At 39.4% G+C, this 123,632-nt stretch overlaps 1 protein-coding gene and 2 long non-coding RNA genes across 5 annotated transcripts; 1 reads left to right on the forward strand and 2 right to left on the reverse strand.

Moving 5' to 3' along the window:
• Positions 1–32,640: 32,640 nt before the first annotated feature.
• Positions 32,641–36,342, reverse strand: LOC135303847 (uncharacterized). Its single transcript, XR_010365240.1, has 2 exons — positions 36,215–36,342; positions 32,641–33,935 (listed from the first exon to the last, which is right to left on the reverse strand). It is a non-coding gene; the product is annotated as an uncharacterized LOC135303847 (long non-coding RNA).
• On the forward strand, positions 36,312–116,649 carry METTL15 (methyltransferase 15, mitochondrial 12S rRNA N4-cytidine). Of its 3 annotated transcripts, none has more exons than XM_064426037.1 (6): positions 36,312–36,469; positions 37,457–37,736; positions 72,780–72,916; positions 106,678–106,869; positions 109,275–109,453; positions 116,091–116,649. In XM_064426037.1, exons 2-6 carry the CDS (start codon positions 37,473–37,475, stop codon positions 116,534–116,536), a joined length of 1,218 nt encoding a protein of 405 aa, XP_064282107.1. In that variant the 5' UTR covers positions 36,312–36,469; positions 37,457–37,472; the 3' UTR covers positions 116,537–116,649. The 3 variants fall into 3 exon arrangements, with proteins under 3 accessions (XP_064282107.1, XP_064282108.1, XP_064282109.1); XM_064426038.1 differs by lacking the exon at positions 36,312–36,469 and adding an exon at positions 36,578–36,600; XM_064426039.1 differs by lacking the exons at positions 36,312–36,469; positions 37,457–37,736 and adding an exon at positions 57,201–57,392.
• Positions 54,832–57,222, reverse strand: LOC135303848 (uncharacterized). Its single transcript, XR_010365241.1, has 4 exons — positions 57,020–57,222; positions 56,568–56,823; positions 56,257–56,273; positions 54,832–54,993 (listed from the first exon to the last, which is right to left on the reverse strand). It is a non-coding gene; the product is annotated as an uncharacterized LOC135303848 (long non-coding RNA).
• Positions 116,650–123,632: the final 6,983 nt, after the last annotated feature.

Below are 123,632 nucleotides of genomic sequence, written 5' to 3' on the forward strand. Positions count from 1 at the left end.
GGGAGAGTTTCAGAAATTAAGAGATGGATCAGGCAAAACCAAAAATACCTCATTTTGACCACTGTGTCTTCTGTAGAGATGGAATGGGTATCTTGGGAGACTGACACATCTTCCCCTCCCTGCTCTTCTGTTCCATCCTGATGCATGCCAATCCTTGAATATTTCCACAAGCTTTCCAGCATTCACTGTGCTTTAATTCTCTGAGGAGGGTGAAGGATGTAAGAGCTTTTTGATGTTACAGATGCTGTAGCTATGTGTTGGAACCCCTGTGAAGGGTCTCAGTCCTGCTTGCTGTGCCTCTCCCTCTGAATATGATATTTTGCTCTACATACTGGCAAAGTTTCCCAGCAAGAGCCTTAAAGGATACCCCATTCAGCCTGTCACTGTTTCACAAGAGAATTAGCCTGGGAATTTGGGCCTGTGAATTCAAACTCCCATATTTCACAGAAGGGGCCAAACTAGTCAGTAAGAAAAACATGAGTCACGTTTTACATGCTAAGCTCTTTCCTCAGTTATCAACAGCACTTTCATGTGAACTAGAAAGCAGCTGTTGCAAATAAAATTCAGTGTGAAGCAGAAAGGTAGACTAAACATTCACTCCCCACAGTTGTTTTTTATCTGAGGGATGGGTATACATCCATTCTATGTGGCTGCAAAGGCTGAACTGTCCTTTTTAAAGCACTCCATCTGCAGTGTGTCAAAAATAGTGCTGTCCTGCACATGCTTACATTTTTGGCAGCAAAGTGACAGCTTAATTTCTTTTACAGTAAATATATAGATATATTACACAGTGATATGTAGAGCAGATGTTTCTAAAAATGCAAAGAAATTCCAGTCTGTTCATGTTGATGTAGTAACTTTAGTGTTTCAAAAAAGAGCTGGTTTGGCAATGCAGTCATGGTGCAAACATGAATATTTGAACAGCCTGTATACAAACACCTTGTATCAATGGGTATGGCCATGACATCTACAAATAAAAAGAAAACTTATTTCGAATTTACCTATGGGAAAAATAAAGCATTCCTTTCAAAAGTTTTCAAAGTGAGGGACAATTCTTGTATTCAGAGTTCCAGCATAACAGGCTTGACTCATCGATAGATGACACATCAAGCACAGGGAATTTGAAAAAGCACTGCTTAACCTCGCTAAAAAAAATCATGGTTTTGAGAACAGGAAAGAAGGAAAATTGCTTTCTGATCCTTGACTCCACTATGTTCAAAAAGGGTAATGAATGTTCTGATAAAACACACTTCATTGGACAAATAAATCTGGTTCAAACTGACAATGTTATGTAAAGGGTTGTTCAAGTCTGTTTAAAAATCATCTTGAAGCAGGAAAAAAACCCCAAACAAACCAGAAGTCCAGTATGATATAAGAAATTAAGTTTGCCAGTGCATTCATTCTTTTGGTTGCTTCTCTTGCAAAACCTTTTTAGTGACCTCCTTCCCTCAACAGCCCAACCCAACAGTATAAAAGTATGGGAAGTGATTCCTCACTTCCAAAGGGCACCAAAACCAAGCCTCTAAATTACAGAGTGCCCAAAGAAACAGACTTGTGAAAAAGAACAAACAGCAGCACACACACATCCATGCAGGGCCAAACACTACACTCAGCCCTTTGCAGGGGGACAGCCCCAAGACTGAGAATTTCTTTTGTCTCCCATACCAAACAGAGCAACGTGGTACCTTGCATCTCATTTACAGCTTTAAATTAATTATTACTAGCTTAATTCAGTTGCTTCGTAAGAGGCATCTCTTGCCATTGGAGGCGCAATGGAGTACCTGAGACAGATGCATGGGGTTTGGAGATTGTGACCCTTGGAAACATTTAACTAGCTTCTAGATTAGCAGCATGAACACCATAGGCCTTGTCAAAAAGCACTGGATATCTGTTAGATACATTGAACTTCGTGTTTTTAATGTTTTCATGCACCTCAAGCATCTTTTGAAACCAAGGCAACAGTAAACTCCAGGATTACTTCCTTGAGCCCTGAAATTGTGTCATTGTGCATGGCACAAATTCTGTATATCAGCTTTTCCCAAGGCTTCCCTAATTTGTTAAAGGTGGTATAAGTTATTGCAACTGGATAATATATAATTATTTATATGTTAATGATTTATGGGGCACCACCACCTTTCCTTGCTTTAAGGTTGATGTATGAATAGAACCAATGGAAGAAAAAAGAAAACCCGTATTTTCTGATTCCCCTCATGACAAAGGACTAATTACATGAAGCGACGAAAGATATAAATATTTATGAGAAATTGAGGTGTTGAAAAGCATATCTAATTGGGTAGATCATGCACAGATTTGCACATCAAAATCTAATATAAAGCATGTGTACAGAAATTATGCAGGGGAATATCTGGGAGGCCATTCACAGGAGTGAAAGTAAGGCAAACCATCCTGGGAAGCAAGCCTGCCCTAGCTAAAAAATATGTCCACAGCTTTTCAGGAAGAAAACCGTTTGTTCCAGTAGACAAAAAAGGGTTAATAACCAGGTGCTGCCTGTTTTTTAGGAATCACATGAGTGTCAACTCTTCATTTTTCAGCAAATGATCTAAATGCAGCTTCCAAAAGCATCCATTTGGGAGATCTCCTCAACTTAGTGCAGTCTGACAGCACGAAAAAAAAAGGCTTGAAAGTGTTTGCATTTTCTTCACACTTGCTGAGCAAACTGACAAAACATTAAGCATCACAAGTGTTAACACTATTTGTTTACGATGAAATAGTAGGTTTTGCTGCAAGAGCAGAAAACAGCAGTAGTGAAATATCACATGGTGCAGCTAGAGAAACTCTTGGGAGACTTACAAAAAAGCTAACAAGACAGGAATCATCAGAGGGAAGATTTTTCAGCCAGCTGCTTTCTTCTAAATTTTCAATGTATGTTTAATATCTCAATTTCCCTTTTGCAAAACTGGGGACTTGCACACATCTGCTGAAATGTGCTCTTACGTTGTTGTCCATAAGAAAAAGAATTGTTGTATATAGGAAAAAGAGTTTAACATAAAAAATTGAGAGCATGGCTTCTAGTTGTCTGCGTGATATTTCATCCATGGATCCACATGGATGGAAACAAAAGAGAAAAATAGAAATAACTGCTTTCTATAGAATAAAGGAAGAATAAAATTCTTCAAACCCCTTGCAATTTGTGTAAGCAAAGATCTCTTGAAACATTTTTTTTGGTATAAGTTAAGCATACTATCCCTGATATGTTTGTCACCATCCACAAAAGTGAACTTTCTGTCTGTCTCTTTAAAATATTTTTTGTCAGCAATTCTCAAACATTTATTTTCCCCTCTGTTGTGAAGAACAGAAGGATATAATCTGCTATGAAGATATGTGAGATTTATTTAGTGTCCATGGTCAAGCAGGGCATTTTTCTGTAGAAGGATTTTCTTGGAATCCTTCCCCTCAAAACCTAAATCCTCTCAAAATCTTGACATTACATACACATGCAAAATGAAGATAGACTTGTTAGGAGCTCATGAGATTTTCACAGAATAGTTAAAATTACACAGATGTACAGTTGAAAATTATGTCTTAATTGTGTGCCTGGAGATGGGTTTTTGGGTACTGACATTTGAAAATGTTGGCCTTTGCATAGAAATTATTCCATGATAAATCTGTTCAATTAACAAAATTTTATGTCCAAATATCTGTCACAGATAACAGAACCAGCATTGATGCTATGTCTTAAATTCTAGTTATTTCTAATATTTTGTGAGTTTTTTAGTGTTTTGTAGGCACAGTTGGTGGTAATGGGCTGCAGCTGTGCAGCACAGGTGAATGCTGTTGAAGGTGAGGAGCCATGGAGTGCCCAGGGGTGCTGCCCAACCCCGCAGGGAGCAGAGGGCACACACGGGCACTGCACCAACAGCAGGGTGTAAAAGGTTGAAGAAGAAGGGCAGAGCTTGCAACCTTTTGTAATGTCATTGTGTTGCTCTGCATGGGCTGAAGCCTTCTGATGTTTTATGGGGACACATTGGGTATTGTGGCTGTCTCAACTGTGGCAGGTTTGGATTTCCCAGTAATCAAGGTAGGTACAAGAGCTTCTTTTTCCAATACACTTGGTCAAAAGAATAAGTCAAAGTTCTAAGAGTTCCAAGCAGTTCTGCAGGTGAAATAAATTTCTTGACTGAGGAAGGCTAAATGTGGTGGACTAGAGCTTAAAACTTTTTTCTCCTATGCAAGTTGAATAGTGATGAAGGGGGTTTGAGCTATATTGGCATTGAAAAACAATAGAGTTACAAAAGATGTTCTGAAGTTTTAATCTTTCAAATAGCAATTTTAAACTTTTGAGATATTTATATGTCCTTTTGTTTTCAGGTCTTCTTCACTCTCCAATTGTTTGGGGGTTTTTTTCAGTAGAGAGTTGTAAAGCATTTATGAGAGGTGGGAATGGAAACAGTGAATAGAGAAAGCGGGTTAGCCAATATTTCTATTGGTTTTGTTAAATGGACTACTACTGAAACTACTTGCAAAAATCTCCATTTTGCAAAAATAAGGTATTGGAAAGCATTGTTTTTTTTACTTTCACTGGAAGTAATTAACTTCAGTACAATTGTAGTGTCAGTGTTGGAGAACAGTCTCCTACTTATATATTTATACAGTTGAACATGAAGGAAGGCATCTATGACATGGGAGGGCAGGAAACAGCAGGTACAAATTGAAACTTGAGAGATTCCAACTTTGGCTCAGGGGAAGCCCTTTTCACCTTAGGGACTGGAATAGTAGAACAGATTGCCCAAGAAAATTGTACATTCTGCATCTTTAGAGGTTTTTTAAGACATTACTGCTTCAAGACTGAAGCAGCTGTGTCTCATCATACAGTTAACCCTGCTGTGAGCAGGGGTTTGGACTAGGTGAACTGCCAAAATCCCTTGTACACAGGGTCTTTCCACGCTTCCACACAGGGTCTTTCTGTGTTTTACAGATCCTGCATTCAAGCTTTTGTTGTGTGAATATCCACAATCCTTCAAAGACTTTTTTTCCTCTCAACTTATCAATACAGAACTTAGAGTGTGCATACCCAAGAGGTGAAAACTCAGTGGCTATGACTGCAGGCTGCAAAACCAGCATTTAAAATAGGTCCTAGATCATTTAAAATAGGTTCTGTGGTGGGATTCAGTAAGGGACTCTAACTGGCAGTCTGGTGGTCAGTGTGCCACATGGAACTGTTGCCTCAATCACACAGGGACAGTGTCTATATAAGAAATATATATATATATAGGAAAACTTTAGCTGGGGGATGGCCATCTCTGGTTCCTTTTGCTGTCAATAAAAGAGTTCTGCTTTCTGGCAGAGGCTGGAGAGTACTGCAGGCAGCTGTGCTAAGTAAAACTGGTCTTTATGGTTGTGTCTCAAGTCTCTAGCTCTGAGTTTCCTGTTGCTGACACCTGTAAAGTCCTTGGCTCCTTAATCTCACTCCTCCTTTTCTTTATTGAGCAAGCTCTCTGTGGCACTGTGTGAGGGTATCCACAGGTATAAATACTTTACTCTGAAGTGATGAGTTTGAGTTGACCCTTCATGAATATTTAATGGCAATAAAATTTGTCAGATTAATACAATTCAGGTGTCAGAGTTAAAAAAGGGGGTTTTTAACTCTCTGTGAAAAAGCATGGATCATTTTTTGCCCACCCATTAAACTGACTCCTAACAAAATGCAGAGATGCTTAAGAAATTCCAGAAGCAATATATATTAAGATGATACATCCCTGAAAACAATTCTGTTCTCCCAGACAAAATAACTTTGGCTGCCACAGCTATGAAATGTCTCTGTGAGTGTGTATGCACAAAGGATGAGTAAAGAAAGTCAAGTCCATGCACTCCTGAAAAATCCTTGCACTTGCTGTCCTCCATTAATAAAACTCCTGCAGAAGATACATTTGAGGCAGTAGTTCATTTCAACATTTTTAATCTATTTCTTCTGTGAAGTTTTTTGGAGTTGTTGCTGTTATTTTCTTTTAAATGAGAAGAGGATACCATATTTAATTTCCTCCTGTCTACAGATCAATAATTTGATATTCTTCTTGACATTGGGTAGGGTGGTTTTTTTTGTGCCTCCCACATTTAATTTTAAGTTGCTTTCATTGTTATAAAAGAAAATTTAAAAGTATAAACTAGTGCATTTTGAACATAAGTGTATGAAATATATGATTAAATGGTTAACCACCTCTTCTGGCCAAGTATAGAAACACTCAAATTCAAGGTGAAATTGAACCCATTAAATGTTTTTCATATTTCAAAGTTCTATATCCCAAAACCAAAGTAAGCCACCTACACTTGTACGTGTTTGTATTTCACTACACAACATTAAAAATAGAGAAAATTTTATTATCTAGGTGTTTGTTATGGAAATGTAGATTTGATTCTTATCTTTTGGCTCTCTATGTCCTTTGGGAAATATCCTTTCCATTTGGTGATAGATGGGAGAATTATATTAATAGAAATAAGATTTGGCCAAGTTATTAAAATTCTCAGAATCTTAAGTTAGGACTACAAATAATGCAGCAAGGCCTCTTTCCATTTTCAGTCCATAGGAATTTCCAAAACTTTGATGTAAAGCCAAATATTTACCTAGTGAGTTGGGGAAGGGCTGCAGGTTAAGCGTTCTATTCAAATACATTGAACTCTTTATTTGTGTTTGGAATATTTTAGCTACTGAACTCTTTGTGTTTGGAGTATTTTATAATTTCTAAAAGGAACTATTGCTCTCTGGTTGTTTGGGGCTTTTCCCTCCTCCCAATTACTCCTATATTTCACGTCCCATTATATTTATCATTCAGTTGTAGAGATGTCTTACTCAGGTTTGTTCCAATTTTTATTTAATTTAGCAATTCCACTGTAATGTGGGCTTTACAGACAGGGCACTGTTTTCCCCTAAACATATCCTTGTGTTACTAAGAACAAAAACTGCTGAAGAAATTGAGTTTGCATCCTCAGAGTTGTGCAACACACTTCTTAATTTTCCTCTTCCTCGGTGCTCTTCAGTGCACTGGTTGCTCCTTGCATTGAGAATGTTTCACTTCTTGGTGTATGTAAAAGGCTGTTGTTCTTCCCAGGGCATCAGAAGGATTTGTTTCTTAGCCATCTCTTTCTATCATGTGTGAGCAGGTTCTATTTTAGCTGTTTCTAGAAACATTTCATTTTGGTAAGTTTCAATGTGCTTCACCTGGTTTGCTCACTTCATCATCATCCTCATGTTTTCAAAATAAATTTGGCTTAAACTGGAGATAACAAACTGCTTGTAATCATCCTGTGCAGATAGCACTGTGGTGTGCCTTATGTAAGAAACTTTTGATATTGTGATCTCATATTTGACATTTCCAGAGATAGGAGTAATCTCCATCCTGTCCTTGCACAGAGGATTCTACAAGAAATTGAAGCTGGATTCCATAACTCAGGAAACTGATGTCTGGGGATCTTCCCTACTCTGCTCTTTGCTGATGGGAGGTAAAAATACAGCTCAATGAATCAGACACAAAAGGAAACTTCACTGTCTATTTATTCTTCCCACTTTCACCTCCTAAGTGAGTGGAAATGATGAAAATCTATGAGCTCCTGTCATTCTGGAACTGGAGAAATTCATTCTTTCCTGAATCCTATCTGTCAGAGCTTGACATTTGTTTATTTAAACCCAGGCTTTGATGTCATGTGTGTGTGATGAAATGTCTCTGTGGTGGACACCAGCTTCTCACCTAAACCAAGGTAACCTGCAGGAGATGGAGCCAAGGCCAGAACTGGAACACAGTGTATTGAAACACCTGGATCCTCAAATTAAAACCCTTCTTAGTGCCAATTCTTGCATAATCTGCCTCCATTAAGTTAATGAAACTCCATCCAGAAATAAATATTTTTGTTCCCACTGAGGATCTTTTCCAGATCCTTCCTCCTTTGATGCATAGAAGGCTTCTTTTAAACTTATTTTTGGACAGCTCTTGTATATTTGTCCTGTTGACACATTGACCTTTCACAAAGCCCTGACTGCTTTCTTCCTCTGATATGTTTCTATGGAGCAAATTTATTTCTTTCCTTGGCTTCTCCCTCTTCCCGAAGTTTTTATTCTGCTTGGAAAACTAAGCCACTTGGGTCTAATTTTTCTATCAATTCTTCTCTTTCCTTGCACTGTTAAAGTTATTCTTATTCATGATGGATAAAAGCCAGGAGTAGGCCAGGTCAGACTTTTTGTATCTTCTGAGAATCTCATGTTTAAAATTCAACCAGATTTCCTACTTGTTTTCAGAGAGTAAAGATGCTATCAGTGGATTTTCAGCAAATGAAAGGTGTGCTTTTGCAAGCAATGGCAGTTAAGGTGGCATACAGAATTGTATCCTCTGCTGTCAGACCAAATTATTTTTACTCCCTAAAACAAGATAGAGAGTCCTTGTCTGGGGAGGAATGTCTTGATCCAGGTGTTTGCCATCTTCAGCAACTTTTGTACAAATAGATATCGGTATTAATGATTGCTACTCCAAAATTATGGGCCTGATTCTCTCTAGAAACCAAGTGCAAAACCATATGTATTTTTGACATAAAATTACATATTGGCTGCATAATGTATCATCCACTTTATGACTTCTTATGAGATGTCCCATCCTAAAGGTCAATATTTTAAAAAATTATCACGGGATTTTAGATATCACAGGCTGAAGTCATATGGCACAGGCAGGTGCACTGTAGTTTGTCTGTTTTGCATTCTTCTTTCCCCAGTTGCTATTAAGACATTCAGTTCATTAGACATTTTTAGACCTATATTGGATACACTTGGGTCTCCAAGTTAGCCCTTGTTCAATAGAAATATATTCCTAAGACATCTGAAAAATCTATCAGGACCCAAAGAACAGGTGCAGCAGAGCCACTTCATCCCATCATAACGGGAAGTAAATTGATTTGGTCAAGTATCTTGGATGTTTTTTATTTCTAGTGACACCTTGTGCAGGCTGCCCCAGAGCAGGGGCTGGGCAGAGCTACAGAATAAAGCAGGGATTCATTCCAAGGATCTCCTCCATGGATCCACCTTGGGCAGCACCAGAGCCCAGCCAGGGCTGCACCCAAGATGAACCCAAATGGCCCCAAAATGCACGAGCGCTGCCGGGGTCTCTCCCTGGGCTCAGCTCTGCTCCATGTGCACATTGCAGTTCAGTGTCCAGTTCCAGCTGCAGCCCCTGCAGTCCCATCCTGCTTGTTTTTCTCTCTGCAGCCCACGGGGTTTGTGCTCTTGGGCTGAGATTGGGATCATTTGTCCTTGGTGCCCAGCTGGAGCAGGAATTGTTTTGTCTCCCTGCTCTGTGCACAGAGCTCACCATGCCCCCACACACTAAAGCAGCACAGAATGTGAGAAATAGGAAAGCTAAAACCTAAGTTAAATCAAAAGGATTCACTGGTCAGGAATATCAGTGTAACTGGAATGTGCCAGCTGGCTGGCAGCAGAGGTTGTACAGCTGTGGGCCAGGAAGGAAAAGAGCAGGAAGGAGCTCTGTGTGTTATGTCCCTCTGAGCCTGAAGCCCAAGGGTTGTTCATCGCAGCTCTCCAGAGCCAGGCTCCACGTGGCCCCTGCTCAGCGGGACAGCGTTGGGTCCTGAGATCTGCATCCTGTGGCAGCTTTGTTAGCCCAAATCACACAATTAATTAGGCTGGCAAAAACCTTAGAGATCTACGACTAAATAGCACCTTGTCACCCAGCCCATGGCACTGGGTGCCACATCCAGCCTTTCCTCAAACCCCTGCAGGGACAGGACACCCTGGACAGCCCATTCCAATGCTCTATCACCCCTTCCACAAGAAATGCTTCCTTGTGTCAAACCTAAACCCCCCTGGCACACCTAAAGGTCTTCTTGTCCTATTGTTGGTTGCCTGGGAGACAGTCTGACACTTTGGTTCTTAAGGCAAAAACAGAAATAAAAGCTCTGTGACAGAAAAGCATAAGGTGAATTTCTTGGGAAACTGAATAAAATAACCTAGATAATTTTATTTCATTTCAGCTCATTTCATTCATTTGAGACTAATCTTTCTCTCATATCCAGAAACCCACATTTAAAATGTTACTATTACTTGGAAATTGTTTTTCTGGGTGTGATGTTACATTGTTTTGAAAGCGTTAATTTTATTGACAGTTAGCTAATAAAATTATCTCATTTTATTAGAAAATAGCTCTGTGAAAATGTAGATGCTTTGCAAGATGTGTATTGGGTAAATAATTAGTTTGACTTCCATTAAATTGGGTGTTCAGCAAGAAGTTTAGGCTAGGTCGCTGTTTCAGAGGATATAATTATGTATGCCACCTTAAGTGTCATTGTTTGTAAAAGCAGACTTTTCATTTGCTAAATATCCACTGATGGTATCTTTACTCGCTCTGAAAACAAGAAGGAAATCATTATGAGACTGGCAGTAGTTGCATTTTAAACATGATATTCTCAAATGATAAAAAAAGTATTACCTGGACTACTCCTGGCTTTTATCCATCATGAATAAGAACGACTTTAACAGAGCAAGGAAACAGAATTGATGAAATAATTAAGGGATGAAATAATTAAACTGGATGTTCAGCAAGAAGTTGAGGCAGGGTTTCTCTGTTGGGGTGACCAGGGTTTTCTCTTGGCTGGTACCCATTAAATGGGATTTGGCTGCTGCACACAGAAGCAAGGCATGGAAGAGCTTGTTGGGCTGGACCGAACACCTGTAGTTTTATTTAGTTCATGTAATTTTATTACTGCTGAAGATGCACCCATTGACAGGGGAGAGTTTTTTCTTGAGCATTGCCTGAGATGAGACAAGATTCTGGATTTCTGTGATCTGCTGAGTGCTAGGAACTGAATCAGTCTCTAGGGCTGTCCTTACTCTGGCTGTTTGTGTGATGTTTTTCAGCTTGGAGCACCAAGGCTTCACTTCCTTCTTGCTTTCATGGTTTAATTTAGTTTCCTCATCAGAGGAATGTGTTCACATGTAAATGAGTATCTTTCAATTTCACCTGCATTCTGGTATCAAAGGCCAGATGCACTATGGAGTATTGCATTTTGGAGTATTGCATTTCTTTTTTTTTTTTTTTTTTTCCTGTAGCTTACACCTTCATTAATCCTCCTCTACAATAGAATCTCCCTGAAATGTTTCCTAAGAACATCTTATTAGCAGTGCTCTCAAATTGTATTTGATCTCTTGCTAGAGGACTATTAGAAAGTTAGAAGGTTAATTTGCCACAATTAAAATTAGTTGTCCTTAGTCACAGCCTTCAATCTGCTGCTCCTCTGCCAGAAATGGTAACTTTGATACAGCAAGGCACCCTGGAAATTCTGCTTTATTGCAGTTGTTCTTCCTCCTTGAGAATCTGTTCTGCTCAGCTCCTTCTCCAAGAGGGAGGAGATGGAAATACTGGTTCTGGTCTACATCAGCCTTCAGTAGGAGACTTCTCCTTCAATATTAGAAAGATGAAAACGTTGGATGGCAGACTATCCAATTTTATCCAACTTAAAAGATCATATTAGTTTTATGACAGAGTATTTTGACCACAGAATAAGATTTCTATTGAATAAATTGATCTATTTTCAATTTAATTCAGTTATTTTATTTTGTAAAACTAAGAGGATTTTAATTTCTGTTTAACCTCTGTTCAGCAAGTAAATGAATTCAAAAGTTAAGACATTTAACATTTATTTTAAAAAATGTTATTAGTCAATTCATTTATTCTTTCATAAGGCAAAGTAAAAAAATACTACTATCCCTAGCAGAATATTCAGAAAAAAAAAAGTCTAAATCATTGCTGATGCTATTTTGAGATGATTTTTCTTTTTTTTTTTTTTTTTTTCTGGTATGTCAAACTTGTCCATATTGTGTTCCTTTCTGGGGACCTCAGTTTTAGTTTGTTATAATTATCTCTTTTGCTGCAGTGATATTGTACACAGGCATGTTATTTTTAGGAGATTTTGTCCTTAAATCAAACCTGATGCCTGTTCTCTTCATGACCCCTTTTTGAGATCTTTTTTCAGCAGCACCAGTCACTCTGCAGTCTGTTGGACATGTGCTGGTATTTAGCAGAGAAATATGAGCAATGCCTCCCCTGAATGCAGAAAAGAGCCTTTCCCCAAAGCATCTCTTGGTGCATCAAAAAAACTCTGACTAAATTCTCCAAGTCAATTTAACTGTTTTCTCTGACTGAGATCTAAATGTGCTCAATTTATTTGCATCCTAAATATATTTTAAGCTGTAAAAAATGCATTTTAAGTCTCTTGATTTCAATTTATGAGAGGGTACTTTTTGCACGGGTGGGGTAGTTCTTATCCCATGTAGTCAGGAAAATTTAATTTAGTATCTTCAACAGCATTCTCTGAAGTCTTATTCCTTCAAAAGAGTGGTGCATACAAAGCAGCTTTATTTCCTTCAGTGGAATTAAGTTCTTAATTGTACCTGTGTTTAAGGGCTTTGCAAGAATATGTGCAAATCACACTGGCATTGTGGAACCTCGAACACAGGTTTTTCTATTGTTTCAGTCCTGTTTTCCTGTCTCCTGAACTTTGCTTTTTGTGCTTCATTCCTCAAGCTGGTATTTTTAACTTGAGATGAGTTGCTTGGAGGTGCCTTTGTTGGGCTGTTTAAGATAAAACATTTCAGCTATACCCGGGAGCAAATACTGGCATAAACCTGACCATTTTTTCTTAAAATAAATTAGAGTCCTCCTGGAAATGTTATTGACATCAGCTCCATACTCAGGAACAAAGATTAAAAATTAATTAAAAGGGTCTGGAATCCTTATTCAGCATTCTTTGACATGGGTTTTTGAAAGCAATTTTCATAAGTCTGCACAGCACTGAAGTGGTACAGTAATAAAATTCAGAAGCTAATGAGGGATTTTATCAAACTGCAGTAATAGATTCTTACTTTAGAGGTAATAGTTCATTTTAATGTAAATTAATTTTAATACAGTTGATGCCGTGGAACAGTAGCAAGCTGCAAGCAAGTGACTTTACTTCCAAACCAAAACTCTGTAAATTGGAGAATGATACATATAGCACTTAAAGAATCTTGTAAAATAATTTTCCTGGTGAACCAGTAATTGTGAACTAGGATTGCATCATGCTAAGGAGAGAGAAATAGTGATATGGATCTTTGTGCATGTTTAATGATTTTGCATAAGTGCCACAGTAGTTCCTATGAGTAGTTTTCCAACATTGAAGGCAGCTCATCAAACATAGCAAGTATCACAGATAGAAGTCTGTCTGCAGCAGAGACATGGATCTCCTTGGCAACTCCAACTCTCTGCTTGTCTCTCCTGTCACTTTTTGGGAAGTGAAGTATGTCACTGAAGTCCATCTGTGTGAAAAGCACAACTGCTGCCTCAGAATCAGGAGGAAGGACTGTTCAGCATTGTTGAAAACCCCAGCCTGGTCTAGACAAAGTAGGTGATTAAGATACAGCAAGAAAGCCCAATGTAATATTTATCTGCAATAATCACAAAAGAAGAGCCCATGTTGTAGTTCTTGGTGTTAATAAGCTACAGTGAGAATTAAAGTAATAGTCAGACTGTGTCTTGTTGTATATAACTTAATTATTTAGAGTTAAATTCTATGGTGGTAGCTCCCTATTTTTGCAGTGGGAAATAGACAAAGATATTCAATATCTGTCATTTTGTTTGTCTGATCTGGGTTATTCCTGGGAAAACAACTTGCAGGAGTTGCAGAGTTCCAATTGGAAATGTATTGTGCACCCTGTGAAAGAAGGTATTGCACAAGCTAAGGGGAGGACAGAAAGTGAGGACAAAAACCTTTTTTCTTGATCTTGACCTTGAGTAGCCTATATAATAAGAGTGAGGGAGTATAGTATTTTCTTCTCTTTTGGGGGGGTTGTGGGTTTTTTTTCAGGCTAGAAAATAGGAACATTTGCTGCTGACCTGAACAGATGTGTAGAAAATGCCTTGTGCTGAGAGGTATTACAGAGAAGTTTGGGTTGTGAAATGTCAGTGTGGGTGGACCTGAGATGATTGAAAGCAGGGATGTCATGAATTCTTTACGAAGATAAACTTGCCCCAAACTCCATAACATTTGTAAGAGCTGTTCATCCACAGTATGAATAATCTTTTTGGATTGCATCTCTAGTGTGTCCTATTATGGTAGCTCTTCTAATTCAGGGAGAAATGGGTTCTCCATGTCTCCTGGAGAGATGGTTCTTTGTTAAACATTGCCATTGCTGTTGAGCTCTGAAGTTCTCTCATTCTTGCAGGTTTTTCTGGGTGTAGAGGAAAGAAGCTCTTGTTGAAATGTTTTTCAACAGGAATCGAGACATAATGAAATATTAGAAATTAGGGAAATGAAGGAATCTGCAGTTCTGAGAATATTGCCAGGAAAGAAAGAAAATATTCTGTGCAAGAGTCATCTCCCACTGAATAGGTAAAAGAAATGTGGGTTTTGTACTCTGCAGCACATGGAAAAGCTGCCCCAAGTGACAGAGGGGAGATACACTTCTGTTGGGTGGCCAAATCTGAAAACTTTCAGTGAGCAGAAGGTACAGCAAAGAAAAAGAGACGCTATCTCAGGATTTCTACATGGCCTGGCAACCAACTAAAGGTGCGCATTTATAGGCGTTCTCGGAGAGAAACACAGGAAAAACTGCACAGGAACGAGGATCCTGGTGGTTCTGGAGTATGAAAACAAGTATGATGGAAAGAGATTCTGCCAAGGGTAGGGCAGGAAGCATTTTAAAAGTACAATTGTAGGGCTGCAGCAGTGTTAGGAGAGTATTTCCCCACTCAGGAAAGAGGAAGACAATCCCAGTGCAGCCTCAGTAAGCTGAACCCTGAAATGAGTCATTAACTGCTTTCAGCTAACTGCAACAAACCAACCCAGAAACAGGGAACAACCTGAGAACTAAGAGTGAATGCTTTATAATGGACATAATCTTAAAATAGGGTTCAGGGGGGAAAAAAAGAGTTTTGCACTTACAATATTCCAGACTTGGGTTTAAAATGGTAGCTGAGGAGCTGTGCCTGTGCTAGTGAGTTAAGTTCCACCTACCCTGATGTATTGCACATTTCTGTCAGCATCGCTATGGAAATGTGACTTTCAGAAGCAACCAAAAATATTTGCTCTTTTAGTGAGTAACAGTTTAAAGCACAACTCTACATGGGACAAAAGGCTCCTTGGAAAAAGTAACACTCATGATACCTGTCCTAGGAGATGGTCCATGCCAGAAAAGAGACCAGAGCTCAGTTTCAATTTGGGATCTGAGTCAAAGCCGTGTTTTTAACAGCCACCAGAATGTTTTCTTTCCAAAGACAGGGCATGCTAGTTGTAAGGGACAATAGTGTGCATCAAGGGTGGATGCTGAAGCATGATAGAGATCAGTGACTTCAGGAGCCAGAGGAACAGATAAATGTTCATGTGGGTTTTCTGCTGGCCTCGGGTCCAGCTTCTCAGCACCAGTTGGCTTAGTCCTTCAGGTTTCTATAGAAACCTTTTGTGTGAGACTTTAAATAGAGGCTCTTCATGTACCAAAAAAGTAAGAACTCAAGAATTCTCTGGTGTCTTTGGTTACAAGCTCCTTCTTTCACCCAAAGTCAAGTCTTAGAATATTGAGATAAGAGATACTCTGGAAGGAGCAGTGATGCAGTGCTAACAAATATCTGTATGGTTTCCATAATTTTATGATCTTAGTTTGTTTTATGTACATAAGCTATCCAAAGCATATAATCTTCCCAAAAGTTTGTATTCCTCATTTAATAATACGTGAATAGTAATTAATTTGTCGTTATCTTAGGGAAAGATAACTATTTCTTTACAGTTCTGGAGGTTCATTAATTGTCTTCTACAAAAGTTCAGCATGATTGGTAGAATTATGCTTAAAGACCATGAGACAAATTCTGTGCCTGAGAACATTGTTCAAACTCTTCTTGAACTCAGGCAGGCCCTGTCATCTGTGTCTTAAAAAAATGATTATCTCTCTCGTCCAAGATGCATTTTGTAGAGCAGTGTGCTCAGAAAGATGTAACTGTGCTAAACACAGCTTCTCCAAAGCTCATTCTAATAAAATATAAGTAAATAAAAATACTGAGCCATGGTTCTTTGGTGCCAGTTTTCCTTTCGTACGTCTTTCCATCCAAGTCCAGCCACCTCTAGCTTAACAAAAGATTTTTTTTCTCAAAAATAGATAAGTGTCTTCCTAAAGTATTTTTCATTAGTGAGACTTTTATCTTGGGGTATTTTTTTTTTTGCTTGGATGGTCCAGTTTTCATGCAAAATTAGGTGAGGACACTTTTTTTTTTTCCTGTTGGCATGCTAGTTTTGGTAAAATGTGAGTTCAATTGATGTTTTTCTTTCCCCAGACGGGTACTTTGATGTTTCACTTGAAAAAAAAAACCAAAACCAAAACAAACAAACAAAAAAAAAACCAAACCAAAAAACCCCTAGAAATTGAAACTTCTATTTTCTGATTTCTGCTTTTCATTTCCACCACTTTCCAGGAAAAAGAAGTCATCCAAGCTTCTTTCGTGCAATACAGTAGTCAGAGCCAGTGACGAGTGATTTTCTTGGGTTCATTAACTCACTGCTTCAGCTTTTGATGACAAAATTGCTGCCTTCTAGAAACTGGTTTTGAAAGGACTAGAGTTCTTTATCAACCAATGAACTCTTCCTCTTCCTGCTATTTCCTGTGCAATATTGGGAATTTATTGTGAAATTGGGTTTGGGTTTGTTTATTTGTTTTTGTGGGGTGAATCTTTTGTCCATTTGAATGATGAGTAAAATGCACAATTACAGGTCTTGGATTTCATAAGAGTGTTATGCTGTTAGATGTCCTGTAAACCCAACATGCTCTTCATTCACTTTGGTTCTGTTCTTTCAGAAAATCCAGTGTGTTCACAAAGGCAATTTTTGTGTGGCTGCATGGGAAGCCCTCAGTGATGGAGAGGAATTAAAAGATGTTGTACTTGGAGCTGGTAATCCAGGTAAGACCCCAAGTAAGGAAAACTTTTTAAGTATCAATGAAACTGGCCAAGACAGCTTTTAGATCATTTTTAGACAGTTTTTAGATATATTTTACAAGTCATCTTTTAGATATGGACCTGTCAGTTACATCTTACAACTACATAAGTTATTTAAAGAACAGGATGGAAGAGAATAGACTTGAATAGTTCCAGCTGGAAGAGGCCTTCAACAATCCAATTGTGGTCTAATTGCAAGTAGTGGTGAAGAGGTAAATTTCTAGGGGTTTTATGGATGAAAAAGTTGACTCTATGCTTCCTGAAGTGTTGTAGCAGCAGTAGGGAGGAAGAAAAGACTCATGCAAATCTGCCTAGTGGAGAAGCAGACTCAAAACAAAACCAGCTGCTGTCAGACAGCTTGGCAGCTATCTCAGCTGAGCTCTCTGGAGCAAATTTAAGACTACTTGTAAACTCTGATCAGTTTGTAATAAGTGTGCTACATAACTCATGATGATTTACAGGTGCAAAATCACAATGGCCGTAGGGGTGAGGGGCCTCCTGCTGGAACCATTCCATGGTCCGTGGATTTACATGGATTTCATGATTCCATGGACAAAGTCTGTTTAAAACCAATATATAATGTTAAGATTATCCACTTAATGTGTAGTAGAGAGTTTGTCATGCACATCAAAGAAAAAAAAAAAAAACACTCTCTCATAGCCAGGGTTTTTTTTGGTTTTTTTTGCTGTTCACAGAATTACAGAATAAGGTGCCCTCAGCCACTCCTCACACACCTTCTCCTTTCTCGTGGCCTCCTTGGATGTTCTCTAATGGCCTCATCTCTTTTTTATATGGTGGCACCCAGACCTGCCCCAGCACTGGAGGGGAGGCCAGCTCAGAGCAGAGCAGGACAATCCCTCCCTTGTCCAGCTGGCCGTGCTGTGCTCAATGAGCCCTGTTTTATTTTTAATCCCATGAATTACCATATTTTGTAGTTATATATTGAAGCACCCGATAAAATACTTCTAAACCACTAACATTTTGAAATACGGATTCCTTGATCAGCCTTGTGCATGACTTTGCATGCTGCTCAGCTCAGAGATCCATGAGGATGAATCTTTCAAACCTTGCCTGCTGAACTCATCCTCATTCAGAGACAAGGTTGTGTCTTGTTGAAATGCAGGGGAGCTGCAGATGGAAGGTCCATCACAGTGTCAAAAGAAGGAGAAAGTTAATTTGGATGAAGGTGCAACAGAATGTTCTGAGCCAGGACAGAGGAGCAATATCACTCTGTTGAATTACACTAGTTAATTTCTGTGTCGTCTTGTGTTGAAAATGACTTTCAGCCCCATGATTTAGACATTTCTGTTGCTGTATGACTGTACCTCCTTTTTCCAGATGCATCTCAGTAAGGTTTTTGCCTTAATGTGGCATTTGCCAAATTTCTCATGTGTTATGTGATAGATCTTTCTCTTTTCCTTGGTGTCAGTTGAGCAGTGCTCAGGTAGAAGAATGTGTGTGTGCACTAGAAAATGTAAAATGCCTCAGCTCCAGAAAGATGCATTCACTGGCTCCTCCATGTGGTGTTCTTTCCTGAGAGCGGATCACCTTGATGGGTGATGGATGGCCCAGGTTTTAAAACATGACTTCATCACATTTCACAAAAAAACCCCCAACCAAATAAACCCTTCTGCTTGCAGCTCTGATAACTTCTTAGCTGGTGTAATAGTCACTTGCCAGAAAAGTTATTTCCCTTTGGTCAAGTCCCATGTGGCATATTTCAGACGAGCTAAGCTCAATATTCAGAATAAAACCTTACCAGCAAACGTTGATTTATATTTAAGCTTGGTTAATATGGAGTTTTTTCAAACTTGATATATTCCTTTGCAACACTAGTGGAATGTCTCTCAATTTTCAGAATTTGTCTAAACGATAGATACAGTAAGTGAAAAATTCTTTTTCTGTTTTACCTTCAGGATAAAACTTTGCAGTGACTGGGAAAAATGTCAAGCCTTGAAAGAGCATTTGCTGTGTCTAAAGCAGGGGCTTTTGGCTATGAGAGAGAGCTACATGAAACTCAGATAGAAAGGGTCTGGAGCCCACCCCAGTGCTGACAATTTGTCTGTCATTCACATGTCCTAGTTAGCAAGCATTCCATTCCCAATGAACTCGGAGCTGGGAAGCATTCCCTGCAGAACTGGAGGGCAACAGGAGAGAGGCTTTGCAGGCATGTCAGACACAGCCCTGCCAGCAAGGGCTCCACAGAAACAACCCTCAGGTCTGGAAGGAAAGATTTCCTTACAGAGCCAGAGTGACAGCTCACAGAGCCACAATCCAGGGTGCTTGCTGCAGTTTTGGTGCCACAGAGTAACTTCCTGCAGTCACTAGAGAGAGTGGATTGGATATGACTCAAATCATTGCGTGTTCCTTCTAAAAATGGTGTTCATGGCTGAGATAGGAGTAACACAAGCTGGAACTTTGAACTGAGTTGGCTTTGCAGGGCTAAGGTTTTTTGGGGCTTTTCAGCTGTGGTGGCCTATCTGCTACCTACTGACTTGGCATCTTTTGAGGTGATTCAGAGTAATATTTTGTTTATTGCTGATTGCCTTGTGGTTTGTAATAGAGTAATTCATAGAATAATCTTATCACTGTGACATAATAACTTTGTCCACCAGGAAGAGAAGTACATTCAGGGAAGCAGTTATGGAACTAATTTTTCAGGCTGTCTTTTTACCTGTGTCCTGTTTGAATTTACTTTTTGAAAAAGAGAAATTAAGTTTGTTTCCAATTATTGTTTGAATTCTGTTACAAGCTTCTTTATTAGCAGTACCTTTGGGTTAGATAATTATTTTTCAAGCTGGATGCAGAGATGGGCTGCAGTCGTTTCGGTTTGTTAATTTGAGATTTTGTTAATTTTGAGATTTTTTGGTTAATGTATCAATGAGTGTGGTGGGTTTGATGTTAGTTAATTACTAGTGTATTAATTTTTTTATTGTGAGATAGGATTAGGAGAAAGGTAAAGTAGGTTTAAAATTTCTAAAGGGTATAAATAAAACTTTAAAAATAATAAGTTTTATTAAAAGATATATAAATCATTAATTATAAATAATGATGATGATTACAATAAAAAGTAGTAAGAATTAAAGTAAAATGTTTAGAGTTTTAAAAATATTTTTTTATTGATGATGTAAAGAAATAAAATGTAGAATTTTGGTTAGTTTATTATTTTTAAATTTTTTTTAGTTCATTTAGGGAGAGAAGGTTTTTTTTGTTACTGTTATGAAAAGCTCTCTATGCAGAGTTTTTCAAAGTAGAATAGAGTTTTTCAGAGCTATGAGATGGGCCCAGCACCAAAGCTATGTAATATATGCATGTGTTGAATGGTTCCTAGCTCCAAACCCTGCCAAAGAGCTGAAAACTGAATTAAATTCCTCGTAGGCATCAGAAGGATTATTTTGCCCAGGTGCAGGTGTTAAACATGCATGACCCGTGGCACATGTGAGAGTTTAGATCAAAAAGTCATCAAATAAATAAAAGTTCAGTTACTGCGATCTCACACTATGTCATAGTTTAAAATTGCATAACCAGGCAGCTGTGCTTTTAATCAAATTAATGAGTCTACAGCTGAGCACTGCTGATGACTCAGAAGAGTCTTTCCCTACAGCACAACTTGCTAACAACTCTTCATGTATCATTAATTAAACTCACTGTAACACTACCTAAAGCATAAGGAGGTGCAGGACAAGGGATTTTGAATATGTAACCATCGACAATTTTGGAAAAAACAGCTTTATTTCAAGTCCATAGTATGCTTGTTACAAAAAACCAAATCTTTATCTTCACCCCTCCCGTGAGCATTTCATGTGTCCTCAAGTTTCTTTCTATGAAATACTCATATTCTTAATATTTGTTTCAAACGTGAGAATTTTGAAAATATTACTGAACAACTTCTCTCTTTTTCTTTGTTTAACTAAGTTCAATATTGATGCAAATTAGCAAAACCATCAGAAATCTGAGACAGCGTCTACCCCAATAATGAAGCCTGAACTGAAAGAAGCACCATCAATATGAAGCTTCCCTGAAGGGTAATAATATTGGAAGAAAGAAGTAAATTATTTATGTTGAATTCAGGTTTATTTAGGTTTTTTTATTGCCACCTTGTTTTCTCTCCTGCTTCTGATAAGGATTTAATTACTGAAGTTACCGTGAGTCCTGTCACTGTGTTAGGTTTCCAAACACAGGGTACAATTACAGCAGTGCAGGCTCCTCAGAGAAGGTGGAAGAGCTGAGTACATGTCTTTAAGCCTAAAGAGGTGCAGAACTATCATCCAAGTGCTGAAATAAAGCTGCTTATTGTTGGTGCTTCTACAGTAAACAGGTTGATGTTTGATTTTGAATATTTAATATACCAATATTATTACCAATATAACCAATATTTAATATAAAACTAACCTGGGTGGAAAAGAACAAATAAGCCTTGGATCCAGATCCATGTTTAAATCACTGAGTGGGGCACTATCAGTTTTATGAATGTGGTTTTTGCAGCCCTGGTTTTATTCACCAGTCTAAAGAGCTGCAGAGCAGTGTCTTTGGAAACATCGCCTCAGCAAGGTGGCAACATCTCTGTTCCACTGATGCCTCAGGTTTCAGCTTTTCTATTTCTCACATTCTGTGCTGCTTTAGTGTGTGGGTCTGGGCTTCACATGAGGGCATGGTGAGCTCTGTGCACAGAGCAGGGAGACAAAACAATTCCTGCTCCAGCTGGGCACCAAGGACAAATGATCCCAATCTCAGCCCAAGAGCACAAACCCCGTGGGCTGCAGAGAGAAAAACAAGCAGGATGGGACTGCAGGGGCTGCAGCTGGAACTGGACACTGAACTGCAATGTGCACATGGAGCAGAGCTGAGCCCAGGGAGAGACCCCGGCAGCGCTCGTGCATTTTGGGACCATTTGGGTTCATCTTGGGTGCAGCCCTGGCTGGGCTCTGGTGCTGCCCAAGGTGGATCCATGGAGGAGATCCTTGGAATGAATCCCTGCTTTGTTCTGTAGCTCTGTCCAGCCTTCCCAAGGTGTCAGTATCTGTTTCACCTATGTGGTTTTTCCAACCCGTGTTTTATTTCCCAATCTAAAGAGCTGCTTCTCTTCAAGACAACACAGAGCAGTATCTTTGAAACACATCACCATCCCACAGGTGCCTCAGCCAGCAAGCTTGCTCCTGACACTGGCTGAGCTCCCTCCAGGAGGGCTCTCCCTGGGAATGTCCTCCACATTTGCAGCCTCACACCATCCTTCCCCAAAGTGCTGCCTGACTCATGAGCATTTTGTGGAGTTTGCAGCTCTGGGGAAAATTACGGAGTGTGGACTATTGTTGTGAAGGACTTTGTTAACAATGCCAGTGCACAGCCAAAAACAATTATCTTTCTTCTAGGGTACTACAGGAATTTACCATTTTCCATACGGGAAGGCTGAAAATTGTGTATGTGACTTTTACACGGGTCTGTAATGTGCTGTGGTCTCCAAAAATATTCAGGTATGAAAAAAAAAATAAAAAATGAAACTTTCTTATATAATTCTCATGGCACAATTTATAAGACAGATTTTTAAGGAGGTTTAAATTGTGTTCCTCTTCATCATCCTCGGCAAGCATGAAATGTGCTCTGATTTTCGGTAGCATTGCAGTGGTACTAAAATGATACTTTTAATGTTTTGTTGTCTTTGGGTTCTTTTTTTTTAAGCTACTGAAAATTTATGCCATTTCACTTTGTATGTAACACTAGTTTAATTTTGAAGAAAACCAGTGTTTCTTAAATGTGAATGGAATGTTCTTCCCATGGACAAAACTGCAGTTTGTAATTCTTAGTGGGTTTTTGTTGCTTAATAGTAATTTTGCTCTGACAAAATACTCTCCTTTTATGTGTGTCCTGGTCTTCAGATTAGAAGTGTAGCAGTCTAGCTCCTGAATTTCACTGTCCCCTTTTATACTGCATAAAGGAAATGTTATGTAGTTTGGTTGGTTTTTAAGAAAAAAATTAAACCAAAAACTAGTATTCTTTCCATTTCTGCAGTACTCCTCTGTTCAGATTTTTGTCATTTTAAACCCAAAATAACAGAAGTCACAAGCTACACAACATTAGACTCTGAATTCTGAGTTGTTAAGTAATTTTTATTTTGTTGTTCAGTAATTTTTATGTTCATAGCAAGTTAAGAGATACCTTCCTTTACATGGGAATGCTGTTGAGCATTTGTGTCATTCTCACAAAAGCAAATATAACCAGGACAGGTCATCTTATAGTTTATAGATTGGAGAGGTAAACATGCCAGGCCACAATTAATATGAATATAAATGAATGTAAAGAAATGACAATCCTTCCATCTCCGCTGTTCCTTTCATTATCAATGTGCTGAAATTTGGGCTAAAATGACAGAAGAAGCATAACTTGCTTTCACAAGTTATGTTTCTATAAAGAAACAATGCTAATTTCCTTCATGGAAAATGTACAGGACTTCCCCTTTCTGACAGATAAATCTCTTCTTTGTATTGATATAGTCTTCTTTGTTGGAGTTCTGCCTCTCTTCATTCTTGGCTAGAAACATTTTTTGTGTGTTAGAAGCAACACTGGAGAGAACCCCTCTCTTTTATCCTACACACATCTTTTTGTTTCTGTTCATGTCACTTTCAGGAAGGTTGCAATTACTTTCTTATCCCAAATTCTAATTCCAAAAAGCAATAAATGTAGGTGGAATAATGATAGCTGAACAGAGAACAGCATACAGAGAGACAATATTTTAAAATGCTCTCCTAGTGTAATGAAATAAGTCAGTCATTCTGTATTTAGTGAAGAAATTTCTAAGAATTACATCTCCCATTTTCTATGGCAAAGAAGGAAAATGCTCTGAAATTTTTAGTCTATTTTATTTCCTTCTGTTTTTGAATGAAGAAGAGTTTTGATTGTAAATGTCTGTGTCTCACACCATTATATTGTGGTGTTGTGGGTTCATTTCTTTTTTTAATAGTATAACATACATTATGTTCTTCTATTTCTTATTATGAATAATCTTTTATGAAGGGGGCTTCATCATAATAAAGTGCCACTAAAATAAAGGTTAGTTTCTCTGTATACAACTTTGCTGGAGAAGCTTTTATAAATGACTTTATTGTTTCCCAGGCCTTGGAGAGTGCTGCTGTGGATGGCAACGAGTGTGACTCATCTGGCTATAGAGCTGGAAGTGTAATATTGAAGAAAATAAATAACAAGGCTGAAAAGAGCAGTAAATGAGGAAATGAGGCATGGGTGCGTGAGACGGAGGTTGGTCTGCTGCATGTAAGTAGGTACCACCTAATTACTGGGAAAAAGAACTTAGTGAGGGCAGAGCAGGACCATGAATGATCTGGAAGCCCTCTAGGATATGCTTGGCTTCTTAAAACAGTGTATATGGAGGGAATAGCTTGAAAATTCCAGTCCTGAAAGGAAATACATTAGAAATGTTGAAAAAGAAATTTGTGCTATTTTTTTTTTTTGTTTTGTTTTTTGTTTTTGGTTGATTTTACTGCTTTTTATATATTTGCTTTTAGAAGGAGGGTTTTGCATCGGGCAGGAACAATTCATCATATTCAGTGTCAAAAAAAACCATGGGGTTTTCCTTCTACAAAAAAAAAGGAAAAAAATGCTCAAAACATTCCCTCAGTCTAAGATGTTACTCTGGGAGCCTTTAACAAGCTACAGCTGGGATCTGTAACATAAATTTTGTTGCATGAAAAACTGATCTGAGAGCCAGCAATGCAGACAGAGCCATGCTGCTGTCATTCACTTGAGCAGGAAAGGCATCACCATTCTCATTTTAAACCCAAAACTGTGCAGGACCTTTGGGGAGCCCTTGCTCTTACCATTCTTTTTTGTCTTTTCTCCCCCTAGAACTTTTATTCTTTTATAGAAGAGGAAAATAACTCTTCCTGCTCTACAAAGCAACATCCAGTGCCCAAACTTGCCTTTTCTGTTTTTATCTTGTTTTGTTTTTAGTTGACCACTGACTGTGGACAAAAATACTTTTTCTATATCACTCAAATGTGTTTATGCTCTTAGGTTAAAGACCACCACCCTATTTAATGCAGGAATTGCTGAATGCATTGAAATCTACCTCCAATAAGTTTATTTTGGTTAAAAAAAAAAAAAAAAATCAGGGCATTAGGGCATTCTGTTGCTGTGTAGTTGTACCAATATTAAAGAAAGCACTGATATGGCCAAACCTGTAAGAGATGTTATTTAAAGAAGATTTTAATAAGTGGCATTCAGGTTTTCCAAATTCAATGCTCACATGTCCTAGGAACCAAGGACATAGAATGAAACTGCTGAATAATTTCCATGTGAAACCTTGTGAGCAATTTGTGTCCACAGAAGGCACAGAGATTGATGGGGTGTGCTCATCAACATTTTGCTGTTTGAGTAAAGTTTTTACTCTTACAACCAAAGGAAATCTTCTGCAGTTCATTTTTTGAGATTGTGGAACAGTCATGAGGAAAGCCTGCTGGGAAAACCAAGCATAAAATAGATATGATCATTTCATTGATTGAACATCTTAATGTATTAATTATTTATTAATACATGGGATCAAATTATTTCTTATCAAAATTAGTTAGAGGGAGGGATTTATTCTGAAAATTGCATTTTGGATTTTAAAATAAGAATAATATGTCTAGGTCTTATCTCAACATTCTATCTCTGATATACATATTTTTTTACAAGATTTTTTTTTAATGAGCTGAGATATGTGGCTCAGCATTTTCCAAAATAATACATTTTTCAAAATAATGCATTTTCCAAAGCTCCTTCAAGCTTTGGAAAGCTACTGGAATATAACTAAAGTTGGGGCTTTGACAGATAAAAAGATTAATGTCTTATAGTGTTAGCTACTAGTCTTATAAATGATGAATAATTTTCCTTATAATGATGGATAATTACATACATATAATATAGATGCATAAATACATATATATGTTAAATATTCACATGTGTATATAATGAAATGTGTCTATGTATACATATACGTATATATATACACACATTATATATACATATATATTGCACATATATTTATACGTGTAAATATAAATAAAGCAAAATAATGATTTGATCCTATAATTTTTAAAGGAAGTGGACCACTTCTAAAGAACAAAATAAATCAGGTTCAGCAGTATTTGTCAAGAACTGTAAGTTCGAAAGTAAATTTAGAGATAGCAAGGGAAAGTATATTTTATGTTTAAGTATTGATAGTGGTTCGTGAAATTATTTTGTTTGTAAAGAAATGACAAATTTCTTGTAAAAATTTGGATATTCCCAGGGGAGGAAGATTTAATTTGTTAGATTTTATCTGGGTTGTGGGTAGAGCAGGAGTATTATGGCTGTCACATCACATATGTCCAGTGCTCAAGCTCAGGTAGCAGCTGGATGGAGAATACATGGAGGTTTTTATAGCCACAGATGCAGAGCATGATCCAAGTCTTGTGCTTCCTGCTGCAGTTTGTGATGGCTGGTGGCACTTCTACCAGCTCAGGAAAAATCCATGTATATATTGGAATCACTTTATATATTGGAATATTGGATATTGACGTGAAAGGATGGTTTAAGGCTGTGAGGAGGGTTTCATCAAGGAGGGCTCTCCCCTATTCTGCCACTTCATTCCCTCCCTCATAGGCGTTCTCCATCACCTTGCACTTCCATATGGGAATTTCCTGTATGGTGGGAAGGAAGAACTGGTATGGTGCAGTGTATGTACTGTAAATCCATTTAATATATGGTGTAAATATGCATGTTTTTCTCTCTTCTTCTTTTTGAAGGATGTTCTCCTTCTCTTCTTCTTTTTGAAGGATGTTCTCCTTCTCTTCTTCTTTTTGAAGGATGTTCTCCTTCTCTTCTTCTTTTTGAAGGATGTTCTCCTTCTCTTCTTCTTTTTGAAGGATGTTCTCCTTCTCTTCTTCTTTTTGAAGGATGTTCTCCTTCTCTTCTTCTTTTTGAAGGATGTTCTCCTTCTCTTCTTCTTTTTGAAGGATATTCTTCTTCTCTTCTTCTTTTTGAAGGATATTCTTCTTCTCTTCTTCTTTTTGAAGGATATTCTTCAAAGAGAAGATAAATATTTTTCTTTCACTATTCTTCTCCTGATGAGGTACTGACTTCAAACTGCAGAGGCCTGGAGGTAATCTACTGTTCATCTCCAGCAAGAGACTGACAGTCAAATCCAGATTTAGGAGATCTGGTTTGACCTAAACTACCAAAGTTACAGAAAGAATTCCCAGGAGTATTATAAGAAAGTAAAAATTCTGAAAAATAGATAAAAAATAATAGGTATGGATCTGACGTGTCTTTACACTTAGGGAAATGAAGAATTGACAGAACTGATAAAAACCAGAACTGTCAGTTTTGAATGGCACTAAGAAGTTTCACTGAGCTACTTGTTTAGAACTGCTTTGCTCATAAAGCACCAGTCCCTGCTAAGCCACCATCACACACAATGGGTAAAACCAGAGATAAAGAAATTTCTGTGTTTTTATGTTCTTCACCTGCTATTTTTCACTTTACTCTTTCCTCCCTGAGCTTCTGACCAAGCCCTCGCCTCGATCTCTCTTCTCAGAAGTGTGATTCAGCAGCAGGAAATGTTACAGGTAGGTGCTTTTATTTTATTTCCCTTTTTTAGAAACATCAGCTGCAGCAAACTCGAATGCATTGTCTTTATTGTAGAAAAGAGATATAACCTCTTCTTGTGGATTTCACCTGAATGTTTCCAGTTACAGGAGGATACCTGTCTAGTGTAATGGTAGGTCCTGACTTTTGTTTGTAGCAGTGTTTGTTCTTGAATTCTTCTCAGAAAAAATTCACCCCATGCAGCAAATGTTCTTTCTTGTGTTCAGCAAGAAAAAAGTCTGTCTTATTAGTGAGAAACAAGCCTGAGATTTGTGTGCACAAACCAAAAGGGATCTCAGTATTCTGTCACTTGGGTGCTGCAGTTAGTCTCTTCCAACAAAAGATGGCACTGCTCAATTTTCTTCAAAACTCATCTCCATTCTCTGATATTAAAAGCTCCTAAAAATTTCCCTTGTCCGTCTAGAATCTGCACACTTAGATCAGTATTTTTTATTACCAAGCAAGTAATAAATTGGCCTCAGATATTTCTAAAAATATCTCTTTCCACAAGAGAAGTCCCAAATGGAAAAAACCTAAGTGCCAATAACTCACAAATTACTCTTGCCACTTGTTGAGGTTCACTTTGGAGTCAATAATTATTTTATGGATTCATTTTTTGTACAAATAGGAAATGAAAGGAAAATAGTTTCCAAGGTTGTCTCAGATATTTTTCTTTTTTTTTTAATTTTTTTTTACAACACACATTAGCCCTTTAGACATTAATTTAAATGCCTGTTGGTAAAGGTATATCTTTTCCTCAGAAGTTTCTGCTTGCATTATGGATGTACCCAAAAGCAGAGATTTTACATAAATGTGAACTTCTCCAGTGCTTTATATAAAGTCAGACAGCTCTGTACTTCAGTTTTGCTAAATTTAGGTGTAGCAATAATCCAATTATTATCATAAATTAAAAATAATAAACACATGGAATTTATTTAATGTAAAAGACAATATAGTCCCCACAGACAAATTTAAAACAAATCTGCAACAGGTCTGTCATAGCTGTTACCATGACTAAAATGTAAGAAACAAATAAAAGCCAAACCCAAAAAGGTTCCTGTAATAATAATATACAAATGTCAGAGATTAATTAATTCAGGGAATAAGACTTGAAATACCTGAGCATGATGTAAAAATACACAAAATCATGCTTTTTTAAAATCTTATTTTAATACAATCTGAGTGTCAAATATACAAAGATAACTGAAATTTCCCAGCGTACCCAGAGTGCTCTGTGTTAAGTGGCACCAAAGAGGTTCTGAAGGGTTTGGATAAAGGGTAAGATTGACTTTTTGGTTTTTTTTCATTTTTTGTTTGTTTCTTTTGTTTTTAATCAATTGTGGGGAAATTTCTGTATTTCAGAATTTGCATTTCAGGTATCGTTTCAGTTTATTTCTTGGTTTATTTTCTAAAAATACTGTGATGCTTTGCTTTCAGAAGCATTCTTCATGCTCTTTTTCAATCCTTTCCATGCTTTCCTCAAGGGGGAACAAAAAACTAAGGATTTACTCCAAAATAAGGATTTTTCAATTTATTATTTTATTATTACCCTTTAGAAATAAAATTGCTAAGTGAGAGATGCTATATTTCCTAAGAAGCTCCTTCAGCATGACAATTTTTTTTTTTTAAGAAAGAGTCAGATTTTGTTCCAAGCACAAGAAATTATTCACAGCACAGAAACACCCCCCCCCCCCCCCCCCAAAAATAAATGTCCCTGAGTTTTGGTGGGCATCACTTTGAATGGGATCAGCAACAATAGCTGGGAAACCTAAATTTAAAACAAAACAAAAAAAAAAAGATACATGACAAAATTGTAATCTGTAATTCAAACCAGATTGTGGAAATTTATGATAATGGCTTCATAGCAATTCAAACAATGAAACAATTCAATTTCAGAAGGGCAATAATGAATTTTTTATTGCCAGAGGAGTCCCTAGTTCTTATATGTAGCTCACTAGGTCAGTCTCAGCAGCAAATAGGACAATGATGCATTGATAAAAACTCATCATTATCCTCATTGGGTAGAAAGAAAATGGTGTTTTTACAGGTCTAGGCCCATTTTCACAGCAAGAAATCACCTTACCTCATTAAAAATACATTAGCACTTTGTTTATCTGCTCAGGAAGAACGGCTTTAATGAGATTCATCTTAAATTACTGTTTTGAGAGAAACAGCATATTAGATAGTACACACATATTTCAGCACATATGCAATAAACAAAAAAAAAACCCCTTCAACCAAAGGAAAAAACCACATAGTACACTACAAATTAAGAGGCAGAAATCACTACCTTGTGGCTTTTACTCCCAATTGTGCCTGTAGAATTTGTTCTAATATGCCACTCTTGGAGCTGGGAGTTTCCCCATGTGTATACACTTCAATAAACTTGGCTTTTTTGACCCCATATCTGCTGGCTGCACAGTGAATTCCACAATAACCCTCTCCCAGCCCTGGCTCCAAGCTCTTTGCCCTTCCTGTGCTCTGCCAGCATCACTGCAGGGCTTTTTCTCTTCAAACACTCAAGTCATGGCTGTTTTATTAGAGCTGGAAATGAAAAGTGTGACTTCTCCCAAGGGATGCTGCAGGAAAAAGTCTTCCCAAGGAATTGGACTTTTTGCTCTCTCCTGCAGAACTCTGCTGACTCCTGTCACAACCCCAGCTGCCAAAAAGTGACCAGGCAGGGGCTCAACTCAGAAATTCCTACAACTTTATCATACCGTGATACTGAAAACATTCAATTTGCTGCTGATGTTCTTTTGGAAGAAAAACCAAGAGATCAAGGAGAGAGCATGAGGAAGGGATTGAATGTGATGATCAAGGTTAATGCAGAACTTTAACAGAAGGTCAATCCTGTGTTGAGTGTGGAAGGTAGTAAACTGAATTGTAAACTTGCCCACAATGGCTTAAAAATGCATTTGGTTCTTTCTAGGAGGGATGTGATTTTCCTGGCGTGCTGCTACTTCATGATTCTGCATCAGCAAGTAAAATGGCACAGCAATTTTATGAGATGTGTGGCTTGCAGATGTTTTCTCTAAATTTACATTCTTTGACATGTGGTATCACAGCAATGTGCAGTTAAAGAAGTCAAAATTTCACGTAAGTCATCTTTTTTTCTTCATATGCTAATTTAGATGTAGTGGAAAAAAAGTTATATTTTTGTTCATAAAGTGAACATTTTTAACAGTATGTGGAGATCATTAAGGTATTTCAGGTAAAGGCTGTTTTAATTTTACACATTCCAGAAAAATAACAAATTGTGGAAATCTTTGTGACCACCTTAATTTCAAAATATCCAATCATCAATGAAGCTACCTCACCACATACCTAAAAATAGAATTCTGTATTCCTTAGGCTGCCAGCCAAATCCATATGGTGAAAGGTGAAGCACAATAAAATGTAATAGAAAGCAGATTGGAGTGGGTAGTATGGCTGCTAGCAGCCAAATTCCTGAGTAGACCTAGGATCTTGTACCTTCAGGCTCAGTCATGTGCTGTGGTGCTGTTTGCAGACCCTAGTGTAGGTAATTAAGGATGTTGAGTAAGTGGTAGAAACTTTGGGGCAGTTTGATTGCTGCTGCTTGTCACAAGATTCACAACTCTGTTCAGCAAAAATTAGATTGAACACGAGCTGTACCTTCATTCATGCCAAAATAACACCAAGCATGTAGTTATAATAGGAAAGAAAGGAATTATTCTCAAGAAACACTGAGCACTGTGTTCTCCCAATAAATACTTCTGCTCTGAGAAGGATGATCACAAACATTTGTTAAATTATCAGAGGAAAAGTCATTTTAGTTCTTTTCCCATCTACTGCTGCTCCTTAAATCCAGGAGCAGTGCCTCTTTGCGCTTTGCTTGCAAAAAGCACCTCCTCTTCCTTGCTCCATATGTTTTGGCTTGAATACAGTAGGGTTTTGTTTTATCAAGAACGCTCTTGGCACAGTCTGCCCTGCCCCTGATGCTTCCTGACCCTGACTCTGGAATAAATTTCTATTTGTTTTCCTCTGCCCTGTCTCCCAGCCCTGTTAAATTCAATCTTGACACACTTCATTCAGGTATTTAGGGCAAAATTGGTAAAGGTCCTAGATATCCAGGATATAAATGAGAATTTAGATGCCCACATCTAAACCCATTGCTTATGTGCTTTTTTCAGTTCTCTTTCTGAGTTTCTTTTCCAGAAATACTTTGCTGTGCTTTGAGAAACACTCTTCATTATCTTTTTCAATCCTTTCTATGCTTCCCTCAAATTCTATTATTACTATTTTATTATTACCTTTTAGAAATAAAATTGCTGAGTGAGAGATTCCCTACCTCCTTAAGAAGCTTCTTCAACATGACAGAATGATTGTTTTTATTCAGAAAGAGTCATGAGGAGCCTCACAAGGATCAAACATGACAAGCTGCCTATCTGGAAGGACACAAACCCGGCCTGTAGTGTGGGTTGCTGTTTGTGCATGCATTTTGCACGCACACACACACACACACACACACACAGAGTCACTGCAGAAAACAGGAAAGCAAGGATGAGAAATCCAAGGCTGCCACTGTCAGGAGCACGTCCTGGCCACCAGCCATTGCAATGGTGAGTAAAATCCACCCCCACTCTCTGACATGTGCAAACTGTAGGCACCTGACTGCACCTCAATCCCTAGGGTTTGGACCATGTTTGTGAAAAAGTCAATAAGAATAAGGAGAGACTATAAGTAGAGAGAGGTTTTCCAAGTTCAGGGGAAAAAAAATTAATTTCATTTGCCCAGTATGAGATGTGCTGTGTTCTACAAAAATATTTGACTTGTAGAATAGTAAGAATATAGTAGGAATTCTCTATTTCTACTAGAAACCATATAAAGGAATATTAGAAAACTTCTGAAGCAAAATCTATTCCTCATCCTTTCAACTTAGACAATGAAAACAAAATTCACCTGGGTTGCTAAAAATCAAAGTCAACACTGTTTACTTTCAAACTCACTGGTATCATATAAAAGCTTTTTAGGAGCTTCCTGAGCACTTAAAACTGCTCACTTATAGAGAATACAATGTTAATTTAATGGAGCTAGGAGTTCCTTTGAGAAAACAATTTTATTTGCTTCAGTATTTATTTAAAACATTATGCTAACATTATTGGACTACACAAACCAGAAATATTACTAGTATACTACTATTAAAATAGCATGAAAAAATAAACATAGTCTTCTTCTGTACTTTTAAATATTTTAATAGAAAAATAAACAATATAATTAATTAAAAATATAAACATATATAATAATGACTATAAAGTAGATAATGATATAAGAATATATAATATATAAAAATAAATCATATCAAAAGTAACCCAGAAGTACAGTATTTAGATTGCAAAATGCAAAAACAAGTTTCTAGTGCTCACTTGCAATGGGCAATTAGAAGTCAGTCTCTATTTACATTAAATGCAATTTCCATGTGGTAAATTCATAACTTTTTCTTGTAAAATAAGGCAGCTTTAAGAGTTTGGAAGTCTCAATAATTTATGTGATTCTGATTTCTATGCAAAGATAATTAGAACTTTATTTTTTATGTTTTCTAAAGATTTGCATCATTATAATTAAAAAGTTATAGTATTTTATCACCTTATAATTTTTGCATGTTTTAAAATCTGTCTGCATTTGTTTAGTTATCTGTTATGGCTTCTTATATTCCTGAATTTAGAGCGTTGGCTTCTACCATCGGAATGAACTTTTTCCTCTCGAAAAAAAAGGGGAGAGTTGGATGGATATAAAGGAGATATCAAGACCTTGAAAATATCTAGAAGACACCAAGTTCACATGTTGGGGTTTCACAAAAGTATTCCTGTAGTTTTGAAGACATTTGAAGCCAGGCTGTGGCCTTCAGGCTGTAGGAACGTAAAGAATTCATGTTCCATTTGTTATTTCTGCTTTGACAGTACTGTTTCCCCTGTCATTATGGCTATAAAACTGGCTCTTTGCTAGCATAAAAAGATTTTAGTTTTCCAGCACAGCCTTAAAATGAACTACATGTTATGTAGATTGTCTCCTACACAACCTGCCTTTCTGGAGCTTTTTAGGAGCAAGGAATTGGATGGTCCTTTCAGGTCTTCATATGCAAGGGTACAGTCATGTTAAAGGCATCCCTATGGGTCACTCTCCCCCTGTTGAAGGAGCTGACTTCCTCCTGCTCTGGATCAGCACGTGCTGGTCGATGACACAAACCACTCTTCTGAAGTTGCCCTGCTTTTCCTTCTCATTCTCTGGGCACACACGGACCACCTTTGACACGGTTACAAACGTTTTCCTGGGCAGGAGTCATCCTTTCTGCTCCCAGCTCCACTCCCAGCACTTTGAGATCCAGCGGCAGAATCCCATCTGCAATTGACAGGAGAGGTTTTATTTGCAATGAGCCTTTCACTCTTCCAAGCAGTCACAGCTTGCTCAGGCCCCTGTGCTGGGCCCACCCATGGCGTGTCAAGGGCTGCCCAAGGAGACTTCACAGAATTTCTAGGTTGGAAGGGACCTTTAAGATCGAGTCCAACCCATGTTCTAACACCTCAACTAGGTCATGGCACCAAGTGCTACATCCAGTCTTTTTTTAAACACATCCAGAGCTGGTGACTCCACCACCTCCCTGGGCAGATGATTCCAGTGTTTGACCACTCTTTCTGTGAAAAACTTCCTCCTTAGGTCTAACCTGTATCTCCCTTGGCACAGCTTGAGACTGTGTCCTCTTGTTCTATCTGTTGTTGCCCGGAGAAAGAGACTGACCCCCAGCTCACCACAGCCACCCTTCAGGAAGTTGCAGAGAGTGATTAGGTCACCTCTGAGTCTCCTTTTCTCCAGGCTAAACAACCCCAGCTCCCTCAAATGTTCCTCGTATGGCTTGTGTTCCAAGCCCCTCACCAGCCTCGTTGCTCTCCTTTGGACACGCTCAAGCATCTCAACATCCCTCCTAAACTGAGGGGCCCAGAACTGGACACAGTACTCAAGATGTGGCCTCACCAGTGCCGAGTACAGGGGAAGAATGACCTCCCTGCTCCTGCTGGCCACGCAATTCCTAATGCAGGCCAGGATGCCATTGGCCTTCTTGGCCACCTGGGCACACTGGTGGCTCATGTTCAGCCGACTGTCAACCAGCACCCCCAGGTCCCTTTCCACCTGAGCACTGTCCAGCCACACCATCCCCAGCCTATGGCATTGCAGGGGGTTATTGTGGCCAAAGTGCAGGACTTGGCACTTGGACTTATTGAACTTCATCCCATTGGATTCTGCCCATCCATCCAACCGTTCCAAGTCCCTCTGCAGAGCCCTCCATCCCTCGAACAGTTCGACACATGCTCCCAGCTTAGTGTCACCTGCAAATTTACTGATGGAAGACTAAACCCTCATCCATATCATCAATAAAAATATTAAACAGAACTGGCCCCAGCACAGACCCCTGAGGGACACCACTGGTGATTGGCCTCCAGCTGGATGCAGCACCATTCACAACCACTCTCTGGGCCCGGCCATGCAGCCAGTTCTGAACCCAGCACAGAGTGCTCTTGTCCAAGCCACGGGCTGCCAGTTTATCAAGGAGTGTGCTGTGGGAGACAGTGTCAAAGGCCTTGCTGAAATCCAAATAAACAACATCTACAGCCTTCCCTGCATCCACTAGGCGGGTTACCTGGTCATAGAAGGTGACCAGGTTGGTTAAACATGACCTACTCCTCCTAAACCCATGCTGACTGGGTCTGATACCCTGGCCATCCTGTAAATTTGCGTGATGGAACTTAATATAAACTGTTCCATTATTTTGTCAGGTACTGAGGTCAGGCTGACTGGTCTATAATTACCAGGATCCTCCTTTGCACCCTTTTTGTGAATGGGTGTCACACTGGCCAGCTTCCAGTCATCTGGAACCTCACCAGTGAGCCAGGACTGCTGGTAAATGATGGAGAGTGGCTTTGTAAGCTCATCTGCCAGCTCTCTCATTACCCTGGGGTGAATCCCATCAGGTCCCATAGATTTATGAACATCCAAGCATTTCAGTAGTTTTTTGACTGTCTCCTCTTGGATGGCCTCAAAAGGCGACTGAGCCCAGCTTCCAGAGAGCCAGCCAGCACTGCCCCGGGGAATTCCCGAGTTTATTTCACTGTTTAAACTGCTAACTGGCCTCTACAGCCTTTCCTCTACACCAGACCGAGCTTTCAGGCGGCACACCGCATTGCTGCGCACCAGAGCGAGCGCGTTTTGCTCTTCAGCACCAAGAGGCGCTGCCCGTGCTGCCCTCCCCGGACTGAGAGCGAGTCGGAGCGGGATTTGCGTTAAGGGGCCCGGCCGGGGCTGCAGCAAGCGGCACCCAGCGCAATTCCCTTCCAACAGCCCGTTTGTGCCGCGAGCAGCGCCGGCGGGCTCGCCCAGCAGCGACACGGCCGGGGCTCGCAGCGCCGCCGCTCCGGGGCCAGCTCGCCCAGCCCAGCCCGGCGTTCCGGGCCGCTCCTCGCCCAGCGCAGCCGGCTCTTGCTCGGGGCACGCCGCCAGCCTCGGCCCTGCGGCCGCAGAATCGCCCCGTGCCGGCCGCAGAGACGCCTGCCCGCCGACCCTGCGGGCCGGGCCCGTTCCCGGTGTCACCCCCGGCCGTGCCCTCAGTGCTCCGCTGTTTCTCTTACCCCGGCCGTGCCCTCACTGTTCCGCTGTTTCTCTTACCCCGGCCGTGCCCTCAGTGTTCCGCTGTTTCTCTTACCCCGGCCGTGCCCTCAGTGTTCCGCTGTTTCTCTTACCCCGGCCGTGCCCTCACCGCTCCCGCTCTCTCTGCCGCACCCACTGCCAGCCACCGGCCGCGGAATTCAAACAGCGGGCCGGCCGCGCTCCTCGCCTCCTCATTGGCTGAGCGCCGTGGCGTCAGCAGAGCGCCGGCGCCAGCGGTGAGTGCGTGGGGCCATGCGCGGGGATCCGCGGGGAGGCCGGGAGGGGAAGGGGAGCACGGGGGGAAGGGAGGCCGGCAGGGCAGGGGCACTGCCGGGAGCACGGAATAAAGCACAACCCGCGCGCCCTGGTGAGGAGGAATCTCCGGGCGTGCGGAGCAGGGGCCGGAGCAGAGCCCCGGGCGTTCCCCGGGCTCGGCCGCTGCTCGCCCTCAGCAGCGGGGCCGGCGCAGGAGGGGAAGGGAGAAAGGCACAGACCCGGCTGGAGGGAGAGAGCTCGGCAGCCGAGGCGGGAGCTGGGCACAGCAGCAGGGCACGAGGAATGCCGTCCCGCGGGGCAGCCGTCCCCGGGAGAGCAGGGCCCGGCCCGGTGCCAGTCCATGTCCCCGGAACGCGGTGCCGCCAGCCCACCCTGCTGTGCCCCCTTTCCTCTGCAGCGCGGGGTCCTTGGGCTGGCAGCCCTCGGGGCACCCGGCCCGGCCGTGTCTGCTCCCTGCCGTGCTCAGCCGGAGCCCAGAGCAGCCCCTGGGCAGGGAACGAGCTCCGTGCAGAGCACACCGTGGGGATACACGCGCTTTCTGCAGGCGCGCCGGGTGTGCTGCAGAGCACGCCTCTCAAAGTCAGAGGGATGTGCGCTTCCAGATTTAAAGGGGGGGAATTACGGCCTAGTTGAAGCCTAAATGATCACGATAGTAGCTTTCTCAGCGTATCCTTATGCAGGCAAAATATTGGTAGCCTCTGGCAAAGGAAATTTGACACAAGCCTGTATTAAAATCTGATAGTGGAAAGAATCTGCTTGCTGTTGGAACACAGTTGGTTTTGTAGATAATCTTGAAAGTTCTGAGAACATTTTGCTGGCATGACATATCTATAAAGCTGCCCAGCTTGGAGTGTGTATAGCTTTGCCTGTAGTGTTTCCCCTAAGTTATTTAAACAAATACACTGAGATATTTGTTTGAAAGTAACTCCCAACATCTGCTCTTCTAGGCTGACCAACTCCAAAATGTTACCTCAAAATCTGTGCCAAGTTTACAAGTGTTTGTTTCTGCGTAACTTGAAACTGAATTCAGTACGTGTGGCTGGTTTGGCCAGAAGGATCCATTCTTCATCAGAAAAGCTTTCTGATTCTGAGTCAGAGGAACAAACTGTCCTGAAATGTGAAACTGAAGAGCTGCCTCAAAACACAGAAAACGTGAATTCTGAAAGATTGCACATACCAGTGATGCTGGAGGAGGTTGTTCATTGTTTATCCCCTCAGCCAGGTCAGGTGAGTTAAATGGTTAATTGACATTTGTGGTCCCTTAACAGTGCAACAGAAAAATGGAGTGTAGGGGTGATTTTTGTTTAGAGGAGTAAAGGGATGCTCTTAAACAATCAGCTGTATCTTTCAAAGGTTTTCAATTGTTTTGAAGTTCAAATTAAAACTCTGTATTCAAACTAATAAAATTCTGGTGTCTGTTTGTCTGAATCCCCAGGTAGGTGGTGTTTATTAAAACTGTCCTATTTCACTATTCTCTTGCTTTTGTGCTTGTCTTTTTGAGTTGCACTTGTGTATTCTTAAGGTTATGTTAATGACTCAGAGGGGAGTGCTTATGTGTGGTTATCTCATCAGTTTTTGAAAAGCCCTCTTCCTCTTGGGTAAGAGATAGTAAGTATGTAGGTTTTAAAAATTGTTTAGCTTCATTAGCATGGAGAACTGGTTCAAACCTTCTGGTTTGGGTATGGTACTGTGAGTGGTTTGCTTTTGGTGTCTGTGGTAGTAAATGGTTACACATGTCCTTGAAAAAAATGGCACACAGGGAAATGGTTTTTGTAGTATGAATTTGAAAGGATTTTTTGAATAATGTAAGTTCTTAAATAATGCTCACATTTCAGGTACTTCAATCTGTGGTTTTAGTGCTTATGTTAGCTTCATAGAATCTTACTAGTTAAGGCTTGTCTATGTGTTGTTTTACTACAGAAACTGAAACAATAGGCAAAGTAGAAAGATCAAAGTACGTGTATGCTTTTATTTTTATTTGAGAACAGCCCCATCCAACTGTGACAAAGTGATACAGCAAGTTTGAAGTGGATTCAGTGGTCAAAAATGTGCAGTCAAATCTTGTTGTGTTGTCTTGTGTATCATTTTAAATCTTTGAAAAAGCAGTGAAAATGCAAATACTGTTGATAAACATTAGCATAAAAATTGCTCTAATTGCATGTGTTGTACTGTTGAAGATAGGTATTTCTCTAATTTAGGTAAGGAAGTTGGAGTTCGAGTTTTTTCTGATGTCAGAACTATGATGACATTTTCACGCATTAAATGAACATACGAACTGTGATACACTATGTGAAATATTTTTTCTAGTTGGGTAAGTTTTTACTTGCATAAGAAGAGCCCGAGGAAGTCAGTGTCTATTAGACTCTCTTTGTTGATGTAGAAAAATCTTACTTGGCAATGGAATTTGTAAAAGAAACTGTTCAAGGGTATGCACTCTGAAGAGTAACTATTATTGCCCCAGAAGACTTTTTCTAATTTAAATATTTATGGTTGTAAAATAGTTTTATTGGGGTGGGATTTTTTTCAGGTCTGTGTATACCTGGATTTTCAGATTCCCAAGCTGGTGGTGAACCACTGACTGCTATAAGATAGCCCAAGTGTGTTTACCTCGAACAAAAGCATTCGTAATCTACTCCCAACCTGTTCAGCATGACTGAGGCTGTAAACTGTTCAGCACTTCTGTTTTTCTGTTTGTATTCACAGCACTTTCTGAAGCCTTGACACATAAGTAGTGTGCAAAAGGATGCAGTGTGTCAACTGAGTTTTGGCTAGTGTGAGCCCAAGTCTGAACAGAGGATGAGACAGTTCCTCGCTAACCTGAGTGGTGGTCATCAGTTTGTACTGACATGCATGTCATCTGGGAGTGTCATATAAATTTACATTTTTAAGAATGTAGTCCGGACAGTAAGTCTATGAACTCTTTGTTTTGTGGGCAGGAAAGGCAGTGCTCTGATCTTGAATTCAGTTTTTCTGCTTTATTCTCTCCCCACACATAAAGATCTTTGCTCGGCTTTAGTAGAGTTATATTCTTTGTTATAAAATAGCTGATTTGGGCCTCTATTTCTTCTTGTGTCTTAAGACAAGGAGCTATCAATGTAAAAAAAATCTAATTAGAAAGATGATGTTCTCCCTATAGTTATGGTCACTGAATGGGATTTTCATTTTACTTGTAGAGGTTCTTACGAAAGGAAATGTTACTTAAGAGTGAGTCACCGCTGAAATAAAGATGTTAGTGCCCTCCCACTGAATATTCTTGTTGACTGTCTCCTTTGGGGAATCTGTTTGTCAGAGTTGGAGCAATAATATTTCCATTTATCTCTGAATCTTCTTTTATTGCCTTGTTTCGCACAGTCCCTGTAGTAGTCCTGTCTTTGAAGCAAGGACTGCCAATTAAATTTTACCAATTTACCTCACTGCTCAATGAAAAGTCTGTTGCACTAAGTCCACACATAAGTAATTTCCTCTTTAAGTTTACTGTATTGATTACATTTTAATCTTCTCAGTCCATGAGTGTTGTTTGTAAATACCTCACCACTGTTTTTGCAGTTGTCTGGACAATTCTCTGTTCTCTTAAAGAACCAAATCTATTTTGAATCAATGTTTGGACATCCAGCAGTATGTTTCCTCAGTTTTCAGCCTACTTTTTCCTATTTTTTTTCCTTTGCAATGCTCACATTTATTTTAGCTAGAGATGTGGGTCTTTTTCATGTACTGTGGCTATAATGTGAGTAAAATCATTTCAATAGCAGCGAGTTCTAGTATGAATGCCAGAGGATGAAACTGAAATTTTAACTGTTCTTATGAGAATCTTAAGGGTTTTTGAGGAAATGATAGTGCTCCACCACCACCAAATCCTTCTATATATAAACTTTAAACTCCAGCTAGAAAAGAAGCAAATATTATGCCCTACTCAGATTATATGGGGAAACCTGATGACATCGGTGGTTTTATGTGAGTGATTTCATCTATGGTTGAGTATGATCCAGAAGTAACTGTAATGAATGTACTATAAGCTCTGGTAGTATTATTTGGTTTATGATAGTTCTTGAAGCTGGGATTTTTTACTATCTGTAAGTTAAATGGTAGGTGGTCAAACTTGAGGTGAGAAATAATGAATGAGACTTTTCCATTTCCTACAGTGTTTAAATGGTTTATCAGAAGCCATTAATAGATTACTTTTTACCTCATGATGTTATTTGTCTATAAAAAAAGAAGGCAGGTAATTTTCCCCAAAGAGATCTCATCTGACATCATCTTGAGTTTGCCAGGACTTCTTGTGGATATTTCTCTTTTGATTCTCCATGATATTATTGAGATTGGTTTTGCTACTTGGCATTCATTGAAGAAGGAGGTATCCTCTTTGTCTTGGAAATCATGTGTTAGTCCATGTGTTACTCCATGTACTGTTTCTTTTTCTTGGAAATCATGTGTTGGTTTCTAGAGACAAGTACTTCCTGAGAACATGCAGCTTTGCCACGAGCTCCCCTTTCACTCTTTCAGGTACATACTGCTTTGTTTTCAGGATAATTACTATTTTCACACATCCAAACATCAAAGCTCTAGGGTTCAGGTTTGAAGGCAGTGCTTCACCTCCTGGAGGTTCTCTTGCTACTCTTGGATGTTGATCTGGAGCGTGATTGTTTCTTCCTTTTCTGCAGAGCTAATTAGTCAGGTAATAAGAGACACTTGGACAAGCTGAGGGAGACTGCTGGTGAGAGAAAGCAGAGTCAGTTCTGGAATTGTTGTCTTACTTTCTGTGTATTCTTGTCCATACGTCACTATTCCCTTACTGCCTTGTACCAAGTATAAATGTAAGGCAAAAATAACCTTTCTCTGTACAGCACCCTGCAGAGGGGACTTCTGTTCTGTGGCAAAGCTTTCCAAGTGTTGAGGTGTATAAATAGTTACGTGGTGCTGCTGCTGACCAGGGTTCTTACCCCAGCACCCCCAAAGCCATCTGCAAGTCATTTCTAACTGGAATGACCCGTTCATGCTAGAGGTGCTCAAAACTGAACTTCTCTGCAGCGTGCCCAAAGTAAAGAGGGATTGAAAAGGGATCTGGAAAAACTAATTCTGACTTCTCAAGTTGTATGAGTGTTTTGGTAAAGTGCAGCCAAAATACCAAGTCTGAAAGGGAATATTAGTTGCATCATGAGGTAAATGATGAAATACTTGTTTTGGAAAAGCATTACAGACATATGGACATAGTAAAAGTTTTTATTGTTTTAGCCTGTTTTTCACTGGACTTGTAAAATGAGGTGTACATAAAGCAATCAATTTGCATAATGTTCTTTATTGTAGAAACAACTTTTTTTTGTGGGAAGCATGCTGAAAATATCTTTCCATATGCAGATTTTATGGCTATTTTTACTTTGTCAGCAGCACGGTGAGCTTTGTAATGATTGTTGTAAAAAAGGAAGGAAGATACAGAACTTGTGAGTCAATAAATTAACATAGAGTAATTCTGAAAATACGCATGGCATTCCAGAACACGCCTTTGTCCCATGGTTCTTGGGTGTTACTGGGGCATATTGAGAGTTGTTTCAGTTGATCATGTAGTTCCTGTGTGTTTTTTCTGTCACTCTTACCTTGCCTGGTGTCCTGGCTGCACATATTGTAAATTTACAGAAGAGGCTAGCCAGACTTCAGATCACAGCCGTGTGTGGAAGTGTGTAACAGAATGTCCATGCAATAGAATGTATATATATGCAAAGTATATTTATTTTTGGATGTATCTACTAGGAAACTAGTTAACTGGATTCTCATCAGATAGCACTGTTTAAAATATTTGGCTAAAATCATACTTTAAGAGGGATGATTTTAGTGAAGTTAGCATTTGAAGTTAGTGCATGAAAATGGAAAACATTCTCAAAATAGTTTTGACTATGATATGCAAAAGATACTGTTTCAAGTGTTTATCATTATTTTAAGTACTAATATTGTTTGGTTTTGCAAGGGTAGTGTATACATGCAGATTTGGAAAAGCAGACCCCATTTGCATACGTTCCTTGACTTACAACCAGTTGCTCTCTGCTGTGACGTGCAGGTGAAATAAAATGTGGTAAGGGAGAAGGAGTGTTATTGAACAGTGTAATGCCAACAAATGTCATATGTGTTTTACAGTATCTGCATCTGTGTGAGTGCCATCCCAAGATGAGAGAGGACAGAAGGGGTCTGGGAAGAGAACAGGACAGGAGGTGATACTCATGAACTATCGCAGTGGATGCTCCAAGTGTGGGGACACGAGGCGTGACTCCATTTTTCTCAGAAGGCGGATTTATTATCTTATTATTATTATATTAAAATGCTACATTAATATTATGCTAAAAGAACAGAGAGAGAAGAATGATCAGAAGGCTACCAAGAACAAGAATAGAATAGGAATGCATAACAAAATCCTGTCACTGCTCTCAGCCTTGACACAGGTGGCTGTGATTGGTCATCAATTGAAAACAATCCACATGGACCAATGGAAGATGCACCTGTTGCATTCCACAGCAGCAGATAGTTATTGTTTACATTTTGTTACCGAGGTCCTCAGCTCTCAGGAGGGGAAAAATTCTAGGAAGGGATTTTTCATAAAATACCATAACTACAATGAACAGCTTGCCAGTTGAGGAGGCGGAGAAGGTCACACTCTTCAGTTGTCTGCTTGTTTTACTGACTTCCATAGTGGGCCCTCCAAAAGTACAGGGATCTTCAATTCCGTGTTGACAGGTGACTGAAAACACCTCTGTGACTTGTTTCAGAGCACAACATAACTGTTTTGAAGCTGGTACTGCTGAGGGATAAGACTGTGGTACCAGGAAATGAAGAATATCTGTGGGTTTGGATCTGAGGGATGGCAGGATATGATGAGGCATGCTGAAGACATCCCTTCACATTTAACTTTTTTTATGCTTCAAGAATTAGGTCTTCAGAGAGAAAGTAACTAGAATACTTGGATGAGAGGAAGAATAAGTTGATGGCTGCAGCTGCACAGGAAAGAATGTTCAGGTTGCAGTTCTTGCACATCTGCCTGACCTCCTCATCTTCCCAGCTGCATCGTGGCTCTCTGGAGGCATGCCTAAATGTTACCAGCAGCCACAAGCAGAAGACCTCTCACCAGCTTGGTTCTGCATCCTTCCCTGGCAGTAGAGGAAGGAAAGCCTGCAGCTGCTGTATCCAGACCAGCAAGGGAGCAGGGGCTGCCTGCTGCAAGCAGCTCTGCAGATGTGCAGATGTGGTTTGATGGTGGTACTGGGTTGGTTTGGTGTTCCTGCTCTATCACATAATGAATGGCAGCGCTTCAGGAGGCTGTTTAAGATGCTGTGTTATAATAAAGCAAGATTCAGTGCTTTGGGGTGACTCAGCTTGCAATGACGCTGTGTATGCTCTCCTTTGCTGTTGTGACAGCATTAGTCTTTGTACCTCTTGGGGAAAACTAATAAAATTCACCAGAAAGTAATCTAAGCCCTTTAAATTTTAACTTGAGTGAGCCTGTGTTCTCAGAAAGGGTGATAATTAATATATGTAGCTACTCATTTCCTCCTCATCTAGTACTGTGTGTCTTTAGTCAGCCTTTTGGCTAAGCTTTCTTATTAAATATTTGAATTTGAGTTTGCAAACAGAAATGCAGACTTCTTTTCTATCACATGGAATATTACTAGCAATTGAAGATCACAGGTGGAGTATGGGAGGTATCTGCAGGTTTTGTTTTATTATTTTGTGTTTTATACTGTTGGGAGTAGTTTTGCCCAGAATTAATAGGGGTAAAGAGATGATTAAGAAGTTCAGCTACTAAAATTTTTGTTTAAACAGGTATCTGAAGTTTCATGCACAGGTGTGGTCTGATTTTTTAAAAATATTTTTTCTTTTTCCCAGACTTCCTGAGCATGTTATCTTCATTCCAACAATGTTTGCTGATGCTCAGCATCTTGGGAAAATACTTTTCTAATAACTGTTTTAATAAATGACAAATTCTTCCGTTTTCATAACGTCCCTGAAATAAATGGATATTGTCTCAGGCTGACTCTGTATCAAAATGGTAATATTTAATGTCAAATTGCTGTAGGAACCTGGCAGCCAAGGCTTACCAAAAACATGTCCATGGCTTTTTTGGGGTTAGCTAGCCATTAATGATAAAGAATTAGATTTTTACTTGAGCCTTTGTAAAATTTTCATTGCATCTTTAAATATCTCCTTGGTTATAACTGAGGAAAGAAGTTTCTTCTGAGGTGGCAGAGGAAGTTAGGTTTTTCTTGTTGGGTCTGATGATTAGCTGAAGTCATTCAGACACTGAAATTTTAATTTCCTATGGAAATGTTAATAATGGTGTGTTTGAGTCATAACGTCATTAAATCTAATTCCAGACAACATTACTCTTAGGAAAATGAGTGAAGTAAATAATGCATAGTGAGGCAAGGTCTGCCAGTGCTGTCTAAAAGCAGGTGGCAGAGGCAGGTGGTGGTTTTTGTTTGCTTCTCTTTGCTCTTGTGCAAGGGGGAAGGGGCTCTAGAAAATAAGTAAGGAGTGCAAAGCAGAGCAGAGGTAAAATGCATTTTTATGTGTTCATACAAAACCTGTTCACTTTTGTTCATGTGTTGTTTTGTGTTAAGCTGTAAGCAGAAAATGGAACCCTTGTGAAGAAAATACATTGGGAATTATTTTGAGGCATTAAGTGGTTATGATTGATGGGTGCTGCAAAATGTGCTCATAGCAATGTTTTTTCCTCCTCTCTGTGAAATGATGAAGAGATGGTTGATGGTGCAAGTTACTGAAATTCTTGGATATGCCAGCTTAGTGATGTACAGCTATTTAACTGTACTCTAGAATCTAGCAGCATCCTCTGTTAGTATAGCAGTGGGATGAATGGGAAAAATGGGAAATGATGCTTGCATTATATTGAATTGTTGAATAGGCCAATGCTGGAAAATCATTTTATATTGTACTTAATACGTGATCTGAGAAGGTTGTTTTCCTGAAAAATGCCAACTGTTCATTTATATTCTCTTGGTGATGTAGGTTGTTAGACTTGGTGTGTAAACAACTTTTTTATCATTTCATAGTCTGTCAAAAAGTATTTGTGGAGAAAAATTAGTCCAGTTATGTTTTATCTATTTTAGAAATTACAAGTGATAACTTTTTACGTAGTTGCAAGACATGTACTGTATAGAACTGAGAGGAGATCTTTTGATTGCAATCAAAATTCTTCTTTGCTATGTACTTTATTTGGTCTTTTCATTTTTGTGTCCTGGATTACGGCAAATCTGGGAGAAAACCTCCAAAAGGGCCCCCCCCCAGAAAGCAAACCCACACAGCCCTTTCCCCCCAGCGGTTCGGGAAGGATTCCTCAGAGAGAAGTGGAAAGAACCTGTTCATTTAACAAGCAAAACACCCCCAGCACACAAAATGAACAATACCAGATGACAATACTTTCACTGATCTGAAAAGGATGACAAATTCGGAAAGTCTTTCCTGGGAATGGTCGCTCTGTTGTTGCTCCCTCCAGTGCTGGCGATAGCTGCTGCAGCCACCAGATGCAAACTCTCAGTGTTTCCCAGGTCCCAGTCTGGAGCAGGTTGGATGGTTCCAAAAAGGGAAGGAAAAAAAAAACTGGGAAAAAATCTGGACCGCTTAGCTAAACTAACACAAGCAGAAAAAGCAAAAGCAGGAGCAAGAGCGAAGCAGTGCAGCTTTGGCCTTCTATGTACTGCCCTGTCTCTGTGTCCCGCCAGCCATGGGGGAGCAGGCTGATAACAAACCAAAAGAAACCTTGCTCTTCAGAGCCAGTCTAGAAGGCACAGTACATAACATCCAGCACCAACAGAACACACAATTGGGGATGCAAGCATCATAACCTCACCCTAGGACATTCCAACCCTTATCCCCATATCGTCAACATACTACCACACATCATGCATTTTATTAACATAAAACTTCCATCTGTTTCCCCCACAAATTACAAGCTGTACTCATCATGCCCTCATTGCATCCCCACACTAGACCACTGAATCCCAGCCCCATACCACGGAGCTGCAGGATTCCCCACTTTCATTTTACTCACTCAAATCTCCATCTTTCATTTTCTCAGACCTTTGACACATTCCCTTCTCCATCTTCCACTTGCTTAGACCTTCAACACTAACACCTTTTCTTCTGTCATCTCTGTATGATTTAATGTACAGACAATGGCAGTAACATTCAACAGTGATATTTGCATATCATCCTCACCCCACAATCAGATCTCCCTGAGGTACACATCATGTTTTTCCATCTCTTTGCATTATCCACCATGTGCAACCTGGTCCCTGAGCAAAGACAACCACACAAATGGGTTTGTCTGTACTCGAGGCAGAATTGATCCACACTGTCTTCCCTAACAAACCTCTGACATGTACCACTGGGACTTTATCTCCATCTGTTATATTCAGGGACTCAGACTGGGCAGGACCTGCTCAGTTGGTGGAACCTCGGATGTTAAGTAACCAGGTGGCCTTTGCTAAATGCTGTTTCCAATTTTTGAAAGATCCCCTACCCAAGTCTTTCAGCTGGGTTTTTAGTAGTCTATTGTACCTCTCCACTTTGCCTGCAGCTGGTGCATGGTAGGGGATATGGTACACCCACTCAATGCCATGTTCCCTAGCCCAGCTGTTGATAAGGCTGTTTTTGAAATGAGTCCCTTTGTCTGACTCAATCCTCTCAGGGGTACCATGCCTCTACAGGATCTGCTTTTCAAGGCCCAGGATGGTGTTACAGGCAGTAGCATGAGACACAGGGTATGTTTCCAACCACCCTGTGGTGGCTTCCACCATGGTCAGCATGTAGCGCTTGCCTTGGCGTGTCTGGGGCAGTGTGATGTAGTCAATCTGCCAGGCCTCCCCATACTTGTACTTGGACCACCGCCCACCATACCATAGGGGCTTCACCCTCTTGGCCTATTTGATGGCAGCACATGTCTCACAGTCGTGGATAACCTGAGAAATACTGTCCATGGTTAAATCCACCCCTCGGTCTCGTGCACACTTATAGGTGGCATCTCTACCCTGATGACCTGAGGCATCATGGGCCCCTCGAGCTAGGAATAACTCTCCCTTGTGCTCCCAGTCTAGGTCTATCTTGGACACCCCTATCTTTGCAGCCTGGTCTACCTGCTCATTGTTTTTGTGCTCCTCATTAGCTCTACTCTTGGGGACATGGGCATCTACATGGTGCACCTTCACAGGTAGCCTCCCTACCCTGGTAGCGATATCTTTCCACTCATCAGCAGCCCAAATTGGTTTTCCTCTACGCTGCCAGTTAGCCTCCTTCCACCTCTCCAGCCATCCCCACAGAGCGTTGGCTACCATCCATGAATCAGTGCAGAGATAGAGCTTTGGCCACTTCTCTCTTTCTGTAATGTCCAGGGCCAGCTGAACGGCTTTGAGTTCTGCAAGCTGGCTTGATCCACCTTCTCCTTCAGTGGCCTCTGCAACCTGTCGTGTGGGGCTCCATACGGCTGCTTTCCATCTCTGGTTCATCCCTATGATGTGACAGGAACCATCAGTGAAAAGAGCATAGCGTGTTTCCTCTGGTGGCAGTTGGTTATATGGAGGGGCTTCTTCAGCCTGTGTCACCGGTTCTTGTTCTTCATCTGTGACACCAAAATTTTCACCTTCGGGCCAATTTGTAATTGTCTCTAAAATCCCAGGACGATTCAGTTTACCTATATGGGCATGTTGTGTGATGAGAGCAATCCACTTGCTCCATGTAGCACTGGTGGCATGGTGGGTGGAAGGAACCTTGCCTTTAAACATCCACCCCAGCACGGGTAGTTGGGGTGCCAGGAGGAATTGTGCTTCTGTACCAATCACTTCTGAGGCAGCTTGGACTCCTTCATAGGCAGCCAAGATCTCTGTTGGAGTGTAGTTAGATTCAGATCCTCTGTAGCTTCGACTCCAAAATCCCAGTGGTCGACCCCAAGTCTCCCCAGGCACCTTCTGCCAAAAGCTCCAGGACAAGCCATGGTTCCCGGCTGCAGAGTAGAGCACATTCTTCACATCTGGTCCTGTCCTGACTGGGCCAAGGGCTACTGCATGAGCGATCTCCTGCTTAATCTGGGCAAAGGCTTGTTGCTGCTCAGGGCCCCAATGGAAAGTGTTCTTCTTACGGGTGACCAGGTAGAGAGGGCTTACGATCTGACTGTACTCAGGAATGTGCATTCTCCAAAAACCTATGGCACCCAGGAAAGCTTGTGTCTCCTTATTGGTTGGTGGAGACATAGCTGTGATCTTGTTGATGACATCCGTAGGAACCTGACACTGTGCATCTTGCCACTTTACTCCTAGGAACTGAATCTCACGAGCTGGTCCCTTTACTTTGCTCTTTTTGATGGCCAAACCAGCTCCCAGGAGGATTTGGATGATTTTCTCTCCTTTCTTAAACACTTCTGCAGCTGTGTTCCCCCACACAATGATGTAATCAATATACTGTAGGTGTTCTGGAGCCTCCCCCTTTTCCAGTGCAGCCTGGATCAGTCCATGGCAGATGGTAGGACTGTGCTTCCACCCCTGGGGCAGCCGGTTCCAGGTGTACTGCACTCCCCTCCACGTGAAAGCAAACTGAGGCCTGCATTCTGCTGCCAGCGGAATGGAGAAAAATGCATTGGCAATATCAATAGTGGCATACCACTTCGCTGCCTTGGACTCAAGCTCGTACTGGAGCTCTAATATATCTGGCACAGCAGCGCTCAGTGGTGGAGTCACTTCATTCAATGCACGGTAGTCCACCGTCAGTCTCCATTCTCCTTCAGATTTACGCACAGGCCAGATGGGGCTGTTGAAGGGTGAGTGGGTCTTGCTGACCACCCCTTGGCTCTCCAGCTCTCAGATCATCTCATGGATGGGAATCACAGCATCTCGAGTGGTTCTATACTGTCGACGATGCACTGTGGAAGTGGCAATTGGTACCTGTTGCTCTTCTCCCTTCAGAAGCCCTACTGTAGATGGATTCTCAGACAGTCCAGGCAAGGTATTCAATTGCTGGACGCCCTCTGTCACTACAGCTGCTATCCCAAATGCCCACCTGAGTCCTTTTGGGTCTTTGAAATACCCGCTTCAGAGATAATCTATGCCCAAAATACATGGGGCCTCTGGGCCAGTCACAATAGGATGTTTCTTCCACTCATTCCCAGTCAAGCTCACATCAGCTTCCACCAAAGTGAAATCTTGTGATCCCCCTGTCACACCAGCAATAGAAAGGAATTCTGTCCCCACATGTCTTGATGGAATTACGGTACATTGCGCACCAGTGTCGACCAAAGCTTTATACTCTTGTGGTTCCGATGTGCCAGGCCAACGAATCCACACGGTCCAGAAAACACGATTTTCCCTAGCCTCTACCTGGCTAGAGGCAGGGCCCCTCTAAGCCTGGTTATCCTTCTTTCCTTGGGCATATGTCTTAGAGGTTCCTTCGAGGGAATCGGACATGTCATCATCATCATCATACATGGCAGTTCGGCTACGGGCAACTGGAGCTGCTTTCCTTGTGGTGGAACTTCCTCTCTGAGCTCTGTCTTCCTTCAATTCACGCACCCTTCGGGCCAGAGCAGGAGTGGATTTCCCATCCCATGTCCTCATGTTTTCTCCGCAATCGCGCAGGAAGAACCACAGCTCAGCTTGTGGGGTGTGCCTTCTCTCTCCGTCTGGGGAACGTGTGCATTGGGTACCAGAACCTCTGATCTGTACTGCTAAGATTTGGAGAAGGTCTTCTTTAGTCTCCTCTCTGAGCTTCTCGTGATTCTCCTCTATCTTGTCCTCTAATCTCTGCAGACGTGTTTCCACCGCTGCGATTCTGGCATGTGTGGGGCCATGCACAGCATCTGCATAAGCTCAGAGCTTCTTTGCCATGTCAAGCACGGTCTCATCCGTGTCATCCCGCTTCATGATAGCTAGAGCAGATGCATATTCATGTGGCCCAAGTCGTACCAGTTTTCGCCACATCACAGATGTGCATAGTACCAAGTCTGGATTCCTAGTTGTTATGTCATCTGAGAAGACAATCTCCGCCACTGCCATTTCTCTCAGGCATTTAATCCCTTGTTCTATGGTCTTCCACTGTGTTTGCTGCATGTAGAGATCATCGGCACACAGGTATCTTTGCGCTACACTGTCCAAGACCCGTGCCCAGAGGCTGTGAGGGTTAGCCCCCCTCATCATGCCTTGGTTAATGACAGGATCATGTGACAGGGATCCCAAATGCCTCGTTTCCGTGCCGTCCAGAATTGTAGCTTCGCCTGCAGCATCCCAAAGACGGACTAACCAGCTAATTATGGATTCATCAGATCGTCGGGTGTAATCCTTCCTTAGGTCACTGCCCCTCTACTGTAGAAACTACGTATTAGGGACAATACTAGAGCTATTTCTGGATAAGAAAATAAACCTCGTGAACTACAGAGGTATTAAGATCTCAAAAAACCCTAGGGACCAGAAATGCATCCAAGCCTTCACCCCAAGAGACATTACAAATTCAAAAAACACGGTTATTAACTGCTTTATAACAACACAGAGTAATGGTAACCAAAATGTACTCAAAACAGGTTTTTTTCCACTCTCTCTTGAGCCCCACACATTGGTCACCAAAATGGTCCTGGATTAGGGCAAATCTGGGAGAAAACCTCCAAAAGGTTGGATGGTTCCAAAAAGGGAAGGAAAAAAAAAACAGTCCAGGGGAAAAAATCTGGACCGCTTAGCTAAACTAACAGAAGCAAAAAAAGCAAAAGCAGAGCGGGAGCAAAGCAGGAGCAAAGCAGGAGCAAGAGCAAAGCAAGCAGCAAAAAGCCAAGCAAAAAGCAAAAGCCTCACTATGTACTGCCCCATCTCTGTGTCCCGCCAGCCGTGGGGGAGCAGGCTGATGACAAACCAAAACAAACCTTGCTCTTCAGAGCCAGTCTTGAAGGCACAGTTCATAATATCCAGCACTAACAGAGCACACAATTCGGGGTACAAGCATCATAACCTCACCCTAGGACAAGGTGCTAGGAAAAAACCCCAGTTTTTTGATGTCATATATTACCATTAGCAAAAATACAGAACTATAAGTTTTCATTTTTTCAATCAGCTTTATTTTCTGGTAGGCCATGTCATCCTGCAGAATACTTTTAATCCTTTTATAATATTTTCACTGACAAGTTTAGCTCTCCTATACTTGAGCAAGCTTTGGATGAGAATTATGCCTGTGTAGGTCAGTAGGTGCTCATAATTTTCATGGTGGTGTCATCCATAGCATCTTATTCGTTCTGGGTCTACAGATTTGTTTACCTTGCATGGGTTTTAAAACATTTTCCAGTTTCCTGCTGGGAAACCTGTAGTGAGGCTTTGCTCTAGAGGTTAACCTTACCCACTTCTGGCTGCAGATGTTTTCATTTTCCAGAAGTTCCTTCTTTACTCCTTTTTATTGGTAAGGGATTTTATGTTGCAGCATGGCAGTGTGTTGTTACTGATTGACGTTGAGATGACATAAGAACATCACCTTTAATTTTCAGAGTTCTTACAGAAGTAACAGAATGCAAATGAAAATTGCAACTTTTCGGGGTGGGAGTACAGCATAGCAAGGTGTCTGTGGACCGTGTGTGATTCACTGGATTTGTAATATTATTTTCCCTTCTGATTTTGAACAGATGATTAAAAATCAAAGTGCTCTAGTTTAAAAACAGCTATGTCTGATTTACTTTACAGAACTTATTTGCAAAATATTTTGAATTCTCATGAGAAAGCAAAGGTTATTAGCGTGTTGAAGCCTAAATATTGCTTCTTAATAAATTTGAATAAAATAGTATAAAAATGCAAGAATAACTTCCTCTCACTGACCTCGTATTTACTTAGTTCTAGGATAGTTTTTTCATTTGTGTGTGAATAACAGCAAAGTATGTTTTAATAACGTTTTCTTCTGAGACTTTGAGTGTGCGTAGTTTCTTAGTTCATTTAGAAAAACAGTACAACTCTTCCAGCATTTCTCTAAAAGTACATTTCTCTACTAACAAATCTTTGTGTGTATTTCACAAGTGGCTTATGTATCATGTCTCACGATGCCAATGGTTTTTAACAGTCTGGTTTATTTCATGTAATTTTAAAAACCTTGCCTGTTGTCAGACAAATAAAACATGCATACTGTTTTAATTCTCGTGTGTTTAATGGGAATTGAGGACAAATTCTCAGGTCATTATGCAAAAATTAAAATATCAACTTTTCTCTATGTGGTTGATGTATGCATGCATTAAGTAGGACATAGTGGTAGGTGCAATAAATAATTTGGAGCTAAATTGGGAGGACACAGGATGCTTACCCATTTTAAGTCACATCTTGTGTCAACCAAAGAAGCAGTTCTTAGAATGGAGAAATGTAATGGAAATTGGTAGACACATTATTTGGTCAGGGATAGGCAGGCTTTGACTTGTAAGATTTAGTCTGCAGTCCTTGTTCAATGGCTTTGAGAAGCTGCAGGTATTTCAGCTTACACAAGTCATGTTCATTCAACAGAGGGGACTTCTAGCAGAGCAGAAGGGGAGAAAGCTCCAAGGAAACTCACTCCTCTCCCATTGGAGGCTGAAATGCCGAGAAGGAGAAAGAAGATCTCCAATTGCTGCATCTTCTGATCAGTATTTTTGCTTTAGCAGACGTAGTTCTAGATTTAGAATAGTTCTAGAAACATGATCTGATTAAACAGTTTAAGTTTCCATAGATGCCATTATTTGAATCCAGCAATATTACTATTGCGAGTTTGGGAGTGAGCATACATAGTGTACATTTTGTTTGTATATATTGACTTCTCTCTTTTTTGATGAAGAATTTTTACATGGGTAATTGTTGAGCAGGATTGAATGCTGACCTCTGCTGGCATTGAATTTATAAGCAAACTGTACTCTAGGGATGATATTAAAAAAAAGAAAATGACCTTGGAAATTATCTGGAGTAAAACCTGCTGGCCTTTGTGCAGGGGCCCAGACAAAATGGTGGTTCTGTCCTTTGAGAATCTCCTTCCACTGGCCTGTTCAGGTAGATACAGCCAGACAGAGCTGTAGAAATAAACTAAATATTTTGTTCATGGGCACGTCTTACATGCTGTTTACTGTTCAAACTCCACTTTGAATTTAGACTTTTGCCTCTTGAATTACATCCCTGCAACCTTTGAATCATCCACAGATTATCTTTATAGATTAATTAATTCAAATTCATTACGCAGAATTTGTGTTTACAGCTCTCTTGTAAAGTAGCACAATAGTGTTGCTTCTGCTTGGCAGAATTTAGAGGCAGCAGTGCTGAAATTCTGCTTTGGGTGCCTGAGCAGAAATGCCTCTTTGCCTGGTTTTCCCAAGAGGGTAGCATTTTGGTGGAGAGCTTTGCAGCACGTTGGAGGCACATCCACCTGCAGCTGCTGAGGTCACAGGGTGTCTGGAAAGCACATCCAGAGTTTGAGTTATACTGAAAAAAAAAAAAAAAAAAAAGAGGAACAGTTTGACCTACCTGCTGGTGTGGTGACCTCCTGAGAGTCCCAGGGGCTGCATGGCCAAAGTCCAGTGTCCCTCTGCCAGCTGGGTGCATTCCTCAGCTACTGCTTGGATATTGCCATTTCCAGTGCTACTCCACTTTGGGAAGGGAAATGGGAATGGAGGTGATGGATTGTTCCCAAGGGTTTGCTGGAGGAGCCACGCTGAGCACGAAGGCAGTGGAGTGATGCCACTGAAGGGGACAAGGGGACAGGTCCAGCGTCCCTGCTCCCCCTATGTCACCACCTCCCCCATGTCACCACCTGCCCCCTTGTCACCACCTCCCTGAGCTCCTGTCCCTCCCTGACCTCTGCACATCAGCTGAACACACTAACACATCAGAAAAAAAAAGTGGCTTTTCCTCTGTTTCACTTTTCTGGGCCATGTTGCTATGTGTAATTGGCTTGTGGAAGTACACAGTAAACACCTGTGCTGAGAGAAATTAACTGCAAGAGGGAAAACACACATGAGAAAATAATGCCTAATTACTCCTACACCTACCACTTAACATCTTGTGCAGCTTAGGAGTCTAACTGATGGGTGTAGTACCAGTCTTAGGTACTTTGTCCCTCTGTCTTCACTGTGAGAAGATGACATGTGCCTGTTCTCAGTCACAGCTTTTTCACCTGCTAAAAACTCAGGTTAAATACTGAAGTTGGTAGGTTCTAGTGTAGTCCTTGAGAAAACATGCTTTATTTTAAAATTATTTCTTAATTGCAACATTCATGCTCATTTTAACCCTCAAGAGCCTTACCTGTTCCTCCCATTTCCTCCAGGCCTAAAATAAAACTGTCAAGTTCTTCGATCAGAGCAGAAGATGAGAACAATGAACACAGCTTTCCTTTTCCAGGATCCTGCACTTGCAGCTTTGGCATCACAGCCTGGCACAGAAGTCTTACGTGGAAACCTTAACATGTTTTTGGAGGTCCACGAGAATATCAATAGAAGAATCTTTCATCCAGTATTGTCTTCCTGTTGTTTTCACTGCCAAACGTGAAAATGCCATTGCAATTGTAGAATTGTTATAATTCAAAATTCTAACCAAAGGGGATTTTTTTTCCAAAACAAGGAGATGGCTGAAGATATTTTGTCCTCTTCCATCAGCTGAGGACCTTCTGACACAAAAAATTTCAGCCTTCAATTGTTCAAATCGGCCAGGACTCTTAAGTGACAGCAACCAGGATTTTTTTGATGGTAGTTATTTATATTAGTAGTACATAATGCTACTTGAGCAGCTTGTTAAAAAAACAAAACAAACCAACAAAAAAAAATCCAGATTTAGAATGTGCTTCTCAGCTTCCAACTGTACAAAGCATTATTTGTACTTTGATTTTTTGAGATGTTTATCTGAAATGGAGCTAAAACAGTGCTCCTGAAAGTCTCCCCTTCAAAAAGCCCACTTGAGCACTTGTGGCAGTATCCACTTTTGGTCATCTAAATTTAAAACAAGACTTTTGCTGAGAAGGTCAATGTAAGTACTTTCCTTTTGATCTTGCATCCTTGTGGGTGCCCGGGTAGTTGTGTAGGAAAAGTTTTCCTGAATGAGTCAGTGCACTGAGTCATAGCATGAAGCCTGTAGTGCTGCAGACTAACTAATTGGTAACAGTCTCAAATGTAATTAAAGCACAGTTGTCAGCTCTGTGGTACTGACTGACATCCCACTGAAGTATTTGGGTTTTAGCAACTTGGATTAATTGTTCTTGGCTGCTCAAGTTTGTGTGGTGTTAAGATGTTTCTGTTGAATAGACCTGCCGTTGCCATTATATTTTACTATCCTCTCTGATTTTTATAGTACTCAGCTTGGGTTTTTCTTCTGCTAGGTCACATATTCAGTAATTATGCTTTTTACCGTGCCTGTGCATTTACAGATGTTTAGAGTCCTTTGAGGACCTTTTAAAGTTTCCATCATTAAGAACTGTCCTGTTAGTACTGATTAATGTTTTTCGCTCTTCCTAAACTCTTTAAAGCATCATTCAAGGCTTTTTAAAAATCCAACTTAAAAATAAATCTATTTTCTGTGTTGTCTTGCACATTACATTTTCAATGTTGCTAGTTTTCACATCTGAGGTTCATCTTGTATTGTGCCCTGTTTTGTAATAGTAAATGGCGCTTTTTTTTGTCCACACGTGTGCCCACCATCCCCAGGTAATTAGCAGTGTTTTCCATCCCCAGGTAATTAGCAATGTTTTCCAGCAGCATTGGAGCATTTCTTTCTCCTGTTCTTCAGTTCCTTTGTGTGTTTCTTACCATTGTGCAGCTTGAGGCTGTATGGGCACATGGGACAACAGGACATGTCTTGAAGCTGTCTCTTTTATTAAGGAAAATAGAACAACCTTAAAGCATTGGGAGGAAAGCAAAGTTTGATTTTGATTTTTTTTTGGTCATTTGCATTATTAGAGAAAACAAGCCTTGCAGGCTTTATGCAGGACTCCTGCTTGTTGCCACTGAGAAGAGAGGAGTGCGAATGTGCATGGATGGTTGCAGCTGAGTTTATTTCTAAAAGCTTTCTAAAATTTACTGAGACAATAAATTTGGACTGTAAGAAAGGTCTGTAGTACTTCTGTACGTGATGAATGCTGAAGCTGGGATGGTGAACAAACGCCTCTTTAGAGATGGGAGGAGGCGGAGGATTCTTTTGTTATGTATTCTTTTTCTCTTGAACAGTTTTTCTTCTCCGAAGCTCTGTAGATCGAAGGACACTGCTGAGTCACAAGAGCATCAGTGACACAGCACTGCTTCACATCACAGTGCACCTGGCTAGGTGTCCAGTCCCTGGCATGTGGAAATTCCATGGCTGCGGGTGCTAATGGAAGCCTGCAAGAAGGGGAAGGGAGAGAAATTATTATTTTTTACCTAGTGGTACCTTCACCTGACAACAGTAATGGAAGGACTTCTTTACAGGGGGAAGGTTGGGGGTTGTATTTGTATAATATCATTTGTGGGCACTCAGTTTGTGGTGATTGGGAGTGGGGCTGAGTATATGAAAAGAAAGTATTTAAATTTCTTTTACTTTGATGCTTTAATAGATTGCAGGTCTGCACAATATGGGTTTAGTGTTGGTTAATTTTTAGTGCACTCACTAGAATGCACTTGTAGGCACTCCGTTGGTGGTGATTGGGAGTGGGGCTGATCCCTAATTGGTCCCTAATTGGTCCCTAATTGGCTGCAGCTGTGCAGCACAGGTGAATGCTATTGAAGGTGAGGAGCCATGGAGTGCCCAGGGGTGCTGCCCAACCCCACAGGGAGCAGAGGGCACACAGGGGCACTGCACCAACAGCAGGGCACTAAAGGGGTCTGAAGGACAGGAGGAGCAAATGCTTGTAGCCTCCTGAAGAGGTGAGGTGTGACTCTGCATGGGCAGGCACTTGCAGCCCTCTGAGGAGGTAAGGTGCTATTTTTATGGATTGAAACTTTCTGAAATTGTCTTGTGTTGTTCTGTCTGGCTTGGAGCTTTCTGCTCTTGTATGGTGACACTGTGCATTGTGGCCCTCTGGGCTGTGCCATGTGCTGGGACAATCCTTGGCACGAGGTTTTTTCTGGTTTCATCTCTCTACAAAGTGTGTTATGTGCAGCCCCTCTCCCTGCGTTATTCATGGTTTCAATATTTGCATGAAAGGCACTTTTTTATTTGTTCTAACTTGATGCTTGATAATATCATCAAGTTCCCTGAGCTCTTTTATTTTGAGATAAGTGAATCATACCATCTGCTGCAGCTGTATAAAAACAATTTTAATAGTCCTCCACAGAAAACTGCTGGAGCCTTCGGGTGGTTTATTGGACCAGAGCGATGTGTCCTAAGGGAATGCTTTTCCACATTTCCTATTTTCTTGTCCTCATCTAAGCCTGGTTTCATATAAAGCAGCAGTGATGGAAGGTGTTCTGTTCTCTCCTGAAATGATCAGTTGGCTCTGAAATTTGTTCTTTGAATGTGATTTTATTGTTTTCCTGGACTGGAGATTTCCCTCATACCAACTTTCTCCTAGAAGTGCCAGCCTTACTGATGCAGTTCTTTTTCAGCCCCTTTCCCTTCTATAGGGTCTCTTCCTTCATGCATTTTTCCTTTGTTGTCTTTAGCTTGGTTTTATCTCTTTTTCCTCCTTTTCTAACAGGTTTTTATGTTTCCCTAATTTAGTTTTATTCTCTGTCCAAGTGTTTATTATTTTGGTTTTGCATGTTATCCACATTTTAAAAACTAAATTTTTGAGTAGGTTTATGGCTGTAACTCTGTCATGTAGGTATTTGTTCTGTTTCGTCACTTGTGAAGAAGCTTAGATATTTTGAATATGGTCACCAAAATCATATTTGTCCTAGAGACTAGCAATAGAATTCTTGAAGAGTAAAATGCAGCATATTTCTGAGCATCTTTTTCAATTTGAAAGAAAGCAGTGAAGATTTAAAGCAAATTCACCTGTCTTACAGTCACTGAGGAGAATAAAGCTCTACTTAGAAGTGTTCTGTTTCTAAGTAAAATCAGATAAGTTTAGCTGAAATAGAAGATTTTTTTCTTGCTTTGTGCAGGAGATATAAGAGAAGATTTCTGTGGAAAGTTGTAGCTTGGATTTTGAATTTAGTAATTTGGGAACTGTTGTATTGTCAATTGTACAGTAGTACAAGCTACAGCAGTGGTTTTGGTGATTAAATTGATGGCTTTGTCAAATATTACTTATGTAATCCTTGTTACAGAGTTAAAAGTGACGACATTTCCCTATTTGTTCTCATCCTGTGTCTCACACCCCATTAGCACATACATTTTTTGGGTTTAAGGACTTCAAAATTGGTTGGATTAAGCAGAATTTGCTTGGCAGAATCAGTCTGTTCTGAGCTGGAGTACTGAAGATAAAGAAACAAGATTCTTCACCTGTTAATGGGGGTTTTGCATCTCAGTACAACTGTCTGGAGAATCTCACCAGTAATGGGATTGTCATTTGCTATAGGTAGAGGAACTTTTCAGGAGTGTTTACATACACTGATTAACAAACCATGATTTTTAATTGTGTGGGGCAATGCTTTCTTCAGAACACCACCAAATTAATGCTGATGATCTACTTAGTAGAACACTTAAGTGTTCAGAGGTTGTGGTCTGTGTCCACGGACGTATTGCATGTCACAGCCAGTGCTTTTGCCTTGCTGTAGTCGATGGGTTGTTTTCACAAATGTTGCAAAAAGTTCTAGTGGGTTAGTTTGTTCTTCCAGGCCAGGAAGGGGAAAAACAAATTAAAATTGCTAAGTGGCATCACTAGTACCAGTCTTGGAAGTACTTGTTAGTCTTTTATCTGCTGTTAGAGAGAATAATTAGAGACTCAAGGCTTCATTTCAGCGAAGGTTATAAAAAATACTGTCTTGCTGACCTGTCTCTGGGTGGGCAAGGATAAATTCTCAGAACCTGATGGAGCTGGCATTTGGAAAATCCAGAAGATAAATTTTAACACCTACTAGGGCATGAAACAATTGAGGTACCAACTTTAGAATAGTTTCAAAGACTGTAATAGTTACAATAATTTAACAAACAGTGCAGTAAATACACTTGGAAAGATAGTCCTGTGTTTTTTATGGTTCTGTAGAGCATTTTACTGTACAGTTTAGGAGTGTCATTATTTTGCTCAGCAAGTCAGGTTGCTGGTTTTCTATTTGAGTAGTATATTAAAATATATACATGCTGAAAGCAAAAGAGGGGAATACAAGGGCCAAGTTATCAAAAGCAACAATTACATGATTTTTAAGCAAATATTAAAAGTTGCATAAAACAGTGATCATTACCATAAGCAGTGTGTACCCATACTGGTTTTTTAGGAGCAGTAATGGTGCTGGGTTTTGCATTAAGGTATTAAACTTTTCCATACAGTGATTTTTAGGGTGATGACATACCTGTGGTATTTAGAGTAGACATTACTATTCTTGAGTGAGTCCACTCATGGGAAGAAGGTGGAAGACAGCTTGTGTGTGCCCTCATTTGTGTGGTGTTGGTGCAGGCAGAGTGACTGGGTGCATCCACCTGGGTGAGGATGGTGGGTTCAAAACAGAAGAGTGCTCCCATCTTAAAATAAGCTTAATAACAAGAAATTATATGAAGTTCGATAAGAAAAAAATGTATCCCACTAAGATAAATTTGTAATCCTGTGTCCTGTTTGAGCTATTAAATGTCCAACATGGATTAGAGCACGCTTGGTGGCTCAGGTTCTGCTTGTTGAAGAGATGATTTAAAACTATAATTGCTTTTTAATTTTTCTCTTCTTGTGCAACTAACTTTTGGATGGAAATACAGGGTAAAGCTAACAGTTACAAAACTCACAGGCCCATCTAGCTGTGCATGTTGATTCCAAGACAGCTAAATAAACACATGTAATTGCTTTGTGCTGAAGGAGATGGCTGCTTATCTGTGTTGCATGGAATTGGTACTGTTATCTGCATGGTCTTCCCTACTCCGTCAGGTTCATTTGTTTGATCTTGAGTTAGATAGCAGGTTTGTTTGAAAAGAACTGTCTTCTGTGTGTGTGCAGATCACAAAGCAAGTTAGTTTTGCTAATGGTAGTTCCTTTTGTCTCTAATAAAGGATCATGGCATACAAGCATCGCTATAAAAATAGGGTAAAACAACTTGTTTGCAGGCCATAAATAACAGACAAAGGGGAGCAGGCAAGTTTACTGTATTTATACTCCTTCTTGTGGTAGAAGCTGTCTTATTTCCTCTGTATTTGTAGGGATTTTTAAAGCAGTTTTTTGCAGTAGGGTGTTAAGTGTCATTGGGCCAGTTTGTCAGAACCAGCTGATTAAAATACTGTCTGTATCTAATCTGTGTAATTAGATGTAATTCTTGTTTCAGCCACTGAGAACTAACAGATGTGAGCCAATGCAGCTCCTCCTTGTGCAGCGTGCTGCCACAGGCAGTGCTTTGGTGGTAAGCAGAGCGTGTTACCAGAAAGTGAAGTTTGCTATGCTGCCTCTCCCCACCTTTTGGTTCATGATAGCATCTCTGCTGTCATGTGGAAATGCAGCCAATTAACTCAACAGCCTCAGCCCAAAGTGTGATTTGTGTTCTTAATCCACTTGTTTATTCTTTTTCTAACTTGCAGCTGAACATGTTGTGCTTTAGAAAAACTAAACCTCCACTCCAAAAATGTGTGTGATTTGGTCATGCCATTGCATTCTGTGATTTCCACCGTGGCATTCTGTATTTAAGTACACAGCTGGTGGAATTGAGGATGTTTTTGCCTTAAAATAGAAGTAAAGGGACCCTTGTTCAGATGGCAGATTGTGCATGCCTGTTCTGGCTTACATCAACACTTTAAAGATATTTTATTACTATAATTGCATCCTGCTACGACTTTTTATGCCACTATTGAACCACCTGGGCAGTTTCCACAAGAGGCTGGTAATTTGATTTTATGCTCTGAAGGACCAAGTAATCAATAGATTACTTCTCTAATCAATAGATTAGATGAAAACTGCATAGTTCTACAAGGTTTTTATGCTCAGTATTTTTGTCGGGGTGACAGTTTTTGTTTTGATTGCTGTATTAATGTAATAAAGAGTATGAAAGTACATTACAAGTCATGCTGTTCTCACTAGAAGTTTGAACTCGTGTTTGTGGTAGGAAATTAATCTGGTTTTAATTGCTTGTGAGCCTGAAGTATGTTCCTTTTTGTAAAGCTGATCTCACATAAATATAAATCAGTAACTGCCTGTTCTTTAATTATGTATTAGTGTATAGTATCTGCATGCTGGAGGAGAATATGAGCATCTCTAGTTACAGTGTATTGGAGGTCATTAAATCTTCCCTGCTGGATGAAGTTTAGTGGCACTGCATTTCTAAATACTGAAACATGAGCTGTGCTGCCACTTGTTTTAGAGTGTGACTGTGTTCAGCTACAGTTAGAGAGTTACTTTATTAGTAAGGTTATATGGTGTTTTTTACAATATGGTAAACAATTGCTGTAAAATATACTACAAAATTGCAAAAAAATAAATTAGTAATTGTAAATTATTTTGAGATATTTTAATGTAAAATAAACTAAAGCCTTTGAAAATATTTTTGGTATTTCATAAATACATGGCTGAATTCTACCACGGTGCAAAAATATTCTATGAATTTTTTGGACAGCAGACTAATGCAACCTGCATTCTTGGTAGCAGTGTCTCTACTTCCCTTGCCATTTTATATTTGATCTTGCCAAGAAAAAATATCCTTGTCTTTTCTGAATTCATTCTATGACAAAGATATCAGTTCCATGATGGCTTTCTCATGAGAAGGGACTTCTGTTGTATACTTCAAAGAAAACGTGATGTACTTCACGTTGTTTGTGACTAATGTTTCCAAAAAGGTGGCAAGTCCCATTTCTGCAGGTCTAATGAAAACTGTCACCTTTGGATTGTGAAATTCAGAAGCCTTTTTAAAAAATGTTCATGTACAAGCTACAGAGAGCAAAAATGAGGGAGAATTTGTGGAGCTGGTTTCTGGAAAAACAGTTAATAAACATATTGCATGAATGATGCTAAAACCAAACTGGAGATAATTCCCAAATGACTGCCTTTTGACTTTCTCTTGGAGAAGAATAATGTATTTGACATTTATTTGAAAATCTGTTGAGGTTTTGTGTTTCGTAGGTTTTTTTTTTTTTTTTTTATAGCCATTACTTGATCAGTAGGGAATGTTAAGTGAAATAATATTACTAAGAGAAAACTGTTTAAAATATTTGGATGAGTAGATTTTTTGATGTTGAGGGCAAATTACTCTTAACAGCAACTTTCCTAGTATAATTGAATTGGTAACTTTGTACAACTTATGGTCTTGGATTTCCACTTCCGCCCAAGATGAACAGTAAAAATACATAATTTTTCAAGGAGATTGTGTTCTTCTGGAGAGGCCCTGGGTGTTGCTTGGGTTCTTTTGTGTGTTTGTGATTTTCTTTTTTTAGTTGGTTGGGGTTGTTTTTTTTTATTACTGTTATGTTCAAAATGAATTGAGCATTGTTAGAAGAACTAATAATAATTACTAAAATAATAATGAAATTATTTATTTTTTATAATAACTATTTAGAATAAAGGTAATTTTTAGCTATTGGCAGGAGAATATTTGTGAGGTTTCTACACACACAGGGTTTCAAGCATGCTGGTCTGCTCAGAGCTGTAAGCTGAGTCCAGCCATGAACTTCAGTTGACAGAAAAAAGACTCCATGTGTCTTTCAGAGGAAAAGTGATCCCACTGCCATTAGTCTCTTTCCAATGGATTGTTTGTTCCCATAATAAGATGTCCCAAAGCCAACACCGAGCTGCTGGATTGCTCTGTGTAACTGAGCTGCTCCAAGTGACTTTGCACTGGCACTGCAATTAATAGCTTTGGGGTTTTTTGGTTTGTAAGTGTTTATTTACTGAAGTTTTTAAAGAATTGCTTTTTATTTTTATTTGTACATAAGTATGTTGACAGTGACCCAAGGGAAATGGTTCGAAGTTCCTTTTGTACCACGTTGTTATTTGCTGTACACAATGGCCATCACAGTTTGTCAGAAATAATTGTGAGCAACTTGAAATGAAAAATGATGCCTGAAATAGATTCTATGTAAGGAGACTTGGCATGATTTCTTTTTTATCTCTGACAAAATTATACCTTAAAAGTGCCTTTAAAATTATGGCACAATAAAAATATAGCATTCTGTTGGTTATTACAATTTTCTGGACTTGTTCAGAACATGTATTAAGACAGTCCTAATTTTTTTTCTCTTTTCTAGTATATTTGGCCATGATCTGTCCAAACTGCTCCAAGACATATGGCTGGAAAAGTGAGGAGCTGCAGAAACAAGATTTTCTGCATATATCTCACATGATCATTTTAGACTCGCATGTTTTGCTGTGCTTTGCAAAAACTGATAGTGAGATTTCTTAGAAAAATCTCATAGTCCGTGGAGGAAAGAACATGAAATGATGACTGATTCAGTGGGAAATAATGGACAGAATTATATGTAGAGCACGTGTAGTGCTGTAAGAAATGCAAATGATACATGGTAATACATGGTGTTTAGGAGAATATTTTTTTCTTTAATGTAAAAATCTTGCCTCTTCAGTTGCTGTTTTCAGCATAAACAGTACTTTTAACAAGTTTGCCATGTCAGAGAGCTCCTTGGGATTATCAATGCTGACATAAGTTGATTCAGAACCATCAGTTTGTGGAAATCTTGATTGTAGGCTTGGGTTGTGCATGCCTTGGAGGTGACATGGAGAAAGAGGGTAGGAGAAATGTAGTGTTTATTTTGTTAGTGAACAACTTCAGCAGGAAATGAGGTTTAAATCAGCTATTAGGGTGAAAATACAGAAACCTGACACTTTGGCTTTCTTTTGAAATGCTTTGCTATGGAAGAGGTTTTATCCTTTCATTAATTTCTTTGTGAAATGCATTCGAGCATTGCATCCTCTTAGAATATATTTTCTGTTAATTAAGAAGCATTTTCTGTAGCAGGTATGTGGTTTTGGTAGTGTGAGAATGCTTTCAATCACGTTGGTCCCAGAAACAGCTTGGCTGGCGTATGTGTGTGTGGAGAGTCACACTGTGGAAGGGCAGTGTCCACAGAGGGACCCTGCAAGAATCCAATTTATTTGAGTAAAGCAAGAGACTCCACTGGGCCATACCCCTGAAGGGTCTCTCTCAAGCTTTTGGGGGATGCAGCCTCTTTTCATCCCGAGCTCCTGGCTGCCTGAGGGACTGGGCAGGTGCAGCCTTCCCAAACCACCCACCAGACATTGCCCCTTGAGCACCTGGCATCCCCCATCCGCATCCTGCATTGCACGAGCACCAAAATGAGCCTCCAGCCCACCCTGGGCAGAGATGCTAATGTTGGTGCTGCTCAGTTGGTGCTGCTCAGTTGATCATGTTAAACCCATGTGCTTTTCCCCCAAAGCTCAGAAGTTCAGTGTGCTGGCCCCTGCAGCCAAGCTGCTTGGCTTGGTGGCCATAAATTCCCCCCAGCTGCTCTTCCAGGGCCGCCCTGGTCCTTTCAGATGGAGGCATTGGGGAGGATGTTAACCCCCATTGCTGCTCCCCTGTGGAACCCTCACCTTGCCACGGTAAGGCTGAAATAAGTTTTAGAGCTCTGTAGTGCTTGGCTGTCCAGCTCCTGCAGCCTGAATTAATTTTCATTGTGCAGCATATGATGCATATGTGAGCAGTTTAATGTTGGTGAAAAGCATTCACTTGGGTTTTTGGAGGTTGTGATTTAATTTGGACAGAATGGTTTTGTCTTTTTCTTTGTTGATATAGCAATATAGCATATATGTTGGGGTTTTTTTCCAATCCTGTGAAAAGTGGAAAGAGTGCCATTTTCAAAACAAATATGTTCTGCAAGTTTCTAAAAAATACACTAATTTAATAATTATATCATTACATGGTACTTAAAGTTACTGGACAGGATGATTTTAGTGTTTGTTGGTAGGCACGTACTGAACAGAACTCTATGTGTATCATCTTGTGCATTACAAATAGTACTAAAAAAGAAAGTAATCATATTTTTCTGCTCCTAGAATTGTCATGTGGGATGTTGCCGCATGCTGCAACATGGAAAATTTTTTCTGAAAAAACTTTTTGCTTCTCTGTCCACTTGGACAATTATCTTAAAATTAAAGCACTTGAATATCTCCATAGATTGCTGCTTTTTAAGGTGCATCATGGTCAATTGAAAGCAATGTGTAGTAAAGAAGTGGAATTAGAGAAAAACCTCAGCAATAAACAAATCCTTGTGCCCTTTGGCTGTATCCCAAAGAATGTCAGAATAGCTGTTAGAAAGGCCTGAATGAAACGTTGGTAACTCAATTTGGGTAAATATTATGGATTTCAAAGCAACAGAACTTTTGTTCCTGTCTGCTGCCATATAGACCTGATGCGTTTTAGGATGAAAAATCTTTGCTCATCCACTGAAGCTGAAATTGGTCTTGAAATTGGGAGAAAATAGGTTGAAGTTTGGATGTGTTTTTCCTTATTCTTAGAAGGAAAAGATTATAGATTTCATCTGTCCTTCAGATTAATTTTCCCTCTGTGTTTATCGAAACTATAGGTTCAGTGAGGTTGGTCTTGACAAAGGCCAGCACTAAACATTAATTCTCAGTTTTGAACTTTGCAGAAGGAAAATAAAATCCTGAGGGACCGAGAAGAGATTGCTTTTTCTCACAGTGGACTTTAATATGTGCCCAAACAATGGTCTGTGTACTTTATTCAAGAAACACTGACAACAGTAACTATTTTTAAAAAGTCTCTATTCATACCTTTGCAGTGATTAGTTGTGAAAGATGTGGTAATAAAAGGATAAAGCAGATCAACTATTTCTTGGAAAAAAAATCACTGCTAGAAAAAGTTCCTATAGAGTTTGTTGTCACTGCTCCCCACTTCAATTCAGCTTGTTCTGCCTAGTGTATATTAAATAGTTGAGTGTCTTAAAATAGTAAGCTGTAGAAAACCCAAGGTGTTTGAACAAGAGGTCAGATGTCTTTTATTGCACTAGGAGTTGATATTTGGAAAATAAAGTAGAGTGGAAAATAAGTTGTGTTGTGACAATGAGCAATTTCTGTTGTGAATAACAAGGAAATTCAGACAGCAAGTTTAGAGAACATGACTCACCATAGGAACACCAGAAGAATGAAGTAGCAAAAAGCATCTTGCAATGTGTTGATTATTTTGTTTATATTGCTTTTCTGCTCTCAGAATTTTTTTTCCACAAAGAGATGGAATAGATACAAATAAAATAAGAATAAATACTTTGATACAGCCCAACAGTGGCTGGCAATGCAGTAATAAATATTTATTGCTAGCCTTAGCAAACATCCTAGTATTTTGACCTTCTTTGCATTTTCAAGCAAGCACTAGCTCTCATTTCAAGTATGAAAAATCTATTATTGTGAAAAATATTGGCTCATCGTCCCATGGAGAAAGATGAGTAAAAAGAGAGAGGAGCACTGTGATCTAGCTTTGATTGGCTCAAAATACACAAGTTGATGGTGGCTTTAATATTACAGAAATACTACAGAACCTATTTCTCTCACCATGTAACCATTCCTTTTTGTGTGCTTACCTTTGTTAGACTCTTCAGTATAATAATAATTCTCCAAGAAAAAAGATTGTTACTTTGACATTTTCATGAATGTCAATTGCATGAGTCTCCATTTTATTTTTCTTTCTTCAGGCAGCAGTTTCCAGGTGTTTCCTTTTCTTCTAGGGAGCTGAAAAGTTAGGCAGCATAGCTTGGATGCTGGCTGGCTGTTCTTCAGTTTTTTCTTTGTAGTATGTTTTAAATAAATCAGTGTTCTGGTTGTGGGTGTTTTTTTCCAATCCTGTAAAAAGTGGAAAGAGTGCCATTTTCAAAACAAATATGTTCTGCAAATTTCTTGAAAATATACTAATTTCATCATTGCTAAACCTGAAACTATACTCGTTTCATCATTGCTACAACTGAAAATATACTCATTTCATCATTGCTACAACTGAAAATATACTCATCATTGATACGACTGAAGCTGTGCTAATTTCATCATTGCTAACACTGAAAATACACTAATTTCATAATTGTGGATCTTTGTAACTCTTCTGGAAGATGAACTATGAATGGTGAGTTTCTGGGGCTGTGTTCTCAGCTGTTACAGCAGGGTTTGTGGCTGTATTTCCTTTCTCCCACAGTGAAGTTCAGTGATTCTGGTTTTTCACTTGTCAAGCTCACTTTTGAGTGGAAGTCCTCCATCCCTGTTAAATGTTATATATGCTATTGGTGTGGTACTGGCTAAGGGTGTGATTCTTGCAAGATAATTTTTCTTCTGCTCATATTTTCATCTTGGCTTTCATGTTGTTTGATGCTTCATATGAGCATTTAATTTGGGAGGAGTTCTGCAAAATGTTCTACCCACTATACTTGAATGGCTGCCATTCCATGAAACGTTTCTTTTAGGCAAGAAGGGGACAAATGCCACCAGCAGGACACAGGAGTTTCAGAGGGGAGTAATTGTGGGGTTGTGTATTAACCAGTTGGAGGACGGAGCAGCATTTTCTGGGAAGGTTGGTTTCAGGCTGATTCTTATTTTTCATCGTAGAACTTAGAGGTAAGACATTTTAGGTGATTACACTTGCTGAAGGCACCCAAGATGGTCACTGTCAATATGGATTTTTAATTTTTATTTAATAGGAGAAGTGGATAAACAGGACTGGGGATTGAATAATATCAATATATTTAAATAATATAATCAAATAATTAATATGATTAATAAAATTAAATAAATTATATTAATATAATTAAATTATTATGTAGTACAAGGTCACTTTTTGGGGAATGACAGCCTTTCTTTTTTTAGAAGAAATTACTTTTATGCATTGGAAAGAGCCATGGAAAATGCCTGATGTGTGCTTGTTTATCACAATGTATTAATGATCTTCTGGTGTCCTGTAAGCGTGAGCAGGGTGAGAGAGTTGGTCTGGACAAAACAATGAATGGCAGGAGCTCGTCCCGTGGAAGGGGGAGAGGAGAGGCTGCTCATGAGGCACTGATGCCCAGGACAGGAGGTGGTTTGGCATGTCCTGTATCCTAACTCAGCGTGTCTTAGGCGTTCTGTAAATCTGCCAAAGTCTTTTGGAGATGTTGTCCAGTGTGTCAAAGTCCTCTTTCAGACAACGTCAGGGATGCAAGAGGAAGAAAAACTATTTTTTGAAAGAGCATCTGATGGAGTGTTGAAGTAGTTAAGGGAAAATGAAGTCGTACATCTAAAGGATTAAATTACTTAAAAAAGAATATGAAGTCCTTGCCTTTAAAAAAGAAAGAGGAGAGTGAAAAATACTGGAATTGTGAGCTTTTAAAAATAAGCATTATGATGTTTTAATTTGTGTCACACTTGAGTCTCAATTTTGTGTAAGTGCTGCAGTCTCATTTTGTTACACAGCAAAGGAAAAATAATCACAAAGGCTGGTAAGTGTTGTGTAGTCAACTTTATTACATGTGGAACATAATCAATAGAGGAATTCCTGATCAGCCGTAGTAAAATGAAATGCTTACAAGGTATTTATTGTGAGAGCTTTTCAGTACAAAGTCTTGTATACCAAAATGGTGAAGTCCAGCTCTGTGTCTCTCTAGCTGTAGTAAAGCTAGCTGTAAAATGAAATCTGTGAAATTTTAGTTTGTTGCTCTCTGTGTGTCATGGAAGAGCCAAATGCTTTCTAAAACTTACAGTCACAAACTGATTATGAAATTCCCAGGGGGACTCTGATGGGACTATCATAACTTAACAATGGAATGGTGAGTCACTGCAGGAGAAACTCATGTAATAATCTTTTCCAGTATTTATAGGAGCAGGAGGATAAAATGTCATTTAATTTCATTTGATTAAAAACTAGTAGGCGACAGAGAAAGGAATAAAAAAATGATGCATCTTTTATTTCAGGCGTGAAAGATGGAAGGAATATGTAAGAAGCATATTATGAAGCAGGATATTACAGTGATTAATTTCTAATCTGATCAATGCTCCAAAATGGTCGTGTTACTATCATAATTATTCTATTTGATAACTTAAGGTGTAGTTATTTTTTTTCAGGTTCTAGATGCAGAGTGTAGCCTTTGAGTGGAAGAGCTGGATTATGAGAAGGTGGATGTGGATTGAATTTGGTGCTTTCAGGTTAAACACCATGCCTGGTGTCGCTCAGGTTTGGTTGGTGGGTGTTGGTTCTTTCAGCAAGGGGAATTCAGTGAATTGTGTTCGTGGACAGCATAAAGAACATGGGTTCTTCACTAAAGCTTTCCAGCGCTGTCACAGCGCTGGGAGTTTGTCACTGTGTCATGGCAGAGCCAGCCCATCCTCCCTCTTCTCTGCCTTGCATTGCCAATGTTTATTTTGGCTTTGTTTTCAACATCTTCCGTGTGGCTCCTTAATAAAGGAGCCTGTATAAAGGGCTTGTCGAGCTGAAAGTGTATCAAATTTAAAATGACTGAAAACAGAAGCAGCTATCTGTGAGGAAAGGTGAGGCTGTTAAACCAAAGTGTTCTTGAATGAGCTAGAACATCTTCAAAAATTCATCTGGAAATAAAAATCTCAGTGTTACATATTGCTTAAAAAAGCAAAATTGTCTGGAGGTTTGGCCAAAAAGGTCCCTAATTTATTTATTTCATGTTCTGCTGTTCAAACAGATGGAACAAGGGACTTGGTAGAAGTGGTGGTGAAAGAAGGATCCAATGTGTTCAGTACTTGGCAGAGATGACCAAAGAAGAGTCAGATGTTTAGAAGACAAACAGCCATGCAAGAAATAAACAAGTAGTTAAACATAGTAGTGGGAAAAGACTATTTTCTGGAAAGCCACGTTGCTAGGGAGTTTAAGTGGAATAAGAATATTATTTCAAAGTATTTTGTTTTAAAGTCAGAAATAGCTCTTCTGATACTTCCTATCCTTTCCATGACTCTTCCTGCCAACACTGTAGGTCTGTTTTAGAAAAAAAAATACTGATTTTTTTCAAAGTTTTCATCCTAGTTTTCTAACGATGATAAAGAACAAGAGCATTTGTTTTTTGTTTTAAACAAAAACAACCAAACCCAACCATGAAGACATGACTCATGCTGATTAAACTTTTTTTTTTCCAAGAAGAGTTATGATGTAGTTTAGGCTGGTTTTGATTGTAATGTGTTGCTGCAGAATAAGTGCAATCCTAAGTGACACTTGGGACTCCTGTGATTAAGATTTTGGAGTGCATTTCTGAGTGGGTTAATCTTATGCAAAAAAATAAAAAGGTAATTTTAATTTTCTGTTGCTCCTCCACATATTTCTAAAGGGATTTTCTAAATGGATTTCCCTACAGAACTAGAATATAAAAGCTAGAGGTCTGTTTATTGCTTATGTACATTAGTTCTGGTAAGGATTAAATGGAAATAACTTGAGTAGAAATCAAAGCATAACAGATGTACCCTGGAAATTTTAAAAGTAATTTAGTAGGATTTGTATTTTTTCTGGAACCCATGTTCATTTTTGCAATTTTCTAAGCTAAATGCAGAGGGAAAAATTACATTTGAATATTAATAATTTTCATTGAAGGAAGATAATTTAAAAAGTAGCTAATTAGTTTAATATCCCACTAAATAGTCAGTGTTGGATTTTTATGCATGCAGTAGAAGTAACAGCACAATGCAAAGAAAACCCAAAGTGATTGGAATCTTTAATAAGAAAGCTTCTGTGAATCTTACAGGTATGTGACAACTTCCAGAGAACATGCTTGGAGTTTTTAGCATATGCAAGTATATTTAAAATCTAGCTAAATTCTTATGTTCGCCTGTGTTGAAGAAACAACCACATTTTTTAGCGGTTTGAGTTTTGTGTTTATAAATTGGTTTCAAGCAGTATACTTTTGATTTTGTTATGGCAGGAGATAAATCAGAATGCTTCAATACATTGTGGCAGAATGCTTAAATAGATTTGTGTAGAATGGATGGTATGTCCTTTGTGACATGGTTTTGTCTTAGAGATACTGCTCACAAAAAAATTCTGATCAGTGCTTTATTTCTTCGTATGAGTGGTGCAATGTAGTATTGGGTGATCACCCAGCTAAATTTTGTTTTCTTCATTAACTTTGTGAAATATTGTAGGAAACTTCTGCTTCTAGAGCATAAGCTTAGGAAATGTCATACTATAGCATGAAGAAATTGTGTTAAATAATGCAGCCTAAAGATCATTTGTCCTTACTTTCAGCCACAGTAGAGTTATATTATTTGTCTTACGAGTATGTTACTTATTTTTGGGGAGAATTTCTTATATAAGTCTTTCCATTTTCTAAAAAATGTTTCCGGAAAAATTTTTGGGTCTTCATTGCCTTTGAATTTCTGCTCTAACCCAAAAGAGTTTGTGGTTGGCTCTTAGTTCTTTCAAGAGTTAGATGGGAAAATTTCACTTAAAAGGTACTTTTAGCCTTGAGCTGTATAATTTGTGAGAATAAGTTTAGTTCATATTAATTTATATTTAATATGATTATAGCTGATAAGTAGTCTTCAAAACCTGTTTCACATAAAAAAAATAATCTGAGAAGCAGGGAAAAAACCCCATGCAGATATTAATATTGAAGTATATGGAGAATTTGTTTTTCAAGTCTAGCTAGTGTTTCCCTCAGTCAAGAGAGGACAGTTCAGTCAGGTGAACAAAAAGACTTATGGCAATACCAAGGTGCAGAGAGAGTCAGTCACATTTGTACTTTGGTTTAGATATATTGTCACAAAAACAATAAAAATTTTTTTTTTTTTTTTTCTGTGCTGGAGCATGCATTCCCTAGACTGTAGAATTGCAGACAGTTAGTGAATTTGAAATTTGAAAAGAAAATAATTCCTAAGTGGAGTTGCAGTCATACAACCTCTGCGTTGCTGAGCAAAGAGCCAGTTATTTCTGTCCCCAGAAATAATTCCTGCCTTGTCATCAGTCAGGTGCCAGCCAGAGGAGGAAGAGGCATGGGGTAGCCTCTGGAAACACTGCTGCTCCTTTATAGGCAAAAGAAGGCTTAGCAAAGCATTAAGTTCCACTGATGGGGTTTTTTTTTTGATTTTGGAGGTGTTGGGTTTGGTGTTTTGTTTGTTTGTGTTTGATGTTTCGTTTTCTTTTTTGTTTTTAGTTTTTTTTGGTGAAAAAGAATTCTGATATAATTGCAATTCTGTACAAAATAAAAAAATAGATTTTCAAAAAGATAATGGTATATTTTCCTCTGGTACACGAGAGGGATTTTCAAACTAAGTTGTAAAGCAGCCATCAGTTTGTCAGTGCTCTGAGGTGAAGGTGTTTGTGTTTTCACTCCCCAGCGTATCCTGGATATGACGTTTGGAGCTGGAGGTCACACAGCAGCTCTCCTAGAGAGAGCCAGAGACATCACTGTGTATGCCCTGGACAGGGATCCCACGGCTCACAGCCTGGCTCAGCAGCTTGCAGAAGCCTACCCGTGAGTTGTCTCCTCCTCTCTTATAAATATGGTTGGGATAAGGTTGGTACTTGGGTATTTTATAAGTAATTTAACATATTTTTATAGTTTTAATAGCTTGTTGTGGAATAGTGTTCTATGATGTGTGTTGAACAGGAGATGCAATTCAATTTGTTTATGAGCATTGGCATGTGTAAGTTAAATGTCTGTTTTGTAGTTTTAATTTTAAGCAGGCATTGAGTAGCTAATTTTATCTTTAAAAAGGGATTTTAAAAAGATTTGTGTGTTCTGCTTGCCTTGAGATGATTCTGATTGCAAAGTAGTACAAAAACATATCTTTGTGGTATGTATTTCACAAAAATGATGGAATAATAGATTTTAAAATAATTAGGTCATTTAGATATGGATTATGAATATTTTAATTTTTAAAACCCCAAAATAATTGTAATTCAGTATTGGGTTTGCTAAGTATTTTGCCACTGGCTTCAGAAACTAATGAACAATTTAATAAGCTACAATTTCTGTGTATAGCTTGTGCTTCAATTTTCTTTTTAAATAAGAGTGCTGAATTTGCTAAATGAACAATTGCTAAGTGCAAAGTTCTCATTCCTGTATTTAATTCAGGAGAGAACCCACTCAGAACATCAGTGCATTGGTGCAAAAGTGTGCAATATATGGAGTTGAATGTGAGCTTTTCAGAAAGTCACTTTTTCAGATCTGACCAAGAAGTAAAAATACGTAGATACAAAATTAAATAATGTGAAGTAGCCAAGACTTGAGAAATTTAAGTGAGGTAGTAAGGAGAGAGTACTCACCATCAGGTTGAAAACATTATTTCAAAAAGAGCTTTAACATGAAGAAAAGCAAATATTTCCAGTGAGAAGAAATCTGGAAGAGGCAGATAAAAAAACCACCTGGTTCTTCAGTCGTGTTGTCCCACATAAATAGAAGTTCTAGGGCAGCAGTAATGTTTAAGCAATGCAGAAGGTGTTCCTCAGCTTTTCTAAGATAAAGGGCTAAACTGTGCGTTCCTTTCAAGTGTGTTTGACAGAGACCCAGTGGGAGAGATGCAAGCATGTGTCAGGACAGCATAGATTATTTTCCAGCCATCCTGCTCTCTAAGACCACTTACATCTCTATTTCTCTAAATTTTCAGTTCTCTTTGGGCTGAAGTGACACACAATGTATATTTACAAATTTGTGGAATGCCTCTCCTCTGTTATTTCTCCAGAGAAAGCTTTTTTTGACAGAGTGCTGTGGAGAGTATTGTCAAGGAAAGTCCATTTTCTTCTAAACTAAGCCTGCAAACATGTTCTGCCAAATGTCATGGGAGTTGTAAAGTCTTCTGTTCTTTGTGTCATAGAAAAAAAAAAGTCTTTTAGAAACATTCCCGCAAGGTAAACCAACAATGAACAGTATAAGTTTATCTGAAATTATCCTATGCAAGCCTGGATGTGAAAAGTTCATTTTCCAGATAGATCAAGAGATTTTACAAGTGTTGGGTGCTCTTCTGCCAATAATTGACATCAGTCATTTTCTGCTGGCTTAGAAAAGATGAACTTTGTACAGCAGTTGATGTAAATTATGATTTAATAAATTGAATAGACAAAGGAGGTCTCCTAGTTGTTATTTTTGATGCTGGTGTCTAACTTTGTGGGTGCAAGTTATCCTTAGAATCAAGTGGAGCCTTAAATAGCATGGTGTTGTTGGTGAAAAGTTGGAATCATTGAGAGATGACTGGATGCCTCCTGGATATGCATTGTAGGATACAGAGCTGTGTTCTTATTTTCTCTGGTGTTTTTCCCTCTTTTTCTGTCCTTCCTATTAGGAAGAACAGGTGAGTCCTTTTTCATAAGGTAAATATGATAGTTTGTGTTAAAATCTATAGCAAAAGAATGTTCCATATGTGCTAACTATAAATCTGCATTCCCTGGGAAGTCAGTTGCATAAACCATTGTCAAATTAAAAGGAGAAAGGCAGTATAAGGATGTAATTTATAGACAGGTAAGGACAGAGTTTGCTGACAAATTAGTTGAGTATAAGAGATTTATTTCTGAGATATGGAGCTTTTATAAATGGATTTTTTTCAGTATTCATTAAAAGCTAGTTGGTCTAACATTATGGGATTTTATTGTCTATTCTCTGCACCATTTTAGAAACAAACCTTGCATCAATTCAATTCAAATCCGGGCATCAGAAGCTTGGGGAATTCATCCAGGTGACATCTGTGTCTGGTCAGGTCTGTTCTCAGGTTAAAGAGTGGCCTGGCTCACCAGGGAGCCACAGGAATAGTTGTGCTACCTCAGAAATGGCAATGGCAGCGTGCAGCTGCAGTCTCAGAGAAGTGTGGGGCTGTCCCTCTGTGAGAGGCACAGCCCTGGGTGCACCTCACTGACAAGTGCAACACAGGGCTAGAAACATCTTCCACTTTCCCTGCTCCAAGCTTTTCTCCACCTCCTCTGTTTGGCATTCCTGTTCAGGGAGAGCTTATTTGACTTGCTGAAGTGGCTCATGTGCTTCGGAGGTGACAGCATCCAGCTGGGGAAGGAAGAGGCTCTTGTGTAACCATCACCAGTAAAATCTGATTCCCCTTGGCTGAAGCTGTGAATGCAATGGGCAAACTGCAAGTCGTGCTTCAACTGAGTTTTGTGGCCATTTTATTCCCTGCTTAAACCAGAATGCTGCGTGTGCTATTGGTTATTCTGGTTAGGTGACAAAAATCTCAGTGAAATCACATCGTTCCCATTGTTACTCACTATGTGGCTTGGTTTGTTGATGGCCATACACTAAAACACAATGAGTGCCACCTGGACATGAGGAAGAACTTCACTGAGAGTGCACACCTGCTCCAGGTGACCCTGTTTTGGCAGGACAGTTGGGCTGGGTGCTCTCCAGAGGTCCCTCCAACCTCAGCATTTCTTGTGGTTCTGTGGAATATGCCTGAAGGTATTGTGGCAAGAGCAGATAAATAGGGCTAAATTAAGGGGTTTCTCTATATTCAGAACACATAAATTAAATCCTCCATATATTTAACTGAAAGACAGCTAGACTAATAAGTCACTGGAGGAAAAAACTGAGGGAAAATACTTTTGATGTTTGCCCTTTAAATGTGTCACTATTTTTTGATAGCGATTTTGTTAGAGCTGAAATCTGAAGAGGGCAGAGGAATTCCAGCTGCAGCTCTCACATTCATTTAGTGTTGCTGCTTATTATTTTTATTTTTTAAAACATGCAGTGCTGCTTCAATAAGGCGAAAATGGGTCAGGGTCTGTTAGATATTCAGTGCGTGGGTGGGAATCCTTTGACGTGCTTTCTGGGGAAGCCACCAACTTGGGAATTGCTGCTGAGGATGCAGGAGAAGGAGATAAAACTCAGGCAGTAGCACCAGATATTACAAATAAACCCTTTCACGCCCACTGAAAGGAAGAGGCTGGAGAGGTGGCTGAAATCTGGCAATTAACCAACAGCATGGAAAATTTTTAATGTGAGAGAGAAAAAAATATGTGCTTTGCAATTCTCTGAGCAGAATAAGGAATTGTGCCCCAAAAGTATGGATAAAGAGTATAGAATTCCTCATACAATTTAAATGCCATTTTAAGGTTGTTTTAAAGTGATTTTGAGGTGTGAGGGTGCCTGTGGATTTTGCTTTCAGAATTGCACCAAGTTTGCAGAAAAAAAGGAGATAGATCAGCTATGTATTGTATGCTCTAGGGAAAATAGGTTTGGGGTTTTTTTCCCAGTTCTAGAAAAAACAGCTTTTTTATGTTCAATTCTGATAAGCTTTTTATCTGTGCTTATGTGCTGTAGCTTAATATTAGGTATTGGTGCTTTTCTTGCTGTATATTATTTTTATTTAGCTCTTAACTGTAGTTGTGTAAGGGATACAACTAATTGCAGTCAAGGCATATTTATTATAATGGTGCCTTCACTACATATAAGTATACTTAGTTACTTACAGGGTTTTTCTTTCTAACGAATTCTCCATGTATGTCAACATCTATCTGTCTGTCAAATGCAGGCAACAAAGATAAGTGAATTACCTTAAATATGATGTGGAAAAGCTAAGTTGAGGGTAGTAAAAAGACCCTCAAATGCCGTTAATATTAAAATATTACTTTTCTGGCTTTTATTTTGTTTCCCAAAAGATTTGAGTAGGAAAGCCAAACATATTTCTATACCAAAACGTAATATCATTTTGATCCGAGTGCTCTTGAATAAGCTGCTTAATTGTATTATTTTGGTGGGAAAGTCTTAGAAGAGATAGGTTTTACATTAAGTGAGGGTTGGTTTTGAGGATAACTGATGTTTATCAGTTGTGGTTTAGTTTCTCTTACAATATATCCTGGTCCCAGCCAGGTTAACTTGTGGAGCAGCCAGGACGGGCATGGCCAGGACCTGGATGCCATTCCCCACCACCCCTCATGGTGTGCAGGGGCTGGGGAGGGAAGGGGTCTCCCCCAGTTGTGGATGGGTGGTGGGGAGCCCGTGGAGCTCCACGTGGTGAGTGCTTGTGTGTATTAATTACCTTTCTTGCACACCCTGTTACTGGGATTGCTGCCAGTGCTGCTCATTTCCTTTTTTCATTTGCTGCTCCCAGTGAATTGTTTTCACCCCAACCTGTGATTTTCATCTGTTGTGCCTCCAGTTCTCCTTTCCATCCCGCTGCATGGGGGAGGGTGGCAGTGACACCTTGTGCAGGCTGCCCCAGAGCAGAGGCTGGACAGAGCTACAGAATAATGCAGGGATTCATTCCAAGGATCTCCTCCATGGATGCACCTTGGGCAGCACCAGAGCCCAGCCAGGGCTGCACCCAAGATGAACCCAAATGGTCCCAAAATGCACGAGCGCTGCCGGGGTCTCTCCCTGGGCTCAGCTCTGCTCCATGTGCACATTGCAGTTCAGTGTCCAGTTCCAGCTGCAGCCCCTGCAGTCCCATCCTGCTTGTTTTTCTCTCTGCAGCCCACGGGGTTTGTGCTCTTGGGCTGAGATTGGGATCATTTGTCCTTGGTGCCCAGCTGGAGCAGGAATTGTTTTGTCTCCCTGCTCTGTGCACAGAGCTCACCATGCCCTCATGTGAAGCTCAGAACCACACAACAAAGTAGTACAAAACCTGAAAAATATAAATGCTAAGGCCTGAGGTATTAGCAGAAGGGGAAGTAAGCCAGCAGTGCATGATTTGGAGCACCAAACCGGGGAGTGCCGTTCCCAAACTGTGACAATCTCAAAACCATTCCCACAGGAAGAGAGCTCAGGATGCCCTCTGGTCCAGCCTCGTGCTCCAGACCCATCAGTGTGATCCACCTGCTCATGGACCTGAACTGGGACAACTTTAGGCATCCTGAGACAATGGAGGTACAGGTTAGGCAGCTCCATTCCTTCCTGACTGGAGAGGCTGCACCTTTTAGACCACAGATGTACTCAGGAAACACACAAACACTCATCACTAGGATGAGTTGGTTTTCTTCCATCACAGTTTGTGTTTCTAGGAATACTCTGAAATGCTAACTCCTTACTTGTGGATTTTTTTTGTTGTTGTTTTTTTCTTGTTGGTGGTGGGTTTTTTGTTTGTTTTTTGGGTTTTTTTTTCTTTTTGTTTGGGTTAGGATTGAAGGTATTTGAGATGATAGTTTGTGTTTAGATTTAGGTGTTTATTGTTTTTTATTAGTGTTATAGTTTTACAGCAGTGAGTGCTGTAGTTTTTTTATTAGTAAGGTATAAAATGGTTATTATTTTTTGTTACAAGGTTTTCTAAGTTTAAATTATTTAATTAAGAATTTATATTTTTGTCTTAATCATTGATTATTTGAAGTCTGCAATTTGGACTTTTACGTTTAATTATAAAATATTATTTAAACTTATGAAGAAGAAGGAAGTAAAGAAGAATAATTTGTTTCCATTTTAAAACCTCTATTTTGCTTCATATTTATTGCTATATTGTAAAACCCTAAACTTTTTATACTTTGTGATGTTATCTACTTCTAACCAACTACACACCTGTAATCCTAGTGCCACTCATCAACTTTGGAAACCTCTTTTATAGCTTTAGGTCAAACGTGATGTTCTCTTGTGAGTTTGTGCCTCTCAGCACAGAAAGCTCAAAATCCTCAGTATTTAGGGCTCTGACACTTAGAGAATGAGAGGACCACGTGTCAGTTGATAGAGAGTGTGATATTCACATTCACTGAACAGAGAGAGACATCATTCTGTCTCCCAGGTAGAGAATTCTCTCTCCCTTTTTCCTGAGGAAGGCAATGAAAATGGTAGCTTCCCCCTGCCCCACCTTTTCCCCCCCCACAGGAGGCTGAACAATTGCTTTATTAAACTGTATTATATTACACTAATACTATATTAAATGACATACTAAAGAGATAATACTGAAAAACCTGTGACTGACTGAGACAGCCAGGACACAGCTTTGACCCAGCTGGCCAAGGAATCAAAACAACCCTGAGCAGAATCCAGCTGACAAATCACTTTGGGCAAAAAATCTCCATAGCATGTTCCACATGTGCCAAACAACAGGAGCTGTGAACGGAGATGAGGATTGTTTTCTTCTCTCTCTGCTTCTCCAGGAAAAGAGAAGTGCCTGCTGCTCTCTGTGAAGAGAGCTACGGCCACAAGAGAGGGGTGAGAAGCTTCTGAAGTTATTTCAGACCCCTCTGTGTCTTGGTTAAGGAGATGGAGATGAATGTGGGCAATCTGAGTTCCTTCTTGGTACAAATGTCCAGATCCTTAATTTATTTTTAAGGACCTGTTAGCTGGACTTGATGGAATGCAATATCAAGTGTTACTTTAATCAGTGTTAATTCAGACACATTCATTATATTTTTTTTTCTTTAGTTCATCTGTATGAGTGTGGTATAAAAGTGCTCAGAAGATCTGTCAAGTTTACTGGTACAGCTTTTACACGAAGAGTGTTTCTAAGAACAGCTCTTTGAGGCTTAATTTGGGTTGTACATTTTTTTTCTAAAAGAAAAAAGTGTTTTCAATACCCATCAAGTAAGTAGTTACCGTACTGAAATAATCTTTGAACTTGCTGATCTGTAAAGGAGACATCAGCTTTTTCTTTGAGCCAATTTTCCTTCCTCTTGGTTTTGATGATAAAGTTTCTTATAGGTATTTGGATGACTTAAGGACTTTTATATTGCTTTCGTAGCCATCTTGTTAATAAAATGCATGTAAATGATTGTAGAAATTAAATTCTGATTATTAACATTTTATAATGCATGTTTCAAAAATATTTAGAAATATTTTACAAACAGCATAAGCATATTTTCCAGATGAACAGTTGAGTTCTGGGTATATTTTCATTACAGTAACAAGGGTTTACAGTTCAATTCTTATAAAAATAATCAGTTTCCTAAAGGACACTGATACAGTACTGCTTTCATATTTTCTAAAATTCAGTTTTTCATAATAGCAAAACTCTTTCTAATGAGTAGGGAGAGGGGCACATAATAATTTCCAATCAGAACGTTTTTGTATCTTGGAGCTGGTTGTCCACAGATGATTTTGTCATGATAAGAAGATAGTATTTTCATATTCCTTAGCAGGTTTGTACCAGCCTGCATAATTAGCTTATTTTTGCTCACACTGACAATAGGAGGCATTAAGGCACTCTGCACAAATCAAGAGGATATGAACTGATTTAAAATACTCCTGCTTGTATCAAACAATACAGACAAAAGTTGGTTTCATCAGTAGATAGATGATAATTGTTGGGGATAGAAGACAGCAGCAGTTTCCTGTGAAAGTGGAAATTATATCAATCTGTGGACAAAAGATGCTTGTCACTTACTGAGAGAAGGTCAAGACATGCTGGTATTTAAGATAAACATATCATTTACTGAGTGGCTAAATTAACCCAAAAAAAAAAAGCTGATAGTATCTGATTCGTAATCTTATTTCTTCTGCTTTGATAAAAAGGAAAACAAGTAACTAAACGAAAATGTTTGTAAACAGATTTTTGTATCACATCTGAGCTTCACACTTAACTATGAAATATAAAAACCTACAGAGAAATTCAGATTATTTCTGTGATTGAGTCATTGAGCTTCAGATACTGTTATGCAGTAGGATTATGCATATAGGTGACACAGACCATAAAAATGAATTAATTTGACTACATAATTCTGTTTTTTTTCTTGTCATGATAATAAACATAATTTACATTTTAATTTTATTTTAGTCTTTGTGACTCAGCTGTGCCAAGTATTGTACAGAATATTGAAAGGGCTGGAAGTAAAATCAGCCAGTTAATTGCTGCTTTGTGTTTGGCTGCCTGAAAAGTACATCAGTTTAGCTTGATCAAGAAGCAAAGATTTGGGTGGAGAGATTTCAGAGAATTTCTGTGTAAAATTCCAAAAAGATTTCTGTGTAAAATTCCAAAATGAGTAATTTGGAATGGAAGTTGGCTGTGGCCTTGTCACCACTGAATGGTGCAAGTGTTTGAGACCAATATTGACTAAGTGGTCTCCACACAAGAGATTGTTTGTGCTGGTGAGATAGGACACCTCTATTATTCCTGATCAATCTGTGTTACTGGTAGTGTTTGTACTGTCAGTCTCACTGTGGTCACGAGAAGTTAGAGGCTGCTGCAATTTCAATATTTAAAATCCCCTTTACCTGAGCATTAGGATAAGTTTGGTTCCTTGCACTGCAGTCTGGACTGAGGTTGGAGTGATGTGTGACATCCAGCATGTGAGTGGAGTCAACCCCTTCTGCCATCTGCCTTTAGGTGCGTGTTAGCACCCCGTGAGTACAATATTAAAATTAAATACCTTCTGGCATTTAGTAGTGTTTAAGCCAAAAGCTGGTGATGCATGAAATTATGCTAGTGTGTTTTGGTGTTCTAAAAATAAATAAGTAAAATAAATTTGCTATAGGTAAGTAAAAATTGTGTCACAGCAGAATTGAATGTGTAGTTTGTTACTTTTTCAAACAGCATGACCAAAAATTTGTGACTATTGAATGTTGTGTGAACATTTTGAATAATCAGTAGTGTCACTTTGTTAAACTTTATGCTGCAACAAAGCTTATTTCACTTGGAGTGAGCTTGGGTACTGCTCTGAGAGTGTAAAGGGCAACTTTTTACTTCAAGCTAACAAAATTTGGGGATGTAAGGTGAAATTTTCTTAGGCAGAAATTTATGTCTTTCAGGTTAACCTGGTGTATGTGTCAATACCAGCAGCTAAGGAAAGGCTGGATGTAAAGGTTGATGCTAGTGTGCTAATGAGGGGGAATTATCATGGTAATGAGGGGCAACCCCACCAATGGGTTTCCCAGCAGGTCAGCCTGTTCTGGTGCATGGGGCTGCTCCTCCCCAGGTGCAGGACCCTGCATTTCCCTCTGTTGGGTTTGACACAGTTCTGCTCTGTCCGTCTCTCCGGCCTGTCCAGGTCCCTCTGGAGGGATGCACAGCACTCCAGGGCCATTCCTCCCATCTTTGTGTCATCAGCAACCTTGTGAGGGGGCATCATGTCGCCATGGTATTTCCTGAAAAATCCTTTTGCCAAGATTTTCTCCTGAGAAGCTGAGGAGCCTCAGGAGAGAGAAATGTAAACAATGGCTATCTGCTGCTGTGGAATGCCACAGGTGAATCTTCCATTGGTCCATGTGGATTGTTTTCAATTGATGAACAATCACAGCCACCTGTGCCAAGGCTCTGAGCAGTCATAGGATTTTGTTATGCATTCTATTCCTGTTCTTTCAAGCCTTCTGATAAATCTTTTCTATTTTTAGTATAGCATTTTTAATATATATCATAATATAATAAATCAGCCTTCTAAAACACAGAGTCAAGATTCTCATCTCTTCCCTCATTCTGGGACCCTCAAATACAACCATAGCATCTGTCACTGATGGGTAAGTTAAACAATTCTGGGGCCAGTATTGAGCCTTGGGGGCACCAGCAGGGCCAGCCTCCAGCCAGACCCTGTGCCACAGCCCTTGGGATCTGCTGGGCAGCCACTTCTGCACCCCTGAAATGTCTGCTCCCCCAGCCCAGCTCCCTGTGAGAGAGTGCTGAAAGCTTTGCTCCAGTCCAGCCAGACAATATCCACTGCTTATTTCCATTTTGCTCTTCCCAGGTATTTGAATTATTATGGTTTTATGGGGAATTTAGCAGAATACAGCAGTGGACGTGGCAGACACTGGTTTTCTTGGTCTTATCTGTTTCTTTTTTTTTGCATGGTCACATACTTGATGGACAGGGCACCAAAACTATGTCTGATAGAAACCTTGAGCTCTGTTTGGTTGGATATTTTGCAGATGAAAAAAATGGACTGAAAAAGAAATCTCTGTAGGCTTTTGATGTTAATTTGGTGTCTTTTTTCGTGGCTCTTTAGTTGAGATACTAGTTTATTATAAATTCAGAACTGTTGTAGCAAGAACTGTGAATAAAAAATGTTATTGAATTTTAAAAACTTAAAATTCAATACTCCTTTTGTGCAATGACTTCATGGCTTAAAACAGGAACTGAATCTCATTGTGTAATCAGGGGAATTTCTTGCTTTCAAAGGAATATGTTTCCATTTTTAATTATCATGATTAATAAGATATTAAACATTGAAAAATGGAAGTGTGTAGAACTAAAAATGTTTTGTTATCCCCTTTCTTCTTCCATTGCTACAGGAAGGAATGTCAGTATTTGGGTGCCAATCTGGAAGCTTCTCCATGATTCCATGTTGCACAATTAATACAAATAGCTAAATATGTAATAAAATTGTGGCACATCAAAATATTTATGTATTAATTCTGCATTCAGAGATGCAGTGTCAACCCTTTAATTACTGAATCTGGCTTTTGAGTTTTCAACTCAAAATTGGATGTCCCTGGCAGGTCAGGCAGGTTCTTGTCTCTGGAAGGAAGATCTCTCCTCCTGCTAGACTTTCAGGTGCAAGTCACACCTTGATCCCTTGCACCAGCAGCCCTGGAATCCAGCTTTTTGCCCATACATGGTTTGTGGCTCTAATGTTGCCTGCCAAGGTAATAGAGGAGAAAAACCAAAAGCTGTATTAAAATGAAATAAAATATACTGCTTGCCTGTTACCTACAGAGCCAGGTACTTTGTCTTAGATTTATTTAAGGTAAAGCACTCCTGGATCAACCTCATTTATTTCTATGTTGTCTGTCCTCATCTTGCTCTTCGAGTTCTGGGTAATAGTTTTCATGCAGACTTCATGTGTGATGATGAAGGTCTGCCAGCCTGTGGTTCTCTGGAAAATCCTTGACAGTTTTTTTTTTTTTTTTTTTTTAAGCTATCATGGTGTTGATTTTGTCACAGTTATCAGGGAGCTTCCTTAAAACTGACAGAGCTCCTGGCATATTCTGGTCCATGTCATCAGGTCTTGTGTCCATGTCCAGCTGCTCTGTGTGGCACCTCACCTGTCCTCCTGTGTTGTGGTGTTAGCACATTGCCCTCCTGGGCTGGGACAGGGGGCACTTGGGACAATTTTTTTCAGCAAATGCTTAGGCTAAGGCTTTAATTGCCTCAGCCTTTTTAGTGAAATTAATTACCTGTGTCATTCTTCAGTGTTCCATGTCTTCATGGCATATCCCTTTCCAGTTTCTGCTTCAGACAGATTTAGGTGTTCTTAAATCCAGCTCAGGATTTCTCTTGTACTTTATCCTGCTTCTTCCTCTTGGGCCTCTTCTCTTTGACCTGGCCAGTATTGCCCTGTTGAGCCAAGCTGGCATCTTGCTGTGGCTTTTTGTTTTCATATGGGTGTGTATTCAGATGGATTCCCTTGCACTTGGCAGGAATTGTTCATGGGGTTTGACCTCTTGTCCTGAGGGCCTCCTGTTTTCACATTCCCTAAAAAGCTGATCCAGCTCTCCTGGATCCTGTGATTTCTAGTTTGTTGTCTCTTTGCTATCAATCTGAAGACTTGGATTGCAGGTGACACTGTATCTAGGATCAATGGTCAAAAGGATTATTAGATGCTTGTATTACTTCAATGAAAAATCATCTGCTCATGTCTTAATCATCTGTTAACCCTTCAGTATTATTCTTCCAACATCTGTTTGAGGCTGTGTCAGGAGCTGTGACACCTGAGGTCAGATATTCGTGACATGCTTGTTTCTTATACCAGAAGGTTTTTACCACTCCTTATTTTTGGTGTTGTATAGTTTACTACAAGTGTTCTTATGTTAAGCTGGCCTAGCACTTTCTTACTGATGAATTTCATGAAGTGTTCAATTCCATTTTTAAGTTATAAAATGAATATAGTTTCTGATACTCCTAGTACTGTCAAGTTTCAATTGCTTTTGAGAAATAGAAGTTATAATCTGTTTGTCTTTGAAAGATGCAGCAGAGGAAAAACGTAACTTGCATAACTCATCAAGTACAAAAATGACCTCTTAAGAGGAATTCAAGTCAGTTGTGTCACTGACAGCTTTGTTTAAACTCATCAGAGAGCATTATGCTTGTCAGAGATGAAGTTGGACTTGGCTTCTATTTCTTTTAAAAGTATTGTTTGCATTATGAACATAAATGCTGGCAAACCCTCTAATAATTATGACTGACCTGAAGCTCTTCCAATATGCCTTTTAAAGAAAAACAACAAAGCAATGAAAAGCAAAACCTCTACTGTAAATAATAAGCAACTTGATGATAAGTTGAAAGTCATTTTTTCAAACAAAATAAGATTTTTTTTTTTCCTTTGAATCACTGGGGGGATTTTTGGAGGGTTCCTGTGTTAAAGGCAAGCAGGGAGTGAGTGCCATCTTAGAACTTTGTTTCTTTACTGCCTGTGGTAAGGTTTGGGTAAAGAGAGTTGTGGTTCAAGGTTCAGGGGTTCTTAGCAGGCATTGCTGTCTGGGGAAGTGAAGCTCCTCTCTGAAAGCAGCGTGTGCTCTTGGCCTGTGCTCCCACCTGGGCTAAGAGGGGATTCCATACTTACATTTGACTCATTCTAGAGTTACATGATTTAAGGAGAAAAGAGAATTATAATTTACTGGTTTAGCTCATACCCTAAGTCAGCATCTGCAATGCTCAGCCCAGTCACACCTTGTTACAAGTTTAACACGTATCCAAAGCATTTTCATCTTGGAATAATTTAATCTTGAATGACAATTTCAATAAGAGTTTGTATGGAAAAAAAATGTGCACCCTTTAACTAGAACCAGAATGTTCTTATTGTTTTGGCTTTCTGACGCCTTTCTGCCCCATAATCAGCTTTAGGAGGTACTGCAGATGGTTTGGAGTTTGAGTGAGTTAATAATTAATAAGGATTTACGTGGCCTTTGTGTCACTTTTTATTTCCAAATCGTTTGCGAACAAGTCACCTAAGGGCTTCAAATTGACCAGGACAATAAGCAGCAGGAGCCTGTGGTGCAGCTGATGCTGATGAACAAAGAAAATAAATGATAGAAGTGAAAATAAGTATTATTGGTTGCACTTAATACTATAAAAAATTGTTTTCTTGTAAGGAATACAAAGAATCAATTCAAATAAAGATTTTTTTTTGTTGTAGTTTTATGTAGAACCTAAACCTTCCTCTTTATATTTAATGCAATGATTATTCAATTTATCAGATGTTACTGCATTGTTTTGTTCAAGAACATTCACTCAAATGGATGTCAGTATTATGTAATTTTTTTCTTTTTTTTTCTTACTTCTAAGTCCCTCTGGAGATCACCATTACAGCATGAAGGCACTTAATATTTCAAATATTTCTGGGCTACAAGAGCACATCCGTTTCCATGACCTATTGAAGCTTTCTGACTAAAGGGTTTCTTTTCATCTCTCTCTCTCTTAAACCTCGTGATCCTGTCAAGTAAGGGTAAATATTTAGCAAATATTGAAGTAATGATAGCTAGTGCCTTCAAAAGAGACAAAGTTTTGTTGTATGTGAAACAAGGGGATTTTTTTTTTTCCTTTTTGCCATACTCCCCTCCAGGTTACTTGACTGTGCTCACTTATATGTAGGCAAATCTTGGGGTTTTTTTGAACAACACTTGTGGCAAAATTTCCTTTCTCACTCCAAAATTTTCATCATAGATTTCCTACTCTAATATTTAGATAATTTGATTGCAAATTGCAGGTTGTTGCAGTTGGTGCCACACTTCAGTCCCCTTCTTCTACAGGCTCTTGTAATTCTTACATCTTTGCTGCTCAGAGTTCAGTCAGTGTAGGTAACCTGTAAGCCCATCAGCAGCCTTTTCCAAGGGTGGGGTTTCATGTGAGTGAGCTCTCATCTGCAGTGCTGGGAGCTCTTGGAGTTCCCTTCGCTTTGGAAGCTGTGTGGAATGGAATAAATGTCTTAATGTCCTTGAATTGAGCTTTGGAGAGCCTACAGCTCAAAAATAACAACTATCCCTATTCCTACACTGCACTGGAGTTCATGTGATTTCTCCAGACTTCTCTCTACCCTTCTGTGTTACCTTCAGAGTGTTGTCCTTTCCCTTCCCTGTGAGTGAAGCCATGTTTGACCATGTAAAACTTTTCTCTTTTTTTGGTGTGTAGAGGAAGGATTATGTTTCTTAGGTTGGAAAAGACCTCCAAGTGCCACCGTTAACCCAGCACTGCCAGCTCCACCATGTCCCTTAATTCCACTGTTAAGCACCACGTGTTCAAGTTCCTAAATTGACAGATTCAGCTCCATCCATGCACCATTTGTCCATCAGCTGGGTGGCTGAATGCCTGAACCATTGAACTGTTGGTTGAACAGGCACAGCCCAAGGTGCCATCTCTTGCACAATGAAAGGGTCATTTGTTTAATTGCTGCACTGCAGAAATAATGGAAAGGCAAAGCTCCTTGCTACTTATTGTACTTATTCAAGAGGGACTCGGAGATGTGTTGTAATGCACATTTTTACAACTTGGGTTTTACTATACTGTCTTCTGGGTAAAGGTACTATAAATACTTTTTAAATGTCACTTTCACTCAAAATTACTTACTCTGATTTTGGCCATATGTTTTGAAAAACAAAAGAAAAATTATATCTACCTCGTTGTGCCCTCTCAAATCTAAGTAAAAGGATATTATGAGGTAGAAGATACTATTTTTATACCCTCCGTCACCTTTGTTAACATTTTATTAGACATAAATCATGTAGTTTCAGGCTGCATAGTGGCAATATGGTTCACTGTGTGTTCTATTTTTATAACTTTATTTAAAACTGACATGTAACTTGCTGTACCTGAAGCCCCAAGTGAGCCAGTTATTGGAGTGTAACAAAGTTTTGACGTCAGAACTGCTATTTATTCCACTGGCAGCCATTAGCGATGCATTACCCTTTGGCACTTGTGTTTTCAGAAACATGGTTAAATTTTTATGACTGGCTCTAGCCAATTAGGATTCTTTCTCAAGATAGAAATAAGGGAAGGGATCTTTTTTATGACTTGCTAAATGTAGCTTTCCAGAAACAACATAATAAAAGAATATGAATTATTGCACTCAGAGCTCCCAAAACGTTCTGTGGAGCCACACCTCGGCTCGCCTGCTGGCTGCACACGTGTTTGGGAGGCAGGGGTCCAGCTGGGCTGCCTTGTCAGAGGCGTGAGCATTACATTTATTAGAATTTAATGTCATTACAGCTGAGTCATCCTCTCAGCTCAGTCTGGGAGATTCAGCAGCATGTTGGAGGGGCCAGGTAGAAAGAACTGGGGAGATGTGGAGGTGCTGGGCTGGTCACCAACATGTGGAGAGCAATTCCACTGGAGGTTTCTGATGCTGCCTTTTCCTCAAAAAGCTAAACTTTAGCAACAGTTAAGAGTTTTTGTGGCATATTTTTAAGGCTTTTTTTTTTTTTGTAGCATATTTTTAAAGCATATTTGTAGACCCTACACACCAAGAGGGATGGAGCAGCTGCCTGAGAAGCTGCTGTGGAATGTGATTCCTCCTTGTTGGTTCACTGCATTCTGGCCATAAGAAATGCCAGTGTCTGCAAGCAGGACCTGCAGCAGATGTGTTTTCCCTCTGTGTGATGTTCAGTGATGCTCTCCTGAGGGCTTGGTGATCTGCACTGTGGATTCAGGCATGAATTCAGGGTTGCCTGTTGACTAAAGTTACAACATGCTTGTTTGTACGCGTTCCTTTGCTGGGGTGCTCTAGGTGTGTTTGCAAGGGAATGCTCTTTTATGTAAGGTTATTATTCCATTCCTGCACTTTATTAAAGATACTGGGTTCTTTGTATAAATAGTGAAAATGTCACCAGCTTTTGTCATAGGTTTTTTCCTGCAAAAAATGCTTCTCTTCAAGGCTCTGATCTTTATTGTAACAGGACAGTTTTAAGTGTTGTGTAAAAGGTTGTGGCTGCAATCTAAACTTGGCAGCTACATCCTAATTTTCCAAGTAAATAGAAGCTGCATGATCTTAAAGTATCAGCTATCTGCATTTATGTGTAATTTAGCTGTAATATGATTTACAGGCAAACAATTGTTTTTTGAGCGGCCACGAGAGGGAAACTTTTTGGATATTCTGTTTCTGGTTCTTGTTTTTTGCTTGTCTGGAACCTTTGACATCCCTCACTGCTCTCTCCTGTAATTTGTATATTCTGAGTGGAGCACATCAGAGACTTTTACCTGTCTTTTTTTTTTTTCTTTACCTGACTTTGTTGTCTTTTACCAACCTGTTTTAGTGTCCTTACCAAGATAATGGGGACAGACGTTTTCTTTGGCAGAGCAGTGGCTGAGAAAATTGTTGAAGGTAGAAAAAAAAAAAAGAGTTTTGAGGCCTGAGAAAGAAGGGGCGGTTTGAATGGAGGGACTGCCCAGGAGGTGGCAGAATTTGGAGACCACTGAAGCAAAAAGGAGAAAAGATTGCAGGAGAGAAGGAAAACTGCAGGAAGTGTTTCCAGTTTCTTTGGGGAAAACAGGAAGGCAATTAGAGAGGGAGAAATTATTTAATTGCCTATCAATTTTGTGAAGGAGTCATTAAGTCTTCCAGAAAGCCTTGTTGGTTCCTCCTGGGTGCACATTTGTTCTGAATCTCCTCTCAGAGCTGTGCAGTCGTTGCCCCGGCAATAAAAGTTTGTCGCATCAAAAAACTCACTTGTCTTCCTGAATGATCCTTCCAATGTTTTCTTTAAGGAAGTTTTGTGGTGCGGAGACCCCTTGTTTGTGCTTTTGGATTTGATGAAGGAGATCAGGAACAGCCTTTTCTTCTTGGAACAGGCACCTTTTTAATCTCTCTGCTGGCTACTTGCTTGTGGTGCCTGACTGGGAATGTGAATACAAGGCTGATGACTTCTGGAAGACAAAAAGCTACTTTGAATCTCAGATTTAAGAATTACACTCTAATGTTAATCCAGCTTTAAAATTACAATTCAAAATTTCAGCTGCATTTTCCTGGGTGCTTGCAGATATTCAGGCAATATTTGGAACAGTATTTTCTGGATATCTGAATAGTGATTGTAGATTTTCTCTTGCTCCTATACATGCAGAAATTGAAGACCAGATCTGTGGGAGAATATTCTGTAAAAAGGAGATTAGAGTAATGGTTGGTAAAGTCCTGAAGTAACTGTTCAAAATGAATTTGTGTTTAGGTTGTCACAACCTGTAAAAAATCTAGATGGCTGTCATGTGGATATCCCTAACAGGCAAATTTTTTAAAATCATGAGCTAAGGTTCCTGTATGTTATAATACAGGCAGCAGTTGCACAGTTTCACTGTAGTTTTAATTGCTGGGGTTTTTTTCAGCATTCCTTCATTCCTTACCCCTTCCCCCCACTCCCAAAGAGGTACTTTTATCACAAATTAGCTTCTTAGATTAATCTGCTTGACAATATTAATCTCCTTCAATACACTGCCTTGCCCTTTATAGGAGAATATCTGTAATTCAGCCACCCTGTATTCCCATTGGCACAGGAATGAACAAAGTATCTGACAGAGGAGCAATACACCAATTAATTTCAGGTTAATTTTCTTAACATTTGCTGTTCCATGAGAAACTAGATTGAATTAGACATGCAAGATTCACAAGTGATGCTTTCGAGTCCAGTTTATGAGCTATTGTAGTGGAAAGCTTTTTGGGAAGAACTGAATCATACCTCCAAGTCAGGGTTTCAGCCCTCCAGCTCCAGTGGCTGGTTGGTAAAACTTGGTTAAAGTGTAATGAGCTAAGGAGGCTGATTTCATTTGTGCAGAACTGTAAAAGGTCAGTGATTTCATATCTTTTAGGTGGGATTTATTTGTGATGAACGTGAATATGTTCAATTTGATCACCATACTAGAGAAGAAGCCTGGCTCATAACTATTTGTATTATACATTGGTAAATTAGATACAATAGCAAGAAATAAGCATCCTAAGAAAAGACAAAATTTCTTCTTCCTAGGAAGTGGGAAAAACTTTCTATGTGATGCTTTCAGTGGTAAACACCTCTTCATTGTTCACAGACCATGGAAATTATTATGTTTTAAGGACACCTGTGGGATTGCCTTGATAGATGGAGAAAAGCAGTGGGGAAGAATATGGAAGAGAGCAGAAAATGAATGAACATGTGGAGAATTGGGAAAATACAGCAATTGAAGGGTAAAAAGCAAGTCTAGAGGACAAGAGCTATGTGTAAGTTCTGATGAGAAAAATTCCAAGAAGACAAGTGGTTTAAATAATTCATGATTGAAGGGAATATTATGAGACAGAAATAAAATGAATGGGAGAGATGCAAATATGGAATGTGACAGGCAAAATACAAAGAACAGAAATTAAATATCAGTTGGCCATTCGACAGCAGCAGTTAAAATTGAGGGGTAAGTCAGGCATAGCCAAAAAAGAACTTGATGTGAGCTTCAGGGTACATCTTCAGGATGTGCAGTTCAGGGAGATGCATTGAGTGAAACACCGGTTCTGGTCTTTTGTTTAGAGAGGGAAAAAAACCAAAAATTGTGCAAGGTTGTGCATTTCAGCCTTGCTTCTTCTACTCTATAGAAACATTTGTGGCATGTCTTAGAGTTGCCATGGAAAGTGCACCTCCCTGCTTCAGCATGAAATCAGGCAGTGGAAATGCTTCTGAGTGTGCTCTGCTCCCTTCAGACTTGACTGGAAATGACCCACTTTTGGTTTGTTTGTTTGTAACATCTATGTTCATATGCTCAGATTTGAGCTAAAATTGTCAATTTTGGAAAGAAATATGGGTTCTCTGTGTTATACCTGTTTAAAAATACCCCAAATAATGACTCAGAAATTGTTTTGGTTGCAAGAAAACCTTAAAGATTGTCTGGTTCCAACCCCTGCTCCTTGAGCAAGGATGTCAACTATCCATGTCCTTCCTGTAATACAAAGAAATAAAATACGGGTAAGATAAAGAAAAACCCCTGATGCAGTTACAGGAGGATCAGGATATAAGACAGAAGAAAGAACAGAGTGACACAGGCAAAAATTTCATTAGTCGCTTTTCCAAAGATGTGAAATCAGATGTTACCAACTTGAAATTTAACTTGCTAACTTGAAATTTGACTGCAGATTTCCTGATCAAACTTAGCAATGAAAGAACTTAAACCCCAAATGATTTCCAAAAGAAAATTTAAATAAAATAAATCGGGTGTTGGAAACAAGGTCTTTAAGCACTGCCAATAAATTGCAAAATTAAAACAAAATCTGATGTACTTTTGGAATTCCTAAACACTGTTTGTCTTTCCTCTTCCTAGAAGCATTCCATAATAACAGGAATTGGATAAATAATACTTCTTGTGATTTATACATGAAGAAATTTTCCCAATGTCCAGCTCAGAGCTCCTTTTCTGCCACTTCAGTCAAGCATTCCTTGACTAGCTCTGCCTTGGCACACAGGATGGCTGAATGCTGATGCCTTTTTAATAACTTGGTATGGAGATAACCATCAGATCCCCTCCAGCCTTCCTATTCACCAAGAAAAACAAAACAAAGCACAGCTTCCAGTGTTTCCACATGACTCACATTTTCTACCTGCCTCTTTGCTGGTCTCTGGATCTCTTTGAGCTTACTCACTCCTTGTTTAAAGCACTTGCTGTAAAATTTGGCCCAGTACTTCAGGTGACACCTGCTTAGTCCTGTGACACATTGGCTACTTGACTCTTAATTTTGGTTATCAGACTTTTGCTAATTATACTGTTCAAGTGTTTGCATTTTTCCCTAGTGGATGCATCTATAAAGAAGCCGTGCCACACCCTTATTGTGCAGAAGGATTCCACTCTTTTCTTCATTTCAGACAGACCCTATCATTTGTCAGAGTGATCTGCATGCTTTGAGAAGCCCCTAGTGTGGTTTTGCCATGATTTCAGCCTTTGCCTGAACTTTGGCTCAGCTCCTCCTTTGTGAGACGGTTGATGCCAGACAGCTCTAATGAGGTGAACATGCCTTTGGCCCCCCATCTGATGGCACCAGCACTCTCTGGCAGCCTTTTTGGCAGACAGTGTCTCCCACAAGATGTCAATAATCTGTGTGTCAGTCATTCACTCATTTGTGAATGTCAGGGCTGCTGAAGGTGGAGGAGTCAGCACAAGTGCAGGAGTGTTGAGCAGTCAGACCCACAGTGGAAGGTTTCTGGGCCACAATTTCTGGGTTCTTTTTTGAGACAGAACAAGAGTTCTGGGGTAACTTAAGGGTTGCTTTTATAAATCCAGTTGGGGCATACACTTGGTAACAAATCCCATAGCCTTTCCGTGAATATGACACAACCATCAGTGGTGTGTGGGGATGGAATTTGCTGCAGGCTCGTGGCAGTGCTTTGCAGGAGGGAGCCACAGGTTTGCTTGTCCTGCCATTAGCCACTTCCAGTAGATGGTTCTGCTTGGTGGTTCTGTTGAGTTCTGATGGTTCTGCTTCATGTCATTTGGTGTTTTGTGATTGGAAACGTGGTGTCCTTTGAAGTTCTTTTAAAGGAGTTTCCCCAGTGGAGTTATACTTGCTCTTATGATCTGCCACCTTGGGGAAGATATACTCCAGGTAGGGCATTATAGTACTGCCACAATGAAATAGTAAAGTGTTTCTTTGGTATCTCCCATGGGTGAATTTGAAGTGTTACCAGAGCACATTGTGGGAACACCAGTGGAGCCATCTTCAGTATTCTGAAGAATTTAATGGATTACCCTTGGTTTTGCATAGGCAAAGAGGCATTTATTCTAAATAAAAGGTTATTTTTTTTCCACTTGAAGTGCTGGTGTTGGTGTTTATGATTTCAGTAGTTCAGCTTGTGAATGGGAACAGAAATGTATTTGTATAGTAACAAAAATAAGACTTGCTTCCAGTGAGAGTTATTCTACTCAATAATGATTTTTTTTTTCTTGCTGAAAAGTATTGTAGCAAATGGAGAGCAATGAAATTCAATTTACTGACACTTCCAAGGAAAACCATAACAGAACTAAAATATCAGATATTTTGAGGACATGCAGGAATACTGAGATGTAAACCAGCTTGTGTTTAGAGCTTCATTCTTAAATTTTTCATGTCATCAGGTAACGATAAGCAATTATTTTATATCCTGCCAAGAAGCCAACATCAAAATCTCTTAAGTCATAAATTAGTGGCCTGATACGGAAAATGAGTCTGCCTGTAGTAAATATGTAAATGATTCAGGAGTAACAGTTTAGCTTTCTATGTGACAAAATGCAGCTAAGAATGAATCTTCCAGGGGAATGTCAAACTGCTCTCGTTTTATAATTTATTAATTTTATTTTATTGATTTTATTAATTTTTGATTAATTTACTTTTATTAATTTAATTTGATTAATTTAATTAACTAGTTGATTCTTATAATTTTGATTAAATCCACAGTTGCTACGCCCTAATTTTACGTTTGTCTTGGTATTTCTAGGGAAAAAAAATTAAAATCAGGATCAGTGATCTGTAGTATTTTTGAAGACTTAAATATTTGCAAATCCTTTGCCAACTTTATGAACAATTTGCCCTGGAGTTTTTCACCTGCCTGAAGGGCTGCCCCAGAGCTGGAGTCTGGTGGAGGTTCTGAGACACGAGTTAAAAGGCAGGAAATTCCAGCTGGAGGTGGCAGTGAAGGAGATGGCCAGAAGAGGTTTCCCGGAGAGCTTGGGGATTATCTCTGGAGGTGTTCCACTGGGCCTGGCCTTGGGGAGCCCAGCTGGTTAGGTCTGCACCGAGCTTTGGGCTAGAACACCTCTGGAGGTCTCTTTTGCAAATTGTTACCTGGTTCTGTGATTCCTAGGTAAAAGATGGCACCTAAAAAATTCTCTGTGACAGTCTGAATATTTGTGGATCAAATGGATTCTTGCGTAATTCCAGTTTTGGAAAACTCTGAATAAATGCTGAAGTAGACTGTAGTAGTTTTCTGAAGGCTGTCAAGATCACATTGTGTGTTTTCTGGCACCTGGAAGGGCGTTCATCTGGATGTGAAAATTGCCTGTAATTATTTTACCTATAGGATCTTAACCTGTACTAACATAATGGAAAGTAGTTGTCTAGTTGAGGGATCAGCTACTTTACAAAACAGATGGAAACCTGCTGATAAACATGGATAAATCCAGCCTACAGAGTCCCAAGCCATGCCACAGAGGGTTAAAATGTTCTTAGATGTGGCCCTTCTTCTTTATTCTGTTTGGGTAGAATTATACTTAAAAATAGCACTAAAGTAAGTTGGGGTTTGTTTGGAAGTTTCTTTTTTATCTCCTTTTATATCACATTAATGCCTTTAAGCTATTTTATTGCACCCTATGGAAAAGCAGACACCTCAACTCACTTTTTGAACTATTGAACTTTTCCTTCAATAACAATCAAAAGTTGTTGATCTTGGGATCCTAATTATCCTTTTGTGGCAGCAAATGGGTTTGGAAGTTCTTTTCTCATCTTATGAACTAAGGAATCAAAAAAAAAGCTGTATCTGAGAGCAGTGTATTTTTTGAGTTTTCTATCAGAAAACAGCAGTTTCCAGTCAATATCAATGTTATGTTTGGTTAAAAGTTCCCCAGTAACTGCTTTGGGAAAAATTAAGGGAAAAAAGCCTTTTCAGTGCCAATGTTGTATTTATGCATTCAGTTCAGGGGTTTCTAAAAATAAAAGGAACCATTTATACCTAAGGGATAAGTTATTCCTAGGTGGAGTATGTTTATACACATGTAAAATGTGTAATGTGTATATGTCTTGATAAGTTTACATAAACATTTTCAGGGTGAACTTTTCAGCAGAGAATTACAATAGCTGTTCAAATATAAACATGCTTTAAGAGACTTGTACGGCACTGAATCCAATTGCATGGTATTAGAAGCCACTGCATAATTTAATCTCCTCCACTGTGCTCTATCTTAAAAGTAATTAGGACTTCTATATGCAGTGCTCTTGCTATTCCAGAGTCTAATTTTTCATTACATGAAACTTTTTTTAAAGTCTCCAGTTAAAGCAGTTACCTAATTTAATTTTAATTGGGGAAAATTAACTAATAGTTTATTAATATCTCTTAGCTCTTTCCTTGGCTTTTAAAATACTCGCTGTAGAATATTGACATCTATTCTTGCCTTTCTTTTTTGTATGCAAAACATGTCTGGGATTTTTTTATCCTTTCATAATCTCTAGCTTCTGCTCCTCCTGTTCCACCTCCTCTGTGCCAGTTCCACTTGGAGTTGTTCTTTTTTAGACAAGGCTCCTGTAATGGCATACCAAATTCTTACTTTTCAATTTTCAATATTTTCTATTCCAGTTAAGGCTTCTGACTTGCATACTGTGGGGTTTTGTTTCCCTTTTCACAGCTGTTTACTCTTCATATGGCCAAATGAAGCTTGCTGCTCCTTTTCCTCATGGTTATATGCAGGTGATGAGCTTTCAGCTCAGGCAAGGGGGTTTTTTTCAGTTTTTCAGGGTTTTTTTACATGTTTAGTACATATTTTCACACATGGTGCTCTGAACTCCTCGCATTTCTCTTTGGTAATCTTTTAGGAACTTTGCCATCCTTTACTAGGCTACGTGCAACAAATTTAGCTAGGCTAACAGTTCCCCTTCTAGGCTAGAAACTTGCTGCAAATATTTGGTTTTGTTGGTGAAGTTGTAAGGATCATGTCTTGTGATACTTTAGGTGGGGTTATGCAACAGCTTCTGTTCTCATGGTCTGCCACACTTTTATACTTCCGTGTTGCTTCTTCTGTATGGTGTCTTTTTAACTGTGGGTTATGTGCCTGTTTCCTTAACTTTGCATATTCGGTAGAGCTCACAGCTTTTTTTTTTTTTTTTTTTTTTTTTTTTGTACCTCAGGATGTTGTCTTATTTCACAAATTGGGTGCCTTTTTGTTCTTTTTTTTTCCCCCAGTGTATCTCAATTGAATATATTTTCCCAGTAGAGAGAAATAGAGCAGTAGTTTAAAATTGTGTGTGTACTTTCAGGAGCAAACATTATTCAATTGACACTTCTCTTATTTCTCCAAATACTTGTAACTTGAGACTTTATGTTGTAATCTGCAGTGGCAAGTAATTAGACTGCATGTAGTCTCTGTGCAGAAAAAATAACATTGTTGAGACTAGGGTATTTCAGTAAAAAAAATATTATTTCTGATATTGACTTAAAAGATCATGTGCACAATTTCTGGATGTTCATTTTATAGGAGAGAAGTTCATTTGAATGCATCATTTCATGACTTATATGAAGTAAAAATGTCAGTACATGAAACAATGAACCTCAGGATAGGTTGTCACTGCTGACATGCATTAAAATTTCCCAGCTTGATAAATGAAGTAACAGAATGAGACTTTAATATAGAATTGTCTGTATAATTCTACATGGATGCTAACTGTGGTGTGTAAAAAGCAGCAAGGTGTTGATGGCTCCTGAAAAACCCAGTTTTATTTTTATAATTGCTTTGTGAAATTGGCATTTTTAAACTAGAAAAAATGTCAGGGTCACTGGGGAAGTGAATGGCTGCCAGCTTGCGTTTTAAGACAGCATTTTCAATCAAATGCATTCTTAGAGTTGCTAATGTTGTGTTCTTTTGTGTATCCTGGGTAGCTTTCCAAAATTTAATGCTTACTGTTGGAGCTGAGATTATTGAAGGATATATCTAACTTTATGCATGATTTGGAAATCATGACTTTCTTGCGATTTTGATCTAACAAGTAAAATTCTTTTACTTGTAAAAAATATTTAAAAATATTTTATATTTATCTTTTCACTATGCAGATACATGTTATAATCATTAGTGGAATGGTATTATTATACATGTTATCTTTAGTAGAGTGATATTATACATATTATAATTTTTAGTAGGATTAAGTACATTACTTTCTTCCCAAGATTGGATTGCAATGTTCTGAGAAACAAATATAGATTTAATTTTGATTTTAAGTGTTGGATAATTTGGAGCAGTTTTCAGAGTTGGTAAATACTGAAGGTAACAAGGTAAAGTTGTGTAGAGAGTGAGTAGTGGAAGCAAAGCAATCTTCTGGTGTGGATTTTCTGCCTGGTTATGGAGGTCACTCATCTCACTTCAAATGATGTCACCAGTGCAGTGCCACAGGGTGCAGCATGCAACTTAGTTACTCATCAATTATCAAAATAGGCCAGGAAATTCCTGGGTGGCATGATTGCTGCTGATTTTTGGTTGATTTTTGCTTGTTGATTTTAGGCTACGTTACCTAATACAGCAAAAATGAAGATTTTTTTTTTTTTTCTGGAGAACTGCAGCACCCCACAAGGCAGCAGGTGAAAAGACATGGAGTTAAGTGGTGTGGCAAAACACATCAGGTTTCCTTGTATGGGCTGTAAGCTGACCAGAGAAGGTGAAATACTGGGCTTGTTCTGGGAGTCTGAATGCGTGATGATCATGCTGGGTAGAAGAGCATGCTAAAAGCCACTGGGAAAGAATTAGAGAAGAAAATACTGGCCATTGGCCTGTCTTTTAAACCCATGATGTGATTGAATTTTTAATTTTACGCAGCACTCGTGTTGCCTTGTCTGGACAAGGGTAAGACCTGGTGTGAGCCCAGGCACAGGAGAGCAAACTGCAGTTGTGGCTGCAGAGTGATGCCCCATTTCCCTGCTGGCCTCATTTGCATTCCTCTTGTGTTCTGCTTCTCTGATTTCTCCTCCCCACAATGAGGAGCATGGGATGCTGTCCAAGGGACAGGCAGAGAGTTTAAAGCTTGAGGTGAGAGTCAATTCAAATTGTAGATGTGTTCTTCTATGGCTTAGCTTAGAAAAGAACGGGAAGGAAGAAAAAGGTACTTGTTTCATCTGTAATAATTTCCTGATGCTGGATGTACTTATCCTCAGTGTTCTGAGGGTTAAGTACTGTTTCAAACAAGGAAATGGTTTGTCAAAGAAAGAATAGTTAATTACTGATTTAAGTAAGACAGGAGCATATTCAGAAACTGAAATGTTGCAGTGGGGAACAGCAGGTACTAGAGGAATACACTTTTTTTTGTTCATTTAACAAATGAGACAAAACTGAAGCAAGTCCTTGTCTTTTTAGATTGTAACATATGGTATTTTGGTCATTGTACATACCTGATCACAATTGATCAGTAAAGCTGATTGGTTGATAAATCTGGTTTTGTGCCTTGTCTCCAGTCTGCAACACTCAATACAATTTCGGATTCCTCTGAGACTGTGTCTTAACACGGGAAAAAAGAGATCTGCCCCTTTCCTGCACATTGAAATAAATTCTGTCTGCAATGCTTGTTGCTCCAGGTTTTAGTGTTCTTACATTCATGGACTGAAACATGTTCATTCACAGCTTTTATGTTCCTGATGTTAATTTGTACCTTTCAACCTGCTGGTGTACATCCAGAATTTCTTTCTGTATTCTGCTGGCTTTTGGCAACTGATTGCAACAGAACTTTCTTTCCTTCCATGGCCAGTGGCAGCATTTCTTTTGAGTCCAATTAAGTACCATTGTGTCTCCAGTGAAAATCTGAATTTATATGTGGGTTGTTGTGCACTGGAGAGGCAGTTTTTATCAAACTGTCTTTTAAGATGGCAATAGAAAAAGAATATGATGATTAAGATCTATCAACTCTAGGAAAACTTGCTTTGCTGTGTTTTCTTACAGTGAAATAATGATCTTAAAACTTGAGTGATGAATTGGATGTTCACCTTTAAAAAGTGTTTGTGCAAACTCAGCAGAAAGGTCCAACAAAACTTCTTGCAGTAATTGTTGAAGTGCTAGTAGTGTTTATGAGGAGAGGTGAATTAGCAGGCAGATTCATCTGGTTTGTGGTCCACACACACTGTTTGTGTTAAAATTGCCAATAAAGCTGAGTGGGGTCACTGAGTGTTTGGGAGTCCTGAGGTGGTGATGATGATGATGATAACTCAGCTGTTCCTGCTTATGGCCACTGCCAAAATGACACCCACCTCCCAAGGAAATCCCCAGTGGAAATCAGAGAAACCAGGACTTTTCTGAGCTGTTATGTTCTATGAGTGACAAGCAGGTCATTCTGACAGCTTGGCTTTCTTTGCACCCCTAAAGGATGGCAGTGTATGACGTTTGCTACATATATTATGTGGTAAAGGTGTCACTCATAATGATGTTATATATTTCATAGCAAAGGCTTTAATAGCTACATGCAATTGCAAAAAATGTGCTCTTATTATGCAGCAAAACTTTGTGCTACTGAAGAAACCAAAACATACATTTTTTCAAATTTTGGTGAGACGTGTAATTTTGAAATTTGTCTCAATTGCCTTTTTCCCTTAGTCTTTTGTTTTCCCAGGAAAAAGAATAAAATTGCCTCCTTAATCTGTAATTTAGCAGGACACATTCTTCATTATAAACTTAAATTTTCATACTTATTTTAATAAGATTAAGTATACCTGCTGTGGAAAATGTCAAATATGGCAAGATTTTGGATTTATACTCAGTGGAAGTCATCTTTCATATTTGTGCTTTTGGTTTACATATTGTATCTTTTCCTTTGGTTGGAGCAGTGTCTTCTCCAGCAGTTTTTGCTGAATTTGTGTGAGTAGTGGGCAGAATAGTGGAGCACAGACTTCATATGGAAATGAAAATGAGCATTTAAACAGTGACCAGTCTGTTTGGAGCAGGTGTGCTTGAGAGGTTGATAGAAACAGTTTTGGGGCATGGTGTGAATGGCAGGGGAGCAGTGAAGGATTGCATCACTCTACAGAATGTGGCAGAGAAAGGAGAAGGGGAGTTTTCCTGGGAGCTGGAGGAGAACCACTGAGGCACAAAATAAGCAGTTCCATGAGGGTTTGTGTAAAAGGGACATGCAGTTGGCAAGAGGAGGCTCAGAAAGGCACTCCTGAGATAGCATTTCTGACAGTATGAGGTGCTCACTGTCCTACAAGTCAGTGCAAAAAAGTGGGGGGGGGGGTTGTTTTCTGTTGGGTTTTTTTGGTGTGATGTCTTCAGGCTATATGGAGAGAATAGCTGACTTTTCAAATGTATGCATGCCTTTTAAATGTTTTGTACTCTTAAGTGGTAATACATGGTAAGTAAAAGTTTACCAATTTAAAAATACTTAAAATGCTATTTCACGGATCCTCAGACAGAGTACAGGTGTTATTGTAGCCCTCAGATTTGAAAATCTTAACTTGGTTCTATGGAAATAGCTTTTTAGGTATGCTTCTTCCAGTTTTCAGGCCTTTGTTAATCAGGGGCTGAGATTTCAGTTGGTGATTTTGTTGCACAAAACACAGCCTAGACTGAGTTGTTAGATCTCAAGTAGCTACTTGGACTTTCCATGGATCTGTAATTTATTTTTTTATAAAGCTAGAAATGGAATGGCACAAGTGGTTTATAAGGGGAAAGATGTCACAGTTCTTGGCTTTATTTTTTTTTTTGGTGCTCTGGGTTGACCCCGGCCAGATGCCAGGCACCCACAAAAGCCACTCACACCTCTCTGCAGCTGGACAGAGGAGAGGAAACTTAACAAAGGGTTCATGGATTGGCATAAGATCCAGGGGAAATCACCCAGGCACCTCTGCCACACACTGGGGGTGGCTCTCTACATCCCCCCCCTGGATCCCCAGGGGCTGCAGAGGAATCCCAGCTCTGCCCCTGGAGCACCTCCTGCCCCACTGCCCTTGCTGGCTCCAGCTTCTTTCCCTCACATGTTCTCATCTCCTCCTCCTCTCCTCTGGCTGGAATTAAAGCTGGCCCCAGCTTTGTTTTGATTCTTGCTCAGCTCTGTTGTGCCAGAGGCATTCCCACCATGTCTCACTGTGCCAGCCTTGGCCAGCAGCAGCTCCATCCTCTGAGCCAGCAGGGACTGCCTCTGCTGGACATGGCTGAGGCTTCCAGCAGCTTCTCACAGCAGCCACCTCTGTGCCCCCACTGCCAAAACCAGGCCATGCAAACCAATACTCTTGGCAACCATGAAAACCACTCCAAATTTCCATTTGGTAAAGGTCGTGTGAAGATTTTTGCAGAGTTTTCAGGTACGCCTTTTGAGAGGGATGTTGCGCTGAGGCAGTAACACACCACAGCTCCCAGGCAGGACGCTGGAAGTTCCTGGGGTGTATGGGTGGAATACTTCACAGTTTGCTTCCAGGTGTGCCTGGGGCAGTGCAGCCAGGAGTGAAAATGGCAGCAGTGTGACAGCTGTGGTGACCTCAGCGAGGTGAGGCAGTGTCACACCAGGTCTCTGCCAGTGTCCCCATTCCAGCTGGTGCTGTGTGGCCCTCTGACAGCAGTCCCAGGGGAGTTACTGCATCAAAGCACCACCTTGGTCCCCTTGTTTGATGTGCAGTGCCAAGAGTTGGCTGAAAAACTTGATTTTCCGTTCTCCTGCAGAAACCATTTGTTCTGGTTGGGTGAAGTGTAGTTTTCACTGCTGACGATGGATCATCGTGTGTTTGTACACAGAATTTTAGTGGAGCAACAGTGAAACATCAGGAGCAAGTATTATTATGTATACATAAAAAAATGCTAAAACACCATCAAAGCATCACTGTACATCTCTGTGAAATTACTTGAATGATTGGTGTCATGTCAATGTCTGTGGCAATCAAGAGAAATTAGATGAGAGAAAAGGTTCCATTTATTTTGTTGAAGCTGTGTTAATGCTTTACTTTTTTTACCCTGTGTAGATCCCCCTCAACCGAGTACAATGAGAAATATTTTTATTGCAGAATAGCAGAGATGAACTGAAACCTGCAGAGCCTGAAATACTTTAGAAGACATGGAACTCTTTCTGCTCTTTCCTGTGCTTGAGAAGAGTGGATCATGTCCTGTCTAGCAGAATTACTATGCTATGTGTCATAACAGAATAAAATACTGTGTTCTGACCTGAGCAAAGGACCTGAACCCAAGGATCTGTATTACTTTCCAACTGTGTTATTTCCCATGAATTCTGCAAGGTTGTGAAGTTGTTGCACAGGAAAATCTATTAAGGCCTCACAACCTTAGTCATTGTAAATAACTTTTTATTCTTTTTAAAGCAGGCTGGATTGTCCATATTCCCAGTGTTCTTTTGAAATCTTACATGTGTTTTTCTAGTAGAATGTTGAGATTACTAAAAAGGGAATGAACATGTTGGATATTTTGAGAAGAGATTGCTTGTCTGTAGCAGATGGGAATTTGCTGAACAATTGCCATGCTATTACCCCACACACCCCCCAAATGAGAGTTAATCTGACAGGTATTTTCTGCTTTCTTACATCCTCAGACCATGGTTTCTGAATTGGCTAAGCTTTCTATGTGGTATCTTCAAGTCATTAAATATTAAACCTGACAAGTCTTGTTTCTCCATTTATAGAGAGGAGCTAAAAGCTCTTAGGTTTTTTTTTTTACTTTTCTAACATATGCTGAATATATAAAATGCTTCTCAGGTATTATGTTGAAATATTTTCTCTTAAGCAAGGCAACTTGGTTTAGTCAGATTTTTAACCTTCTAAATGATTTTAACCTTCTAAAATTATTACAGGGACCCTTTGTAGTTCTAGCAGCTTTCCAAGGTGTCAGCACTGGTGAAAATCCCCGCTCAGTCTTGCTCTGGGATGTTTTGATGTGCTCTCTCATCTCAGGCTTGTCAGAACTATGAGCTTGGCTGTTTGTCTTGGTGTTTATGGATGTTCCCTTGCTTACCTGGCCTGCTTTTCCCACTAAGCACTGGTTTTGCAATATATTAAGATAGAAAGGGTAATAGATTTTCACACTAGGTCAGTATGTCCTAGAACATAAATCCTTTATTGACCAAACAAAACATCAGAAGACTGAAAAAGACAGTGGCAGGAATTCTGCATACCTAGGTAGAGCAGAAGGCGTGTGACTGTAGGAAATAAAGGTTTTTAACATAGTTTATTATTTAACTATTCATTATTTGTTATTTATTTGAGATTTTTCTGGAAAGTGGATCCACAGATCACTTAAATAAAAACCTGAAGTCAAAAGGAAGTTGAGGGGAAATGAAGAATATTTTGAGAAATCCTGTGTGTAACAGGCAGTTTTTATTTGAATATAGGCAAAAAGAATGGTAAACTAGAAGAGAGTTTCCTTATCTTCTAACAAATGTTCTGAAATCTTGGTAAAATATTTCAAAGAAATGTATCGTGCTTATAATCTAATAGATTAGTCCTTTTCATCACTATCATCATTACTATCCGACCAAAAAAAGAGTTGGTATTTGTGTTTCCTTTCATGAGGTGATAAATCTTTCAGTGCTGTGCACTTGGTTTGATTAATTGAAGTGTATGAGATAGCCAAGATGCTTAAAACTGTATCTTCTGTTCCACAGAGGAACAGGAATTCAGAGAGCTGGCCTGAACCTTGTAATGCATTATATTTATATTTTATATAAGAATAGTTATAATATAATAAGATATAATATATTAAATATAATATATTATATATTACATATGTAATATATATGTGTATGTGTATAAATAGTCATTATAACCTAATAAAAAGCATCTGGTTTTAGTGAGAGTTTGTGATCAGCAGGATGCCTGTATCCACCACTGTTGCACACAAGGCAGTGCATAACAAACATGTTATATACAGAAGCTGTAACACCACACAGCTGAAAGACTGACATAAAATGTCAACCTAATAATTTTTCAAATTTTTTTTATTTGCCAGCTCCAGAATTTTTCCAGCTGAAGCATCTCTCTACCAAAGAGTAAATTTCTACTTACTCAAAATTTATTTCTTTTTTTGATTAACCTTTTTCTAACCACAGAAGTTTGGCAGATCACAAATCAAAAAGCTGTCACAAACATCTTAGCTATCCACATAGTTATGACTTGTTTAAAGAAATGTAAGAAAATTTCTAGCAATAATTAAATAGTGTTCAGAGTAATTTTTCAAGTGGCTTGGTAGAGCACTACTTCAGGGGCTCTGACATGGATTATGTCTGCTGGGGAACTGGACAATGGCAATTTGTAGTTTTATTCAGGTCTCATTTATTTTCATCTCCCACATATAGAATTTTAAAGTTCATTCATTTGCATGAGTCATGAAGGTAGAAACACTGCCCAGTTGGAAAAAGTAGTATGCATTTTCAAGGAAATTATCCTCATTATATTGGGGAGGAAATACAATCTCTAAACTATATAATAGGTAGCTTAAATTGGTTTAAGTGTGTGAAGTGGGTCATTGTGCTTTTCAGGAGCTGTCAGTTCTTGTTATGTTGAATAGCTGTGTTCAGTTATGGGCTGGACAGCAATCAATTCCAAATTGCACGTGCCATCATGATATCCCTGGTGGAAATTGTCCATTTACACTGTTTCCCAGGTTCTGTGCTCTGCTTACTGGGTGGATTTTTTCTCCTCTAATGAGGAGAGCCTTGTGTAGCTGAGTGTTCTTCCATGTGGTTGGATTCTTAAGTGCCTTCCTTTTAATGGAGTTTTTCTCTCCACATGGAGGCAGTGGCTTCCTGGTGTGGGCAGAAATGTGTTCTGTTTTGCAGGTACTGCTTAAAAATGCAGCAACATGTTGATTAATCTAAGTCTGCCAAATCCATTTAGATTTTGAGAGACAGATAAAATAAATTGTGTAATTGTAAGCCACCTTATATATAGGCAAACCCCAGAAGTTTGAGATTAGATACCCAAGAGAGCATTGGAAACCTCAGAGATGATGGAATCACAGGGTAGCCTGGGCTGGGGCAGACCCATCAGGGTCACTGAGTCCAGCTCCTGGCAGGACACCCCAGGAATTTCATCCTGTGCCTGAGAGCATTGTCCCAGCACTTGCTGAGCTCTGTGTGGTTGGACACACGTGTGCACAAGGTGTGTTCCCTTCTCCCTTGCCATTCCTCTTTTCCTTGTCAAGATGGGAATATTAAGGAACAACCACTTTAAGTCCAAGGAAGAGCAGTAAGCACAAAAGTGCGTGTTAAACTGATCTCTGCAGTGATCAGGTGTCTAAATCCAAAATGCACTAAGGGTTTTACCTGCTTGTGATTCAGTGCACCTCATTCTCCCAGTTATTTTTAAAATGACAAATGCCACTAAAAAGGTGTTTGGTCTCATGGCAGGAACTGGAATTGTTTTCCTGCTGGGTAAATACTAACCACAAGGTAGTGCACTTTTTTTCCATTTTGTTTGTTTCTCTAGGTCCAAGATCTAGTCTCTTTTCTGCACCTTGGCCTTGCTTTACTGAGGGCCCTGCTGAGCAGGGCAGGTACTTCAGTAGTCAGGACATTCCTGCTGAAGGTGTCTTGTTGTGTTCCTGCACACTGAAAAAATTAAATTTTAGTCAGTTTTCTATTTCTTTGAGATAAAGCAGGAAGAGAGTAAAGAGTTAAAGCTGAAGTAGCCACTGAGGGGTGTTCTGGACCAGTTTTCAATGTCAACATACGAAAAGACATAAACCATTACTTTGGGAGCAGCCCTATTACTTCTGAGACAAGTTGAGTGCCGTTACCTAATTCCTGCTGTGCAGGGGGGAGAGATGGCATTGTTATAACTGAACTTGGGGCTATTCTTTTTTTCCTTTCTTACAGGAAGCAGCTTCAGCCTCTCCTGGGGCGCTTCAGCCAGTCAGAGGCTTTGTTAATCTCGTCTGGAGTTGAGCCAGGGACCCTGGACGGTGTTCTCCTGGATGCTGGCTGTTCCTCCATGCAGTTAGACACGCCTGAAAGAGGCTTTTCCCTGCAGAAGGATGGGCCCTTGGACATGAGGATGGATCAAGACAGGTACGTTATAGTAGAGCATTTCTTCTTGAACCTCAAGAACTGTCTGCTCTGCAACCCCTGTGCGTTTCCTTTCCTCTTAAAATGGAGAATTCTTATCCTCAACCACATCAGGTACTGCACGAGTGTCCTGCCTTTCTTTTGCCAAAGAGCTTTTTTCTGTCTTAGTGCTCAGCCCTGGTTATTGTCTTTGCCTTCTTGTAAATGAGAGGAAGGTTCCAGTGGTGAGTGATTAAAGCAGTAATGTTTTATTAGTTGCACCTTTAAAGGTAACATTTTTGGAGTGTGTGGTGCACAGTCACAGGAACATTTCTCTTTCAGAAGCCTGCTATTTCCACAGTTTCTCTGCCTGTACTTTATCTGCAGGCTCACAACTTCTTGCTGCAGTCCCTTTCCTTTTCTGCCACATTTGCTATTTGTGGAAACTTCACTTGAGCAGGTCCAGTTGCTCCCTCAGGAAAGGAACAGTGTTCCTCTTATGTGCAGTGACCATATGATCCAATTGCTTCTCTGTGAAAGGAACATAATAAAAATGAATTAATAAAATCCTATTTGTTATATCTGCTAGCTTAAATCAGATAGTTATATTGCTTTTAGCATGCTAGTGTGAAGTTGTGTTCCATGCCCATGTGTTTCTTGCAAATTCTGCTTAGCAAAATTACAAGCTTCCTTTCTCTTTGTATGGGAGACACATCAGGCTTAATTGTCAAATTAATGGTTACTGAGGAAATCACCTCCATTTAAATTAAAATTGGTGTTCAGTACTTTCAAGAGCATGAAAATCAGTAGTGGAGTGATAGTTTCCACTTAGGCAGCGTTTTTCATCTTCAGACAACCTGATGTATTTCTGCAGCACTTTGCTTTTTGCATGAGCAACCAAAGAGGTGTCTTTTCTGGGTGATGGTTGTAATGGCACGACACACCACATAACAGAGAATGGCACTTTTTTCTTGGTGTTCTGATGAACATGGTGTCTTAAGAAATGCCATTTGTTCTGTCATTGCCCACAAGAGTCAATGGGAAGGCTCAATTTCTAAGGAATTAGCTTACTATATTAATGTTAAGTCTCAACACAGCAAATTTCATGATACTTTCTTTTGCTGGTCTTGTGCAAAATGCTCCCATGGTTCTCCTAGGACTCAGCCCTCAGATTTCAGGAATCTGAACTCCAGGCTTGCGTGTGAGTCAGATGCATCATGAGAAAACAAACACAGAACAGGAGCATAAGAGCAAAGGGTACCTGAGGCATGACAAAAGCCTTACACTGTGGTTGTTGCTATGATACTACATGCCTCTAAGTTTTTTTATCCTTTGTTAAGATACTGCAGGGGAATAAAAAATGCCTGAAAGTGAAGAAGTGAATTTAGAAGAGAATTTATTAGGTAGTTTGTATGTTTTCTCTGATTAGTAAACCCCCAGGTGATGTTCAGAAAATATCCTGAACTATTTCAGTGGTCAGGTGACAGAGATGTAGATACACAGATTGAAGGCTTACACTGTTTAAATTGTAATAAGTCCTGTGGTTTATATGACTAGGTCATTTCTGTTATCTCAGGAGAGTATTTCTATATAGATTCTTATGCCTTTTAGTGAAAAATCATGTTTAATTATCTTCATTAGCAATTGTTTTCATAGCAGGAGATGTGAAAGAAAAGATCCTTGAAATCAGTTCTGGCTAGAAAACAACGTGGCTAAAATAGTGGCTAAAATGAACCTGTAAGGGGCAAGTTTATGTTTTAAATCTGGCTAAAGAGAAAGGTCACGCATAATTTCCATCCTAGCATGATCCTGGAATATATTTATTCTTAATTTAACATTACTCTTCACTAAAAGGCATAAGAATCTATATTTAAATACTCTCCTGAGGAAATAGAAATGACCTAGTCATATAAACTCCAGGACCTACTACAATTTAAACAGTGTAACCCTTCAACCTGTGTATCTACATCTTTGTCACCGGGCTACTGAAATGGTTTAAGGTATTTTATGAACATCATCTATGGGTTTGCTAATCAGAGAAAACATGCAAGCTACCTAATAAATTCTTTATCCTAAACTATTAAGCATCGTTTATAACAACACTTGGAAGTTAAAACTGTTCTAATTGAAATTAAGGAATGAACTCCGCTTAGACCAGCGAGAGAAAGGGATGTAAAAGGCGCAAGCATAGTTTATGACAGCATTTGGAAGTTAAAACTGTTGTAACTGAAGTTAGGGAGCAAACTCCCCCTAGACCAGCGAGAAAAGGGGATGTGAAAGGCGCGAGCTCTTTCCACAGCGCTGCCAGCTCCAATCTGCACACCTCGCAGGCAGTGTGCAGGGTGTGTGTGGCTCCTGGAAGCTCACCTCTGGTGGCTGGCAGCTGATGTCAGAGGACTAATCGGACTAACTGGCTGCTGTGTGTGCAGGTTCCCTGCCATGGCCACGGCTGCCGATGTGGTGAACGCCCTGGAGCAGCGGGCGCTGGCGGCGGTGCTCAGCGCGTACGGCGAGGAGAGGCACGCCAGGAGAATCGCCTCTGCCATCGTGCAGGCACGCAGCATCTACCCCATCACCAGGACCAGGCAGCTGGCAAGCATCGTGGCAGGTACCCTCATTAATTCTGCACAGGAGGGAAGGAAATATTAATCCCCGCCAAGTCCCAGAGGGATCTATTTGTACTTGGAGTGGTGCAGGACATTATCCTGCCCCTTCTGCTGTGATCTCAGCTCTCTTCTTTTTTTTAATTTTTTTTTGTATTGTAGTTTGACAATTAGTTCAATAATAGATTCAATATAAAGTGGTTTATCATTTCATCGACCACAGAATGACAGCAGCCTTGGGTATTCTTTATCCTGGCTATTGATCCTTTCAAATATCAGATATGTCATATCTGTCTTAGTTTTAAATTTCTGTGTTTTAATATTTTAAAGGGAGGTACCATGGCAGTTTCCATGAATAGCCCCAAGTTTAATTTTCAGATATTTTCTGTCTTTTTAAAGAATCAGGAAGCACAAAGCAATATGGCTTGCTTCAATTTGGGCCAACTAGATGAGCCTGAAGAGACTATTGAAACACTTCACCTTCCTTGCTCCTCACTGTAAACAACTTGAAAAAAATACAGTTAGGCAGGAGCAGTGCCTGCATCAAGAACCTTTATGTTTGTTTTCTCAAGTAAAAATTTCCATAAGACACGAATCCTGTCCATTTAACATAATATGTAGTATCAGGATGTTTTTATTTTTTTAAACAAATGATGAAAATCACTACATCTTGTCACAAATGAGTCTAAACTGCTGACTTTGAATACAGACCTTTAAAATTCTAATCCAAATTTAACATTTTCCTAATAACAGTTTAAAATATTTTATTGGTATCCTGAAGAGTATTAAAAATTTCATAGCATTCTTAAAAATTTGCATTACTTAAACTGGAGGTCTAAGGCACTTAAATTTAACAATGGAGAAATTAAAAAGTCTGGATTTGTAGAAGCCAGGCTACTTTAGCAAAATGCCCAGTCAATCAAGGCTCAAAGTTTAGCTGATGTGATAAAAGGACCTAAAGACACTGCTTGCTGTTGTAGGCCCCTGCTGTAAATATAATGAATATGACCAATCTTAAAAAGAAGAAAAATCAAAGAGATAAAGCACTATGAGGCTTTTATCAACCTTACATTTTTAATATCATCATTAGCAACATCCTGAAATAACAATTTTGAGCTTTGCTGTATATATTGCTTGCTTTTTGAAAAAGTGTTGATCAAGACAGTGTACTGCTCCTGAGCTGGAAGGAACTGTCTCACTGTGTTAAAGATATAACATGTTACAGACAAGCAACTCAGTAATTCTGAAATAATTTTGTGCCATAGCTGTAGCTAAGAGAATGAAAATACAGGTGTATACAGCAGCTGGAGATCCCTTCATGTTTCATGTGCTGCATGTGAGTCAGCAGTTGATGTTCCTTTGCTGTGACCATGAGGATTTTTTTGTCCTCACTTTAAATTCCCTGTTATATTTAAAGAGATCCTTGATCCACAAGTCAGGTATGCATCAGGTAGTGTACATGCCAAAAACAATGAGGCCAGCACACATCTGCCAAGGCATTAAATATGCGTGTTTGATGTGCTTTTTTGGGAGTACCCAAGTAATTGTGCCAATTTTAGAGCTGTTACACTGATCTCTGTTTGCGTCAAACTTCCTCCAGTTTTAATTTGGTTCATCCAGTAAGGAAGAACTCTGGTGGATCCTATCAGTTTTTAAACTGATTAAGAAAATGTTAAGGAAATTGTTCATAGTTGTGATACATTTTGATTCATTTATCATCTGTAATTAACATATATTCTTACATAAAATTATATTGGTGAAGTTACTGGGATAAGCCAGAGCTACAGTGCCAGAGACCACAGCTACAGGAACCTCTTGATGGCACAGCCCAAAAAAACACTGACTAGTTCAGGACTTGACCAGATGAAGATTTATGACCTATTAGTTAAATGTCATGTCCTTTAAAAAATAAAATATTAATTAGAATAATAAATTCTTGCATTTTAGATTTTGCAGATTCTCTGCAAGCCTAATTACCTTCCAGAGCAGGGTCATCATTTTTACCTGGTGTGGGAACCAGAACCAAAGCAATACAAGCTGGGTGTCAGCATCTGAGAATCTGTGTAGTGCCTGTATTTCTTTCTCCTCTTATTGATTACTGTGGCTTCAGATGTTCCAGAGCTCCCAAGTTTTATCTTAAGGTCCAGCTGATCATCATAATCAAAGTGAATCTAGGCTTGGACTAACCTGAGCTTGGAAAATTTCATTTATTTTTATAGAATGCTAAATTTATGGTCTTTCCTACCATCCCCAAAAGGTTAGCAATATGTGTAGCAGTTCCTAATCCATTGGGAGATAAAAGCCAAGGATGTAGTTTAAAAAAAAAAAAAACCAAGGAAACAAAATAGCTTTAATAATTTTGCCTTCCTCTTTGATTTTATAAATATTATCCAAAAGGCTTCTGATCAGTTCAAATAAGACCTCTAGGAGCTGTGGAATCTGCAGTAGGAGGAGTTTGGGGAACTCATCTTTTCCTGCAGCACAGTGGAACTCTTCTCACTGTTGATAATTTTCACAGAGCTGTTTGCAGCCTTGAGTGCTCTGTAAACAAATACTGAAAATCAGTAGTTCTCCACTGAAGGGTTGTGAAGAGGTGTGTGAAAGTTGATTAAGAAGCACTTCCTGATGCCTTTTGTTGTACCTCATTGAGTAGTTTGGAAACACTAGGTCTGACTGCATGTGCAGGAAAACTCATTAAAAATGGTGAAATTTTTAGAATTAAATTTTCACGTGCTTTTCCTGTGCGGCTAATGGTCTATTTTGATTTCTTTTCAGGGGGGCAATATACCTTTTTATCTATTAATTTTTGTTCCAAATTTATTTTTTCTGAGCATTATTTAGGTACATACTCTATTAACAGACAATTTTGAGATCATGTGATCAATTGGCCTTAGCCTGAAAGGAGGTGATGATGACATGTTAAAGAAATTTTCAAAGTTTAAAGAGAACTTTAATCTGTGAGGTCAATTTCATTCAGACTGGCTCACTTTTACAGGCTTTAATTATCAGTTTGGAATTTGTAATGTTGCCTGCGTTTCAGATGGGTGAGAACTAACACTGTGCTGAGGGAGCCTAGACAAAAGGACATTGTCTGCGTCACAGAACCTTGTTAAATGCAGTGCTAATTGAACAGACGAGTTCCTGCCAACAGGTGCACGCTCTGAATTCCTTCTTACACTCTCCCACTCTCTCACACTCTGGGGACTTGGACAGTTCCTATTGACAGGCACAGCACACTGCTAATTTCATTCACAAGCTTTTAAAATTTCAATACATTTCAACATGAGAACCTATTAGATTTTTTTTTTTAAGTGTAAGTATCATCAGGGCATCCTAAAACTAAAAACGGTTCTTTCTCTCATTGGGATTCCAAACCAGTCATCTAGCCAGAAGCATGGTGTTTTTATGAATGAAATTCACTTTACAAGCTTCTCATACAGATTTTTTTCCCTTTTTTTAATGTTTTTGTACATTGAACAGCCAGTTACCAGGAAAGATTTTCTTTAAGCATCTTGGTAACTGGAGGGGCCTGGGTGAGAAGTGATGTGCCTGAGCAGAAAGCACAAATAGATTTTGATTTAACTGAACTAGAGGAGTCAAAATGATAGGGGGATTTTTCACCCATGGAACATTGATCAGAATCTATTGCCTTGGCTAAAAAGCTGAAGGCCAGTGTGACAGAAATTACATTCCATATATAATAATAACCAGATTAGAATAACCAGAGATTACATTTATGAGTTAATCCCAGACTTTGACAGTAGACCAGTAAGTCTTAGAACATGTAAACAGTTGGATTTTGGTTTTACTCTGGGAGGGCTTGCTTGCATAAAACTGCAAAGTGGCTGCATTTCTTTACCAATCTCCTGAATATTAGTATCCTGTGCTTTATTATAGGAGCTGCAGTGCTCTTTGTGTGTGTTCAACTGAGGCATGAAAAGGTTGTGTTAGACTTACAGAAGATATCTGGGCTTTGATTAATTTTTCTTTAGTGTGTGATAAATTATTCATAGTAATAAATTAATGTCAGAGTTAATTGTCATAGAAGGTTATTGTAGGAGGAAACTGCACTCAACAGCCACAGCAGGATAAGTGGAAGAACCTTGCAAAGACCTGTGAGTGTCCTAATCATGCTAAAAGCCTCAGTGTCATTGTTCCTTTTTTTATCTAATCAGTATTGCAGTTGCAAAATATCAGTGTTGATGAGCAGACCAATGAAAACCTGATATCAGCACACTATGTCCATTTACATTTTTACAAAGCCTTTTGAAGTTGAATTTAGATGGATGGGATGGTTTGGGTTGAAAGGGGCCTTAAAGCCCATCCATTTCCACCTGCCTTGCCATGGGCAGGGACACATTCCTCTAGACCAGGTTGCTCAAAACCTTGTCCAGCCTGGCCTGGACATTTGCAGGAATGGGGACTCTACAGAGCAACCTGTTCTAGTCTCTCCCCACCCACAAAGTGAATAATTTCTTCTAATCTGATCCATTCCATAGTTCTGAGCAGCCTACCAGTGCTGGTGGCTGTCACCTGACCTGTAAACAAAGTTGTGTTTATTTTGCCTAGCACAATGTTCCTTTCTGCTGTGCACTGAGAGACTGAGCTCTCATCACACACAGCTGGCACTCAGTGGCTGTTCCAAGGGCTCCACCTTCAAAATCTCCCTTCACAGGTGTGCAAAGAGACATGGAAACAGAGGCCCTGCCAATAGGCACAAGCTTGGTGTTGGATTCTTGGGATTTCTCGGGATTTCTCATGCTCTGTGGTTTTTAGCTCTCCTTTTAATTGAGGTCTCTCACCAAAACAAGGTTTGTGATTTCTACAATGAGAGCACACGTTCTTTTTATGATTCATGGCCAACACAGAAGGTGATGTTCTCAAGGACAGAATTACATTGACTAGCTAGTACAGCTTTTTCTGGAGTTTGTAAATGATGGAGAAGCCTCACTCCTGCAGGCTGCATCTGCTGGTTGGTGAGAGAGCTTCAGGCCACAAATTCACATGCTCTCATTGGTTGGGAGAAGTCAGTCCTGGTGCCAGTTTGTGTCTTGAAGGATTCAGACTATAAGGATTGGAAGTAGCCACAGCTCCAATGGGGTCTCTTCAGTGAATTTAGGAGCTGTTAGCTTTGGAGATCAGAGGAGGAAGGTAGGTAGGAAAATCAATTATGCAGAAACATGTCTTAGAGACATAGCATATATGATAACAGTTTTGTTAATAATAATTGACTTTTAAAATCCCATCATTTCCCTCTGTCTTTACGGAGCACTGAGATTGCTTTTGTGTTGTGATATGCTTTGTGAACACTTAGGCTTTCTGACATAAGTAAAATCTTACCTTTAAAACTCTCAAGAATTGCACTAATAAATTCTTCTGTGTAAGCATATTACGGGTAATGATAGTTATTAATCTTTTTAATCACCTGTGCAAATTTGAATTTAGACAACTAGTTTCAGAAGTACATTATTCCCCCTTTTCACTGCACTATGTAGAATATCAGTTACTTGATGGTGAGCTGCATTTACTTCAAACTTTTTGCTTCATTATGTTGTAGCTTAGCACTGACATGAAATTAGGGCATTCTAATACATACATACCAATTGTATTGCCTCTTGTTTAGACAAATAACTGTCCACTTATGTGCTAACATGATTTATTCAATTTATCTTTAGCAGACTCCTGTGGTCACTTAGGTAATAGATTATAAATTTACTCGCGTTTTACAGATCTTACAGGGTTCTTGCACTTCAGTCCCTCTGATCCATCAATCAGGCTTCTCTAGCTTTTTCTTCTGTACCCATGTAATGAAAGTTCAAGCTTAAAATACATTAAATATTGATATATTAAAATTTCTATCAAAATTTTGGTCTCTGCAAAAACGTGTTTGACTCATAAGAATTTTGGGGAAAGGAAGAGAGTTTTGTGCATCTAATAAAAAAAAAGTTTAATCTGGTGATTTTAGGTCTGACAAACCTTGACACATTCTGCTGTGTAGGCACGTAAAAACACAGCAGTGTCAGCTGCATTTTCTAAATTTCTCAAGGGATTTTTGTGAACATTTGAAGAAACACAGGCATATAGTGTTCAACAATTGCTATTCCCAAACAAGGATGCCTCTTTTAACCTTTAGGCAATTCATTGAAAGATAGTTATTACCAGGTAGACATTGTCTTCAGTTATCTCTGCCTGTGAAGAAATGCAGTTATCTGGAAACCACAGGTAAGACTGTGTCCATTGTAAATGAATTTTTTTCCTTAAAAGTGTTACACAGCCACAAATTCCAAAACTGACATCGATTACACTGAGCTGTAAGGTGGGACTTGTCTGTCCTATCTTTTTTTTTTCTTTATCTGGATTTCAGCCATTATTTTTTAGTTTAAATTGGTGATGATTTTGGAGAAGGAACTTCTCTAAAAGAGTCTAGGGAAAAAACTCAACCACAAAGTATCTTAATTTAGTAGGCTTTACGTTCAGAGATGCAAATTCCAAACATAAAATAAAGATGCATTACAAAGAAGGAAGCTCACTACTCAAGGTTCAGTTTTGAATATGCTTCCCTGTAAAGTCACCTTGCATGAGTGGGTGTCAAGATGTAGGAATATGAAGTTATTAACATGCATCTTTTGAAATGTGTAACAGGTGCTTTTCCAGCATCGGCGCTCTACGCACGGAAGGACTTGCTTCAGAGACCTGTGCATGTTGCCACTAAAACTTTCCAAGGCCTGAGAATATTTGTGAATGACGAGCTCCATGAACTCCTGATAGGGCTGAAGACAGCTGAGAAGTTCCTGAGGCCTGGAGGTCGCCTCGTGGCCCTGTCCTTTCATTCCCTGGAAGATCGAATCATCAAACGCTTCCTTCATGGCATTGATGTGACAGAGAAGTACAACCTTGGCTCCAAGCAGAAGATCAGACAGGCTCTGAAAAACGCTTCCAAAGGAGAGAACACACAAGGATCTCCCTGTGGAAAATCCAACTCCAAGTGGATTTCTATACAGAAAAAAGTTCTCACACCCCAGGCCAAGGATATTCAAACAAACCCAAGAGGAAGGTCGGCCAAGCTAAGAGCTGCTATTAAACTCTAAACCAAAATATATGATTACATGATTGTATCATTTCCTGAAATTCTGTTTTCCAGAATGCTAACTGAACAGATATTGTCAAACTGAAAAAATAAAATGAAGGCTGTGAGAAAACATTTCTTTCTTACCTTTGTGCTTCTTTTTGGTGAGGAAGTAGTATGGAGCATGAAAATGCTAACGGAATGCCTATAAGTGGGTGTCACTAATTATATAAAAAATACATGTTTTTTTAAAAGAGCATCAAACACCAAGTTTATAAAAATTGCAGGTTTGATGTATTTGTAGTATTCCCTTTAGATTAATTTCAAAATCCTGGCATTAACAGTCTAAATTCAGTAGCTAATTGATATGTATTTTTATGGGGGTGGATTTCACACACCTAATTCAGATGTCTGGTTTAGTCTAGAGTAAGTTTAAACTAATCTAAGAATTTTTGATATCTGTGTCTCTCTATCCCAGCTAACTCGTTGCATGAATGCCACTGGGACAAGATGTAATTCTGAAATAAAGTGACATCATCATGGCATGTTCTGCCCAGGAATTTGTAAATAGACTCTTAGCTTTTTTTCAAGTAAGTATTTATGTCAGAGTGATCACCTGGTTGTTTAATGATTAGTAATTGTAAATAATACACATATCTTGGGGGAAAAAAGGGTTATTAAAAATCCACTGTTGGCACTGGGACGCTACAGTAAAGCAGTCAGATTTGTACTTGACCATTGAATTTTTTCCTGCAACCATAACTTCTGTGCACAAATCCTCTACAGCTTTTAGGTGTCGATGGAACTATAATGAACCCATCAAAAAAGAAGTGTTGTGGGTCTTATGAAGTATTCTCCTTTGCTGGTGGATTGTTTAGTAAGAGGTAAGTATTAAATTATTTTAGGAAAGGCTAACTAGATTTCTGTTTGGGTGCTATACTTGGCTATTGAGCATTTAACATAATTTGTTTAGTTACTATGAATTCAATTTAGTTTTGGGTTTATGTTTTCTCTTAAGAGACCACTTGTTTTCTAGTTTTACTTGCTACAAATGAATGGAAAATAGTACAAGTTTCAACAACTTTGACCTCTGACTCATCTCTTCAGGAAAACGTCTTAGTTTTGATAATCAAATTGGTACCAGGATTTCATTTGTGTTGTCTGAAACTTGGTTGGTAGAATTTAAAAAATGCAATTTCTGACTCAGCTAAAGGACTACTATGCTGGCTTCTGAGCAACTGACTGGATCCTTCTGAACCTGACTTTTATCCTCTTTGTGTTGATGTAAATTATGACTTCCTGGTGGGTTTTTGAGTCATGTTGACACAAGATGATATTTAGGTTCAATGTCTAATATGCAATATAGTGAAATAGCTGGATATTGTTTAATTCATTGGTAAAGGTAAGTCATATAATGTGTTCTTGGGTATAGATGATAACATCTGTCTCCAACCTGAAATAACAGATAATGGGCATTTCATTCTTTTTTGAAATTTCAATATTTTTCCACTAGCTTCATTATACATGCTGCTTAAATAAAACATTCCACTTCAAATACTATTGCTTACTTTTGTCATCTTTAAGACAACACGCTGTACCCTAAACAGCCTGTTTTTTTTGGGGGGGGGAGGCAAACATTAAATATAAATAGCTAAGGTTATTTTTAGCTGAGATTTCCTACTGGAATGTATTTCAATGGTAGATTTGAAAAATTGTGCCTCCAGCATAGGCTCAGAGAAGTTGTAGTGACATGCTGTGCCTTTTCAGGACACACTTCAGGGAAAGACCATCCAAAACTGCTACCTCAGAAATTATATGAGAGCACTAAAATTCCTTATGCTTAAAACAGTGTTGAAAATCCACACTTGTCACACCTAAATTCAAAGGCCCAGTTTCTTAGGATAATTGAACTACTGCATACAGGGTTGTGTAAATACGCTCCCTCGTTTAGGAAAAGAGGCTTTTCTTTGCCTTTAGGTTGGAGTTGTACAGCCAGGACAGCACATAATTTGTTGATTTCTTTTTTTTCCCTTTAGAGGATCTGTTTCTCTCCTCTCAGCATCTCCTTACTTTCAGCTTTAAACCTGACATATGTCAAGTCCTAGAATTTTAACCTCTGCTTGCCTGAAAAAAAAAAACCTTCTGGTTTCCCAGAAACACCTCTGGTTACATTTGGTGAAAGCTTTCTTGTACCTGTAAGCATTTCACTTCATTTCATTAAAAAAATAGGGACTTCTACGACAGATATGCAGCGATGGAAAAAAGGGAAATGGTTTTAGTTAAAAGAGCAGAGATTTAAACTGGAATTTACCCAGGAGGTGTGAGGCTCTAGAACAGGCTGCCCAGAGGAGCTGGGGCTGTGCCACCCCTGGAGGTGCCCAAGGCCAGGCTGGGTGGGCTCTGAGCAGCCTGGGACAGTGGGAGGTGTCCCTCCCATGGCAGGGGACAGGGAATGGGTGATCCTTAAGGTCCCTTCCAGCCCAGACCACTCTGTGGTTGTGTGACTGAGTGAGCCACACTGAGTTATGTGACGGGTATTGGACGTTGATCTTGCCAGCAGAGCACACCTTAATTTTTTCTAATGTGGTACATATGTGGCATGTTACTAAAACTAACTGGTTTTTTGCCACAGTTGAAAATTATCTTTAAGGAGGAGATGGAATCTGGTGGCAAACGTCTTGCTGGAAACCAAGGCTTGCTGTCGAGGTACAGGTCATCACTTCTAGAAACTTGCATTCCACCTAAGCAATGCACATTTTAATACAGCCAAATCCAAGGTCATCTATCTGTCAAGAAAGAAAAAAAGATTGTGAGCTGTGTTTGCAGGGAATATGACAAGAATGGGGTCCTGTACACAAGGGAAAGGGCAGGAACATCCTATAAATGCAATGATTGTGGTGAGCCTCATGTGGCAGCTCTGATGCCATACAATGTGTGCATGCAGAGCATGTTGCTGAAGAGTCTATCTTTTCATGTTAGTACTTTAGAACAGTGGGAAAAAATTAAAAAGGGTAAAACCTGGCTATAAAATTATTTGTATGTGTTGCAAACATGCTTTCTATTGAATTTACTATATAATAGGATGTAATTAGTTAATCCAAGTTATTGTAGAAGCTGGTATGCTGTCAGAAGTACCTGCCTGGTAAAGAAATTGGCATAGAATAATTATTTGAAAAGTAGACACACTTATCCTCTGACTATGATATTTATAATAAAAACCCCCATACATTTAAAACATAATTTAACAGTATAAACACAATTGTCTGCATTTACAGCCAGTGAGGGCCTAATGACAATTATTGCTTCCTGAAGAAAAGGAATGAGTTTCATTGTTTCATAATGCAGGTAATATAAGGCATTGATGTCTCCTCAATTTTGGGTTTGTTTGGGGTTTTTTTTTTTAACTTTCACAGCTGAGTATTGTATCAGTAGTCTTTTACAGTCATGACTCCCAAGGTTGTCACTTGACTTGAACCAAGTCCCAGTCTGGAAGGCGAGTTTCTGTGAAGATGTGTGGAGGCATTGGAGAGATGGAAGCTGGAGGGAAAGGATTCCTAGTGGGGTACAAAGGGGAAAATACTGACTTCAGTGAGCACTCTGAGCAAGTGCCTCCTCCAGCAGCAAGTGTTGCACCAGATGTTTTGCATTCTGCTTTCTAGACTAGCGTGTCCATGGTTATTAATGATTCATCTAATTGCTCCAGGATTGCTTTTTGTGCAGGGGAAGGCATGGTGTTAATTGGAGAGCTGATGCTCCTGAGCAGTGTGTGCCCTCAGGAAAGGGGATGTGCAGGGCTGTGGGAGCGTGGCAATAAGAAGCCTTAGACATGGATTGTTGGTGATTTGATTAATTTCAATTTTAAAATAACTTAGTTGTTTTAAGTAATCAGTCGTGACTCACTGGTTTTAGAGCAAAAGTACTGGCGAAAAATGAGACAAATTGGAATAAACAGAGAAGTAATGAACTCATAAGTCAGTTCCTTGCTGTTCACCTTGCTTAACATCTTTAGCAAGAGCAAAAAGGGGCTCAGGCCTGGTTTCCTTGTGCTCTTCTCAAGAAAGAGCCCTTCAGTAGCTCTAGTACCATTTACAGCAGGGTTCTGAAGAGTATTCAGTGGAGGATAGGAGTCAGTCTTTATATCCATATATTTCCTTTTTCATAAAGCACCTGCTTAAAACTTACCTGTGAGTTAAAATAATATGAAATAAAGTTTATAAGTCTTTAAGAAGAAATAATAAATTTAATTAAAAACAGAGGCCATTTTACACTGGATTTATACTGCAATTAAAGCAGGATTTTGGGGATTAATTAAGACTTCATTGCTACAAGTCAATCTTGCAAATAATTTAAAAGAATGTAGAACAGCTTTTTCCCTTCCCCTTCACCCAGACCCCGTAGAAGATAGAATAGAAAAAGATGTTTCATTTAAAAGATATCGGTAGTAAAGTTGAGAAATTTCTTTATGAGGTTGATCTCCAATTTTAACAAAATGTCACATCTGCAGTATTGTTACACTTTCTGTTCATTGCCTGGTGTTGCCAGCAGCAGTGGGAGAGCTCAGTGTCTGCAGAGCATGCATAAAGAGTGGTGGTAGTGGGAAGGCATATATGCTTCTAAATATGATCTCTGTGTTTTCCCTCTGTCTCCTCTGCAGTTAGGGTTGTGTTTACCTTTCTGCATCCTCTTTAAGCTTATTTCAGGTGAATGAGAGGGAAGGGCTTTTCTTTTTTTGGTGAACCGTAAAACCTGTCCTTAGAAGTTTATTAAAACTGATGCCAGATAATACTTTCCTACTTGACACGTTTCACTGATGACATGCCATGTGTTTCAGTATTGCTATTACATCACTAAATCAGGAAAAAGGGCAAATATTTGTTCATGGCAAATCAAAGCTAAAAAAAAAACAGAGCAAGTCCTCGGCTGTCTAAAATTCTTACTGACATAGCAATATTTATAAAAACTAAACATTGCTTCATTGTATCATGATCTTTAGGCAAATCTTATTCTTCCTGTTGCTTTTACAAGTTTAATTTGATTGGTGTAATAGTGAAAAACAAGCCCGAGGGCGTTTTTAATTTGTTTTTATGGTTGCAAGTTTAAACTTGACAGCTTGTGTATAGATGTCTTTTTAAAGGGGAAAACTGGAGATACAGCTCCCTCTGTCTGTCCTGGGGGTGCCTCTGGTGTCTTTTGAGAACGCCGGCAAATGATCACAGGAGGAGCATCTTTATTGCCAGCATGAAAACAACATGGGGATATCTTGGTTTACAGGTCTGTAGTTGTTTTAAATTAAGTTGACTGGAATTTTAAAGGAATAAACGTTGTGTTCTTAGCTTAAAATGCTTCAGTGGAGGTGCCTAATTCAAAACACAGAAAAACAAACCTGTGCAGTTTCTCAAAATTGATAGGTTATTGTTAGAATGAAATATGTATGTGTAAAAGTTCTGTCTGTTCTTTAGTGCCCATACAATTTTTGCAGACCTAACAGTGGCAAATACACTTCATGTTTTTGACCATTCATTTAAAAAATATGCCCAAATTGTGAATTATTAGTGAATATGACAGAAGCTGGAATGAAAATAAATGACACTATATAAATCACACTTTAAAACTTATACATGTTGGAATACCCAAATAAAAACTTAGGGTTTATGTAGTCCATTGTCATCTCTTCAGTTTCAGTCTGTGGATGTGATTCTGGCAGAGAAAATAATGAAAACAGTCTGTCTGTGGTTTATATTTGTATTGAAGGAATACTGGAGCTCAGAATAGGTTTCTGCTAGATTTACCATTTTATAGGGACTTTATATTAGCTGTAATTATACTAATGATATTAACATAGCATTAACAAGGTCACAACACAAGTTAGTAACTGTAAAAAAACTCAAAGTGTCGTGATAGCTTGTACACTAAAATGTGTGGAAGCTTAGTAATCACTTAGTCATCAACAATTCAGGCCAGGAGAGATTCTTTTTTAATTTGAACAGCATTTTAAGCTCATCCCTCCACATCTTTCTTGTAAATTATAGATATACTTTTTTTTTTAATCAAGTAGTTTCACACAAAAGAACATCTCTTGTAGACGTTGCTAAGAACTGAAATGAGAAGTATTGACTGTCCAGGCTGATAAGTATCTGAAAATGGAGAGGATATGAAACTGTTTTGTAATACAGTGCAGAAGCCACATTGGCAGGAGAAATGAGACATGCATGCCTGTTAATACCTGCACAGCCTTCAGCTGTGGGTGCAGCCTTGCTGTGGAATGATGGAATTGTGGAGGTAGGAAAAGACCTTTCAGTCATCCCAGCACTGCCCAGTCCATCCCCAAACCACGTCCCCCAGTGCCACAGCAGGCATGACATGTCTCTGAATCCCTCCAGGGATGGTGCCTCAGCCACTGCTTTGGGCAGCCTGCTCCAGTGCCTGACACTATCATGTGTATGCCTTGTTTCTAAAGTGGCCCAAAAGGAAACTGAAACCTTGGTGAGCATGGAGAGCTGGCAGAGCAGGGGTTAAACTCAGTAGGCTGATGGTGGGCTTCTCTGGAAGCAGGAAGGACTTGAAACTCTGCAAAACAAGGTCCACTGAGAATGGGGCAGTGCAGGCTGACTGCCAGCACGTGTATGACAGTGACTGAACGTGATGATGCTGAATTAAACCAGCTCTTGAGTGGAGGCAGGTTCACTGGTGTATAGTATAGTGCATTCCAGAATGGCTTTGTGGGTTTTAGAAAACTAAAGTTAGGGAAACTATAATTTTAAAAATCCTTGGAATTGAAGCTTATATATTTCTTTTAACTGCCTCTCTTTGGAAGGGCAGGAGGATGACAGAAAAATTGAGACAAAAGGGTGTTTAGTCTCTAGTGTTGCTGCATCTATTACAGATAGAAGTTTCCACTCTTGTAAAAAACACGAGCTCTGTACCAAAACAGCACACAGCCTGTAGTTATCACTGTTACTCAGGCTATTAAAAAATACGTAAAGTATATTTAAAAAAAATACTGTTACTCAGTACATCTATTAAAAAATACTTTTACTCAGGCTATTAAAAACTAATAGGTGATGCAAAATCATAAAATATTAGATTATTTAATGAGCTTGGCAAATGCCCTGCCATGT

Source organism: Passer domesticus, chromosome 6 (genome assembly GCF_036417665.1).
Source record: "Passer domesticus isolate bPasDom1 chromosome 6, bPasDom1.hap1, whole genome shotgun sequence".
In the NCBI taxonomy this organism is placed as follows: Eukaryota; Metazoa; Chordata; class Aves; order Passeriformes; family Passeridae; genus Passer; species Passer domesticus.

What these genes read in the sequence shown, in the direction of transcription:
- METTL15 (XM_064426037.1), top strand. Translation starts at nt 37,473, where the DNA reads ATGTTACCTCAAAATCTGTGCCAAGTTTACAAGTGTTTGTTTCTGCGT. An exon ending in CAGCTTGCAGAAGCCTACCC is followed by an intron (nt 72,917 to 106,677) that starts GTGAGTTGTCTC and finishes CCTTTCTTACAG; the next exon opens with GAAGCAGCTTCAGCCTCTCC. An exon ending in GCTGGCAAGCATCGTGGCAG is followed by an intron (nt 109,454 to 116,090) that starts GTACCCTCATTA and finishes AATGTGTAACAG; the next exon opens with GTGCTTTTCCAGCATCGGCG.